Here is a 144179-nt window from a genome sequence, read left to right as displayed (position 1 = left end):
CAGCAAGGGAACTAGTAGTTCCCTTGCCAATCCCCATGTAACAGATCCGTTTTTAACGGTTGTTACATGTATTGACAGCCGTTAAAAACGGATCCATTGACTTCTATGGGGGCCGTCAGGCCATTAAAACGGCCAAAAATAGGACATGTCCTATTTTTTGACGGCCATTATTCACGGGCCGTTAAAAAAACGGCCGTGTGAATGCACCCATAGAATATCATTGTTCTGAAAACGGCCATGTGAAAGCCGTTAAAAGGACGGCCATCACACGGCCGTTTTTCACTGTCGTATGAATGAGGCCTTAGGCTGAGAGTTTAAGAGATGTAAATACATAATGCACTTGCTATGTTAAACTAAGTTAACCAAAATCAACAACAATGAAAACATAGGCATAGAAGAAAAAGGGCTTAGGTCTCGTTTACATCTGCGTTTGGGTCCCTTTCTGACTTTCCATCAGAGCGGGACCCTGAATAGCGTAGTTGACGGCGGGTCCTGTGCACAACAGAGTCAAATGGAAACCATGGGCACCGGATCCGTCACTATTGAAATCAATGGTGATGGAAACGGAAACCTCTGGTTTCCGTTTGTGTCTGTTCAGGGTTCCATTCTGACGGAAAGCTCTGACGGAACGTCAGAACGGAACCCCAACGCAGATGTGAACGTGGCCTTACCCGAGGAAACCAGTGAATTGCAGTTCTTCATTAATGCAATATGGTGTAACCGAATTTAACAAATAGATCCACTTTGATTCCAAACGCAGGAGGCTATTGCGTGGGTCACCACCTTTGCCAGTGGTAAATTTTTCCAAGCCTTTTTTTCATGCCTTTTGGATCTTCCATTGTGGCATCTGAGAAAGTGCAGTGCCACTGATCGTGTTTTGTCTATTTTTATATTCCGCTGTGCCAGTGTAATAGTGGAGACATGTTTTTGGATTCTTTTGCGTAACTCCTGTGTTCTTTCGTCCATATATACCTTTCAACACAGACAAGTGATAGCATAAATGACCATTTTAGTTCTGCAGTTAATCCTTGCAGTATCCCTTAAGCCTAAATTCTTTGCCATTGCCGGGATTCACAAACACTGTTGTAGAATGAAAGAATTTACATGAGGTGCAGTTTCCACAGGGTTGGGATCCAACAAACTTCATACCTCTTCCCAAACTAACAGTAGGACTTGTGAAGTGGCTATGCACAAGATTATCCCTTCGATTTGGAGGCCATCTAGCCGTAATAAGCCGGGTCTCAGAAATAATATTCTTCAGTCTGAGATCTGATTGTAGGATTTGCCAGTGGCTCCTAAACAACATCCGCATCTTGTTCCACTGGTTATTGAACGTTGTAATAAATCGACTCTTATTGTCTTGTACACGTGATCTAGGTTTCAGCAGATCCTTCCTTTCACTAGTTCTGGCTCGCCGGTAAGCATTTGATAGAACCTGTCTTGGATACACACGTTTCTTAAAACGTCCCGTGAATTGCTGTGCTTGACCTTGAAAATCCTCATTTAGCGAACATTTCCATCTAACTCGTAAAAACTGGCCAATCAGGATTTCAGTTCTCAAATTGTCTGGATAAAAGCTTGAAAAGTGTAACAGGCTATTAGTCGCCGTAGGTTTACGAAATACAGATGTGACCAATCGGTTAGTCCTTATCCAAATGCGTAAATCCAAAAGTCGATCGTGGTGTCGGAGATGCAGTATGTAAGTCATATATTAAGTCGATTCTGGTTAAGAGAATTGACAAAATCAATGCACTGATCCCTAGTACCAGACCAGAAAAAGACAACATCGTCAATAAAACGGTACCACTTCACCACACACTCCTTGAAGTAGTGCGACGAGTACACGTGCTCCCGCTCCTACCAACCAAGAAAAAGGTTGGCATAGGAGGGGCGCACCCATCGCAGTACCTGAGGCATGGCGATAGAAAATCCCATCTAAAATAAAAAAATATATATTTCAAAACAAACGCCAGCAAGTCTATGATAAAAGAATCATGCATACGATCATCCTTACGTTCCAGATCCAGAAAGTGACTGATGGCCGAAATACCATGATGGTGCAAGATGTTTGAATACAAAGACTCCACGTCACATGTCACCAGAATGGTATTGTCTGAAAATTCTATGTCCTCAAGTTGTTGTATCAAATGGATCAAATCCCTCAGAAATTATGGAAGCTTAGAAACCATAGGCTTCAAGAAAAAATCAATATAAACACAGGCCCTCTCACATAAGCTACCGATGCCGGCCACTATACGTTTCCCTGGCGGATTCTCTGTGTCTTTACGGACCTTCAGTAACAGAAAGTGGCAATGACAGGTGACCGAACCAAAAGATACTCCCTTTCCTGTTTATTGATAATAGCATATCTCAGGGCGGAGTCTAAAAGGCACTCCAATTTTGCCAGAAAGACCAATGTTGGGTCTAAAGGTAACCTCAAATAGTAGAGAATCCCCTAGTTGTCGGGATGCTTCCCTTGAATACATGTCGAGTGGCCAAAGAACCACATTACCCCCTTTGTCTGCCTCCTTAATCACAAATTCAGTATTGTTACGTAAAGAACAGAGCGCATTTCATTATCCTTTGGTCAAGTTCTGACCACTATAACAATTAGAAGGTAATTGTAATTGTTTAAATTCCTCAGTCATAACATTGAAAAAAACTTGAACAGCAGGGAAAAGAGAAAATGGGGGAGAGATGGTGGATCGTACCTTGTTTGGAAACCGATTTGTTTGAGCAGTCCGTTCATTCTCCTCTAAGAGATCAAGTAAATCCCAGAATTCCTGTTGTTCATCTGCCAGAATGTGATCAACCATTAAAGGCTGAGAATGTATAAGTCTCAGAATAAGTCTCCTACAGAAAACGATGGTCTGTTTCACTTGCATTGAGAGCACCTTTGACGACATGTTGTGGGTTCACAGCAACAGCTTCCAAATGCAAATGCCACACCTGGAATCCACTCCCTTTTTACCTGCTTAATTGATGATGTATTAATGAGGGAACAGCCCATGCAGCCCATTAAATAGCTTTTGAGACAATTGTCCAATTACCTTTGGTCCCTTGAAAAAGAGGCAGCTACATATTAAAGAGCTATAACTCCTAAACCCTTCCTCAAATTAGGATGTGAATACCCTCAAATTAAAGCGGAGAGTCTGCACTTTAAACCCATATTGATTATATAACTGTATATTCAATACGTTTTGGTAAACCGCTAAAATGCCAAAACTTGTCACTGTCCAAATAATTCTGGACCTATCTGTATCTTTCTACCTTTTAAAGGGAATGTCCCCTATATTTTTTTACTATGAGAACCAGATACTGATACATATATTTTTCTTCTAGTCTCGTTTTTATTTTCTGATTTTAAATTATTTTTTTGTATGATTATGGGGGCGACCATCTTCCTTGAGTTGTTTTTAAAGCAGATCTGTCAGATCCTTATGCTGCCCTTTCTGAGGTCAGCATAAAGTAGTTACAGACATGCTGATTCGAGGTTCAGTTGCAGGTGGGCGGAGGATAGTGACTATCATAAATATCATTAAACGCCTTGATTGCAGCGCTGACCGCGGGCTGCTAAACATACCATGTACGTTTTCAAAGACGACCGCACAGTAAGGTATCAGACAGAGCAGTATAAGGAGATAACATATCTGATTCAACAGCATTTAGAGATTTGCTTTACAGCAGCCACATGGACCATAGGAAACTGTGAAGAGAAGGGGGTCTCATTGACTTTTCTAGCATGCTTTGTGACCTTTGCAGAGGTCATTGTGCAGGGAGGGGGAGGAGGAAAGCTTTGTACATCTCCTATTGTCAATGGTGGATCCTTTGTTATCTTTACAGAGGTTTTACCTTTCATTGTAATCCTACTTGTGATAATATTTGGATGACTATTGAGGTTATCTCTACAGAACAGGAAGTGTCCGTTTATTGTGAGGCTCTGTGGCCAGAATAAAAACGTCAACATTTTAGCATTTTTTACCAAAAAAATATACAGAAAATTAAAAAAAAAGATGTCTAACAAAAAAACGTGATTTTAAACCATAGCTAATTTTCTGACTACATATTCATTTTAAATTTAGACACAGCCTCTGTATGTGGATGATAATTATACAAATCTAGACATTGTTTAGCAAACGCAGAAAGAGTCGGCGTAGAACAGGCAATTATTGGTGCCGGGCGTAATTATTGTATGTTTTTGGGAAACGTACATTCTACGTGACCGGAACATATAAATGCCTGAGCTGCGAACGCCCACGCAAAATGCATTTGTGGCACGCAGAATGTCTAATATTGGTTCTTGTGTTTTTTTTTTGTGGGCTGGAACTATTTTGTTTTCATTGTTTTATTAACACAGCTGTGAAAAATGTTCATAAGTGTTTGGAGCCATTTTAGAGAGTATATTAGGCTATTGCTTAAATGCCAATTTTCTAATGTAATGTTCTTCAGCTGCTGCAAATCACTGACTTTCCCTGCAACCCTTGATGTCTTGTCTTCGATATAAAGTAGTCATGTGTATGGATCAGCACACACCTGTGTCTGCCTTACTATATAACTGTGTGGTCCGATCTAGGTGTTAAAAATGCAAGGTAAAATACACACATACCAATAAAAGGGTGGCACATCTAGGTCCAATGTGGAGCTTCGTGCTCTAATACCTATATATGTATATGTTCCTTGTCTTCTTAATTTAGGTAATGGTTCATACTGTCTTTGTGGAGTTGTAAAGCGCAGACACCAGTTATGACCAACTTTGTGTTGACACATGGCAGATTTGTTACAGGAATTCAGATGTAAAGGGCAGTCGCAGAAATTTCTGCAACTTTTCTGCCATTTGTGAACATATCCTTTAAAGATTAGGTTCTCCTTTACCGCCTGTGAGTATCTTGAGTTTACTAGTCTGTTGTGGTTCCTAACCCCATTGTACTGCGGCAGGTCAACTGAATCAAGTGTTGTATCACTATAACATTCTGCGCTTCATGAGGAGTCTTCAGTTGATACAACATTCATTAGGGGAAATAACTCCTATTAGTTCGACCTACTGGATATAGTGTGTAAGTCTATGGTTTATGTCTCAGTGGGCTTTGTACATCATCTTGCAGGCATTGATTGTAACAATTGTCTCAAGTTAAAGCGTCTGTAGAACTGCCTGGTCATATATTGGGTCAGTGATTTTGGATTAGTGACGTCCCTGTTTGCAGCCGGCTAGTGACCCTTAATTTATTGGATCTTATGTTGTTGCATTACTGATCTTTCAGTCTTGGTTCTGTACAGTTTCTTGGTATTTTTATTTTGTACAATAAGCTACATGTTCCAACTGGTTGAATATATCCTAGATCCCATATATCTTTCTGACATTTTGTTTTCTTTACAGTGTTAGAAAATTGCTTCCTCTTTGTTTTCTACTCTTAATCGAATGCGGCAGCCTCTTGTTCCGCCTGTGCCTAAAGGGATCAGGTCTAATAAGCCATGGGAAAGATCTTATCCGTAGGCTTGGAATTTTCATTCTATAGCAAATGCGTAGAGAAAAAAATCTGAAAAGAAAATGTACAGCACACCGCCTGGGAGCATGTCTTATTCTGTAAATGCTCAATTTGTGGAAGTCAATAAACTATTCTGTAATCTGTCAAGGGCTAGAAAGTAGAATTGCATTATTGCCTGGAGCGAAGAGACCCAAAAAAAAAAAATGACAGCTATTCAAACAGCACCTTAAAGATCTTGACAGCCTGTGGCGTAATATATTGATTTAAAGAGATATCTGCAATAATATGAGTGTTCAGGATACATTTGCAGTTTTTGCATTGCTTTGTGCTTTGAAAAGAAAAATAATTTCAAAGTTAAAAAAAATGTTCTAGCCGGTGCAGTTTACATCTCCTGTAATTTTCTGTCGTCTTATTGGTTTTCAGGTCAAGCTGTTTCCAATATTCAGACACATCAATTTTATTTCCTCAGGGTATATAGAGCACAATTTAAACAAAAAGAGAAAAGAATACTCCAACTGCATGTGTTTAATGGTGTGTTAGATCATTTCTTTACAACTACAAAGAAAGCTCCTAGTCTGTGTTCTACATGTCACACATACACAAACAGGATATTGTGAAGATACAACAGACGTGTAAAATGTCATTTCACCTCTGGTCACCCTACTTTAGGCAACATTCACTCGATGCGTATTACGTGCAGTTTTGGCATCCAGATTTACCTGCGGCAAATCTGTAACGTAATACAGTAAATACACTTAAGTTGACCTACGGTGCAGATTTAAAAATTTGGAGCATGTCAATTTATCTTGCGTTTCTGTCTCAGAATTGTAACTGATAAATTTTATAAAGAAACGCACCAATATCCGCAGCAGATAATTTTCACCTTTTTCCTCATTTTCACCTGCAAATTAACTGCATTTATCTGCGATTTTGATACAGCTGTGTGCATGTCGCCTTAACATGTTAGGGAATTACCCACATTTAAAGCAAGAGAAGTATGAGAGTAAACTGACTGGGCAGCATTCAATTCAAATTTAAAGGGATTGTCCACTGAAAACGAAAGACTTCCATTGGAATTATTAATTCAGGAGTCCATTAGGCTTCCTAATGCATAATTATTTTTTTATCCTTCTCTCTGCTAACTAAGCAGTAGCTCAAAAAAAATATGGGCCATTGCATAGCAACAACAATCATGACCAGACTGGTGATCTGTCGTCTTTGATGGTGGTATTGATTAGAAATTACATAAATGAAACCGTGATTGAACCATGCTCAATATCAATGCTGGTCTTACATGTTGTTATATCTTACAACACAGTGCAACAATCCCAAGACGAAGGAACCCAAATTAAAAGCTGCAGCACGAATTGTTCCCGAATGGACGGACTATGACAATGAGATCCGGCAGCTTTTGAAGAGGTTGGAAGAGCAGAAAAGGAATAGAACAAGAGACTCTCCTAAAAGTAAGAATATGCAGGAGAATAAATTCATACCAACATTCCCCTCGTAACTAGAGGCTTTACTTCAGACATTAGATATTTTTTTTATAGACTTAATAATTGCCATTTTTCAAAATGCTACATACCATGATTCATATTACATGTCATTGCGTGTTATACTATAGACGTCTAGAGAAGGAGGGCAAGATTCTTTTAGCCTTTACTCATATATTCCCATTACTTTTTACGTATAGTTATAGTATCTGTCATGCCAAGTTGTACTTCGCCTTCCCTCTTACTAGTTTATGAAAGCACTGTATTTCTGACTGGCTTGACTTGCCTGACTCTTTCCCTTGTCATGTATTGAGTCAGTGATTTGGATTAGTGACGACCCTGTTCGCATCCGGCTAGTGCTGCTTAATCTATTGGATATTATGTTGTTGCATTACTGATTTTTTTATTCTTGACTTGACAGTGTCTTGCTATTTTTGTTTTATACCGCAAGCAACATGTTCCAACTGGTTGAACATATCATATTCCATATATACTACTGAGATCTAATTCTATTTTAGGTTGAAGATAAAATATGGCACATATTCCTGCTCTTTATGCATAATAGCAGTTTGTGACATTTTTTATGTTGTTTGACAATTCCTACAAAAGTGTGTTATTGTTGGAAATGTTCAACAGCCTATGGTTTCATTCATGGTCCCATGGGGGCATGTTCCTCATATACTGGATGTTTACAGTAGAGGATCCTGTAAAGGTTTCATAATGTTTCATTTTCTCTTGTCTTCCGCAGACTTGAATCATGATGAACTTTAGCAAATTTCAATTTCACGGTGGAAAGTCAAGTCCCCACTACAGACTCTTCATTGTGCGATGGAGATTACAGAAGACACTTCAGTAGCAGTGACTTTATTTGCTGGATACTGGGACCCATCATTGTGATAGATGTGTTTCTTAAAGAGTTTTTTTTATGAATTGAATATTAATAATAACGTTTTGTAATGTTTCATGTTTGGTAACATATTGATGGTAATAAGCATTGAAGTCCTGGGTACATGTCTCCAGCCATAGTCTGATCTGATTCTGTAGACTAAAAGGTACCGCCTTATCTTCTATGCTAACCTCCATTTACATGTGTTTACAGCGTTTGTAATGGGAAATACTTCTTCTAGTAACTGGCAATGTAGAGTATAGACACGATGGTGCAGATTTATCAGTTTTTTCACTGGGATGAGTTTTGGTGCCATTGTCATTAATTGTATAGTCTGTCGTAGTCTTAAAAATGTTGCACCAATCATAGTAAATGTCTTTGATACTACAGACTGTTATACAGCTAGCTATACCTTGGTATGACCTCTTTGACATTTAATAAGCCACGCCGCTTGTCACTCCCTTTTTGGAATGGTCTCAGGTGTCCTAAACTGCATGAAAAATCTTGCAGCTGCTTGATATGTTTGGTCACCTGGCTGGTTTTTGGCCACTTTTATAACCGAGACAATGATAAATTTGCCCATGTGTTCTTATAAAATTCTGACCCACAACGCACCAACATTATATGATTGTGTCTTTTTGCTGCTGTAAATTTAGTTTTGTACAGATCGTGTAAGTACAAGCATCGTTGTTATAAATGACATATGTTCACCTCCACTTTTATGTATTTGTTTTGTCTATTTAAGCATGTTTGAAGGGTTCATGCAGAGACACCTCCTGTCGTTCTCCGGAAGGGACATCCACTCAAGAATCTCTTGCTGGACTTTGAAGGCAAAGGTTCTAGGTGTAAATCACCTATATCAAATGGACCCTGTGCCACCTAAGATTCAGTGGCAGTTACTGCTGTGCTCACTACATGCTGCGTGAGAATTAGGTAGCGTTTTTTTGGTGGGTTTTTATTTTTTTTCCCAAAAATGCTTGTGCTAGGTATTATTTAGGCCTTCTTCACACAAATGTATTTCTTGTTTTTGTGCTGATCGTTTTAACAACGGACATCACACTGACCTGTAAAAGTCAACGGGACTATTCACACACATTATTTTTGACGGAGCTTGTGTCTGGTGTGAGAAACTCACAGCATGTCCTATTCTGGTCTGTTTTTGCGGACCAGACTCTCCCATTGAAGTCTATAGGTGCGTAAAAAAAACAGACAGCACACGGACGACATCCGTGGGCTGTACGTTTTTTACTGATCAATTAATATAAAATGCAGTGAAAAGTTAAACCAGGAAGTGCTTGCAGAGGAGACAAACATACGTGAAATGGATGACGTGCGGATGCAACACGGACAATCATCTGTATAAAAAAAGTTAGTTTTTTTTTTGCGGAAGCAAATCCTACACGCTTGTCTGAATAAGGCCTTACAGCGTTACATACACAGAAATTTGATTTGTGCAATTTTTGCTGTTTTCCTGGCTGGATCCATTCCTAAATATACTAAACATACAGTTTTCATATTGGAGGTCACAATTAGCAGTGTTTTTTTTCATGCCTATTTTTACCTGTGAGAAAAAGAGAGGGAAGCAGTGTAACTCCTTTGGGAAAGGATCCCAAACTCAAGATTTTCTGTCTACTTAATAAAGGGGAAAATTCCAGCTTATTTGCAGTGTTTGAGTCTGGCCTTTATTTTCTATGTCTGTTTGCAGAAATCATGCTTTTCACATGTCCATGTGCATGCTAGTGATACAGGTATAATTTAAACTTCGTCCACATGATGGCCTCCGATTTTTTTTTTTTTTTACACAACTACCTGATGATGAAAAATAACTCCAACAGACTCCAATATTATAGTCTATATAGACATTCAGCCCAAGAATTCAGCATGTATAAGGCTAAAATAATTCTCGTAAAACTGACAGAATCCTTATCAGGCTCATGTAATAAGGCTAGGGCTACACGGTGACTTTGGTCAGGCGACAAAAAAAAGTTTTGCAATTTGTCTGGGGCTGACTGTCATACGACTATTTTAGGATGCGATTTGGTTTCAAGTCCCATTCGGCTTAGGCTTTGCAACATCCAAAAAAAGAAAAAACACTGACTTGTGACAAATCAGTCGCAGTCACACACGACTTACATTAAAGTCTATGCAGGTAAAGTCCTGTGCGATCTGCGACCAAAAATCCAGTTTTTTTTTTTTTTTTCTGTGACGGTCATGTCGTGTTAAGTCGCACATCGTAGCGCGACCACATTTACAATCATTCCTTGCATTGCTACATTGTGATCTTCGTGTTGCATCACATTTTTTTTTTAATGTCTTTTAATGATTCAACGGATCCATATGGGTTCCGTTTTTTAGCCCATAGAACTCAGTGGGTTGAATTTAAAAATGCATGCTTCCGAGTTCATATGTTCGTATTTGTTCCATATGTTTTAATCAGGGTATCTCGATCATTGAACGACGTTATAAAAACATCCAAAAAATTTGAAAAAATTAATAAATCCGAATTAAAAAAACTGACAAATAAAAACACAATTCAGTTACTGTATTTTTGTACGCAAGTGTGAATGAGCCCTAACTGTGGATAGTCCATATCATCAGTTTTCTATATTATCAGGATCTTAAGAAGTACTAAATATTGGATTACACGCAAGGTAAAGCTTAGTGATCAAGCATAGCAATAACATACAAAGTGTTCCAATAAATTTCCCAGTAAGTATGACTGATGCAGTTAACCCCCCACACACAGTATAATGCCCCATAGGTTCAAATCCAACCAAGTACAACATCTGCATGGGGTTTGTATAGGTTTCCTCCCATACCCCAAAAACATCCCAATAGGGAATTTAGATTTTGAGCCCCAATGGGGACAGTAAGGACCTCTGTACAGCGCTGCAGAATATGTTGGTGCTATATAAGTCACAGAAAGAAATAATAAATATAGTATCATGGTCCTAAGGCATACCCCCATGCAGTACAATTCTCCCTTAGCGACCCTCGCACAGTATAATGCCCCCATAGCTGCTTCCATACTCAGTATAATGCCCCCATAGTGCCTAATACATTTTTTGTTTTATTTTTTTTTAAATAAACCACGTGTGCAGCTTGTGCAACTGCATAGGGGCCCTGTAGGCAAAATACAGTGCTATGAAAAAGTTTTCCTTTTTTTTTTTATGCTAATTTCTCACATTTAAATGTTTCAGATCATCCAACAAATTTTAATACACGATAAAGACAACATGAGTAAACACAAAATGCAGGTGTTAAATGATCATTCAATTTATTGAAGATAAAGATTTATTCAAAACCTATATCACCCACGTGAAAAAGTAATTGCCCGCATTTATCCAATAACTGGGTAAGCTACACCTGGCAGTAATAATTGCAATCAAACTTTTGTGAATACTTGCCATGAGTCATTTATATCGCAAATACTTTTTCACAGCACTGTATGTATTCTACGCCAATCTAAGTAAAGGAAGAGGTTAGGGGTGACTTGACTTAAAATTTGCACCATTTTACCTTCGTTTACTTTAACCCTTTCTGGTCCAGGACATATGGGTACAACATGGGAGGAAAGCATATAGCATGATTTGCTGTACAATTACGGCATCGCTTTAAACTCTCACCATGTCACGTGACCGAGTAGTGATGGCTGCTGTCATCGACAGCTTAAAATGAGGCCCCCATAGAGCATTTTAGTGCCAAGTTCGCTCAGGCTTACACACCCAAGAAGTGCATTTCTATTGAGGACTTCCTGGTAGATTTTTAAGGTGTAGAATTTAGTGCACTCACCAGCGTACCCCTATACAAGTGCCTTGCTTTTAGAAGGCATGCAGCAATGTAAAGGTGTGTTCGCGTAGGTCGGATACGCTGCATAAAAGTACACAACATACAGACTTGGAACCCGCAGGGAATTCCGTCCGGAAGACCGCACCATATTATGGTGCAGATTTTCGGCCATAATTGCTGCTGCGGAAAGAAGAGCTGGCACATCATACAGATTGTAAAAGCATTGTATGATGCTTATGTGCTTCATTGATGTACAGGTTAGAGGTGAACATTCCTGGCAGGGGCGTAGTTAAAAGGCTCATAGGCGCTGGTGCAAGAATTCAGCTCGGGTCCCCAACACCACCAGACCCCTGCACATGCCTATTCCCAGCCGCCTTGCCCAACAGACCCCATGGATGCCCCCACAGTATAATGCCCCCCCCATAGCTGTCCCCCACACAGTATAATGCCCCATAGCTGACCACCACAGTATAATGCTCCCCATAGCTGCCCCCACAGTATAATGCCCCCCATAGCTGTCCCCCACACAGTATAATGCCCCCCATAGCTGTCCCCCACACAGTATAATGCCCCCCATAGCTGTCCCCCACACAGTATAATGCCCCCCATAGCTGTCCCCCACACAGTATAATGCCCCATAGCTGACCACCACAGTATAATGCTTCCCATAGCTGACCCCACACAGTATAATGCCCCCTATAGCTGCCCCCACAGTATAATGCCCTCCATAGCTGCCCCATACAATTTAATGCGTTCCATGGCTGCCCTCACACAGTATAATGCCCCCTCATAGCTGTCCACACACACAGTATAATGCCCCATAGCTGCCCCACACCCTGTATAATGCCCCCCATAGCATAATGCCCCCCATAGCTGCCCTCATACAGTATAATGTCCCCTCACAGCTGTCCACACACACACACTATAATGCCCCATAGCTGCCCCCACACAGTATAATGCCCCCATAGCTGTCCCCCACACAGTATAATGCCCCATAGCTGACCACCACAGTATAATGCTGCCTCCACACAGTATAATGCCCCCTATGGCTGCCCCCACAGTATAATGCCACCACACAGTATAATGCCCCCCATAGCTACCCCATACAATGTAATGCTTTCCATGGCTGCCCCCACACAGTATAATGCCCCCTCATAGCTGTCCACACACACAGTATAATGCCCCATAGCTGCCCACCACACAGGATAATGCCTCCCATAGCTGCCCCACACACCATATAATGCCCCCCATAGCTGCCTCCACAGTATAATGCTCCCCATAGCTGCCCCACACACACACACACACACACACACACACACACGGTATAATACCCCCCATAGCTGCCCCACACCCCGTATAATGCCTCCCATAGCTGCCTCCACAGTATAATGCTCTCCATCGATGCCCCCACATAACATAATGCCCCCCATAGCTGCCCCCACACAGTATAATGCCCCCATAGCTGACCACCACAGTATAATGCTCCCCATAGCTGCCCCCACAGTATAATGGCCCCATAGCTGTCCCCCACACAGTATAATGCCCCCATAGCTGTCCCCCACATAGTATAATGCCCCATAGCTGACCACCACAGTATAATGCTTCCCATAGCTGACCCCACACAGTATAATGCCCCCCATAGCTGCCCCATACAATTTAATGCGTTCCATGGCTGCCCTCACACAGTATAATGCCCCCTCATAGCTGTCCACACATACAGTATAATGCCCCATAGCTGCCCCACACCCCGTATAATGCCCCCCATAGCTGCCCCCACACAGCATAATGCCCCCCATAGCTGCCCTCACACAGTATAATGCCCCCTCATAGCTGTCCACACACACACACACACACACACACACACACACAGTATAATGCCCCATAGCTGCCCCCACACAGTATAATGCCCCCCATAGCTGCCCCATCATATAATGCCCCCATAGCTGCCCCACACACCATATAATGCCCCCATAGCTGTCCCACACCCCGTATAATGCCCCCCATAGCTGCCGTGTAAGGGGGTGATACGGCCCTTCTAAAGTGAACTGTCTTCCCTGTGCATCTTTCATGTTTAGTGGTATTTTTCTTCTGTGTTATCCTGTGTATGCCTGTCATATTATTAGCAGCCACAAGGTGTCACTGCAGGACGAGTGACTGAGGAGACAGAGCTGGGTGACAGGAAGGGGAAGTGAGGGAGAGCGAGGGGTCTGAGGGGGAAGAAAGAAAGAGGACTTGTGTGACAGAGAGGGGGCACAGTGACCAGGCTGCCGCCATTTGTAGGAGAAGGATCCTTGGCTCAATGTTCCTGGAGGAGGACTAGCTGGACATTCACTACAGCTCAGCAGTGTCAGGAGACACAAGGGAAAAGATGTCGTCTTCTTCAACAGAGGAGCAGAAAGCAGAGGTAAGGGTGGTATGCCGCGTGGTAGTGAGTAGCTCTCACTCTGACCCGCGGAGGCGCACGCGGTAATATATCCGCCGGACTCACGCCGTAGCCAAAGGGCGAGGGGCATAGCTTCCACCTTTGGGGATTCCGCAGTGTGAGTGGTAGCACCACAGTGATCCGCGGAGACGGCCCATTTCATTCTTGAGACCCGCCGGGCCGGGTCAGTGAGCGCCAGGCGCAGCCACCCATGAGCTGGTAGGACTCCCACGAGGGCGAGTGCCTCAGCTACTGAGAGACTTGATTTGAATACTGTATTGTCGTTATTTGGCCTGTTTGAAATTGTGATTTTCAGTAAACCGTTTATTTGAAAAGAACTGAGTAGTGTTGTGTCCACGTTTAGTCTTACCTAACAGCCGTCACCCAGTATAATGCCCCCATAGCTGCCCCAATGTAGTATAATGCCTCCATAGCTGCCCCCACACAGTATAATGCCCCATAGCTGCCCCCACACAGTATACTGCCCCCATAGTATAATGGCCTCTATGGCTGCCCCATAATATATTACCACCCATATTTGCCCCCACAGTATAATGCCACCACACAGTATAATGCCCTCCATAGCTGCGAATTACAGTATAATGCTCTCCATAGCTGACCTCACACAGTATAATGCCCCACATAACTGCCCCCACACAGTATAATGCCCCCATAGCTGCCCCCACACAGTAGAATGCTCCCCATAGCTGCCCTTCACACAGTATAATGCCCACCCATAGCTGCCCCACACACAGTAGAATGCCCCCATAGCTGCCCCATACAGTATAATGCTCTCCTTAGCTGCCCCACATACAGTATAATGCTCCCCATAGCTGCCCCCACACAGTATAATGCCCCCCACGGTATAATGCCCCCATAGCTTCCCGATACAGTATAATGCACCCCATACAATATAATGCCCACATGCTGTATAATGCCCTCCATAGCTGCCACATACAGTATAATGCACCCATACAGTATAATGCCCCACATAGAGTATAATGCGCCCCCATATCTGCTCCATACAGTAGAATACCCCCCATACAGTATAATGTTCCCTCAGCAGCTTCCATATCAGCCCCCCTCCTATACCCAATATAATGCCCCCATATGTACCAAATAGAAAGATAATAACATAATTACTTACCTATCCCCGTTCCCACGACGGGTGGAGCATCCTTCTCCTCTGCACTGTGCTGTGAGTGACATGCGAGATGGCGTCGCTACATCGCTCCTTCCTACACCGAGCTGCTCACAGCACAGTGAATGCTAGAGCATGTAGCGGTCAGCTCCTTGCTCCAGGATTGAGTCCTGAGGACGCAGATACAGTTGGAAGCGCGACCAGCAGGGTCAGTGCTGTTTGGCAATGAGGGCCCTGCGTGCCCCCCAGGATTAGGGGACCGGTTGCAACTGCGTCAGTTGTGAGCCCTATAGATACACCACTGCTTCCTGTAATTTCAAGAGGTGGTTATCAAGGCATTGACGAGCAGGAAAGGGGAGGCTCAGTACTTCTGGAAGACAGGCCCCGCGCATCGTACCAGTACAACACTATCCAAACAAAATCTTTTTCACTAGAAACTGTGTTACAAAAGGGTGATAAGAAAGGACAATTGTGAACCCTGCCCCACACAACCTGTTCTGTGCATAGAGGATTGTTTCAAAATACATCATACATCTCTTGAATTTTAATTGTATTATTTGTTTGCACCTCTTTATTATATACTGCAAAACGTACTTAATCCCCAGTGCTGCATGCCACTCCTCTTCTGAGCCCTGCTCTGTGGCCAGACAGCAGATAACAACTGCCATACCCGGTAGAACCCATGTAATTTATGGCGTGTGTGACTCTGTGCCACAAACTGGACGCAACGTATTAGCCACTGAAATGGCATACAACATTCACTTTGCACCATCCACTGCACATTAAAACCTGTATACCACCTGTGGGGTCCAAATGCTCGATTCTCCCCTAGATGAATGCCGTAATGGGTGTAGTTTACAAAATAGGTTTACTAGTCTGGGGGGGCTCCACTATATGGGGCTTTGCAAGTGCAACATGGCGCCTAAAGCCATTCCAGAAAAATCTGCGCTCCAAAAGGTAAATGGTGCTACTTCCCTTCTGAGCCCCATCGTGTGTCCATGCAGCAGTTTATGACCACATATAGGATGTTGCTGAACTCGGAAGAAAATGCTTTAGAAGATTTAGGGTGCTTTTTCCTCTAGGTTCTTTAAAAAAACCTGCATATTATTAGAAAACAAATTTGTTTTTTAATGTCAAGGCCCACATCTAATAAAATGTACAAGGAAACTGGGGTCAAAATGCTCACTACACCCTTCGATAAATTCTTTGAGTGGTGTGGTTTCCTAAAGGGGGTCCTTTTTGGGGGGTTTCCACTGTACTGTTGGCCCAGAGGCTTTGCAAATTTGACATGGTGTCAGAAAACCATTCTTGAAAGGTCTGCGCTCCAAAACCCAAATGGCGTTCCTTCCTTCCTTTCTGAGTCCTACCACATGCACAAACAGCAGTTTGCGACAATTCTCAGTAGAAATTTCACAACAAATGTTAGGGTACTTTTTCTCCTATAGTTCTTGTGAAAATGGCAAATTTTCTCTAAAACTACATATTGTAAAAAAATATATATTGTTCCATTTTGTTACCCTAATTAGTTCTCAAACATCTGTGGAGCCAAAATGCTCACTACACCCCTAGATGTAGTTTCCTAACAGGTGTCTTTTTGGGAGTATTTCTCAAGGCGCCTCAAGACCTCTGCAAACCTATAATGGTGCCCAGGGGCGTAACTAGGAAAGACTGGGCCCCATAGCAAACTTTTGACTGGGACCCCCCCTCCCCTGAGTGTCACACAACCCCCCCTTGTAGATAGTGCCTTTTTTACAGCCCCCCTGTAGATAACGCCATACAGCCCCCCTGTAGATAGCGCCATACAGCCCCCCCCTATAGATAGCGCCATATAGCCCCCCTGTAGATAGCGCCATACAGCCTCCCTGTAGGTAACGTCATACAGCCCCCCTGTAGGTAACGCTATACAGCCCCCTGTAGGTAACGCTATACAGCCCCCCCTGTAGGTAACGCTATACAGCCCCCCCTGTAGGTAACGCTATACAGCCCCCCCCTTTAGGTAACTCCATACAGCCCCCCCCCCCCCCCCTGTAGGTAACGCCATACAGCCCCAACCCCCCAAAAAAATCAGACCTTAGTGTGGCCTTATAAAAGACATGTATCCAACAGGATAGGGGATACATGTGTGATCACTGGCAGCGATAGGGAGAACTGAAAGTCCCCCGAAGTTCTCCATCACAAACCTCTGACTTCCGGAGTCTGCGCAGCTCAATAAAAATGAAAGGAGCGCTGGTCACGCATGCGCACAAGATACCTCCCTGCTCTGCCGTAGTGTTCAGTGGCGTCGCGCTGTAGTAGCTATAGCGGCAGCTAGTGGAGCCTCCGGCCATGGTGGGGGCCAGTGCCGGCGGGCGACACGGGCCCCCTCATGCCGTGGGCCCCGTAGCAGCCACTACGGCTGCTACAGCGGTAGTTACGCCACTGATGGTGCCTAATAAAAAGGTTCATTGAATGGATAGTTCAGCTGTGTCTCTGACACACAGACTTCAGCTAATTGCGATCACATCTAAGTTCATAACTTAGATGTGATCGATATTAGCTGGATCCTGCGTCAGGGATATGCAGGACCTGCTCTCAGCCGATCCATCAGTTCAGCTGAACTTACGCTATCGGTGACAAAGTACAGTACAGCCTCTATATATACAGGATACATAGAAGCTGCATCCTAAAAAGTTTTAAAAAATTGTAATAAAAATCGACTAAAAAGTGATTAGAAATACAAAACACATTCATTTAATAAAAAAAAAATAATTACGTTCAAAGGTGTATGCAGCCTTTAACCCCTTCAAGACACAGCCTGTTTTGGCCTTCAGGACACAGCCAATTTTTTCAAATCTGACATGTTTCACTTTATGTGGTAATAACTTCGGAATGCTTTTACCTATCCAAGCGATTCTGAGATTGTTTTCTCGTGACACATTGGACTTTATGTTACTGGCAAAATTTGCTCGATACATTAAGTATTTAATTGTGAAAAACACCAAAATTTAGTGAAAAATTGCAAAAATTAGCATTTTTCTAAATTTATATGTATCTGCTTGTAAGACAGATAGTAATACCACACAAAATTGTTGCTAATTAACATTTCCCATATGTCTACTTTAGATTGGCATCGTTTTTTGAACATCCTTTTATTTTTCTATGACATCACAAGGCTTAGAACTTTAGCAGCAATTTCTCACATTTTCAAGAAAATTTCAAAAGGCTATTTTTACAGGGGCCAGTTCAGTTGTGAAGTGGATTTTAGGGCGTTATATATTAGAAACCCTCGATAACTCACCCCATTTGAAAAACTTCACCCCTCAAAGTATTCAAAACAGCATTTAGAAAGTTTCTTAACCCTTTAGATGTTTCACAGGAATTAAGGCAAAGTAGATGTGAAATGTTCACATTTTTTTTTTTTTTGCAGAAATTCATTTTTCATCTATTTTTTTTGTAACACAGAAAGTTTTACCAGAGAAATGCAGCTCAATATCTATTGCCCAGATTCTGCCGTTTTTAGAAATACCCCACATGTGGCCCTAGTGCACTTATTGACTGAAGCACCGGCCTCAGAAGCAAAGGAACACCTAGAGGATTTTGGGGCCTCCTTTTTATTAGAAAATATTTTAGGCTCCATGTCGGGTTTGAAAGGCTCTTGCGGCACCAAAACAGTGGAAATCCCCCAAAAGTGACCCCATTTTGGAAACTATACCCCTTGAGAAAATTATCTAGGGGTATAGTGAGTATTTTGACCCCGCAGGTTTTTTGCAGAAATTATTGGAAGTAGGCCGTGAAAATGAAAATCTACATTCTTTCAAAGAAAATGTAGGTTTAGCTTATTTTTTCTAATTTCCACAAGGACTAAAAGGAGAAAATGCACCACTACTTTTGTAAAGCAATTTCTCCCGAGTAAAACAATACCCTGCATGTGGTCATAAACGGCTGTTTGGACACACGGCGGAGCTTAGAAGGGAAAGAGCGCCATTTGGCTTTTGGAGCTCAAATTTAGCAGGAATGGTTTGCGGAGACCACGTCGCATTTGCAAAGCCCCTAAGGGACCAAAACAGTGAAAACACCAAAAAAGTGACTCCATTTAGGAGACTACACCCCTTGAAGAATCCATCTAGGGGTGTAGTGAGCATTTTGAACCCACAGGGGTTTCATAGATTTTATTAGAATTGGGCAGTGAAGATAAAAAAAATCCTTTTTTTCCAATAAGACGTAGCTTTAGCTCAACATTTTTCATTTTCTCAACAAATAAAGGAATAAAAGAACCCCAACATTTGTAAAGCAACTTCTCTGGAGTACGGCAATACCCCATTAGTGGTCATAAACTGCTGGTTGGGCACACGGCAAGGATCAGAAGAGAAGGAGTGCTGTTTGGCTTTTGGAGCACAGATTTTGCTGGATTGGTTTCTTGACACCATGTCACTTTTGCAAAGCTCCTAAGGTACCAGTACAGTGGAAACTCCCCAAAAGTCACTCGATTCACGAAACTACACCCCTTGAGGAATTAATCTAGGGGTGTAGTGAGCATTTTGACCCCACAGGTGTTTCATAGATTTTATTAGAATTGGGCAGTGAAAATAAAAAAAAATCCTTTTTCTTCAATAAGACGTAGTTTTAGCTGAAAATGTTTCATATTCTCAACAAATAAATGAAAAAAAGCACCCCAACACTTGTAAAGCAACTTCTCCTGTGTACGGCAATACCACATATTTGGTAATAAACTGCTGTTTAGGCACAGAGTAGGGCTCAGAAGGGAAGGAGCACCATTTGGCTTTTGGAGTACAGATTTTGCTGGATTGGTTTCTGGTCGCTATGTCGCATTTGCAAAGTCCCTGTGGCACCAAAACAGTGGAAACCCCCCAGAAGTGACCGCATTTTGGAAACTACACCCCTCAAGGTATTCACCTAGGGGTGTAGTGAGCATATTAACCCCACAGGTGATTGGCAGAAATTGGTTTGCACTCGATGTTGCAGACTGAAAATGGTTTTTCAATAGATATGCCAATATGTGGCGCCCAGCTTGTGCCACTGGAGACACACACCCCAAAAATTGTTAAAAGGGTTCTCCCGGGTATGGCGATGCCATATATGTGGAAGTAAACTGCTGTTTGGGCACACTGTAGGGTTCAGAAGGGAGGTAGCGCCATTTGGCTTTTGGAGCGTAGATTTTGCTTGTAGTAGTTTTGTTTTGAGTCTTACTGGTGTTTCCGTTTATAATGTGGGGTACATGTAAGCCGGGCGGAGTATATAAGGGGCATAGTCAGGTGGCATAGTGGGGTAAAAAAAAACAATAAAATAATCCATAGATGTGTGTTACGCTGTGACACTATCCTTTCTGCACAGCCCGGTGTCGCACTGATAAATGGTCTTTACTTATTCCCCTTTTGGTCCACACTCAGTTTGGGGGATTTTGCTGGGAAGTGTTGTCCTGGTATAATAGGGGCACCCTCGCTTCCAGCAGATATGTTTGGGCCCTCCCCTTCCTGGTTCCCTAATTTTAGGGGCCTTGATAATTCGCCACTTGAAACAGAAGAAACGTTCCCCTCGGGCCGGCACAACTGCATATTTTTATTTCCTGGCTTATTGGTGCTTTGACTAATTTTATTTTATCATAGACGTAGCGGTATGACGGCTGGTTTGTTGTGGGACGAGCTGTAGTTTTTATTGGTACCATTTTGGGGCACATGCGACTTTTTGATCACTTGTTATCGTTTTTTTTTTGGGAGGCAAGGTGACCAAAAAACAGCAATTCTGGCATATTTTTTTAGTTCTTTTTATACAGCGTTCACCACGCATTATAAATTACATGTTCGCTTTTATTCTGCGGGTCAGTCCGATTCCGGTAATACCTCATTTATAGCACTTTTTATGTTTTACAACTTTTTGCACAATAAAATTACTTTTGTAAAGAGAATGGATTTTTTCTGTCGCCAAGTTGTGAGAGCCATAACGGTTTTACATTTTTCGTCGACGGAGCTGTATGAGGGCTTGTTTTTAGCGAGACGAGTTATAGTTTTTATAGGTACCATTTTTAGGTACATGCGACTTTTTGATCACTTTTTATTTCAATTTTTGGAAGACAAAGTGACCAAAAAATAGCAATTATGTCAGTATTTTTTAGTTTTTTTTTTACGGCGTTCACTGTGTGGAATAAATTACATAATATTTTTATAGTTAAGGTCGTTACGGTCGCAGCGATACCAAATATGTATGGCTTTATTCTTTTTTTCAATAATAAATGACTTGATAAGGGAAAAAGGGTGATTGTGTTTTGTGTTATTATTTGAAACTTTTATTGTATTTTTTACAACTTTTATTTTTACTTTTTTGACACTTTTTTTGACCCTTTTCTTTAGTCCCACTAGGGGACTTGAAGGTCCAACTGTTTTTTTGATGTTCTAATACATTGCACTACCTATGTAGTGCAATGTATTAGAACTGTCAGTTGTTCACTGACAGCAAGCCGATCATGCTCCGCCTCCAGGCGGGGCCTAATCGGCTAACGTAATGGCAGATAGGAAGCCATTGTTAGGCATCCTGTTGCCATAGTAGCAGTCGCCAGCCTTGCCATCGCATGGCAGGGCTGCCGATTGCATACAAACCACTTTGATGCAGCGATTGCATTGAATCGCTGCATTGAAGGGGTTAATGCCAGGAATCGGAGCTAGCTCCGGTTCCTGGCGTTAGATCGGGGTGTCCGCTGTAACATACAGCGGACACCCACTGCTGATGACGCCGGCTCAGCTTCTGAGCCGGAAGCTGAGCCGGCGCCATCTTGCCGATGGTACCGGAAGCCTCCTGGGCCCCGCCGACGACGGGACATAGGAGGATTCCGTTACAGGCTGATTGGGAGGTAAGTATTAGCCCTCCGATCGCATTTGCAGCCACCGGCAACCCAGCGATCACGTTGCTGGGGCGCCGGTGGCTATAAACTCCTCACATGCTGCGATCTCTATTGAACGCAGCATGTGAGGGGTTAATCGGTCGGATCGGAGGCTAGCTCCGGTCCTGGCCGATACCTCAGGGTGCCAGCTGTAACATACAGCTGTCACCCGGCGGTGATGTCGCTGGCTCAGCTCCTGAGCCAGCTTCATCTCCATCACGTACAGTTACGTGGAGATGCGGGAAAAGGCCATCTCCCATCACGTAACTGTACGTGAAATGGCGGGAAGGGGTTAAGGGGTCATTGTGGCCTTAAAGGGAACCTGTCACCAGCATTTTAGCTATAAAGCCAGCAATACCTGGTGAAAGTGGGTGAAAAATCATTGTCATCTAAGCTATAAATATGTTCTAAGTAAGCTCTGTAGCTTTAGTATTCCGTTTTTCAGTGGTCCCACGCCGTATGCAAATGAGCAGAAAAGAGTCAAATCTTCATCTGAAAAGAGTCAGATTTTCATTCCTCCAGCATCTCAGAGTGGACTCCACCTCCTTCTTTTTGATTGACAGCTCCTTAGCCAGTCAGGGCCAGACAGGTGGCAACGGTGGGCGGGGTTAAGAAGCTGCATCCCAGAGGGAAAAATAATTACCATAAAAGGCGGGAAGAGTTTAAACGACGATATTTACAGACAGAGGAGGACTTCAGGAAAGAAGAGAACAGGAACGAACTCTGGACAGCTGCGGCCATTGAGGGGTCAGGCGAGTTTAACAGGTAAGATGTTGATGACAGGATCCCTTTAACTATGCCTCCCTGCAGACCATGCTCACATTTCTTGTCACGGTCCAAATCTTTCTATCGATGAGAGAGGTTTACAGCAAGTTTAACGCACATCTTCGATAGGGCCTTTTTGATGCAATATACGCCAAAAACTGGCATAAATTGCTTAGTAAATGTGGGCCAGTGAGTTCATTCAGAGTGCACGTATTCTGGAAAATATTCTACCATTTAGCAGAAACATGTATGCAGTTATAATTTGCCTTTAATGTAATTATTCAGGGTTCACACTGTGTGGATTGAGTGTGATTAGCGCTGCACATTTCTTAACAGATTTCAGGGAAAAAACATCTGAATTTCAAGCTATTTCTGAAATGACAAATGATTAGGCGTAATTGTGGTTGATGAGGCATTGATTACTTTAATTAAGAAACTTAAGTTCTGCTTCAGCGTCAAGGTTGTGCAACATTTTATAAGGATGGAGCACCATCATTCATTACAACACTAAAACATTTACATACTCAATATGGGGCTGAAGAGCAGAGCGTGTTTGTATGGGATGTCTTATTGGGTGGATTTGTGTTTCGGGGAATTAAGTTCCCTTCTTCAGATCAAATTTATTGTTGATCTGAAGAAGGGTGACTATTTCCCCAAAACACGTTATATGTATTATATTTATTAACTTTTAAAAAAGTCTTGTGGAGAATTACAAGCTAATTTGCTTAGAACACAATCAGTGCATGCGGTTAAGCCTACCCCAGACTCAAAAAGAGAATTTTTGGAAGCACAGGGTTTATTAAATACTTTCCTTCAGGAAAATGCAATGTGGCAAGTAAAGTCCACCCAAAACACATACTATAGATGGGGTAACAGGGTGGGGTCTCTTTTGGTGCATCTAACACGCCCCCCCCCCCGTCACCCCTGTGGCCAAATTTTGTTAGCAAAGGATCTGGACACCGGTTTAACACACTGATAAAATAGAATCTATCTTTACTAATTACTATGAGGATTTATACAAACCCTAGCTGACGGACATGACTGCTATTGACGCATTTTTGGATACTCTTGAGTTACCTAAGATATTAGAGGAACAAAAGACTCTTAGAGACTGATATTTTGGAAGATGAGGTTCGCCTGGCATTCTCTTCCACGCATAATCAAAAATCCCCTGGGCCTGACGGTTTTCCCATCGAGTACTACAAACTACTATCCCCAGACGTTATCCCACATGTCACATGTTTATTTACCAGGATTTACCATAACAACCTCACTTTTGACACTTTTGCTGACTCCAGAACTATACTACTTCCAAAGCCCAATAAAGACCCATATCCCTGCTCAACCAGGATTACAAACACCTGTCAAATCCTGGCAACTAGAATCCAGACTTTCCTCCCCAGTATTGCACACCCTTTACAGATGGGCTTTGTTACTGGCTGGTACACTTCCAAAAGTATTCGTGCTGTGATTGTGGCAACAATGGTAGCACAGGAGGATGGACAACTCCCGGCCATGCTGCTGAGTTTGGATGCAGAAAAAGCATTCGATAGAGTCTCCATGCCCTTTCTTGCAGAGACACTGCGTAGACGGAATTTTGGCCACACGTTTCTAACGTCTCTACATTCGCTGCAGTCACAGGCGAAAACTAATTTACTTATTAACGGTCATCTTTCCCAAACCATAGATATATTCAGTGGTACAAAACAAGGCTGTCCCCTTTCACCCATTTTATTTAACGTGTCGTTAGATCCCCTACTTTATCATATATCGTCTTCATCCTTGTTTGGAGGTATACGCATTTCGAACAGTGAGCTGAAGGTCACAGCATATGCAGATGACCTCCTACTCGTAATTGAGAATGCTAAAAACAAGCTGTCCCAGATTCTGGATGAGCTTCAGACAATTGGGAAACTCTCTGGCTATACTCTACATGTGGATAAAAGTGAGGCTCTACTTTTAAGGGGCCCCTCTAAACCATTATGGACAACCGGGTTCCCCCTGAAATGGTGTTTAACCTACATTAAATATTTGGGAGTAAGATTACAAGACTGCCAGTAAACATATACAAGCACAATATCTCTACGTATATCTCTACCTTAGAACAAACCTTAAAACTCTGGAAACATTTTTCCCTCTCTTTCATGGGTAGGTCTAACATCATAAAAATGGTAGAATTCCCAAAACTCCTATATATCTTCCAATCATTACCGATATTTCTCAGAGCAAAATATGAAAGATTAATTAATCAACTTTATAGGGGATTCATATGGGCAGGGTGGAGACCGAGAATTCAGTTTCACGTACTACAATAGCATAAATTCAATGGGGGTTTAAACTTTCCCAACATTAGAGTCTATAACCTGGCCGCGCTTGCCAGGGTTCTATCAGACTGGGCACAAAATACAGCATACTATACCACTCCAGAGATGGACCAAGCGCTCATCCCAAACATTTCACTCATTAATCTTTTACAATTCCCTTATGATCATATACCTCAAGGGTCCAAAACGAACCCACTATTAATCACAATATGGAGAACTTGGCATAAAATTCGTACAATGATGGACCTGGATACGCAGTTCTCACCAGCCTTTACTCTGGTAAAAAAATAAAAAATTCCAAGAGGGCAGTTCTCACCGCACATTTGTCACCTGGCATAGCAAGGGTGTTACTTCGATATCTGACTTGCCACATCCTACACAGCACACAATTCTTTCCCTTTCAGACCTCCGGATTAAATTCCCCCATATACCTCTTCCCTTTTTTAACTACTTACAGGCGCAAAGTTACACGAAAATAGTATTAGGCGGAACCTCCCCTAATGAATGGACATCCTCGTTTCAAAGAGTGATACTTGGGCCTGCATCTCGGTCTGCCCAGATATAAAGAACATATCAATTGCTCCATATGTCCATAGATTATAACACAACAAATCTAGGTCTGGCTAAATAGACTACGGATGACCCCTCCTTAACTCCTTTGGTTATCTTACAAGCTACTACTAACGCTTATAAATTCCTTCCTTCAGTGAGGTGTACATTGAGATGTGGCTTAAGGTAATTCACAGGGCATACCTGACCCCTCTGCAGGGACTCAGAATGGAGATACACATATCCTCTAACTGTTTTAAATGTGGACAGTCAGAGGCTAACCTGTACCACTGCCTGTGGATATGCCCACAGATTCAGGGGTTTTGGGAGAGGGTTAAAAAATTTGAAATGGATAATAGGTCGGGACCTTTCCTTTTAAACTCCACATGGGAAATTTTGGGACATATAGATTTGGATACGCGGGAGCACACCAAACAGGAGATTAGAATACTACACATAATTGCAGCAGTGGGTAGCAAAGCAATATTGCAGGTGTGGAATCGCTCACAGGCACCGACTAAGCATCTTTTTAGATAAGTTATCCTTTATGATGAAAATGGACTGGGTGGAAGCAACACATCATAAGTAAAAAAAAGGTACAACATTTTTTTCAGATATGGGGGGGATACATGACATTGCTGCCCCAACATATCAAAGATAAGATATGCACATATTTTCATCCGACAACATGGTTTCCGGAACAAGTACTAATGGAGGAAACTCTGTTGTGATACTCAGAAGCACACGTCGGAGGACTTGGAAGGAGATACTTTCTGGGGAATGGAATGGAGACAACTGGCAGAGATTGTAGATGTGGGGTTGAGGGAAACAACATTTCTGAACGAGAGAGGCGGCAGGCTAATATGTTGTGATTTTTGTTTGTTCTCTTAGGGTTAACAGATATCCACTTCAGCGTTCTTCCCATAATTTGGAATATCATGTAGGAGTATAGCTGTCGGCAGGGGCGTAACTAGGAAAGACTGGGCCCCATAGCAAACTTTTGACTGGGGCCCCCCCTCCCCTGGGTGTCACACAACCCCCCCCCCTTGTAGATAGTGCCTTTTTTACAGCCCCCCCCCTGTAGATAACGCCATACAGCCCCCCCTCTGTAGATAGTGCCATACATCCCCCTGTAGATAACGCCATACAGCCCCCCTGCAGAGAACGCCATACAGTCCCCCCTGTAGAGAACGCCATACAGCCCCCCCCTGTAGGGAACGCCATACAGCCCCCCCCTGTAGAGAACGCCATACAGCCCCCCCCGTAGAGAACGCCATACAGCCCCCCCTGTAGAGAACGCCATACAGCCCCCCCCCTGTAGGGAACGCCATACAGCTCCCCCCCTGTAGGAAACGCCATACAGCCACCCCCCCCTTGTAGGGAACGCCATACAGCCACCCCCCCCCTGTAAGGAAAGCCATACAGCGTCCCCCCTCCCAAAAAAATGCGACCTACAGTGTGTCCTACAAAATACATGTATCCCCTATCCACAGGATAGGGGATACATGAGTGATCGCTGGCAGCGATAGGGAGAACGGGGGACTGAAAGTCCCCTGAAGTTCTCCATGACTAACCTCTGACTTCCGGCGTCTGCGCAGCTCAATAAAAATGAAAGGAGCGCTGATCACGCATGCGCACAAGCACGACCGGCGCGCCATTCATTTCTCCGGAGCTGCCGACACAGACCCCGGAAGTCCGAGGTTTGTGATGGAGAACTTCAGGGGACTTTCAGTCCCCCGTTCTCCCTATCAATGCCAGTGATCACACATGTATCCCCTGTCCTGTGGATATCCTGTGGAGAGGGGATACATGTCTTTTGCTCTATTTTGCGCCTTCAGGACCAGACACCGTTTAGCCATTTTTAGCACGTGTTAGTTAAATGGCTATAACTTTTTTATTTGTTGGGCTAACGACGTGATTTTTGCGATGTTTTTTTCCGTAGGCAATGCAGGTTTCATTTTTTATCGTTTTTATACACACCTTTTTTGCTATTTTAGAATTTTTATTCATAAAGTTTGAAAATAATAGTAAAAAAATAAGCTTTTTTACATTTCAGCTATTTTTTTTTTTGTAATAACATAGTTTTACCCTAAAATAGACCTTTTATTTGTGATCGCCATTGTCTACCGTAAATCTTTATATATTACATGTCTATATTAGGGTAATTGGGTCAGCGCTAGCGTTACAACAATGATTTGCGGGGGGGGGAACGTTTTTTTTTTGGGGTGGGTATTTTATGTGTATTTATTATTTAGTTTTTTTTTGCACTTTAATTTATTCTTTTTTTATTACTATGGTCTGTCCCTCAAAGGTCAAAGAAGACCTTTGGGGAACTTTATATATTTTTTTCTTTCTTTTACACCATGTTTTTCCACTGTAACTGGAGCTGCACAGCAGCCCCAGTTACAGGGGAAATCAGCCCTCTCATAGTGACGATTGTCACTAATAGGGCTGTGCTGGGTCTCGTAAGACCCAGCAGCAGTCTGTCACTAACGGCACCCGGTGATCATGTGACCAGTCACATGATCACCGGGAGGAATAGAGACAGCGCCGCTGCTGCTGTCTCTATTCCTAAGAAGACATCGGAGAAGACAGAAGCAGAATAGCTGCTTCTATCCTCTCCTCAGAGTCCCCGGCAGTCACTGACAGCCGGAGACCCGACATTCAGCTGCCCGATCGCGCGGGCAGCAAGTTAAAACCCGAGCCGTAGAAAGTCTATGGCTCGGGTTTTAAGGACCCTGACCGCTGGCCGAAAAAATACAGCCAGTGGTCGGGAACCAGTTAATGGCAGAGCGGGGAGATACCTCCCTGCTATGCCGTAGTGTTCAGTGGCGTCCCGCAGTAGCAGCCATAGCGGCTGCTAGCGGAGCCTCCGGCCATGGTGGGGGCCGTGCCGGCAGGCGACACGGGCCCCCTCATGCCCCGTAGCAGCCGCTACTGCTGCTACGGCGGTAGTTACGCCACTGGCTGTCGGCCTATGAAAGTATGGGTTTGTGGCGGGGGGAGTGACAGCCATGCTGAGAACCAATTGCGGTTCTGAGTTTTGCGAAGCTGGAACCACTGACTTACACTCAGCAGACACATATACATCAAACAGTTTAGTTTAATATAAAATATACCCCCAGCCAATTGACATGCAGATGGTGACCTTAATGTCAGCGGTTCGGATCTGTGCCTTATTATGACATTTAAAACATTTGAGGTTTGGAATGGATACTGTATTGTTGTTAAAATGTTGGAAAATTGAATAAAGACAACTTTGAAAAAAAAAGTATTGTGGATATATTCCATTTGGATACCTTTTATTTTCTGTTTCACTTGCTGGCAAAGTCTATACCAAATATCGAGGTCTCGCAAGAGCCTGTTCTTTTCTGCATGAAGTACTGAATTTGGATTTATCCAGTGAACAATCCCCCAGAGTATGCAGCACCCCCAGCATCCATTACATGCACATCATAGGTGTTGTGTCCGACAAAACAGAACAACGTGAGCATCTTTGATCCACATATCCCAAACTTTGACCCCTGCCAAGAAATACAATCTGAGGTAGTGATCTGTCCATTCTTTTTTGCTAGTATTCTAATACTTGAAAGGGTTATCTTATAGCGGGCATATGAATGTCATAGAGGGTCTCCCATCTATGAGCCAGAGAGCGGAGAGCTGTTAACAAGTAGCTCAGATGAAGCAGTACTTTCATGTATTACATTACATTATCGTTTGAATGGTAGCAAGTTGTGGTTTATTGTTGCGATTACAGCACAAAAAAGGCAAGACACTGAAGTTTTTACGCATGGTGTGAACAAGCCCGAACACTACATAATGTTGTAAATTAGACTGCATCAGGTGATCAAACCCTAATTATTATTAGTATTATATTGTGCCATTAATTCCAGTGCACTGTACATATGAAAAAGGGGCTTAAGCACATGACGTAAGACAATAATAATATAAGTACAGAAATCCTGAGCTTAAGAAATGACAGACTGGTACAGATGTACCGGGGAGGGGGAAGAAGTTATTTATCTGGTGGAGTAGTGGCAGGATTATTGCAGGTTGTAAGCTTTTCTGAAGAGGTGGATTTTCTGGTTGCTTTTGAAGGTTTGAATGCTGGGAGAGAGTCTGATGTAGCAAGTTCCAGAGTATGGGGGACGTACGGGGGAAATCTTGGAGATGATAATGTGAGAAGCAGATAAGAAAGGAGCAAAGCAGAAGATCTTGTAAGGATTAGAGATTGTGTGGGGGGGGGGGGGTTATTGGGAGATTAGGTCTCAGGTTGTAGACAGCCTTGTATGTCATTGTCATTCCCAATATTTTTAACTGAATTTACAGAGCAATGGCTAGCCAGTGAAGGGACTGACTAGTGAGATTGGGAGTGGGGATGGAAGGAGGGGAGAGATAGATTACCTGGCAGCAGGATTGAGGATATATTGGAGGATTGCAAGAGTATTAAATGGGAGGCCACAGAGAAGGACGTTGCAGTAGTCTAGGCGGGATATTTTTGTTCACTGGAGGTTGAGGAAAGAGTGGAATATAGCCTCTTTATTTATTTATTCATTTTTTTAAGGTGGACGATGCAAAAGGTGGTAAGGGCTCAGATGTACACTTTGAAAGACAGGGAAGAATCGAAAGTTATCCCCATGCAGTGGACTTGTGATACTGGGGCTACTGGGGAAAGTGTGGAGCCATTAACTTTGATAATTCTGGTAAGGGAGTTGAGTGAGATGGTGGCAAGATATTGAATTTAATATTCCCCATGTTACGGGAGGAGAAGAAGGATCAATAGCTGATGGACATGTTAGAACCCAGGATAAAAAAAAGGTATAATAGGGGCCAGAGGGGTACATTTTTGTGTCATGCGTATAAAAGTGATACTTAACTGTCCCAGGCCAAAAGTGTAGATTAAGAGCAAGGGTCCCAGGACAGACCCTTGAGGGACACCAACAGAGCAGCTGACAGAAACTTCTGTTATTGGATAACCTCTTCAATGTGACTCAATTACCGTAGTGATATTTGAATGTCTTCCTCAAGTAAAAAAAGAAAAATGTTTTGTGACTGCTTCTGATGACCATACTATGTTTTGTCGCCCAGATTCTATACCTCACAAATTCTAACAATGGCATGCACTCTTATAAATCTGCTTCACCTGCTCTAAACAGCTTATGTACCTCACCTTACCATGTGACCCTATGGACTGGTGAGCAACTTCTATTAGGGTAACTTTCCACCCCTTGCAAGTTACTGCGAATTGACAAAGTTTTGCGTTGCAGATTTTGGCCACACAGCCTCTACCAGGAGGAAGATGCGCAAAACCACTGCAATTCTCACCAAAACGCGAGAGGTTATGCGGAGCGGTAATTAGCCGCACAGCATAAAGACGGTGATATTCAATGTGTGAAGTTACCCTCAGGAACATTGCGATGTACAGATAAAGTAGCAGGTGGATATCTATCAATCTTTTCTCTATCGCCCTATGATGGCACCCTTGGAGAATATTATTGTTTTTTAGGGCCCTAAGGACCCAGGGAAAAGATCAGCTAAACTTAAAAAACAGAGAATGTGGAAGAAAAGGCTCCCCACGTCCTATGTAAAATCTCTCTGTAAAACCTGTTTGGAGAAGGTTTTAGAAGATGAGGGCCCATCTCTGTTCAGGAGTATAAAAAGCCTGGTTAAAAATGAAGTTAAAAATTCTATTAAGGCTTCATGTAAGGAGCACCCGGGCACTTTATTTGGTAGATCTAGGGCAGTCTCATCTTCCAGTGAGAATGAATTTCAGGCAGGAGCCGAGGGGAAGTACCCCTTTGAAGAAGAGGAGTCTTCTGTCTGGGATAGATAATGGCCCATATTCGAGAAAATGACATTGTGATAATACCTTATCTGGACGATTTTCTGCTAGTGGCAGAGTTTGATCAGATTCTGCTTCAGCAAATGAAAATAGTAGAGGATACTCTCTTTAAGCTTGGCTGGGAATTGAACAAGGAAAAATCAAAGCTAGTCCCGTCGGCAGTGCATCTTTCTAGGGATAATGCTAGATTCTGCAACTTAAAAGTCTTCCCTTCGCTTGAAAAAAGCAAAGCGTGTGGTAACGAGGGTGAGGGAGGTCGTACAAAAGAAAGTGGTCTCTTTAAGAGAAGCAATGTCGGTCCTGGAATTACTAACAGCCTGTATCCCAGCGGTAGAATGGGCCCAGTTCCACTCAAGACTTCTTCAGCATCTGTCAGAATGGGACTTAGATCGCAAGATAGTTTTGTCCCTGCAGACATTGTAATCCCTATCTTGGTGGGTGGATCAGGTAAACCTAGGAAAGGGATTCCATTGGAAGAGAGAGAGAATATCTTCAACATGATGACAGACACCAGCCCACACGGTTGGGGAGCACACGCAGACTCTCCTTTTCTGCAGAGCCTGTGGGATCAAAAGACCAGGGTTCAATCCCAGAATTTCAGGGAATTGATGGCAGTGTTCCTAGCATTATCCCAGTCATTACCAGTTGTCAGGGATTGCAGTGTAAAAATATATTCAGGCAACTCCACAGTGGTAGCATACATAAACAGACGAGGGGGCTACAAGAATCCCAAGTCTGTTATCCCTGTCTCTGAAAATATTCCAGTTAGCAGAATCCTCTCTCAGTTCCCTCTCAGGAGTTCACCTCAGGGGGAAAGACAATAAGAAGGCAGATTTCCTCAGCCGTCATCATATGAATGGAGTCTAAATCCGAAAGTTTTCACTCAGATTACAAATCTATGGGGTGTCCCGGTAATAGATCTGTTGCTTCTCAAATGAATTGAAAGGTGGACAGTTTCTGTTCCCTTTCTCCACAGGATTTTCCAAGAGGGGTCGGATGCTTTCTCCCAATATTGGGAAAAAAGGTCTGTTCTATGCCTTTCCCCCTCTCAGGTTGATTCTGAGAACACTGAAAAAGATCAGGTAGAATTCTGCCAAAGTAATCCCAATTGCTCTTTTTTGGCCGAGAAGGGTCTGATTTTCATGTTTTCGAAAAATGTCAGTAGCAACCCCATAGGTTCTTCCGGAGAGTCAGACTCTCCTGTCCCAGGGCCCAGTATTTCACCCAGCGGTAAAAAAAAACAAAACCTGCACCTGACTGCATGGCTCTTGAAAGGCAGATTCTAGGGAAAAAGGCCTGTCTGATCAGGTTATCGACACTCTTATAGCCAGTAGAAAAAAGGTCACCTCAAAGATTTACCTTAGAACCTGGGGAACCTTCTGTAAATTCGTGAGTAAACCTGTCTATACTCTTAGAATTTTTACAGGAGGGCTTAAATAAAAATCTTATGCCCAGGGTCTGGTTTTCTGCTCTTAGCGCCGTATTTGAAGCTAGGATATCCGAGCACCCTTGGGTTCAAAGGTTCCCGAGGGCATCTGGTAGACTCAGACCCTCTTTAAAAGTAAAATCCCCTCCTTGGTATCTCAATACTGTTTTAAAAAAAATCTCTGTTAAGAATCTTTCCCTTCAATTGGCTTTTCTCCTAGCAATCACTTCAGCTAGAAGAGTGGGGGAGATCAGGGCTTGTACCATATATAGGCCATATCCTAAGATTCTGGAGGATAGTTGCGACGGTGTCGGTCTCAGAAATGGCAGCCCTTGTGGATACTGATCTCCCTAACAGCCGGGAGAACAGCCCAGCTAGTAGTCGGCGATATGGAAATGCAGGTAAGGCAAGACAATTGGTAGTTGTAGGGGATTCTATTATCAGGAAGACAGATAGAATAACTGAATGGTTTGCAGTCTCCCTGGTGCCAGGGTTCAGCATTTGGTGGAATGGGTGGATAAATTATTGGGAGGGGCTGGTGATGATCCAACTGTCGTGGTCCATGTGGCTACCATCAACCGTATACATGGTAGGTGGAGGAGCCTTAAGAATAGTTTTACAGAGCTAGGCTAGAAGCTGAAGGGAAGGACCTCCAAGGTTGTATTCTCAGGAATACTACCTGTGCCATGCGCATCACAGGAAAGACAGGAGCTCAGGGAGTTAAATGCATGGCTTAAGTCTTGGTGTAGAGGAGAAGGCTTTGGGTTCCTAGAGCACTGGGCTGACTTTTCATTGGGGTACAAACTGTATTCTGCAGATGATTTGCACCTACATGGAAGGGGGTCTGCTGTGCTGGGGGAGAGAATTCTAAATAGGGTGGCGGAGTACTTAAACTAGAGCTGAGGAGGGAGGTCAATGTAGAAAATAAAGGGGTAGTCAGGTTAGAGAGGGTTCAGACTATATTAGTGGGGGGGAACAGACTGTGGGGAGAAGACTAGGCAACAGCATAGGGAGTTCCTTTTGTTACAAAACAGCAACGAAAATGAAAATGCCCAAATAATGTCAAATAATCACATTTCTGATAATGAAAGAGAAAAACTGAAAGGCAAGTTAAAGTGTATGTTCACAAATGCCAGAAGTCTAGCAAGCAAAATGGGGGAGCTGGAGGCCTTGGTACTGGAAGAAAATATAGATATAGTTGGTGTTGCTGAAACATGGCTAGACTCTTCACATGACTGGGCTGTAAATCTACAGGGTTTTACACTGTTTCGGAAAGACAGGGTGAATAGGAAAGGTGGTGGTGTATGTCTGTATGTGAGAAGTGATATGAAGGTGAGTGTGAATGAGACATTAGAGGGTGAAGATTGTGAGGAGGTGGAAACCTTGTGGGTGGAACTAGAAAGGGAGGTAAACACTGAAAAAAATTACTTTTGGTGTAATCTATAGACCCCCCAATATAACTGAGGAGATGGAAGGTCAGCTATATAAACAGATGGAGCGGGCTGCACAGGCTGGTACTGTAGTGATAAGGGGAGATTTTAATTACCGGGATATTAATTGGCGTCATCGTTCGGCTTCAACTGCAAAGGGGAGACATTTCCTCAACTTGTTGCAGAAAAATTTTATGGGCCAGTTTGTGGAAGACCCGACTAGAGGTGAAGCTCTGTTGGATATGGTCATTTCTAATAATGCAGAGCTTGTTAGGAATGTCAATGTTCATGAAAACCTTGGTAACAGTGATCATAATATAGTTACATTTTACCTATACTGTAAAAAACAAACACAGGCTGGGGGGACAAAAACACTTTATTTTAAGAAGGTAAATTTCCCCAGCTACTTCTCCAGTTTCAGGGTCAGACTAAAGGGAAGGCAGCGTCATCAAAAACTATAGTAGGGTAGATTAAGCAGTCCATTTCTCTAGCCTATTCATCTTCGGGTAAAACTCCACTTTCAAGGTTTGGTGCACATTCCACTCGCTCAGTAGAAACTTCTTGGGCAGAAAGAGCATGTGCTTCGATTGAACAGATTTGTAGAGCGGTCACGTGGAGTTCTCCGCATATTTTCTTTAAGCACTATAGGCTTCAGCTCTCATCCGATGAAGATCTGGCCTTTGGTAGGAAAGTTTTGCAGACCGTAGTCCCACCCTAGACTATCTAGTCTAATCTCCATAGGTGCTGTCATAGGGCGATAGGGAAAATCAAAATTGCTTACCGGTAATTGGTCTTTCTTGAGCCCATGACAGCACCCGTTTATAGCCACCCACGTTTTCTCTTATGATAGATATTAATAGAGGTGTGTTCAAATATAATAAGAGATCGTATAAAAATGTAAAAAAAAAAAAAGGAATCTTGATTTTAGTCTTGCCAACAATCCCTCCTTTTATATGAATACTAGTTCCGGTTTCCTGTCCTGAGGAGGAGGCAGTCTCTCCATGGGTGCTGTCATGGGTTCAAGAAAAATCAATTACCTGTAAGTAATGTTGATTCCCATCCATAGTATGTTCGAAGTTTTGTTATCTACTTACTTTTAACTCCTTATATTATCATATTTTTGTACAGATGCTGTAATTGTTTCATGTTCTAACAGATACAATTTAAATTATTGTTATTTTAATTATAGGCAACCTATTCTCAAATGGAAGATTGTATGGAACCAACGTATTTGTACTTTCCTGTCTGGAGATTTTAGTCGACGATATTGGCATTATAGATTTTGGATTTTGCTGGATCCTATTGATTTTGATTCACTTACAATTTTAATATGTGTAGAGGCTGGCATAGCATCAGTTAAAAACTGTTATGGTGAGGACCAACAGGATGGATTCCTCTGATTCTTTTGTTTGCCCCCAGAAAGTAGCATTGGAACAGGTACCTACTATGTTTCTGCCTGCTTTAACAGGAAAGTTCAGCTGAACATGCACATTAAAGCCACTTGCATAAGTATTTATAAGCCAAAACCAGGGGTGGAATCGACACCAGAGGCGTAACAAGAGCGATTGCAGGGGTGCGACCATGACCAAGCCCCATGCGAGTGCCGCTTAGTTTACTTTAGCGGACCACAGAGCCATTGCTCCCTGCCTCGCCACTACCTCTGGTAAGGCTCACTACTTACTGGAGGCTCCTGATGATGCTGAAGACGTCAGCCTTATGTCACTGCACTGCATGCATCGGGCAGCAGACAGAACAAGCGGTAGCTCGTCATGTGAGTTTAAAAATTTTTTTTTTTTTCTAGTGGCCCAAAGGGGCGCACTATTGAGAGACGAGGGGGCCGAACTACTATAGCTTGGATGTTTTTTGGCGCATTTTCTGACACGGTTTCCGCATCCAAAAACTTTGTGTGAACAAGGCCATTAGGTTAAAATCGCCAAGATATTGTAAAAAAAAATTAAAAATTAATATAAGCAGCCTTAAAAATTGAGGTAGAAAAAATAAATCTCCCTCCTGTTATATTTAGACTGCTCTTCACTTTGTAACATCTGTAATTTTAACAGCAAAATGTTTCAGTGTTGCAAACTAAAAACTCCCACAAATCTGGAAGAATGTCTTAGACGGCTTGATAAAGCTGATTTTAGGAGCAGACTACTTTGCAATTTATAACAGCGAACCTGAACATTTGATTACATCTGAACACTTTATTTTACTGCAGTTTATGTTGGTTTTACATAAAATTAGGTAGATGATGTTGTATGACTCAGATTTCATATTTTTCAGAAGTTTACCATTTAGAAATCTCTTTGTAACCAAATTTCAAATATTAAAAAAAATACAGAAACTGTTCTAAAGATGTGTATATTCTTTAATTTGTTGTTTGCAGAACATTTATTGTAATTCTGAAGCGCAACAACCTGTAACTAAATTCTGAAACTCACAGTGCTTGAAATCTATAAATGAACAAAAAGTTAAAAAAAATGTTTTGTATTTTTTTATGGGATTAGATTATTGCAGTTAAGCCCCATTAAGCATAATAAAGAAAGCACTCCATTTACCAAACTCCAACGTTGCTGTCTGGTCTGTAAGTGTATTTCCACACATAGTCCTACCCAAAGGTTAATACTGCAAGTCCACAAACGATTAGTCTGGCAACATGGGTACGATTATAGGGATAATTTTAACTCTTCCATATGATGTATTTTTTTTAAATTTGGTGAAATTCAGTTTTTACTATTTTTTGGAATACCTGGTTTGCCAGACTAATTGTTTGTGGACTTGCAGTTAAGAAACTTAACACAACCCTTGCACGGAATTGGCGTGGTTTCTGAAAAAACTAAATCCTGGACAACCCTTCAATAAGAGGAATTTTCTATTTGGTTCTCTCCAGTCTTTGCTTTTGGTCTTGTGAAATTCTACTTTATTTTGCAGTTCTATCCTGGAAAACAAGATTACAATCAGACTTTCTGTTTTTTTTTGGTTTTTTTTACCAGTTATTTTCCATTTTTATTTAGTTATTATTTTGTCACAATTTTTACCCTTTTTATTAATATTATTTTTAATACACCTGCAACATTTCACTATTGTTCGTTCTATTAATGAGTTTTCCTGAATTTTCCCCACCTCTGTACATTAAAATATGTCCCCAAATTTTCTCCCTGAGTTCTTTAAACAATACCTCAATATTGGATTTTATTCTGCTTCAATAAGAAACTGGAGTTGGGTACTAATATAATATATTTTAAAATTAGGTAGTGATAGACCACCACCCACTCATTTGGTATGGACTATCTATCCGAAGGTCTCTCTGGGGAAAAGACCTAGAGAAGTCCGTTTATAGGCCATCTAAGTTCTTATTCTAGATCTAATTTTTCCCAATAAGGGCATAAAATTGAATTCCACATACTCAAGGGGTCTAGCTGAAACATTAATACTTAAACGGGTTGTCCAGACATTTTTTATGGATGGCCTATCCTTAGGATAGGTCATCAATATCAAATCGATGGTGATCCAACTCCCGCCAATCATCTGACTGAAGGAGCCACGGCGTTAGTCGCCGCAGCTTTTTCTGAGTTTACAGGCACAGCGCCGAACACATCCGGAGTGAATGGAAGTGAGCTGCAATCCCCAGGCACAGCTGCTACCGATGTGTATGGCACTGTGCCTTGTAAACACTGAAGAGGCGGCGGCGGCAACGAATGCTGCGGCCCCTTCAGTCAGCTGATCGGCAGATTTGCACCTGTGCGGGACCCGTTATCACGGATCCCTCATAGACTTGAGTCTATTAAGGGATACTGGAAAACGGGCAAAATAGGATATGTCCTATTTTTTCCCGGGCCGTTTACACGGTAAAAAGAACGGCCGTATGCATAGCCCCATAGACATGCATTCATTTTAATGCAGCCCTGTGACGGCCATAAAAAAAAACGTCCGCCACATGGTTGACTTTCCCTGTCATCTAAATAAGCCCTTAGGGTCTCATAGAGCATTTTGACCCCACAGGTGTTTAATAGATTTTATTTGAATTGGGCCGTGAAAATGAAAGATGACATTTTTTCCCCAATAATATGTAGTTTTAGCTAAAAAATTTCACAAGGAATACAGGGGAAAAGGCACCTCAAATGTTGAACGTAATTTCTCCCGAGTAAGGCAATACCCAGTATGTGGTTGTAAACTGTTTGGACACATGGCAGAGCTCTAAAAGGAAGCAGTGCAATTTGGTTTTTTTGAGTGCACATTTTATTAAATTGGTTTTCCGACGCCATGTTGCATTGTGCTGAGGTACTAGTACAGTTGAAACCTCTGGGAAGTGACCAATTTTTTAAACTACAACTACCAATGAATTTGACTAGAGGTGTAGTAAGCATTTTAACCCCACAGTTGTTTTGCAGAAATGAATTCACAATGGATGTTGCAAAGTGAAAATGACAATTTTTCCAGATATACCATTTTTGTGCCCAATATGTTGTGCCAATGTTAAAAGACTGCTCTAACTACTATGTTGTGATATCTGATTTGAAATGCACTCTACGTGTCGCACTAATATATTGCCTGGACATGTCAGGGCTCAGAAGTGAAAGAGCCCTGTGCGCATTTGAGGCCTAATTTGGTGATTTACGCAGCATTGACCCACAATTGCAGAGGCTCTGAGGTATAATAAAAACGGAAACCTTAAAGTGACCCCATTTTAAAACTGCACCCTTTGGATTTTGCTTGGTAGTAGTTTCCTTTGAGGTTTTACTGGTATTTCAGTTTATGTGGAGTAGATCATGGCATAATAAAGTGGTGTAATAGGGTAAATAAATAATAAAAATAATTCATGGATGTAGTGGTACGCTTTAACCTCTTAATGACCAGCTTATTTAAGGCCTTAATGACCAAGCGATTTTTTACCTTTTTCCATTGTCTCATTCAAAGAGCTATAACTTCTTTCTTTTTCCGTCGATGTAGCTGTATAAAGACTTTTTTTCCAAATTATTTGTTTTTGTTTCTCCATATTCTAAAAGCCATAACTTTTTTATTTTTCTGCTGACATAGTATAAGGGCTTATTTTTTGCGGGAAGACTATTCGTTTTCATTGGTACACACAAATTTTTGATTGCTTTTTATCAAAATTGTTTGAAGGCAGGATGATCAGAAAAGAACAATTCTTGTTTTATATTAAATTTTTTAAGGCGTTCACCGTGTGGGTTAAATTATGTAATCGTTTTGTAGTTGGTGTCGTTACGGACGCGGCAATACCAAAAAAGTGTAACATTTTTACTTTATTATAAAAAGATTTTTTTTTTAAAAACCAAACATTTTGTAAGGGGACAAGGGTGTTTTTAATTTTATTTTTACTTGTGATTTTTATTTATTATAAACTTTATTCAACTTTTTTTTTATTTTAGTGCCACTAAGGGACTTTAGTATGCAATCATTTGATGGCTTTTATAATACACTGCAATACTACTGTATTGCAGTGTATTATTGCCTGTCAGTGTAGAACTTATCAGGCATTCACTAGAGGCAGACCTGATCTTGTTAGGCCCCCGGCTGCCATACAATCGGCCCCCTCCCACACAAACCACTTAGATGCGGCTGTTGCTATTGACAGCCGCTTCTAAGGGGTTGAACGGGCAGGATTGATGCAAATTTAGTTCCCGCTCACCAGAGCAGGTGCCCGGCTGTCTTTAGACAGCCCAACACCCGCTCTAGCAGGCACAGTACACCTGTGTCGGGCTTATGTCACAGCTCCGGCTTTTCACGTACCGCCGTGAAAACATGTATTTGCAGTCGTTATTGTGTTAACCACTTAGGCCTTTTTTGGTCTTAATGACCAAGGATTATTTTTTTCACTGTCGCATTCCAAATGTCATAGCTTGTTTTTTGCGGGTCGAGTTGTATTTTTCAACTGCACAATTTTTGGATGCATATAATAATTTTATTAACTTTTATTGACTTTATTTTAGGATATAATTGAAAACAAACAGCTATTACAGCATTGTTTTTCGCGTTATAAATTTACGCTCTTCACTATGCGGCGTACATAACGTTACATTTAGGCCTTATTTACACGAGCGTGTGAGTTTTGTGCGCGAAAACTATGCTGCATATTGTGTGCGTTGTCATTGCGTTTGCACTGCGTATACGCAGCGTTGCTGAGTTTTAAACGTGCGCACGTCCAGCGTTTGCAACGCGCGTAAAAGACGCAGAGGTGATTAATGCGAGGCCAGCCTACAAATAGGCCTGCTGGCCCAACCCCTGCTTGCTGGGAAAACAGGTTTTGCACCTTAATTTCCGCCACTGCAGAAACCCCAGTGTGTGTTTCTCCATTGAAGTTGTTATTGGCTTTGCACGGCACACTGAGGGTATGTTCACACGAGGGCGTCTGTAACGGCTGAAATTACGGGGATGTTTCAGCCTGAAAACATCCCCGTAATTTCAGCCGTAACGGCATGTGCAGGCGCTTGAACGCCGCATTCATAACGGACGTAATTGGCGCTGCTATTCATTGGAGTCAATGAATAACGGCTCCAATTACGGCCAAAGAAGTGACAGGTCACTTCTTTGACGCGGGCGTCTATTTACGCGCCGTCATTTGACAGCGGCGCGTAAATTACGCCTCGTGTGAACAGACAAACGTCTGCCCATTGCTTTCAATGGGCAGATGTTTGTCAACGCTATTGAGGCGCAAAAACGCCCGAATTATGTCCGTAATTAGTGTATGTGCACATACCCTTATGCCTTCTCAGTCGCTGGCACGTGTGCTTCTTGCCTGGATGATCTCACGTAGTTTTGGGGAGCGTCGACCCATGCTGCAGCACCAGACGCGTGGAAGATGTCGCATTTGGGTTCATCCACTTGTGGCCCAACGTACGACCAAAGGCCATTTCCATACCCTGTATGAGGACTTACGCCGGCACCCTGAAAAATTTAGAGCGTTCTGCCGCATGTCTGTGGCCACATTTGACCTTCTGCTTGAGCAGATTCGCCCTGGCATCACCTACAAGAATACCAACATGAGACGCTGCATTTCGCCTGAGGAACGTCTGCTTGTGACCTTGAGGTATGTGTGCAGTTGCAATTACTTAGTCCATGACGCTGTCAGTTTTAGCAGCCACCCCTAACATGTGTTGTGGCTTTCTTTTTCTTTCTCTTTGCTTTCTAGATTTCTGGCCACAGGCAATAGTTATCATTCGTTACATTTCTAATTTCTTTTGGGAGTGACCACCATTTCGTTCATTGTCACATCCACCTGTGTCGTGTTGTGGCAGAGCTTAAAGACCACGGTCATGCCTCAGCCCACGACAGAACAGTGGCTAAGAATTTCAGAGGGATTTCTTAGAGCAAGTCAATTTCCGAATTGCATTGGTGCCCTAGACGGCAAACACATTCGGGTGAAAAAGCCCCCACGCAGTGGCTCGCAATACTATAACTACTATGGTATTGTTGGTCTTGGCGGACACAAATTATTGTTTCACTATTGTTGACATTAGCTCGTATGGAAGCTCTGCAGATGCCCGCATATTCCGTTCATCAAGAATGGGGAAGTGACTCGTGAATAATCGACTGGCGGTGCCGGAACCTTCCATCCTCCCTGGCTCCAGCGGACCCCCAATCCCGTATGTCATCGTGGCGGATGAGGGGTTTGCCCTGACGAGGCAAGGCATGCGGCCTTTTGCAAGAAGGGGCTTGGATGAGCGTCGGCGCATGTTCAATCTCCGCCTAGGCCGAGCTCGTAGATGTGTGGAATGTGCCTTTGGCATTATGTCGAACAGGTGGCGGGTCTTTCTGACGACAATGCAATTGTCCATGCAGAATGTGACACGTGTTATACAAGCGTGTGTCGTTCTGCATAACTTCTGCCGCATTAATAATGCTACCTTTGATGCAGAATATATCCTAACACATGCAGCCACCAGCGACAATGCCCCGGCTATTCCTCTCGTCCGATCTCTCACATCCGGCCTTCGAGTGCGGGATACTTTGGCGGCATATTTCGAGTGCCCATCAGGAGCCGCACCGTGGGGGCGTGATGACCTTTGAACGGTTGTCTGTTTTTTGGAGGCTTCAGTACACAGGTCCCAAGTGGCCAGTGTTTGTTGTTTTTTTTTTTGTTCGTGTAGGGTTAGGGACTCGCAAAACATGAGGACCCTTGACGCGGGTTGCGAGCTTACATCTGTCGGGGTTTGATCAGGACACTTGCCATTTGGAAACATGTTTTCTGGAGATAGAATGATGGTCGGCCAAAAGTTAGGCGAGTCCAATTGCGACTGTCCTTAGTGTGCTTCGAGTCCCATGACAGCACCCAAACGTTCTCATCTGTTGCAAACAATGTCAAACCCCGATAGATGAACTAAAACCTCATAACACGTGTGCATGCATTGGGGCCAAAGCCCAGAAGTGTGTGAGTGTATAGGCGAAATAAATGTGGGGCAAAGATTGTGTTGAGCTGTGTGAAATAAAAACAACATGCAATAGAAACAATGAACATCCATGTTTTATGTGTTAGTATTTCGCACTACCGAAACATGGTGTGGAAAGTAACAACAAAAGGCATTTTAATCAAAATAACACCAACATGGTGTAACATACATTATGGGATGAGTTGCTATCCCTTACCAAATAGTGCGGCCAACTTGGAGGACACCAACACACTCACAGGTGTTGGTAGTGGTGGCCTGGGGAGGAATACGCGGGCATTTCAGCACCACTATGCTGGATCTGGAGCTGCGGAGGATGTTCCTCGCCAGCATAGTGGTGCTGATGTTGTCCGTGGTACGTTGGGGCAGGGAAGGGGGGAGCCATAGGGCGCATATAGGGGTGCGGCCGTGCGATTGGGGTGGGTTGATGGTAGGGTGCCGGCAAGGCAAATCCGCGCCACTGCTCTATGGCCGTGAAGCAGTGGTTTGGATTGTGGGGGGGGTGTGGAGGCGTCGATCAAGGTTATGATCGACGCATGGAGCCGGGCCATGCGATCCATAGGAACCAGGCGGAGTAGGGGAATAATGCCGCGGGCAAAAAAGTCCTGCCCGTCCTCATCCGCGGCTCAGCTCAGGAATTCCAAAACCCGGCTATCCACTTGGATGCCGGTGGAGGGCTGTGGAGCACAGCGCCGGCGAGTTGTGGTTCGCAAGGGGCGCTCCTCAGCCGGAGAGGCGACGGCCCGTGCAGACTGGACAGGGGCGGGGTCCAGGGGTGTCGGCTCCGGGCTAAGGGGCAGGTCATGGGCAGCAGGAGGTTGCGGCTGAGACTCGGCGATGTCTGTGTCGTCGGCAGTGTCCTTCAAATTGTCGGTGGTTCTGGAATGGGAAAACAGCGTTAGAACACAATAGAGATCATTGCCCACAACAACACGATGGCAAACAGGACCTGGGCGACAAAACATTAGACACATGCAAAAGCACAATCTCTTACGTCCGCATCTCCATAATGTCCTTAAAGAACATCAATTGCTTCATGTAGATGTATGGGCGCTTACGCGAGTCCCCATCTCCGCCGCGTCCCTTTTCCCCCATTTCTCGCCTAAATTGGTCGCGGCAGCTCCGCCACCGTGTTTTTATATCTTGGACTGTTGGAGGAAAAACAAATACATGGTCACATATTGCGACAATGCCATAACAACTCTGCCCTCTCACAAAATGAGGGGCCCTACCCTGCTAATGACATGGTACACGGTGATGCGCCTGCTACACAAAAGGTCATTGGGCAATTGAGCGGAAGACACATACAGGGCCACCCACAGTTCTTCAATAGGGATGACATTGCATTGCTTAAAAACACATGGTACTCACCCAACCGACTGCGGTCCCGGGTTCGGCCACTCTCCCATTCCTGTCCAAAAAGCTCCTTTGCAATCTCCTTCCAGGCGTCCTCCTTGGCCGTGCGGTCGTGGTATGCCTGCACGAGTGTCCCAAATACCACCATGGCCCTGGACCAGGCTGATGAGGCGCTCAACGTCAAGCCCACGCGGCATGGCAGCAGATCTCTGGGGAGCGTAGATTCTCTCACACAGGCATGCCCACTCGCAGAGAAAACGCAAGCACTTCCTGGTTTTTGTTTGCTTTGTCCAGCTTTATAAACTCTTTTGCATGGACATAACAAACGATGCGTGAAAATCGCGCATGCAACGCAGGAGCATCCGTGTGGCATGCGTGGTTTTCACGCACCCATTGACTTCAATGGGTGCGTGATGCGCGAGAAACGCGCGATTTTAGAACATGTCGTGAGTTTTACGCAACGCACTCGCGCAGCGCAAAAATCACGGACTGTCTGCACTGTCCCATAGAGTAATATAGGTGCGTACGTCACGCGTGAAAAGCACGCGCGTATATTACGCTCGTGTAAATGAGGCCTTATTCTATGGGTCGATTACGGGGATATCAAATATGTAAAGGTTTTATGTTTTCCTACGTTTTGCACACAAAACCCTTTTTAAAAAAATTACTAGTTTTGCATCGCCGCATTCCAAGAGCCGGAAGTTTTTTCTTTTTCCCTCGAACTAGCCATATGTGGGCTTGTTTTTTGCAGGGCAATGCGATTTTTTTCGTTGGTACTATTTTGGGGTACATGGGACTTATTAATTAACTTTTATTTTTTGGGGGGGAATGGAAAAAAATGAAATTTGCCTTCTTTTTATTTTACGATGTTCACCCAGCGGTTTAGTTAATGTGATAAAGTCATTGTTCATGTCGTTACAATTGCGGCAATACCATATATGTGTTTACTTATTTTTTACACTTTTTCAATAAAAAGTGGTTTTATTTAGTAAAAGTGGGTTTATTTTTACTGTAATTGTTTTATTGTTTTTTTTCATGAACTTTATTTAACTGTTTATATTTCTAAAAAAAAAATTGTCCCACTAGGGGACTTCACTTTGCGATCTTTTGATTGCAGATATAAGGCTTTGGTATACTTTGTATACCAAAGCAAAAAAAGAAACATACCACCATCATCTCGCTGCAGATCATATAGTGACTACAGTATTGATTAGAGGCAGAATAAACATTTACATTAAGTGACTCACTGGTGACGTCTCAGATTCTAGTTCTTTTCTTCTCCCTCCGGTCCAGACCTCTATGATGGATTTCTTCCGGTCACTATGCATTTCTGAAGTTTTCCGCTCAGATGTCTTCAGCTTCTCACTTTTAAAACATTTCTGCACCTATGAATGAAGTTAAAATTCTCAATACATCTAAATATAATAAAGCGCAAATACACTGCACCTCTAACTATAATAGCGCCATAGACTGTGTCCCTGATTATAATAGTACCATACACGGTGTCCCACACACACACACCGTGTCCCCTGTAGATAGTGGTCCCATAGCCCCCTGTAGATAGTGACCCCATAGAGCCTCTGTTGATAGTGCCCTACATAGAAGCCCCTGTAGATAGTGTCCCACATACAGCCCTCTGTAGATAGTGCCTACATATGGACTCCAAAGCTGCAAGGCAATAGTGCTAACCACTGAGCCACCGTGCTGCCCTACATATAGCTTCCCATATAGATAGTGCTCCACATATAGCCCACCTCTGTAGATAGTCTCACATATAGCTCCCCCTGTATATGGTGTCCCACATATAGCCCACCCATGTAGACAGTGCCCTACATATAGCCACCCTGTAGTTAGTGCCCCACAAGTAACCCACCCCTGTATAGTGTCCCACATATAGCCCACCCCTATAGAAAGTGCCCAAAAAATATCTCCCCTATAGATAGTGCTCTACATATAGCCCACCCCTGTATAGTGTCTCACATATAGCTCTCACTGTATTTAGCGGCCCACATATAGACCACTCCGGTATATAGTGGCCCACATATAGACCAACCCGGTATATAGTGGCCCACATCCCCACATATAGTCCCACCCTGTAGATAGTGCTCCACATCCCCACATATAGACCCCCCCTGTATATAGTGGCCCACATCTAGACGACCCCCCTGTAGATAGAGCCCCCACTATAGATAATGCCAGTCACAGTTTTATTAGAAAAAAACAAAAAACGTTATATACTCACATGATCCCGTTCCCGCGCCGTCCGATGGCAATGCAGATCTACTCTCTTCTGAGCAGGTCTGCTAGAGCTGAACGACGCGTTGTTCAATGACGCTGATTGGCGGGGCAGAATGACTTATCCTGTCAATCAGCACCTTTCAAGCACGGAAGTGGCGTGATGACGTCATCGCGCCGCTAGCGTCGTTGAAAGGCTCTGATTGGCGGGGCAAGTAATTTTGCCCCGCCAATCAGCGTCATTGTAAGGCACTGAATGGTCGGCCATTCAGCCAGCGCTAATGCATGTATTTTGCTTTCGCTAGCACCGGGGCCCCCTCTGGTGCTAGTGACGCCTACGGGCATGAGAGGGCTCAGCGGCATGGGCCCCGTAGTAGCAGCGCATATGGGGGGCGTGATGGCTGGTGGCACAGGCCCCCTCAAGCCGCTGGCCCTGCAGCGGCTGCTACTGCGGTAGTTACGCCACTGGTAGTATTGTTATAGAAATGTAGTATTATTAAAGTAGTTCGAATAACTAATTGATTAACAATACTTTTGTATTGTATCACATTGAAAGTAAGGCGGCCTGTCAACTTCCCATTTTTTCTATGTGCCATGCCTTTGGCTGAAGGCAGACCTGTGATTGGCTGCAGCAGTCACATGGGATGAAATGTCATCCCTGAGGCTGGGCTGGACGTAGAAGCATGGAGATCTAGGTAAGTACAATCTTTTTTTTTTTCCCTGAGTTGAGATTTTTGCAGCGGCATTGCAGCTTTTCAGACGCAAAAATTGCAACATCTGCTATTTGTTGCGGGTTTTAACTCCCCATTGAATTCAATTGGGAAAATCTGCAACAGAAAAGCAGTGATTCCAACGGTTATTTTATGGTTTGCCGGCAGTGTGTGGATGAGATTTGTTCAGATCTGATCCACTTTCTTTCTGCTAAATTATGTCTTATGTCTACAACAACCTCCACCATATATGCTCACTCTAGAAGAGTAAGTTAACCCCTTCGCGCTCACCGACGTACTATTCAATCGAGCTAAGTGCATCGTTCTCACTCCGCGCCGGAATAGTACGTTCAGGGAAAAATGCATCGCCATTTTCCGCCGGAGTTTCATCGAGCTGTGATGCCTGCTGTTTCTGACAGCAGGCCATCACAGCTTAGTGTGCAGGGACCAATCGTACAGACAAAACAGATAAAAACAAGGGGACATATATATAAAAACACAGAAAAAGGCCATACTTAGGTCAGAAACGCCGATGGAGAGTGAGCAGGTGCTTTAAATAATAATAGCCACTCCCACTAGTCTTGAGGGGAGTGGTGTGTGGTGCATGGGATGTGTAGTAAGAAATAATAAATGAATAGTGTATGTGCAAGTGTAATAATATAAGTGAAATAAAGGGGGCAGTAATGAGTAAAGTGCCTCAATAACAATAAATGAATAATGGGGTGCAAGTGTGTGAAACATGGAGGAATAGTGTGCAAGTCATGAGGCGCAACGTGTATAGCCAGGTAGAAGCCTATTTGTGACGCCTTGATAGTTCATAGAGCGGGCTACCCTGCTTGCTAAGCCAAACAACAACACACCATACTCTCCCAGCATCAAAGACCCGGCTGTGTCCAAAAGAAGCAAATATAAGTAATGATGAAAAATACCTGGGGTATTAGTGATCATTTTGGCCAAAAGGACGCAATCGTTCTCACTCCGCGCCGGAATAGTACGTTCAGGGGAAAACGCATCGCCATTTTCCCCCGGCGTTTCATCGAGCTGTGATGCCTGCTGTTTCTGACAGCAGGCCATCACAGCTCAGTGTGCAGGGACCAATCGTAGTAGTCCCGCCTTCTCTGCCATTGGTTAGTTAGTGACGACTGACCAATAGCAGCGATCGCATACGTAATTTCCTGCTCTGACCTCAGATCCTGCTGCACCCGCTCTCTGTTGGAGTTAGTTATTCGAAGAGAGTGGTTGTGGAGAGAGTCAGAGCAGAGCAGTTAAAAAAATTACAAATATATCATTTATTTTTTTGCTTTTACCAACTTGTATCCACTTCCCACTCCTGTCGTTGTGTTCCCCTTGTCATCCACGTTTTTGGTCAGTGATCTCTATCACTGACCACTTTTGAGTCTTCAGGGCCACATTTCCCTGGTCCCTTAGGATTTTTTCTTTTTTTTCTTTATAAAATATAATAATAAAAAAAAAAAAAAAAAGTCAGTTTAGAAAGTCAGCAGATAGTTTAGTATTGGGGTTAGTTAGTGACAGGGAACCGTCAGGTATAGCGTCAGGGAATTTAGCATCAGGAATCAGTCACTGTAGTTAGGTTTAGCGTTAGGGATCCATCACTGTAGTTAGGTTTAGCGTCAGGGAAGTTCACATAAAATCAGTTGTTAGCGCAAGGAAAGCTCGGAATAATCTAGATAGGTTTAATGTCAGGCACCCGTCACCGTAATTAGGTTTAGCGTCAGGAAAGCTCGGAATAATCTAGGTAGGTTTAGTGTCAGGGAATAGTCGCCATAGTTAGGTTTAGTGTCAGGGAAGTTCACATAAAATCTAGTTAGGTTTAGGCCTCATGCACACGTCCGTAGTGTTTTTCTGGTCCGCAAATTCCAGGACCGTGTTCCGTGAAATGTCCTCCGCAGTTCATCCGTATGTAATCCGCAAAATGCGGATAAAAAAAAAAGCCTAGGTAAAACAGGATGAAGACAGAACTCATTCCCGGTCGTCGCCTAGCAACACTTCCGCAAATCCGCAAACACGGAGGTGTACCCGCATTTTCCATGAGCCCATTGACTTCTATGGGCATGTCCGCATCGAATTTGCGGGCCGTAATAAGACATGTCCTGAGTTTGTGCGGAACGCATTTGCGGACATGCGGGGACCCGTGAAAACACGGATAGTGTGTATGGGCCCATAGAAATGAATGGGTCCGCAATTCTCCCGTGGATTTTCGGGGGAATTGCGGACGCAAAAACACGTTCGTGTGCATGGGGCCTTAGTGTTAGGAACCCTTGCCCTAGTTAGGTTTAGGCCGGATTTACACGAGCGTGTTGCGCGCGCAAACGGCACTTAACAGCTCCGTGTGTCATCACCATATGATGCGCGGCTGCGTGAGTTTCGCGCAGCCGCCATCATTATGACACTGTTTGAATGTTTGTAAACAGAAAAGCACGTGGTGCTTTTCTGTTTTCAATCATACTTTTTACTGCTGATGCGCGAAAAACGCACGAATATAGGACATGTCGTGAGTTTTACGCAGCAGCCTCACGCTGTGCAAAAATCACTGACGGTCTGCACGGCCCCATAGACTAATATAGGTCCGTGCGACGCACGTGAAAATCACGCGCGTTGCACGGACATATATCATGTTCGTGTAAATAAGCCCTTAGTGTCAGGGAAGTCCACTCGCTCTATAAAAACAAAAAAAGATATATATATTTTTTTTTATATTTATAAAAGTTTAGATATTTAGTTATCTGCAGCATCTCAGCTAGTATTAGGGTTTGTTAGCGTCAGGGAATCGTTCTGTAAAAAACAAAAAAAGCTTTAGGTAGCAGTCTATTGCTTCTACTAGTACTAATGAAAGTACTGTTCAAGAGAACACATTTTGCACGTGTGAGGCTGGATTCACACGAGCATATTACGTCCGTATTGGACGGAACGTATTTCGGCCGCAAGTTCCGGACTGAACACACTGCAGGGAGCCGGGCTCCTAGCATCATAGTTATGTACGACGGTAGGAGTCCCTGCCTCTCCATGGAACTACTGTCCCATACTGAAAACATGATTACAGTACGGGACAGTTGTCCGGCAGCAAGGCAGGGACTCCTGGCATCGTACATAACTATGATGCTAGGAGCCCGGCTTCCTGCACTGTATTCAGTCCGGGACTTGCGGACGAAATACGTTCCGTCCATTACGGACGTAATGTGCTCGTGTGAATCCAGCCTGAGACATAAATAATTAAATAAGTCTCAAAGGTAATTTTCCCTTGAAGAGGCCTATGCGTTCCTTGCCTCTGGCACGGACTCGTCAGATGGCGAGACTCTCTTTTATTTATCAACCTCCTCATCCAGTGATGAAGAGGAGGGACTCCCTAGGAGACGCCCCAGGATCTCCAACACAATTGAAACCCCTGAGAGAAGTGACCCCGCAAAAGTTGAAACCTCCGAGCGAAGTGACCCCATTTGGACCACCACACCAGACAATTACGAGCCCCAAATCCCAGAGTACACGGGCAGCCCAGGGATAAAATTTAATACGGCAGGGCTCAGTGAAATTGACTTTTTCAAGTTCTTTTTCACGGATGAATTTATAGAGCTTATAGTGTCCCAGACAAATTTATATGCCCAACAGTATATAACAAAGAACCCCACATAATTTTATGCCCAATCCCACAGGTGGACTCCTGTAGATGCAGCAGTGTTGGGCAAGTTCTGGGGACTTCTCTTGAACATGGGACGTGTGAAAAAGCCATCCATTAGGACCTACTGGAGTACAGACATGTTATACCACACCCCGATGTACCGCATGGCCATGACCAGGATGCGTTATGAGGCAATACTTTGCTTCTTACATTATACTGATAATGAGCAGTGCCCACCCCGAGATGACCCCAGTTTTGACCGTTTGTATAAACGGAGACCCCTATTAGACAATTTCAGTGCCCGGTTTGCCCAAGCAAACACCCCGATAAGTGTATTTCTGTTGAGGAGTCCCTGGTACATTTTAAAGGGAGACTTCAATTCCGCCAGTACCTGCCGAATAAGAGGGCAATGTATGGCGTGAAGATCTATAAGCTGTGCGAGAGTGCAACAGGGTATACTTACAAATTTAGGATATATGAAGGGAAGGACACCAGTATTCAGCCCCCAGAATGCCCCACCCTTACTGGGAGTTAATGCAAAAATTATGTGGGATTTGGTGCACCCACTGCTGGGCCAGGGTTACCAACTCTACCTGGATAATTTTTAAACCAGCGTCCCACTCTTCAATTGCCTCGCTTCCAGAAGTACTGTGGCATGCGGCACTGCTAGAAAAAATCTGAGAGGCCTCCCTAAGACTCTGCTTGGGCAAACACTCAGAAGGGGTGAGAGCAAGGCACATTCTAGCATCAACATATTGTGTGTCAAGTACAACGACAAGAGAGATGTCCTTGTATTGACAGCAATTCATGGCCACACCAGTACCCATGTACCAGTACGAGGTACCACTACAGAGACCCCCAAACCAGACTGCATCCTGGACTACAATAGGTACATGGGAGGGGTGGACTTCTCAGATCAAGTCCTGAAGCCCTACAGCGCCAAGTGGAAATCAAGGGTGTGGTATAAGAGGCTGGCCGTGCACATCATACAGATGGCATTGTACAATGCGTACGTGCAGAGGGGAACTTTCCTGGAATTTCAAGAGGTGGTTATCAATAACCTAATCTTTAGGGACCTGGAAGGGGGGGGGGGGGCACCCAGCACTTCTGGATGCAAGCCCACACGCATAGTACTAGGGCAACATTTTCCAGAAGAAGTTCCCTAAACTGGCAAGAAGGGAAAAGTCAAAAGAGGTGCAGAGTCTGCTCAAAGAGGGGGATAAGGAAGGACACAATATACCAATGCGACACATGTCCAGAAAAACCAGGGCTCTGTATGAAAGATTGTTTTAGAATTTATCATACATCCCTTGATTTTTAATTTACCCTGATTTACCCCTTATCTTTCACTTCTGAGCCCTGGCGTGTGCCCAGGCAGCAGATAACAGCCACATGTAGAGTATTGCCGTACCCGGGAGAACCCACATTACAGTTTATGGTGTGTATATCTCCGGTAGCACATGCTGGGCACAATATATCGGACACGGCATATATATATATATATATATATATATATATATATATATATATATAAAATTGCAAATCTCACTCTGCACCATCTGCTGCGCATCATCTTTTACACAGTACCTGTAGGGTCAAAATGCTCACTACACCTCTAGATGAATGTCTTAAGGGGTGTAGTTTTTAAAATGGGGTCACTTCTTGGGGGTTTCAACTGTACTGGTACCTCAGGGGCTTCTGCATACATGACTTAGCACCAGTAGGCCAAATGGTGGTCCTTTCCTTCTGAGCCCTCCCACGGGCCCAAACGGCAGTTTATCCCCACAAATGGGGTATTGCCGCACTCAGGACAAATTGGGCAACAAAATGGGGTATTTTATTTCTTTTGAAGTTTTGAGCCAAAACGACGTCGTATTGGAAAAAAATTACATTTTTTTTAATTCACAGCCCAATTCAATTAAATTCTGTGAAAAACTGTGGGGTCTATATGGTCACAAGACCCATAAATGAATTCCTTGAGGGGTGTAGTTTCCAAAATGGGGTCAATTCTAGTGGGTTTCCATTGCTTTGATACCTCTGGGGCTCTGCAAATGCAACATGTCACCCAAAAACCAATCCAGCAAAATCTGGACTCCAAAGAACACATAGCGCTCCTTTCCTTCTGAGCCCTCCCATGGGCCCAGACTGCAGTTTATTACCACAAATTGGGTATTGCTGCACTCAGGAGAAATTGGCCAACAAAATGGGGTATTTGTGAAAATAAGAAATTTTGATCAAAAATTACATCCTATTGGAAAAATGTTTAATTTCTTTAATTTCACAGCCCACTTCAAATACGTGCTGTGAAGAAACGGTGGGGTCAAAATGGTAACAACCATAAATGAATTCCTTGAGGGGTGTAGTTTCTGAAATGGGGTCACTTTTGGGGCATCTCAACACCTTTTCAAACCTGGCATGCTGTCTAAAATATATCCTAATAAAAAAAAAATTTCAAAAATGGGCTCTGAGCCTTAAAGCCAAAACAAGGCTGCGTCCTTAAGGGGTTAAAAGTGAGAGTGCATGGTGTCTGCAAGTAGCACTTCCAACAACCCTTATCATGCACCTTTAGAGTATGTTCACACGGCTTATTTTCATCCGTTTTTTGGGCCGTAAATGGGCAAAAAATCGGAAGCAGAACGCCTCCAAACATCTGACCATTGATTTCAATGGGAAAAACTGTGTTTTGTTCCGACGGGGCATTTTTTTACGCGGCAATTTTGAAAAACGGCCGCGTAAAAAAACACCCGTGAAAAAGAAGTGCATGTCATGACATGTATTTGTGCCAAGAACAGTATTAAATCCCATCAGATCAAAAGCATGGAAAACTTTCCCAAACAAAACCTTTGTGAGGAGTGCGTTTACGCTTTATATTGATTATGGCTGCCACTGCGGCTGTAAAATAACTATGCTGTCATTAGTAGTTGAGAGAATTTCCCAGAAAAAGTATCACCTATTTGGAAACACTATATCTTTAAAGTACATCACCCTTGGCCTAGACATGTTACATCATATACTGAAGAGAGGTAATTGGTTTGTGAGAATTCTCAATAATCGCTCCGTACCAGTAATCGGTTTGTCAGCCTATGAGACAACACGGCTCTGTGGAATTTGCCTATACTTCATTTGGACGATCTACTCTCCGAATTTTGTAGGTTTCACAGAATGAAACATCTAAAGAGTGTGTGTGTGTGTGTGTGTGTGTGTGTGTGTGTGTGCGTGCGTGCGTGCGTGCGTGCGTGTGCGTGCGTGCGTGCGTGCGCGTGCGTGCGTGCGTGCGCCAAACATTTAAACTTGAAAATATCTGGACTCTATGACTTCGTCTATGTAAATTGTACTCGTGACAAAACTGGTGTCCTCTAATGGAAAGTAATTTTATTTTTTTTTATTTTTTTTCTGTCGTCTTTCCTGGCACCTGACAAAGCCTATCTATCTTCTTCTAAGTCTGAGGGAGGAATTTATTAATACTGGCGTTTTATACGCCAATCTTATTATAAAAAGCACTGGATTAAACTGCATCTAATTCAATCTTATTCCTTAACCTTAATAAATTAGGCGCATCTCTGGCTGTCTGTGAGCCAAAAATGGAAATCTACAGCAGCTACGTTACTATGAGATAAAGTTGATTTCCACTTTAATTTACGGCAATTATAGGAAATATTTTGGGCTGTCGGTGGCCCTGCCCCATCACACTATGGCTATGTTCACACGGAGTATTTTGGGGGAGGAATATCTGCCTCAAAATTCCGTTTGGAACTTTGAGGCAGATATTCCTCTCCCTGCACGCCGATTTTCGCAGTTTTTCACCCGCGGCCATTGAGCGCCGCAGGCATAAAACAGCGCGAAATACGCTTTCTCTGCCTCCCATTGAAGTCAATGGGAGGTCAGAGTCGGAAGCGCCCGAAGATAGGGCATGTCGCTTCTTTTTCCCGCGAGGCAGTTTTACTGCTCGCGGGAAAAAGACGCCGACGCCTCCCATTGAAATCAATGGGAGGCATTTTCGGGCCGTTTTTGCCGAGTTTTGCGACGCGGTTTCCGCGTCAAAAAACTCGGCAAAATACCCCGTGTGAACATAGCCTTAGTCCCATCAACTTTTTAAAAAAACATGGCCACTGTTTTTGTGCATATTGCTACTTTTCTACGCCTGAAAACTGGCAGAGTTCATAATAGATCCTCCTTTGTTTTTCATCCATTGAGGAAGGTGAAAGAGACTCAAAGTTTTGCTTTGTTGTGCTAAAGTGTAGATCGAAGTTTGTTGTAAAAACCAAAGCAGGGATAGAAGGCGGATTCTGACTGTATCACGTATTTCAATGTCTCTAACGAATAGTTGTTGTTCGACTTTCATTTTACTGTTAGACAGGTGAGCTGATCTGAGATTTTCTATAGTTTTACACAACACCAATAACTATTCCACCAGCATATTGGTAAATTTGTAGGGACAGTGTTCCTTCCTCATTTACAGGAGCTATGAGTCGAGTTGCTTTGCCTGATTCACTCTGCTGTAATTATGGGAAGTGCTCCCTCTGGTGTCCAACATAGGAAAACGTAAATTATTATTATAAAAAAAAAATCCAAACAAAAATAGATAAGTAACTTACTAAAAAAAAAAAATTTGACATTCCCTTTAAGGCAGGATTATAGTAAAATATTAAATGCACTACATATAACTGCGCTTTTGTTTGTGGCGTCCTGGAGGTAATTTTGTGGTGAGTGGCGTTTTGGGTTTGGTGTTTTTTCGCATAGGCTTCTCTATGCGGACTTCAAAAACACCATAAAAAACCCACATGTACAAAATTACACTAAATAAAAAAAAAAGCTACAAAAAAAACACTTGTAAAAAAAAGCGATTGATGGTTTAAAACGCAAGACATTTTAGGTGTGTAAAGGAGGCCTAAGGGGTTAATAAAATTAATACTGATGAAATACTTTACTCCTATACAGCTTCATGCAGTAAATAGATTACTATAGTGGTAAATGCAGTGCCAGTAGAATTCCTAGGGAGGCAGTGCTACATGAAATGGTCAGTGTTGGATGCCTAGAAGGATTTGTGTAGTGCCAATTTCCTGCGCCTGCCACTAAACTGTGGTACAAATGACACTCCTACCATTCACATGCAATAGATTTTTCTGCTCACGATTTGAGGGAATTTATCGGACAGGGCCAAGAAAGCGGGCACTGGACAATCCCTTTAATTAAGTTAGCAAATAACTAGTGATCCATACAGACATGACAAAACAGTTTAATTCATTCCAAAATAAAAGTGTTTGAGATCATTTCTTAAGGGAATCCACTTGAAAAAAAAACGAAAAAAAAACAGATCTACATGTACAGAGTGTGGAGACAAAAGGCACCGAACAACATATCAAACAAATACTCCATCCAGTCAAAATTTATAGTAGAGACAACTTACACAGTAACGGCTTCTTCCTCTCCGAGGCGCATTTGGCAACTATCAGGACGGCTGCCTCAATCACAAATATTATGTCTAAAAATATTCAGAAATCAAAAGTAGTTAAACAGTTGCGACAAACAACATATAAGTGGCACGCAAACCTTGCCAATCTGACTACATTAGGCCGAGTGAACACATCACGAATTTTGATTGAGTAATCTGCTCTGAAAATTCCAATAGTACAATACAATGTAAGTGAATGGAGTTTTACAACCAAACATTCACTTACAGCGTAAAAAATCTACAGCGGATTCTAGACATACTGCAGACTTTTAAATCCACAGTATGCCCTACTTGTTGCAGAAACACAGCAGACTTTCACCACGGATGTCAACCATTGCACGGCTATGTACACCTTGGAAAGTATTTTTTCAATAAATCAACGTTGTGTGTTTTTAAACAACTTTTATATGTACTTTTTTTTTTATCACGATTTAGCTTCCGTGCATCCTGTATCTTTTTGTGTCAGCCGATTGCATCAGTTCACCTGAACGGACGGCTTGGCTGAATGCTGGATCTGTAGGTCTCACACACAGGATCCAGCTAATAACAATTACATCTAAGCTCATAAGGGTCTGTGCACTAAAATTGTATGTTTTTTGTACTATATTTTATTTAGGGGGTTGTCTGGGCATGGGGCGGTTTTTCATACTTCTAACCTATCCACTGGATAGGTCATCATTATGCGATTGGATGGGGATTCAACACCCGGATACCGCACCAATCAGTTGTTCGGACTGCCTCCGGGCACCGTTTGCTATGCAGTGGTCGGGTGCCGAAAGCAGACGGCTCTGTACACAGCATAGCGGCCCTGCTGCAGAACTGCAACTCTGCTCCTATTCACTCATTGTAATTAGTTGCTATGGGGAAAATAATGCCAGTGTTTCCCGTAGCTTTAATAAATCTAAATCGATCCAAATGTAGATAAGAATGATTTTTGACACATGGAACAAAGGAGACCCAGCCCAGAATTTTATGGCATTTCTACCTATGTATTAGGTGCCTTCCTGCAGCGGTACAGAAAATGTGTCGCAACATAGGAAATAAAGGAATTTGAAACTGCTGAGAAACACATTGTAAATTCAGTTATGTGCAAATATTGGGTGATGGTGGAGTTTAACCCCATTTCCAATTATCGATGACTTTACAATAATCATGCAGGGACTGCAAGATCACCGGTAATGTCTCCAGCACACTGTCGTCGTCATCATCATAGGCTACGTAAACAATACTGTTAGGATCAGTCACAAGCAGCAGCTTCACACTATACACTAAAGTATATAAGGAGGCTGCAGCTTCATCCGACAGGGGAAAGTAAGCAGGTTATTTAACTCGTGCATTACACATTTAATAACGGGCTTTATAAAAGCGTGACTTCCTGTAGGAATGAAGGACTAAACCTCTCGGTCATGGCTGACATATTTAAAGTGGCAGATATGACTGAGCATTACTATGTACATGAGAACTCCATATGTCATTCTGTTACAGCGGACTGATCTTATTTGGGACACTCCATAATAAATGTGTTTTTCCGCTCCAGATTGTTAGAAGGGACACCCATAAATAAGCTGATGACAGAGTTCACGCTGCTGGGACCGATCAATGAGCTGTCTCGTTGATCGCCTCTCGTTTTCACAACCCGTATCAGGCCGCGTAATAGGACCCGAACAGATTAAAAACCAGCCATGGATCTGTCTCCTAGCTGAAAAAATGAACAATGCCGTGTTTTAACAATGCAACTGCATTTTGTATTTAACCCCGCCCCCCTATTGACCCAATATAGTGCTTTTTTCCAAACACGCTAGAGAGAGCCTGGGTGAACCACTACTAATCTGTTAAGGTGGTTTTACATGGGTAGATATCCGCACGTCTTAACCACCTATAAAGAGCGCCGATAGAAAATACAGCTGGTCAATCGGCACTCTTTTGCAACCTTGAAACAGAGCAATTATAGTTTGGTATGGGGAGAAACGATCACTATTACGATTGTTTATCCCCATGTGTAAACAGGGCGACGTGCTGCCAACAAGCGCCCGTGTGAAAGGGCCTTTAGTGGAGAATCATAAATTCTCAGTTTAACATGTAACATGTGACTGGTATAGCATTTTATATGCGAAGTACCAGACTAGACAAACATCTTGTTAACGCAGCCTAAAGCAGGCAATTCAAAGAAGTCACAAATGACTCTAAATTGAATGTAAAGATGTAAATGACTGTTGCCATCTACAGCTGCTGAAAAGAATAAGGGTGCATTTACATGAAACATGCGGGGTCAAAACCGCACACTGTTTTACTACGGTTTACGGCCACACAGTAAAAGGTGAAACACGTTTATTTTACATGTTTAGAAGGCTTAACCGCAGTTTGATGCGCTTTTGACAGCAAGGTCAAAATAGTCTATGTAAATGCACCCGAATGATAAAACCCTAAGCACACACATGCGGACAGTGGTGTTGTGGACACGAATAGACCGCAAAACACAAAAATAACGTTTTTTGCTGCAAGGTCCAGATTTTTTTTTTACTAGAACGAAGCCTGTGGAAAACAGAGTGGCAGTACTGCTTAAAAAAAATCTTAAAATAAATAAAAAAAAACCATTGCTGCAGTTTCTACATGCGCTTTTTAATCCTGTGGTTTTCACCATTGAAGTCAATAGGGAGAATCACAAGCCATAAGGCAGGCGGAGGTTTAGAAAAAAAATACAAAAAGCAGCATGTGGTAAAATCGGAACAGTTTTCAACCACACGGGCAGAGATTTGTCAATAAGGTCATAAAATGCATAATTTTACGTACAGGCGAAAATTGCCAAGTAACGGCAATGGCATCATAAATTTGATGCCACTCAGACTCTTATGTCCTTCTTACACCCGTTCATGTCTGCCATAATTTAGATGTACGTACCTTGCACCAAAAAAAATTAAATGGTGCCTGCCATAAATAACCGAAGCGCATTTTATGACGCCTCTTAACCAAACAAATTTTTCTAGACGCTTTTCAAAACAGACCAGGGAGGTTTAACAAGTATCTAAAAAGCATAATAAATTAGGGGCCGCTCCATGTACTCCACTGCCAAAGTCAGAAGTGGATCCAAATAAAAGTAAAAGAAAAGAATGATACATCTCCACTTCTGGATTCACTTCTATGCTTAACCCAAAAACTGCATGTGTGATCCCAGCCTTCACCTAGTCCCAAGCTTTCGGAATACTCTTAATAATACATCTTCAATATAATAATACATCAATGGAAACCATATCATTCTAGCATATCCATCTCCGCTGGTAAAGGATTGTGCTAATGGATTTCAGGAACATCCTGAAAAACGACACAAGGGCTTGTTCGCTCCAATGTAAACAAGTATGACACTATGTCCGGTGACACACAAGTATCTGAATGATGGAACTAGACCTAAAACCAAGGTAGATGAAATCCACTTCTCATGTGTTTGGAAATTGGTTTAATGTATGTAGTTGTTCCTTTGTGAACAGTTTAGGTACTGTATGAAGTCTCGGCACGGCTTTATACGGACACTTCAATATAATTTGGTATCTCTGATAAGCCTTTGGGTGACTGTCCATTTTGAAGATCATGCCTGAATTATCAAGGAAGGAAAATAAATTAGTATTACTTCCTCTAGAAATACTGTCATTTGCAGAGATTGGAAGAAAAATATATATATATATATCTGAACACTTATTCAAGTCGGTCTTCAACACTCCGAAAATAAAAAAGGTTTTCCTGACAACGTATCCAAACAAGTCATTGTCTGGTCGCCTTTACTGCACTTGACCGGAAGCCTGCACAGCAGTTATTCCAACCAGTCTCCCGAGGGGGAAGGTTGTACAGATCAGGAACAAAACATTTCATTTTCTTTGCTAGCGAGGTGCGTGAGAGTGCCACCACTTTAGTCTCTAGTTGAAGTTGAATTTGAAATTGAAAGGTCCTCCAGAGCCGAATGGATTGAATCCCTGCCACTGGTTCCATCCTCGATGGAAGTGTGCTCCACCTCCGCCTTGTTGGCTCTCTGGGTCCAAAGGGTCTTCCCCTGCATCAAATCGACTCCTCTTTTCTATAATAAAACAAAATCAGAATCACAATATTTAGGACTTCAAGAGAATCTCATGTAATAAATAGAAAATGAATGAAACCGCTCTGTCAAGATTATTGTTAGAGACCTGTCTCTCTGCGTTCTTGTTCCCCCCCTGAATTCAGTAGCGTTGCTTGCCCCCCCACACAGACAGACTTAAGAGCAGCAACTCTGCCTGTAAAAGGGTTAACAGGGCAGCTATAGTTATAGAGGGGGATGGGGTCTCCCCCTGTACAGCCTTCAGAGACCTCAAGGGTGTGCTAGAGAAACAAATCAATCAGAGATTATATGTGTTCTCTTCACCCCTGTGGTAGAAGACCCCCTAAACGTCACAAAGAGGAGCACTCTAAATCAGGCCACTTGTACACTCCAAGGCTCAAATGTTTACTGGCATCTGGATTGCAGAGATTTTTGGTCTCTTCAGTTCTAGAGATTATGTGAAGATACAGATGTGCCCATCCTTGCTTAAATTTGGTTAAGAACTCCAATTTATCATAAAACAAATCCAATAGAATATCGCAACATGTTTGCAAAACCCTTGACAGGTTGCAATACACATCAAAACAACTGGGTGGCCACACAAACCTATATAGCAGACAGATTGTATCGCAAAATCATGTTTTTTTTCGCGCCACACGTCAGGATATGTTGAGATACGAGGAAAGGTACGGAAGAATACATGTGTACGTAGACTGACAATGGTAGCATGTACTGTATGAATTCTGCACAACTTGAACTTTTATTTTTAGACGGTAATGTGCGTCTCAGGTTCTGCTTGGGTCAGACTTAAAGAGGCTCTGTCACCACATTATAAGTGCCCTATCTCCTACATAAGGAGATCGGCGCTATAATGTAGGTGACCGTTTTTTTAAATAAAAAGCATTACTATCTATTTTTACCACTTTATTAGCGTTTTTAGAGTTATGCTAATGAGTTTCTTAATGCCCAAGTGGGCGTATTTTTACTTTAGACCAAGTGGGCGTTGTACAGGGGAGTGTATGACGCTGACCAATCAGCATCATGCACTCCTCTCCATTCATTTAGTCAGCGCAAAGGGATCCTGTTAGATCCTTATGTGCTGTCTTATACTAACACATTAACAATACTGAAGTGTCTATTCACAATCTCTGCACTTCGTTACTGTTTCTGTGGTAGTTACAGCAGAGGAAGCGTAATCTCGCTGTAAATGACAGGTTACAACGAGATCACGCTTCCTCGGCTGTAACTACCATAGAAACAGTAACGAAGTGCAGAGATTGTGAATAGACATCCCATGGAATGTCTATTCACTGTCTAAACACTTCAGTATTGTTAATGTGTTAGATCGCTATGCACTGTCTTATACTAATAGGATCCCTATACGCTGTGTAAATGAATGGAGAGGAGTGCATGATGCTGATTGGTCAGCGTCATACACTCCCCTGTACAACGCCCACTTGGTCTAAAGTGAAAATACGCCCACTTGGGCATTAAGCAACTCATTAGCATAAAGCTAAAAACGCGAATAAAGTGGTAAAAATAGATTGTTTTTTTTTCAAATAAAAAGCACTGCTGTCACCTACATTACAGCGCCGATCTCCTTATGTAGGAGATAGGGCACTTATAATGTGGTGACAGAGCCTCTTTAAAGCCACAAACAAGAATTTCTATGCATTTTTTACAAAATGTTACGCTTTGATGCAAAACTGCATGAAGGTGCGCATTGGCGTAAAGTTTGGGGAAGCATTTTCACAATATGCAAATTGTCTATCTTCAGGAAATATATGGGTAGGGAGGTAGAAAATGATATTTTTTTTTGTTTTATATGTGTATTTGAAATTTTTTTTTATTTTCCAGAAAACAATGGCAGGGTAAAGAGGATATAAACCACAGAGGGTGGGTCACCATTTTGCGAGCCAGTACAGAGAGCCACCGCAAACATCTCACACTCTGGTGACCTCATTTGAATGGCTGCAATGTAATACTACACTTTCCATCTGTCCATTCTGCCCACTGCATGGAGCCTCCACCCGGCAATAAAACCGGAGTTGTGGAGGATTATAAAGCCAGATAATGCAATTACCCGCTTCTTCTCCATGGCCTTTTCTCCCCAAAATATCCCAAAGTGTTCCACAACAAGCACGGATTATTCCAGAAATGGTTATACGGAGATTAGATAAAGACTTCCTGAAACGCTTGTTCTTGAATCATGAAATAAAAAATGACTCTCTCCTAAATTATGCACCTTCCACTGGCAAGGTCAATAGTGGTCAAATAGGAGAAAAAAAAAACATCCTGTGTGTAGCGAGCCCCATAATGCCCCGAGAATCACGATTACCTGGATCTGTTAAGACTTCTTTGGCAGATGCAATGTTAATGAATTTCTTCTCGGCTTTCTTTTTTTCTTCCTCATTTTGGAAGTTATCTGGGTGCCACTGCTGTGCCAGCTTTCTATAAGCTTTTATGATTTCCTGTTTCTTGGCATTCCTGTGTGTTACAGTGAAAAAAAGTTTACATAATAATACTAATAATAATACTACTAATAATATACTTCCCTTCTGTTTAGCCTGATAGCATTGGAAATATTTCCAAATATGAGGCTACGCAAGTAATGGATACAGGATAGAAATAATACTGGTCCGCACAGTGCGGTCACACCATTCACAGACTGAGCATCAAATCAAATTCTAAAAACTAATTTTACCACAAGTGCATAAACCCACCCACCGCTACAAAATCCATTCTAACCATTTTCTGCAAATCCAGTTTTCTCCATTTTCAACCCAGAAGGTAGAAGTCACTGGGCATCTCCATTTAGAAATACATTTTAACCCTTTTCCCTTCCCACTCCTATTCCTTTCTATTAACTTTGATACGTTAAGATGTTTTAGAGAAGTTATATCTTTAGGATAGACACATTTTTTTTTTTTTCAAACAATCAAGTTTTCTTGAAATTGGGCGAAAGGCTGTCACAGGCCAAGGCTTATTAACATCATTGACGAGTAATATAATCCCGTTTATAGTCTTCACCAGCTGCGACAACCCCTTTAATTCTAAAGGTCCGGACCATAGAGGGGAGTCCATATCTAACAAATAGTAGAATAATTTGAATCAATGCAAAAATGCTTATTTTGCAGAATTGATGCAATGTTTATGGTGGATTTGGGAGAAAATAGCGGTCACCTAAGAGAGTGTTTGGCCAACAACTATGACCGGCTTTAGTCTAGGCATCAGTTTAGTTGAAAATGCCTTTTAAGACATAACTATATCAGAGCCAGCATCTTATAGCCTCACTAGGAGCTTACAGCAGCACTTTAATCCAGTCAATCAATAGAATGCTTTGGTACATCCATTATCTGCCCCGGAGATATTAAAGAACGTACCGTTTTACCCCCAGGATCTTATAGTAATCCCTTTTTTGCGACTGCTTGAGAAGCCTTTGTGCTTTTTCTAGACCTTCTCTTATCTGTTTATCATTTTCGCTGTTTTGCTGTGCCGTTTCATAATCCCGAATAGCTGTGAAAAAAAGAAGTATGGTAAGAATACGTGATACACCTTCCGATGTTCTATCAGCAGCAGAACAACACTGAGGCAACTACATAGTACCAGTTCCAGCTGAGTGTTCGAAGACGCACCTGCAAAACCCCTCCTGTTACAACAGATGAGGCTGATGTTCTTATCAAGAAAGAAGAGGCAGAGGTCTACCAGACAGATTGAAGTCTATTACACAAAGCATACATAATGCACAAGTCTCTCCCAGATACAAAAAAAACAACCTCGACGGATTTGCTAAAAATCCTCAACATTCGCCAGTATTTTGCTGCCTTCTATTTGACATGTAACCAATATCTTCCTGCTCAGTCGCAGAGTTCTATTTTAGGCCTACGACTCCAAGGCGTCTTAAGTAAGACAAAGTATTTGCATCAGATGATTTCCAAGCAGATGTTCCCTCTCCGCAAGTGTTACATTTGTCTTTTGTGCAGTTTCCCAGCAAGACAGCAGGAGGTGCCAACCAATTTATATTACTTAGACACATGACAGCTCGGTGCAAATCTGTCCTAAAGTATGACATGAATCTGCAAACATTACATCTGAAATCCCTGTAATAAAAAACACTAAAAAAAAAAACCAGAAGTTCTCACGAGTGGAAGCTTTTGCTATATGCTGGAGCAACATCAACATGTATCAGTGTCAAACTTTAGGTTTCCTGGGAGGCTTCAAGCAATACCTATAAATACATTTTATTCTCTACCAACAAGTGGCTTGATAAACTGAAAAAAAACAACCCAAAAAAACGAAACTGTATTCGCCATGAGGTGTAGATAAGCAGATGCTCTCGCTGACATTTACCACTTTGTCAAAACACTCAGCCTACCTGCTGCTGACAAGTTAATATACTGTCCAGTTACTTATAAGCACAGTAGGAATCCACAACTTCATTTGTACTTGGGAAAAATAATGGAAGAATAAAAGAGCCTAGTTATGTCACATCTACGGTCACGTCAGCACCGAGACGGAGGTGTTTAACAGTCATTTAACACATAGAAAAGATTCAATTTCTACAGTCTGGACTGACAAATGCTGTCTGGCTGCACTGAAAATAGCAGAACGCAGCACACATAGGCAACTCTATACCGGGGGGAAATCTGCAAATTATGTGTATATTTAAATAAATAAATATATATATTTATTTATTTTAAATCCTCTGCATAGACCCGGAATTAAATAATAAACCTTTGTCAGCCTGCAGGGACCACTAGAGGGAGTTTACTGCATACGGTTAGGGTATGTTCACACGGCTTCGCAAAATACGTCTGAAATGACGGAGCGGTTTACGCCTGAAAACAGCGCCTGATTTTCAGACGTTTTTTAACAACTTGCGTTTTTCGCGGCGTATTTTACGGACATTATTGGAGCTGTTTTTCAATGGAGTCAATGAAAAACGGCTCCAAAAACGTCCCAAGAAGTGACATGCACTTCTTTGACGCGGGCGTCTTTTTACGCGCCGTCTTTCCATAGCAACGCGTAAAATTACACCTCGTGGGAACAGAACATCGTAAAACCCATTGAAAGCAATGGGCAGATGTTTATAGGCGTAATGGAGCCGTTTTTTGAGGCGTAATTCGAGGCGTAAAACGCCCAAATTACGTCTGAAAACATTGCAGGTGAACATACCCTTAAAGTATTAAATGGAATGCGTCAGCTGCTGTGACCCCTAAGAACTGCTGACAGCGCTATATAGAGGACGGGGAGAGCAGCATAACCATACCTGTGGCAGCAGCCATGAAAGTTACATAACAGAGAAATCTACTTTTTAGCGATTGCAAGTGCCCACTCTGCCCTGAGTGACGGCTCTAGTGGTCCCCTGATTGGACGCTAGAGCGTCACTCAGAGCAGAGTGGAGGGGCTGGCAGCATTCAGCGAAGACAGCCCGGAGCACTACACTTGAAGGGGCCAACGCCATGGCACTTACGATCGTGGCACCGAGGACATTAAAAACGTAGATTTCTCGGTCATGCAATTTGCATGACAGTTTCCACGGGTATGGTTACACTGCCCTCCCCGTCATCTATAGCGCTGTCTGCAATTATGAGGGGTTAGATCAGCTAAAAGATTCCCTTCAACTGTACATAGTAAGCTCTTAGGCTCCCTCTAGTGGTGGCCGCAGGTAGTCAGGAGTTTATTATTTAATATTATATCTTTTGCAGAAGATTTGGAGCTCTGCATCCCAAATACAAATGCTATAAAGATATATTAAGAAATCAGCACAGAATTTTGGACCTAAAAACATGGTATCACCTTTAGGCTCAGTATATAGAAAGTTTTTCTGATTTTTCTTTAATCTGTTACTTGACTAAAGTGTACTTACCAACTTTGTCTTTCTATCACGTGCTGTTCACCTGCGCTGTACATATTAGTCTTCCTTATTTATGGGACTCTGCAGTATGAACAGTACTTTCAAGATAGTCCCAAGCTTAGAATTATGGAGCACTGCATATCAACATCTTGCAGCAGAAAAAATAAGTTTTACCTTGTTTTCTAGAACCTTTCCTAGAGGAGGCAGATGCTCATGCTAACAGGGAATGATACGTACATTGCAGGACAGAAGTACTCATAAAATACGCCATACATTTGCCACCATATTACCTAGATCTCTTCATTAGAGCTACAAAAAGGTCCCATATATTCTGCCTGGGAGCATAGCATAGTCCTCAGGATCACAAATAATATATTCAACTATGCTGATCCTATTTATCTAGGCCTACAGAAGCGGCTGAAAAAAATATATCTTGTGATCACCTCTATAATAATTCACAATTTGAGAGGTTATTTCTGTGAGAATAATCTGAAGGTGACATAAATCCTGTCTTATCCTGACTTACATGTCTATTTCTCAAATTAGAGCGCGGCTGGTGGGTGCTAAACTAGGTGTCCCCATATAAACATCTTCTAGATGTGATTTAGTGACAGAGGAGATGACATATTTCAGCGAGCGCCAGTGTGAATCATTTATAAGGAACTTATTGTACTGGCTGATAATATTAATAAGTGCTCGCTCAGCTTTTACCTGCTGACAGAATGAACAATATACACTTCAACCTGGAGCAGCGGCCTCCTTGTTTAGCAAACTTACCAGAGAAAATATTAGACATGGTTTGAATACAAGCGGAAGAAAAAAAGGCTGAAAGCCAAATAAAGATCCATTATGCACAAATACGATTTGGCATTATGCGCACAAATCCCCCGGAGTAATCCAGTCACAATTTTCCTAACGAGAATCAATCAGCTTAAAATTCAAAATGTCAATACGACATCTTTCAAATTAGCATATCTAGCAAGCGGTGCGATTTAACCTGTTCATACAACACCAAGGATCAGGTCTCTGGCGGCAGCGACAATCAGTACGGCACTTTCATAACAGACACACAACAAATATGGATGAAAAGGCCTGGTGTAAGGGAGATGTTAACAGAAAGACCTTCCCGCCTAGTGCTCAAGGCGTATGGTGCACTTACATCTCCACTCATACCTCTTATGTCTGAAGCTGCATTAATACGATTATAACACCGGTCATAACAGCTCCCATATATGCCAGGGCTGCCCATCATCCGCTGCCTTTTGTATGAAAAAAAAAAAAAAACACATGGGGAAGCTTTTCTATGTTTTCCACACATGTCCTCAGGTAATGACATGAATAATTTATTTACAGCCACATCTGTAAAAAGTTGCTCTTACACATTAGGACTTTTCTAGGCTGATCCCATGGGAATCATGGATCAGACAGAACGCGCAATCCTATTCTTCCTTCAAAGTTAGAAGAGTTCTCCAGAATTAGAAAATCATGGATGCTTTCTTCCAGAAACAGCGCCACACCTGTTCATGGTTTAGATCTGGTATTGCAGAATAAACACGAATAAGGCCGAGCTGCAATACCCTGCGCAACCTATGGTCAGGCGTGTCGCTGTTTTAGGAAGAAAGCAGCCATGTTTTTCTAGTCCTGGACAACCCCTTTAACATGGAGGTGCCTGACAGCCATTCACCTTGCCCTGCTCCACGGAATGATCATACAAGCTTGCCTATGTCCAGCACATGACTACTACAGTTTGTCAGAGCAAAATTTGGTATCTTTAGGGGAGGTGAAATTACCCTTCCCATAATTCAATGCAAGCCACAGTTCTCAGAAATCACAGTTTCACAGGCAGCAGTCGTCTGAATGCAGAATTACAAATCATAAATTGGATGCCACAGGAGAACGACAAATCATGGATAATCGAGTCTTATAGTGCATCTTTACGCAGTTAAAGAAATCATTAACATTAAGATGTATATGGAAGAATACACAATCCAAATTTTGCCCCATAGATGAAGCAGGACAGTGATGACCAAAAGGAGGCGATACAGGTACTTTCCATTCTTACAGTGCTATTTTACAATATATCAATACAAATTTAGTTTTATGGAAAAACGGCATGCCAAGACTAAAGTTGAACACCCTGCGAAGATCTAAAGAGTGTAGGGGTCTGGCTGTGCCTAACCCATGTTCTATTACATAGCTGCGCAGTTGCAGCATCTTAGAGGGTGGAGGGAATGAGAACACATCCACTTCTGGTAGAATGGTTTCATCTTTGATAAAAGATACAGATTGATTATCGGCGCTAGGAACGGGTATGTTTCAGCATTTGACTACCGAATTTTACTTGTTATTCACAAACGGTGGTGGAAATTTAGACATGTATTAGGAATAATGGGATATACTAACATGTACTCCAATACTCATAATTTTCTTTACCTTGAGATAAATAAGCTTTGAAGTATGGATAAGTGGGGGTGTAAAATCGAATGTCTCAACTCTTTTCAGATGGAAAATTTAAGGGATTCGTACAAACTCGGCCAGGAATATGAGCTGCCCCGTAGCAGCTTCTACAATCCCGGCATGCTGTTCACTCTTAAAGTAATATATTTCCACTACAGGTGCCCACTGGAGACTCACCTTAAAGCAGCACCCCTTGATGATACATACTAAATGGGAGAGGTATATAGGCACACTTACAGAGGACCAATGGCAAGAAATCCTTCAAAATGTCCCAAAAATTTTGGTCAGTGAGGTGCATAGCCTCTCATATTTACCTTCTACACAGAGTGTACAGGACGCCAGTGTGACTTTTTAAATAAAAAGACTCAAAACTGATAAACTATGTAATGGATGCCACTTCCCTGGAGTCGGACTAATTCATTTCACGTGGAACTGCCAACATCTCTGGAGATACAGGACAGAGGTGATTGATAAAATCTTTGAAATACGGTTAGATCCTATATTTTATTTATTGGATTATGTCTCGGAGATAATTTTCACAGAGAGCCATAGGCTAGCTATCCAACGATTGCTTTACCATGCTCGCAAATTAATACCATTTCATGGTAAATCACTGAACTCGCCCACAGTGGCAGAATACCTATCTAGTGTAAACCGGCATATAAGACTGGAAAAATTTGTGGATCGCCAAAAAGGAAACATTAAGGCCTCATGCACACGACCGTAGCCTTGTGCACGGCTGTGATTTTCGGGTCAGCTAGCCGCGGAGTGTCACCCGCAAGCTGCCCGCAAATCGCGGGCCGTGCACATTATTTCCTAGGAGCCTGGACCACAGAACACGGCCGTAATAAGACATGTCCGTTCATTCTGCAGTCTGGGCTCCTGGGCCATGCACGGACCATGGAAACCACGGTCGTGTGCATGGGCCCATAGAAATGAATGGTGCCGCAATTCTCCCGTGGATTTTCGGGGGAATTGCGGCCGCAAAAGCACGTTCGTGTGCATGGGGCCTAAGAAATTCGAGATATTTGGGCCCCATTGCTCGATAGAGAACAGTTACTGGGAGTATAGAACCATAAGTGTTATAATGGAGGAGATGCAAGAATGGTTATTGCTGCACTGACATTTTTGCAGATTTGTCTCAAGTTGCCTAATAGAGAGCTCTTTCTATGAATCTGTTTATTGTATCTGCCTCATGCATTGCTATACTGGGGGGTTCCATTTTCTTGTATATTTTTGATTTTCTTACAAAAAAAATTATAAAATCAATAAAAAACTGGTTTGATTAAAATAAACAATAAAACTTCATGTAAGATGCACTGGCCAAAACGATACATAAAATGTAAGAAATAAGAAGAGTACCTTCTTCATACAATTCTTCCTGTATGTACGCTTCTGCTCGGTCCCTTAGTGCATTCACATTATTGGGGTCATTCTGTAGGAATTCTGTGCATTCTTTAATGGCTTCAGTAGGCTGCTGGTTCTGGAACGAACAAGAATACAGGACGTTATTTCATATATTCAATGCAGCATTGCATGAAGGAATACTCTATCCATAGAAAGTCCCTCAATAACCAATAAAGGAGATCTAGGTGTCCAGAAGGAAGTGATCAATTCTTTAAAAAAAAACAAAAAACAAAAAAAACATGGATCAGTTGTGACCTATACAACCAAAAACACCATTCTCTGCAAAGGAGACCAATTATAAATGGGTGTTACATCTCCTACTACCATTATTAGAACAGCATATGTCATGGAGTACTTGTACTACCCTACAAAATAAAAACAGCAAGTGGACAAAATGGCTCTCATAAAACACAAAGACTGAACGGTTAACCCCATGATGTCCGTTATTAGATATGAAATTAGCAGCTACATCACTGGCGGCTTGCACAAGCAGATGTCAAGCAATACTGAAAGAGACAGAATCCTGCATTGGTCTGTCAGCGCTGCCGCAGCTTGAGGGAAGGCAGAAGATCCTGCAAGATCATAACCGTCAGCAGAAGAATGTGACAGATATCATGCTGGTGTACGAGAAGAAGACATGTCAGACTAAGGAGAAGAACGGGGCAGATATTTTATTATATTTCCATATCTGCTCCATTTCCAATAGACATAAAAGGGGTTTTCCCACAAGTCTTATTACTTATATTTATTCTATGAGCAATGTAATAGTATAGAAATCTAATTTATAGGTGAATGTTTACTATATATGACTATGTCAAGTTATCGGAGGTTACCTGCCTAATCGCACCAAATCTCTTCTCTGGACAACATTGCACCTGAAGTCACAGGACCTTATTCCTCTGTATGCCACATGTGACAGAAGACCGGTGCCCCCTGTGCACGCTCCTGAGCGTCGCTTCTAAGCAGTGTACCGACAGCAACACTCAGAAGAAAAGAAAGTACCGTTTGGCTCTTCCTCTTGTGTCACATGACATCTGGTGCCTCAGTCTGTATTCCTATTTCCAGTCTTAAAGATTATTCATTACAGACGGTGGTATAATGAGAACTTTTCATTGGTCCCCAACAATTACTTTATCTATTGGACGGTCATACTGGGTCAGATTCAGAGCGAGCAGAGTGCAGATTCTTTTGTGCATGCTCAGACTTTCCTGTAAGCGGTTGCTCACTTCTCCTCGAGCTCACTAGCTCTGGAATGCCTGTCTAATAATGATCCTCCTGGTTCCTTCCATTTTTCCTGTTACTCTCTTCTTTTTTGCACCTTTTTACCTGCTATGGCAGGCTGGACTTTATTATGATTTTGTCATAGTTACTTGATTCAAAAGTTTGCACGTTATATTTCTCTTCGGTTCAGCGTTAGATCTTCTTCCATCTGAAGACAGGCAAACCCTCACCCTGCTGCCAACTTTCAGATTGGCCGGCTAGCTTGGACAGGACATCTTTATTTCTCACATGCCAGTGCAGTCACTTCCTCGCGCAGGAATAGAATGAGTTCCCTTATATCCCCTGTGGAAGGACTTCATAGGCTTTTATTAGGTCAGGATTCTTCCACTTGAATTGGTCTGTTGACACCTTTGCACACATTTCTTTTATTATTGCATTGTATGTTACTTCGGTTTCCATAAAACATTTTGCACCATTTGTCTTCTGCAACTTGTAGGTCTAAGGGCTCATTCAGACGAGCGTAAAACTCATCAGTGTGCGGTGCATGGAAATCACGCACAGCACACGGACCCATTGATTTCAATGGGGCCATTCACACATGCAGGAGTTTTCACGCAGCGAGAGTCCGTTGCGTGAAACTCACTGCATGTCCTATATTGGTGCGTTTTCACACACCTACGCCCCATTGAAGTCAATGGGTGCGTGCAAACTACGCAAAGCACACATATGCGCATTAATTCCATTGAAAAAAAAAAAAGGATGTGCTTATAGACAGCGTGAAAAAAAACGCATGCCACTCGCAAAGCACAGATGCAATAACAACACACACGGACCAGATTTACGCACGTTTTTTTGCTTGCATAAATCTGTCACGGTCGTGTGAATGTAGCCGAAGGGTAAATTCAGACGTAGCCGCTGAGATACGGTTAAAAACCGCCTCAGAACCATTACTCACATCTTTCCTCACTATAGCCTATTATCGGTGGTCCTGCTAAATGAGGGTATGTTAACACGGGATATTTTCGGCTGTTTTTCGGGCCGTAAACGGCTGAAAGATCGGAAGCAGAATGCCTCCAAACATCTGCCCATGGAATTCAATGGAAAAAACGGCGTTCTGTTCCGACGGGGCATTTTTAAACGCAACCGTTTAAAAAAAAAAAAGCACATAAAAAGACGCCTCGTAAAAAGAAGTGCATGTCACTTCTTGAGAAGTTTTTGGAGCCGTTTTTCACGGACTATAGAAAAACGGCCGCAAAGAGTGCAGAGAAAAACTCTAGTTTGCTTAAAAAATGGCTGAAAGTCAGGAGCTGTTTTCCCTTGAAAACAGCTCCGTATTTTCAGAAGTTTTTTGCTAAGCCTGTGACAATACCCTTAAACTGAAGAACATGATCTATTAAGAAGCCAACTCATAGGGTCTAGTCTCAAAGATACCTTAGTCGAAAACCCCACTATGGCATAACCCCTGCCAAGCTAAAATTTATATTCCTTGCTGTATACTGCCTTTTGGGCTAGGTATGGAATCCACATCTCAGACTAAATTCATATAGCTTACACCTTATCGTTTGACATTCTTACAACACAATTTAACTTGCACCATTTTCTTCCTGTATCTGCAAGTAGGCCGTGCAATTTCCTGAATCTAAATTTGATGATCTCTAAATACCCCTTAATTGGTGTAATTCACTCCCACAGCCCTAGGGGCCTCATTTAGGCTCGATACACCAATTAGATAAAACCATTAAAACACTCTACCTGTACGAACTAAATGAATGACTACCATTCCATGTCTAACTGATGAAGACAGGAGGAAGCCCTGGAGTCCCATTTTTGTGTCCCCATCAGCCAGCAATATATTGATACAATTATAAATTTTTTCTCAAAGCTATCTAATCCCAATATGACTACACCGTATGGGTAGGATTCCCACCTCTGCCTGTCTTGGATGTTATGCGGAGGAAGCAGACTTTATAGAAGATTTGGGCTTGTCCCTATATTTCAGATTATTGGAAAGCTGGGCTAGACCTCCTATCCAACCTGCTAAAAATTCCAGCATTACCTTTCTCTGGCCCTTGGCCTATTCGGATTAATGGATGCAGACCTTTGGTCTCATTATTAATGCATATCTATTCGTGAGACTTTACTTCTGGCCACGAAAGCCATCGCCATTCCACGAACATAATGGGGGGAATTTATTAGGCATTCTACACCAGTTTTCTGGCATAGAAATGTCGCAATTTGTGCAAAAATGTTGTGACTTTTACCCCACCTCCGTTACTTTTTTTAAAAAGTGGGCGAGGCTTAGTGGAAGGGGCAGGGCTTACCCACTGCTTGACATACTTACTAGAATTTACGCCAGAAACTGGCGCATCAATGACCAGAGATGCAAAAAATTTATTTAAAGGCGCATCCTTTTAATAAATTAGGTGCATTTTACTCCAGTGCACTTTATATAAGGACTGGTGTATGAAATGCCAGTCTTAAAGGGTAACAAACTTCTGACATGTCACAGAGACATATGAAAAGTTTTGATTGGTGGGGGTCCGAGCATGGATACCCCGAGCAATGGCTAAAACAAAGCAGCTGAAGCGCTCGTTTGGACACTCAGCTGCATAGTTTCGGTTCGGCTTTTTACCGAAAGCCGATCGGAGCAAGGGCTCATAGACTATTGAATCCGTACTCCGCTAGATTGATTTCCGGAAAGAGCCGGACAGAGATGAAGCGCCTGAGTGCTCACACGAGCGCTACTTCTCCTTCGTTTTAGCATTTGGTGGGGGTCTCAAAACTTCTGACATGTCACTATGACATGTTAGAAGTTTGTTAAATGTTTAGCTACCCTTTAATAAATTCCCCCCATGGTCTATAAAAAACACCTTTAGCCTTTATGAACCCTTGGTATTTTTTTCTCTTACATGCTACGGTTATAGGAATTAGAAGTTAGCTTTTTCCATTGGTTTACATCGCTATTTGCCATTTTGTTTTCATTCTCTGCTTTCAGTGTGTAGGATATAGATCATACATTTGCTTACAATAGTCGACTGGCCTGCTCATAGTTTATGTATACGAAAACTATGTTAATCCCCTATGTTTTTCAGACTATACAGTGTCAATGTATCTAAAAATTCTGCAACTCTGTAACCCACTTATTAGTTATTTGTATTGCAAGTTCAATCTTGTTAGCGTGTGTTTACATCAGCGTTTGCTTTCTGTTGATGCATTCCGTCAGTGCTTTCCATCTGAGGAACCCATCATCGGAAAGGCAAACGGAGACCATAGCTTCCATTTGCATTACCATTGATTTTAATGGTAATGCTTCCATTGCTAACGGTTTCCGTGGTTTTGGTGGAATCAATAGCGCAGTCGACTGCTCTATTGATCCCGTCCAAAAAATAAAAGACCTTACACTTGCTAGCAGCCATCAAAAATTCTACATCCAGACGACATTTACAAACAACGTTACCTAGAGGCTAAGCCACGACTTGACACCTATACAATAGCACAGACCAAATGGAGCTCTGAGCTCACCAAAAATCATTATTTCTGCTGAGGGTGAAAAAACTGACAGATAATCCAATAGATTGTCTGACTAATCTTTATTTCTCCAGTCTTTATATCCTCCAGGTAGGACATCCAACCACTGAACAGCCTATCTCCAATACATGCGATAAAATCCAAACTGCCTCCACTAAATGTTATACAGATATAAACGCAGAACGCTTATATAACGTAAAGGCCACATGTATCCAAGAGAAAAGATCCCATCTCCCCTCACTCACTACTGACCAACAAGAAGCCCTCACCAGCCCCCTAACTCAGAAGGAAGTTTCCAGCGGCATCTCTTCCCTACACAACAATAAAATCCCTTCTGACCTCTATGCTTAATGCGGTCTACTAGAATGGTACCCACATTGAGGGCTTTCATGAAGCTTGCCTAATCGTGCCACTTTAATCTACTAAGAACCCTGAGGAGGTCAGATACTATTGGCCGTTCTCCATCTTAAAGCCCATTACCAAAATTTTTGCAGACAGACTTCAGGAATCTCCTGAGCTTTTAATACCCTCGCATATAGGCTTAGTCAGAGGTTGCCACTCTTCAAAGGGACTACCCTCAGTCATATGGGCGGCGGTGTTGGCTCACCAGCAAAAACATACCATTCTTATTGCTGCTCAGCTTAAATGCTGAAAAAGCATTCAATTTCGTACCCTGGCAGTATTTAAACACAACGGAAATTTTTGACGGTACCCTTTAAAGCTTCCCCCAGCTGCTTCATTCCCAAGTTAGCACCACACTGACTATAAATGGCCTTAACACCCCCCATTCCCTTTTTCAGGAGAATTTGACAGGGCTGCCCCTTATCGCCCCTCCTGTGCAACCTGGCCCTTTATCCATGGATAAGGTACCTGGACTCATGGTTAGGTTTCCAAGACATTAAAATCAGCAATTGGAACTACGGATCTCCGCATTCACAGGTGAACCTTTATTTTTTTGTTACGATACCTCAACTAAGGCTTCATTCACATCTGCGATAGGGCTCCGTTCCGACGGAGCTCTGTCGGAACGGAGCCCTGACAGACACAAACAGAAACCATAGGTTTCCGTTTCCATGATCATTGATTTCAATGGTGACGGATCCGGAGCCAATGGTTTCCGCTTGTCTCCGTTGTGCAAGGGTTCTGTCATTTTGACGGAATTAATAGTGTAGTTGACTACACTATTGATACCATCAAAACGACGGAACCCTTGGACAACGGAGACAAACGGAAACCATTATACAAGAAACGAATATTGGACCCAGGTAGCTGGTGAGCAAATATCCAGACAAACACCAAATAAAATTAGCTCGTTTCCCAGGTACCGAATGAATACTTTCTAATCTGTATAAAACATAACTTTTGTTATAACTAAATATTAAGCACAATTAGAATTCAAATACCCAATGTGATCTGAACGTCCCCATAGTATTCTACTGGTATCACTAAACCAGGTGTATCGGCTTAATACGGCGTCAGAACGCGGACTCTGAAACCACACTGCCTGTGTGAGTTAAATGTAAACAGCGGATGTAGTCCGCTTATGGAGGACTTCAAATAACAGACCACATTGTTTTTAAAATGAGAATAGCCCCCCCCTGACATATTTCACCCCCGTAGTGGTGTCCTCAGGGGAAATGGGGCTTATGGCGGCGAACGCGGCTAAATCCCTTATTTATAACCTTTCTCCTGACGTAACTCGGACTAGTCAGGACAGAGAAACAATCAAAACAGTCCTTGTTCGGCGAGCCCTTCAGAATAGCCAGAGAAATGTATATACTCCAATCAGAAGTGCTGAAGCTTCAGCCAATCAAGGGCTTGCTTTCACGCTTGCGTAATGCTCATAAATTACTGAAAACTAACAAGTGCCAATCAGAACCCACTGCGCATGTCAGTGGACTTAGTTTTTAAAGAGCTTGAAAACGCTTCAAATCAGTGCCAATTCTGATGCGATGACAGCACTTAAGGTTAACATGAAGTATATGTAATAATTAAATACATGTAAGATAGTAATGTAGGATAGGTAAAAAGGAATATACTGATAGATGATTTTTGCAAAGAAGGGTTATAGATTAGGTCCCCTTTTTATATAACATTGTCAATTCTTCTATTGTCATACTGCTCTCAATATAAAAGGTCTATTGATATGAAGATCAGTCAAAAGGGGAGTATATATATATATAATATAATTTATGTGATAACACAGACAAATTAAGAAGAATGCTACAGTATATCAATATCTGGATTTGAGAAAATGTCTTTCATACAGTACTGTTCACAATGTGTAAATACTTCTAGACTAGAATAGCTAGGGGATATAAGACATTAGTATGAATTATACGCTATCGCCGCCATATCGGAATACATAAGTGAAAATGGCTTTATCATACCAATATTTGCAAAAAATATGAAGAGATGTAAATATTGTTCTCTATTCTAACAAGCCATAGGATGCTTTTTTTTATAGGAAGGCTACAAAAGTGAAGCCTTCATTAAGTCTCACACAGGCAGTGTGGCTTCAGAGTCCGCGTTCTGACGCTGTATTGAGACGATACACCTGGTTTAGTGATACCAGTAGAATACTATAGGGACATTCAGATCACATTGGGTATTTTAATTCTAACTGTGTGCTTAATATTTAGTTATAATAAAAGTTTTGTTTTATACAGATTAGGAAGTATTCATTTTGGTACCTGGGAAACAAGGGCTAACTTATTTGCCATAGGCATATTTGAAACGGAAACCATTGGCACCGAATCAGTCACCATTGCAATCAATGGTGATGGAAACGGAAAACTATGGTTTCGGTTTGTGTGTGCCAGGACTCTGTTCCGACGAAAAGCTACAATGGAACAGAGCCCTAGCGCAGATGTGAACGAAGCCTAAACTTGACATTTCTCCCACGTGATATTGAACTAAAAAAGGAGCAATCATGGGATTCTTAGTTAACTTGAACGAATCAGAAGCCCTAATGCTGCTCGGGCTCAAATCACCAGAGGGACAAGAAACCCCAAATGGTCTGCTAGGGACCTGGAGTGCACAGTGAGCAACATTTTAACCGCTCTCGCTAAGGTCGTTAAATACATACCAAGTGTTTTTTTACTGAGAAATATCCCTAAAATTACCCATAGGGGTTACATTTAGCAGATATTCAACATTCTCATAGGAGGAGATACAACAGCAACCTGTACCAGACGTGGGGAACAAGTGTTTACCGCTTTCATTGTTTTTGGACCCGCCTCCAGATTTACTCTTTTTAGACGTAAATACATCTTTTTCTCACTACACACTCCACATATTGCCTACCACTCACGCCAAGTTGGGCATTGTTTGACTGCCTGCTACTCCCACAGACATTATCACTTTACACCTACTGTTCTTCATCTCAGCACCTGCCCCCAGAACAATTCTCCAAACATGGATTGAACCTACCCCTTCATCCAAGTTTATTTTGAGAAAATTATATTTTTTTCTACACATGAACGAAGTTAAAGCGAACTCGAAAAAATAATCCAACGTCGGAAAGTCCTTCTTACTTGGCAACTCATCACACACACATATTGCCAAGACATATTAAGAAGCGTCTTGGAACTAATTTCCAATGTCATCCCCCAATAATCCTGGATTAACCAGTCCTACCTTTTTTTCAGGTTGGGAGTGGTTTTCCACAGAAAAGGGATCGGAGTCTGCACGTCATCTCCCTTCCTTCACCCACTTTTTCTTTTATTATTTTTATCCTGAACTTTAATGATGTGTGACTGCTACGAATACCAATAAGAACAGTCCAGGAAAGAGGACATCATGAACGATATCCATGATCAATTCTAGACTTCCAGCTAACCCAAAGGCCACTTGCACAACAATCGCATATTCTTCCTACCCACAATTTCTGTTGGACTTGTCCCATCCATCACTCTGAAACATGCTGGACTCTTCTGAGACTGTTGTACCTCTCATGAGGGACAACCACAATCTACAACTTTAATGGCCCAATTATTTTGGACACCCTAAGCGGACTCCCACACTTCACTGACCCGGTTTGTATAAATTACTGGTTTACAGTTAAAAAAAGCAGAGAGAAAAAGACGAAAATACACAGATAATTGATCATTTACATATAAATGTACTAAAATAGGAGTGTTCTGCCCGATTTGAAAAATGCCATTGCATGAGGGAGGTCCCCTCGTGACAAGCTGATAACTGGGGTGCCCTCTAGGGGTTACCTATATCAGACAATCCTTTTAATGGTTATGCAAATTATGTAGCGAATGAGTCCCACCATGTTTTCTGTGTAAGTTAAAACAAAATATTGCTATTCTGCCTTTTATGTGGTCACCGTAAGCTCACTGAATTTGTTCATCACTTACTTTGGAGTGACAGTGACATAGACGTTCCTGGACTAATGCAGAATAAATAGGGATGTTTGGCTCAGTTTTCAAAACGGCTCCATATTTACTGATGGCATCTTCATACCTGCAAGAAAAGTCCTAAATAGTTAAACATTGAATTCAAGTGAACACCGATTAAATCAATGTGTTTGTATCACTACAAAACATATTTCATCTGGTTTCTGAAGATCTGTACATCTACAATGTGATGTGCACCATCCAACTACTGCCCCTTTATTTACACTTTGTGGTTTGCAGAAAATAACCTTTTGTGTAAAAACAGCCCCACAAAATGACATTACAAGTCACAAAGTCACACAGATTCATGTATTAGACATAGCGCCACTTCCTATGGTGATCAATTATGAATCTTTCAATCTTTCTGATAAAATCACATGAAATATCTATGCAAAAGCTTAAAAAAAATAGACAGAAATTGAAAAGAGCACATTGTTTAATCGAACACTACAAAAGAGAAAATACTAGAAAGATTCCAAACCATTTACAGTAATAACCACTGTATAGAATTAGCATTGTAGGACGCGGATCTAATAGTCCTTCTGTGTGTACCTACAAGCTAAAGAGTGGGTACACTTATGGCAAATAGTGGGAACAACCCAGAGAGTTGCTTACGCAACAAAACCTAGGTCTGAGTTCACACGTCGCAGATTTGTTGCAGGTTTTCAAAGTAGATTTTACTTTTTGCAATGCAAAGGGCAAGTTCAAAGTCAAATCGGCTACGTGTGAACGGAATTGCTCTATTTAGCATCAAGACCAAATATATAGTAAAACAGGGCAATTGGGAAGATTAAATTCCCAGCAGCTTCATACCAGCAAGGATTGGCTGTTTTACAATAGTTTGCAGTCCACTGACAGACTAGAAGATGAGCTTTGCAATACCCTATTTTTCTGCATTGTACTTATAATTTGTAGCAGATTTTCCACGTGAAACGATCTACAACAAACCTGCAGCATCTAAACATATCCCTATGGTAACATATACAGGTATTTTATCCCCAAAACAGTTTACCTTCCTTCCTGTATAAGCTCTTCAGCAGTCTGAATCTGTTTGCTCAGCTTTTTCACTTGTTTATAATGTGAAAAGCAATCCTTGTGATCAGGATCAAGCTTTAAACACTCCCGGATTTCACTGCAAATCAAAGAGAAGCATTACTAAAATTGCACCAGAAGAGATAAACAGAGTTCATCATTGGCACGAAGAAGCAAAAATTTAATCTGTCAGGTCTCCTATGCTACCCTATCTGAGGGTCACAGAGGATAGATGGGGATTCGTTTTTTATTATTTGATTCAGAATTTAAATGTAAAAAGCTGTTTAAATACTGCTAGGACTGAAGAGGAAGAGCTGTCAATCAGCAGTGTGTGGGCGGGATAAGCAGGACTGACGGGCTTTCTCTAGGAGTCCTGGCAGTATTTAACCCCTTAATGACCGGGCCATTTTGCACGTTAATGACCAAGGATTATTTTTTGTTTTTTCACGGTCGCATTCCAAGAGTCGTAACTTATTTTTTATTCCGTCGACATCGCCGTATAAGGGCTTGTTTTTTGCGGGACGAGTTGTATTTTGTAATTGCACCATTTGTAGATGCTTATAATATATCGATTAACTTTTATTAACTTTATTTTAGGAGAGAATTGAAAATAAGCAGCTGTTCCAGCATTGATTTTCACGTTATAAATTTACGCCGTTTACTATGCAGCGTAAATAACATGTTCACTTTATTCTATGGGTCGGCACGATTACGGGGATACCAAATATGTAAAGGTTTTATATGTTTTCCTACGTTTGCACAATAAAAAGCCTTTTAGAAAAAAATTACTTTTTTTTGAATCGCCACATTCCAAACGCCGTAATTTTTTTATTTTTCCGTCGATGTGGCCGTATGTGGGCTTGATTTTTGCGGGCCAATGCGTAGTTTTCATTAGTACTATTTTAGGGTAAATAGGACTTATAGATTAACTTTCATTTTACTTTTTATGGGGGGGAATGGGAGGAGAATTTTGCCGTTGTTTTTTGCGGTTTTTTTGGACGCCGTTCATCCGGCAGTTTAATTAATGTGTTCAATTTATTGGTCAAGTCGTTATGATCGCGGGGATACCATATATGTGTTATTTGTTTTGACAATTTTACTAAATAAAACCACTTTTTGGGCAAAAAAAGTAGTTTTATTTGATTTTGACTTTTCTTTTTTCACAAACTTTATTTAACTGATTGACATTTTTTTTTAAGTCCCACCAGGGGACTTCACTATGCGATGTGCCGATCGCATATATAATGTTTTGGTGTACTTAGTATACCAAAGCATTATTGCCTGTCAGTGTAAAACGGACAGGCAACCTGTTAGGTCATGCCTCCGGCATCGCCTAACAGGCAGTTGCGGAAGACAGACCTGGGGGTCTTTGTTAGGCCCCCGGCTGTCATGGAAACCCGACGGCGACCCGCGATTTCTTTGCAAGGGCGCCGATCGGGTGACAGAGGGAGCTCCCTCCCTCTGTCAAACACATTAGATGCCGCTGTCACTATTGACAGCGGCATTTAATGGGTTAAACTGCCGAAATCTGAGCGCGCTTCGATTCCGGCAGTTGCAGCAGGAGCCAGGCTGTGTATAACAGCCATGCTCCTGCCGCTGATCACGTGGGTAGAGTGACAGTACCCGCGCCATCACAGGACGGGTATATCCGTCCTCCTGCGCGAACTAGCAGCTGCAGAGGACGGATATATCCGTCCTTCGGCGTTAAGGAGTTAAACCGCTTTTTACATTGAAATACTGAATCGAATGATAGAAAAATAAACATCCTGAGTACAGGGTCTCCCCATCTATCCTATGCTTATCTTTATTCTTTCGTCTTTATTACAAGGGGGGAGGACACGACAAAGAACAGAATTACAGAAATACAATGTGTGTCAGTGGAGGAGGTGTAGTTGCTCATTGAAGGCTTTAATTCAACATGAGGCAATATTCTGATAAAACATACCAAATTTCATGCCACCGAGATGCTCGAGCCGGCAAAAGTATACAGGCAGTATAATGGATAGAGACATAATGGATTGCTCACAATGGCAGCTTATTGCAACAGCCCCCGTCAGCGCTACATTCACAGGATACATGCTTTTGTAAAGGTCACCTGCATTAATAAATGCTGCGATAAAACAGACGTATCACTATATAAAAACAAAGGAAAGACTTACCTAAGTGACATCTCGTGGTCCCCCAAATGATAGTATATGTGGCTGACTTTGTAGAAGGCTGCCGTATTATCACTCTTTAGCTTAGAAGCAGCTTTCAGGTCACCGATGGCTTTTCCAGGCTCTCCTTGATGGACGTAGCATTCTGCCCGCAGTTCTCGGATTTCTGCATCCCACACACAAGTCTCAAAGAAAAATAAAATAGACATTATTCACCTATGCAGAGTGCTGGTAATGTCTGAACATTCATCTACTACAAGACTCCGCAAATTACTGAAGAAAAGAAAAACCAAAACAGACTGCGGCCTCCATTTATCCTACAAGTAGTTCCTACAAGTAATTTCTAATAAAAAAAACAATAAAAATACAAAATCGGGAAAGGACCTTAATAAAATATTGAGGCATAAACACAACCAACAATTATGAAGAGTTTCCCCATTTTAGCTCATAAAACACTTCTATTACTAGTCTATTAACTAAATAGAATCAGCTCAATGTTGTTCACATTTCCTCTGGTGACCCACAGTAGCTGATGTCTTGTAATCCGGCTGAGACTATAACACATTGCAGAATTAGGCGAAGTTCACACCTCGTTTTGTGCACACGTTTGTGGTATACGACGACATATAGGTTTTTAAAGTTACAAAAACGCATGCATTTGTAACATGCTTACGGTTTTTTGTAGCATACGTCGTATACCTTTTGTGTGTCCATTGTAAACTCAAGATTTCCCATATAGGGTCACAAAAATGTACACGTTTTACGTATGCAGACGTAGGATTTTAAGATTGCATACGACGTCCATACGTCGCCATGGACTTAAATACAAATAAAAACGTATACGTTTTGGAAAAGTACTGAAAAGCGTAGTAGACTTCGCTTTTCAGGACATGAGGGAAAAAAAAAAAAAAGGATACAACGTAAGCACGCAAAACGTATATGCACAAGCTACGCCTTTAGGGCATCCGTCCTGACCATAGAAATCAACGTACATGCTGCAGTACACGTGTTGACACCATTTTCTCATGTCAAAATGTGCACGTCAGACGCACAGTAAAAACGAGATGTGAACTTTGCCTAAACGATACGTACACTATAGGAACCTACGTGATGTTGGATTGAAATCTGGGTTGCCATGGGACTGCTATAATAATGCATTATTTGATATAAAAGAGAAGGGAACACTTACATATAATAAAACGACAAAAATGACAATAAAACCAGTAAAAATCTTCTTGTGGTCATTTATTTTAGCAATACATGGTTACTTACCTCCAAGACAACGTTTAGAAAACCTTCTGCAGTGGTGTAATCTTTTTGGTCGTAGGCTGCAATGCCTTGTAAACGCATGCGCTGAATTTCATCCGACTTGGCCAGTTGCGAGGCGGCTGCTCTCTCCTCTTGATCGCTTGGGTTAGACTTCAGCTTTAACAAAATAACAAGATCAAATCAGAAAGTAAACAAGCAGATACCTGCGTCTACACTAGTGCATCAATTCATCTGAAGGAGACCATAGCGGATAAGGGTTTGGTTACGTATTACACATTTATATGTAGTGTGCGGTAATGATAATCTTTAGTGTGATCAAAATATGTCTATTAAATATAAAACCTTTGATTATTTAAAGAAAAGGATCTCCGGACACATTACAACGTATCACACAGACACATATGATCACTAAGACTATTAGCAGCCTACACAGCAGGTCAACTAAACACTAGTAGAAATCACACAAACATCATAACCAGTATCGGCAGCAGAGCCGGCATGGACTATCTGCTCTCCCTTCTGCGGTCAGGGCGCACCCAGAGATTGGACCTGGAGGAAAGAGGGTAAGTCCAGGAGACATACAAGGGAGAGACAACTAGCAGGCGGCCTCAGCAAACTCTGCTGCACGAACAAGGACTTACTTACTTTCCAAGTATCTAATGTTTAAGGCACAGACTTCCTGATCAGATGTCAAATAGTTAAACTAGGCCATAACAGGCAGCTGCTAAAATATACATGACCTGCAGGATGAGAAACCAGTATTTCCAATTCCATTCAAAATTGTAAAATGTATGAAATAAAATACATGCAAGACACTTCTCAGTGAAGGGATAAGGCTATAAAGTGCGTCTGTGTGATCACAAGGTAAATCCGTATACAGGGATATACAAAACGACCCATTTACAACTACAGTGAACCCATCACAGACACTGGTAATGGGGGTTGGGATCTAAAGATTAGATCAATGTTGCGTCGAATATAAATATTTTTACGGTCACAAAGGTTTTCTGACAGTGTCACTATAGCTTTGTTTACAGGACTGTTTTACAGATTAGGCCATATTCACGGCTGTGCAGTACCCGTTTCTATTGAGGGATCCGGGAAAACTAGCAAAAATAGGACATGTCGTAATTTTTCACGGGCCATTCACACGGTCCATAAAAAAAAAAACCATGAAATTTCCCCATAGACGAGCATTGATTTTAATTCAGCTGTGTGACGGACGTTAAAAACAAAAACATCAGTCACACGCCCGATTAACCCAATTTGTGTCAATCAGTAAGTGGTGGGAAGTAAAGGGTACCAATTGAGAGCAATATTCTGCTACCTACTATAGAGAACTATGCTGATCCTATACAGACTTATTAATAGAAGCTGCAGATCTAGAGACTATACCAGAAATTTGGAAAATGCATTCAGATCAGAACATAGTGCAATGAAGAAGACACTGGTGTGGTTAATCTTCTCAAAGGGCTGAACGGCCAGGTATCAGAGGGTATGGGCCTATAAAAGGCATGTTAAAATATGTAGTGTCATATATGTTAAGGTTTTCTCCAAGAAAAAAAAAAAACTACTTAGTGGTAATTATTATTATATCACCGCAAAGTTGAATGTTTTGTTGTGCATTTGCTTGCCATTAAACAAAGTCATTTTTTGGAAATCCACACGTGTAAGAGTAAATTCACATGCGGCAGATGTGTTGCCGAAATTTGTGACAGTCCTATACATCTAGAAGGGTCTTGCAAGAAATCCATGCACCTGCTGCAGAAACCACCCCATTCATATATATATATACACACAGAATGGATTTTCAGTCACAGAAATGTTTGCAATAAATCTGCAGCAAGATAACTATACCCTAAAATCTCTAGTCATACAGGGGTTGATTTATAGGCTATCCATTTTTTTTTTTTTTACCAGAACCCTACTCTGTACTGATGAGGAGCAACAACTCAGAAACAGTGCGGTCTACAGATGGGTGTCTCTGGCTAGGCTGTTAACTCTTGTCATGTTTCAAGACTGTATAAAAGGATCGGATATTGACTTACAGGGGAGTCACCTATAGGGCACACCAGAGGGACTGCTATTTTGCATAACAACTTTGACCTATATGAAGTTCTTAAAGTAAAAAATGATAGGTTTCAAGTCATAATACAATTTTATACAAAACTCAGCACCGATTATTGTGCCACGGTAGTAGCAGTTTTTAGCAGAAAGTTTGTGTGTTGGAAATATACTATAAAAGCATAAGTTCATTTAGGCACCTCATATTTTCACTGCTAACAATAACATCCCAAGGCTCTGTTCATATTTGCATTTAGGTCTCCGTTGTTCTGCTCCATCAGAGGAGCAGAACAACGAAAATGCCAGAAGCGCAGGCTCAGTTGAACAATGGAGACAAATCGGCGCCCGACAAAACCCATTGGACTTTAATGGGTTCTGTCAGGGTGTCTGTGGATTTACTGGAAATAGCGCAGCATGCTGCGCTATCTTTTGCGGTATTTTTGGCAAAATCTGCCACGGAGGCCCCTAACGGAGCACAACTGCAGATGTGAATAGGCCCTTAAAGAGGCTCTGTCACCACATTATAAGTGCCCTATCTCCTACATAAGGAGATTGGCGCTATAATGTAGGTGACAGCAGTGCTTATTTAAAAAAACCAATCTATTTTCACCACTTTATTAGCGTTTTTAGATTTATTCTAATGAGTTGCTTAATGCCCAAGTGGGCGTGTTTTACTTTAGACCAAGTGGGCGTTGTACAGGGGAGTGTATGACGCTGGCCAATCAGCATCATGCACTTTCTCCATTCATTTAGGCAGCGCATAGGGATCCTTTTAGATCCTTATGTGCTGCCTTATACTAACACATTAAGGCTGGGTTCACACAACCATGTTACGTCCGTAATGGACGGAACGTATTTTGGCCGGAAGTCCCGGACCGAACACAGTGCAGGGAGCCGGGCTCCTAGCATCATAGTTATGTACGATGCTAGGAGTTCCTGCCTCTCCGTGCAACTACTGTCCCGTACTGAAAACATGATTACAGTACGGGACAGTTGTCCTGCAGCGAGGCAGGGACTCCTAGCATCGTACATAACTATGATGCTAGGAGCCTGGCTCCCTGCACTGCGTTCGGTCTGGGACTTCCGGCCGAAATACGTTCCGTCCATTACGGATGTAACATGGTCGTGTGAACCCAACCTTACAATACTGAATAGACATGGAGCAACAATGAGAGTTTTAGATGTTTCCACAGTAAGAAAAGTGTGAACTCTGGAGATGTTTTTGAGGTGAAAGTGATTGAATGTGCGAAGTAAAGGAAAGATCGGAGTCAAAAATTACCCCAAGACAGCGGGCGTGCTGCCTAGGATTTATGGTAGTGCCACACACTGCGATGGAGACATCAGGTTTAGGGAGGTTAGTAGATGGTGGGAACACAATGAGCTCAGTTTCAAAAAGATTCATTTTCAGATAGAGAGAGGACATGATATTAGAAACAGCGGACAGACCATCACTGGTGTTTTGTATTAGAGCAGGGGTCATGTCATGGGAAGAGGTATAAAATTGGGTGTCATCAGCGTAGAGATAGTACTGGAAGGGGGCACTGTGTATTATTGTAATACAGGACTCTCAGGATCGCTTCATAGTGTGTCCTGGACATGGCCATGCAGTACATCGTGGTATGATGCAGTATATCAGTTCACCAGTTTGACCTAATGCCTGACTTCTTCAATAACCTAATTTTCAATACAAAGCCCCAGAATTTGACCAGCTGCGCTGCAGCTACAGGACTCCACTTGCTGGGTTTGGCAAAAGGATTTTTAAGACACATTTATAAATTAACTTTTTTTAAAGTCACATCTTTATTCCTTTTAAACCCTGGTGTACAAAAAGTGCCTTTTTAGACAGTGTAAAAGTTAATGTCCTTTGCAGTGTTATGGCAGATTTATCACAGAACGCAAATGCAGTCATAAATTTGTCACATGTCAATAAAGTCGCCGTGCTTTAACTTAGACATTGGCTAAAGTGACACCCCTTTTGATAAATGTAGCCATTGTTTATAGGTACCTGAATTCTACTTGTTATAGATTGTATTGATTTGTGGGAGCTGAAGTCCAGCCACAGATGTTGGGAGTAATGAGCAATTACCTTTGAACTCCTATTTGTAAAATATTAGGTCCTTGAAATAATCCTCTTCTCTCCAGACACTAGCAATTCCATTTGCAGGTGTAGGACTTGAGAATCCTAAAATCCGGACGTTTCTATAAAAGATTTTTAGCACAACGTTCTTACCAGTCTCCGATCATTACTTCCTGAGGCCCCATAAATCAGCCAGGATTAGGTTGGTGTTGTTGGACGTCATTCATGTTAGTTCTGCATTTGACCTTTGTTTTGTGGGAATATACTGCATTGACCTGGTAAGGCTGGATTCACACGAGCATGTTCGGTCCGTAAAGCTAGGACGCTAGGAGTTCCTGCCTCGCTGCGGGACAACGGTACCGTACTGTAATCATGTTTTCAGTACAGGATAGTAGTTCCACAGAGGCAGAGACTCCTAGAGTCGTACACAACTATGATTCTAGGAGCCCGGCTCCCTGCAGTGTGTTCGGTCCGGGACTTGGGCCGAAATATGTTCCGTCCTTTACGGACCGAACATGCTCGTGTGAATCCAGCCTAACAAAGAACAAATCATGCTCTTTTTCTTCTATAATCCGATGATTAAATTGCTTGTAGCAAACTTAAAGATAAAAACTTACAACTGTACCATGCAATCCAGATCCGCACATTGTCTTCATTTTGGGACTTCTTCAGGTGAGTAGACCAGGGGTCAGCAACCTTCGGCACTCCTGCTGTTCTGAAACTACAATTCCCAGTATGCCCTGACAGCGGTCATGCTAGGAGTTATACTTTCACAACAGCTAAAGTGTCGAACGTTGTTAACCCCTGATACCGGAGAGCAAGATTGTTTTTCTACAAAGGAGAGGTCATGCCTGTGCTTGGACAGCAATGGCAGGCTTTACATTACTTCATCCTATAGGTCCCTCTATTTTGTTTTGCTGGTGCTTTTTGGTGTGCACCTTTTGCAGCTAAGTAAGGATCATTTCACACAGCCTTCACCACGATCATCATAATCTTTACAAACATATACATACCTCCTAATTTTAAAAGATTGAAAAGAGGGACAACTCATGCGGTGCGCAAAGTGCTGCATGGCAAATTTTTATTACATTGAGTCACGCCTCTAACCCTGCTCAATCCCTGTTTATACACACACCCAGTTCCCCTGGTGCCCCCTCACAGAATCATACCCCAGTAGTGCCCTCACACAGTATCATGCTCCAGTAGTACCCCCAAACAGTATCCTACCTTTAAAGTGACCCACACAATATCATGCCGCCTTAGTGCCCCTCAAAGACACAGTATAATGCCTCACACACAGTGTAGAGCCCCCACACAGTGTAACTCACCCATAGTGGATCCTAAAAATAATAAAATACCTAGCCTTCTCTCCACATCGAATGGAGGTAATCCCTCTGCAGATCTGCTTTGGTTTTTGGCTTGGCACAGGCAGGCGTGATGACATCACTGCATCGCACCCAGCTGCTCACAGCAGGCCTCACATAGTGAATGGTGGAGCAGGGAGCTGACTGCACCCTGCTCCACCATTGTACTCAACTGTATCTACGTCCTGTGGATGCAGATACAGTTGGAACCGGGGCATACCGCCGGCCTCCCAGGATCTAGGACAGTTGGGAGACATGACATCTATAGTTGTATGCGTCTGTTTCATGCACCAGCTTACAGCACTGTAAATCATAGACCAAAACCGATCCAACAAAGCAGTGGAATCAGACAATGCTCTCTGTATGCTGTAAAGCAAAAGAAAAATAGAATTTGTGCCATAATGTGACTGTTCTTGGGCTTTTTCAGGGGGTTGGCACTAAAATAGTGACATAATGGGCCTAGTTCTGTTTTTTAATGGAAGAGATAAATGGATGGTCATTTGTACAAGAAAACCAAATACACGGGGGCAAATCTGATGCAACACGGAATCGAAAAATTGTCCTTTTTCAGACAGTCATGTGAATGAGACCTAAAAGGACATCCAGGGAGTTGGCACCAGACTACCCCGTACTATAGACTTAAAAGTATGAAAAAAACTTTTGCCACAAGAAGCTTAGATGTGATCGCTGGGTGAAGAGAGCCCGCTATGTTGATGGCGCTTCATAAACCAGGGCAACTCAAAGTTGACTTGAAACAGAATAATGAAAACATTATTGAAGCACAAATAAAATAAAAAAATAATTTCATTAGATGGTCATCTTCTTGTTCAAAAACACGAGTGCAGAATAAAGACGGACAGTAAAACACGAACAAAAAAAGTGATTTGTTACTCTTGAATGATTAAAAATCAACATGCAGGTAAATAATCCCGCCAAATGCTAGAACATTGGCCAAACAACTTTTTCCATTAAAATGTCATCATTTATTCAGGATTAATATTTCCCAAATGTTGGTATCACAGTCCTGAGGGAATATGGCGAGTCATAAAAGAAATCCAACAATAAGTGCATAATTACATTTTCAACACCGTCATAAACACAAATCTTAACAGCCCCTGTAATTGGATTTGTTACTATACTACAGCTTATAGAGACCTCTTATCACTATAGGTCACGGGAAAGAAGAGATTTATCAGGCTACAGCTGATCACTACGGCACGCACTGCAGCAATCCGCTGATCAACAGAATACAGAAGCTTAGAATCTGGCGCCATCTGCAGAAAGTTAATGGAACAACACCATGCAGAAAGGGAATGATGTGCTCAGCAGAAATTTCCATTCCTCCATAAATAAGATAATAATAAGAGGGGGAGGGGGTAATGAAAATCTCCAGAAAACAAATCTATAATCATTAAATAAGAGCGGAACAACATATACACATATACAGAACAACATATACACATAACAACATGCAAATGCAGAATCACAAAACCAGCAATCCAATAAGTGTGATTCATTGCAGAACACAAGCAATCTTTCCAATGGATTAAATGTCATTTATACAGATCATTTTAGGGAATTCGTGTTTTATTCTTCCACTGGTGCTCCTTTACTGACAAAGTATCTGCTCCATTAAAGTACTCTGTAAAATTGGCGCAGTATCTTTCCAATTCCGCACCGACGTTATTGAACAACACAATTGACGTTACGATATGGAGCACATTAATGTAATGAACAGACATTCATGTCTTATGTATCCGTTGTAAACGTAATCATACACAAATCGTATACGGCTCTGTATACACAGCAGGTTTTTTTTTGCTGCATTCCCAGCAGCTTTTCAGTGACCAAAATAAGTAAAAAAATGACATGTGTGAATATGCTAAACACGTTAGGTGTCTTTATCATCCTGACAGAGTGCAAACCTCACTCCGTTTCTACCTAGCTATCCCATAGTCACTACACAATCTGAGGATAAAGTCAGAATGTTCCTAGGAAAGCAGAAAGTTCTATTCATGACTGACATCTTATTTCATTACAAGTAACACTAGCGGAAATTGCATTACAATAGAACCTTCCTGGAATGGGACAAAGACATCCACCCAGTCTAGTGAATGGAAAGGACAGGCAGGGGAATGTGACCTCAGTTATAAGAGTCCCACCACCCCCACCAGTCTACAGTGCCAGGAAGCACTATGTTAGGGGCTTATGAGGCAAGTGTTTATTTAATGGAGGGCTTTATTCTGCTTGTTGGAACAAAGCAAAGTCTGGTCCATGGCACTGGATTTCTGCTAGAAGGGAGACTTTACACAGAGGCATTATGGAAATACTTATGCTTTAGTTTAAAATGGTTATCCAATAGATGTCTGATCGGTGGGGGGGGGGTCCCCTTCTTCTCTATTTCCTATGGCTATGTTGTGCAAATAATCTGCATAAAACCCACAGCAGCTACAACCTACAAGCGTTATAGGAAAGCTATAAAGAAATGTACGTAGGTACAGAAACCTGTGTAATGTGCATATCAGAAAGGTAGGAGACCCCTTTAATCCACCAGGTCCGTTTGTCTAATGCAAGCAGCACTATCTCCAGCCGTTGACAGGTCACACATACAGAATAAAAGTGGCCACGTTGTTCTTCCTCATTTGCTTGCATAGTTGCAGACCACCAATATATCCTGTACAAGTAACCGTGACACAACTGGTTAGCAGTCTCCTGAATGACATGCTAATAACACAGACACAACCTCATCTAGACAATCTCTCCAATACAAGTACGAAGACAAAGTGGAAGAGCAGAAAAGAGAGGGTGATGCGAGAAGACGTCGTCGAGCTGCCGCTTCTCATTCCTTGTAATTGTCTAGCGATTCACCTCCTCCTCCCCCGATGTCACTTTTGATCTGTTGACATTCTGGAGGCCCGAGAAGAATGCCAGTGTGACCTAGATGTTTTACAAGACACTCAGGGACATATTTAATGGAGGATTTTAAAGTTAAGATATTGAATTTTCCTTCTGGTAATTACTTGTTTTGAAGACTTTGCTGATCTTTACCTCTGGAAGTGACGGCTGGCACATACGACTGCTCTTTATAACCCGATTCCTTAATAAGGTTTTACAGAAAATGGTGACGTGACTACAGGGAAGGACAGACTCGGATGCACTTTTTTCCCTAGTTTCTTTTCTGGACAACATACCAGATGTACAATAACCATTAAATAATTAACCATTAGTAAGACAAATTGTGTCCAAAATGAACAAACGTCATAATTGACCAGACTTAACATTGCATTAACCCCTTCCCGCCACAGCCCTTTTTCAGATTTTCATTTTAGTTTTTTCCTCCCCACCTTCCAAAAGCCATAACGCCTTTATTTTTCCGTCTATATAGTACTAGGAGGGCTTGATATTTGCGGGACGAGTTGTAGTTTTTCGTAGCACCATTTACTTTGCCATATAATGTACTAGGAAACGGGAAAAAAATTATTTGTGGGGTAGAAAATGAAAAAAAAAAACCACCAATTCCTCCATGGTTTTTTGCGCGCCGTTTTTACGGAATTCACTGTGCAATTAAAACATGTTAATTTTATTCTGTGGGTCAATACGATTACGGTGATACCAAATATATGTAGTTTTTTCTATATTTTACTACTTTTACAAGTAAAAACTTAAGTGTAAAAAAGAAAATTTATTTTGTTTTCGCCAAATTCCGAGAGCCATAACTTTTTTATTTTTCCGTTGATTAAGTGGTATGAGGGCTTATTTTTTGCGGGATAAGCTGTAGTTTTTAATAATACAATTTTGGTGTACATGCGACGGTTTGATCACTTTTTATTTCATTTTTTGTGAGAGATGAGGTGACCAAAAAAATAGAGATTCTGGCGTTTACTATTTTTTTTTTTTTACGGCGTTCACCGTGCGGGTTAAATAATGATATATTGTGATAGTTCAGACTTTTACGGACGCGGCGATACCAATTATGTTTATTTATTTAATTTTTTACTATGCTCTAGGGGGAAAATGTTTTTTGTTTTTTTTTTTACACACAAAAAAACCAAAATACTTTATTGAACTCATTTTTACTTTTTTTATTAGTCTTCCTAGAGGACTTCAACCAACGATCGTTGGATCGCTTGTACGATATACTGCAATATTAATGTATTGCAGTATATTGTGATTCTGACAGTCTCCTATGAAGCCCTGCCGAAGGCAGAGCTTCATAGGAGTACAAAGATGGCGGACCTGGGGGACTTAGTCAGGCCCCCAGGCAGCTGTGCCAACCAACAGCTCCCCCCGATCTCGCCACGGGGGTGCCGTTGGGACGTTACAGGGGGTCGCCCCCCTGTTTTTAGTAATTTGAATGCCGCAATCTCTATTGAAAGCGGCATTTAACGGATTAAACAAGCGGGGTCGCGCTAAAACGGGATCCCACTCATAACCCGGAAGTGTCGGCTGTAACACACAGCCGACATACTCGCTCTATGGAGCGGACTCAGCCCGTGAGCCCGCTCCATATTCCCCCACCTGGCGTGCGCCGTATATATACACGGCGGATGTCGGGAAGGGGTTAATAAGCACTTGACATAGAACATTCTGTGAAGCAAATAGACGTAATCATTGTAGGTTCTAGCAGCGCATGATGAAAACATCCAGACCATCATAGTCTTAACCCTGACAACACTGAACGCGTTCCGTCAATCCCAACAGTGTATAAAAGAAAGTACATTTGTCTGAACATGTAGTTAACAGGGCAGATTTGGCATTCGTTTAGGGATGTTGGGTTGTTGTAATGGCAGCCAAATTGCTCGGAACTTGCTGCATCTTTTTCTATAAAGGGAAACTAGAAGTTCTAGGTTTGTTCTTTTTTACTTCCGGGGGAACATCATTCCTAGCTCTCTTTATGCAATTATACAATGTCAGCTAAATGTAAAGCAGCCTAAAATAGGCAATAATAAATGGAACAAACCCACATGGAGTCCCAATACCTCTTCTACATATGCTGTGCCACTGAAGGTCACCCTGACCGCAATGTTGTACGATTGCATAACTGACAGGAAGAATAAAGTAAATGATTCATCATTGCGTTATCTCCCCGATCTCCAGTAACGATAAGCTCACAGATATTTGTGAGGACTTCTGTGCATACTATACTTCTATTGTAAAAGCCAAGTTCACACTACCATTACAATAGCGTATGGAATTTTACCGCTAATGTGAAACCACTAACGTTAAACGCTGCTGAACAATAAACGTACCACTTTTTTAAAGTCCTCTTCTGCTTCATCCAATTTCCCTTGTTTCAACAGTAATTGTCCTCTCTGTAATCTTGCCTGCAAAATAGAAGTATTGGATGTCAACAATAAACATAGAAACGCCACTTTTCTAAACTTAAATAACCCCAAGTTTTTATCACTTGAAGCTGGCACGTGAGATTGTGTAGATTGAAACACAGCACATGGTTTATTATGCCAATGTCACCGATCGGTGTGGTAATTGTTACCGTGAACCACTCTCCTGGTCACTGATTTTGACAACAATGCCACAGGGTGACTTTTTTTTATCGAATCACCTTGATCACATTACATAAGCGATCCTACTATAAATTATAACCAGAAATTAACGGTGTAAACGTCCATAGAATTTACTGCAGTGGTGGATTATGCACATGCTTGTAGAGTAGCTCTTACTCCTGTAATAAATAGCATTTAGAGTTCAAACGTGGCACATTTTTCTACAGAAAAATCTACAACATAAGGATTTCAAAATCCAGAGGAAAAACCTGCTGTGTGTGAATAGGGTTTTGTAAAACCCCTTCGTGAACATTGTACTGTAAATTTGTTGCCGATTGAGGGCTTATTCAGACGAACGTTATATACGTCCGTGCAACGCGCGTGATTTTCACACGCGTCGCACGGACCTATATTAGTCTATGGGGCAGTGCAGACAGTTGCGTGATTTCTCTGCAGCGTGAGTCCGCTGCGTAAAACTCACGACAGGTCCTATATTTGGGCGTATTTCGCGCATCACGCACATTGAAGTCAATGGGTGCGTGAAAATCACGCGCACCACACGGTAGCACTTCCGTGCGAACAGTGTGATTCGCGCAACAGCTGTGAAAAGGATGAATGAAAACAGAAAAGCACCATGTGCTTTTCGGTTTACAAAACATACAGAGTGTCATAATAATGGCGGCTGCGCGAAAATCACGCAGCCGCGCATCATACGCTGCTGACACACGGAGCTGTCAAGTGCCTTTTGGGCGCGCAAAACGCTGCGTTTTTTGCGCGGGCAAAATACACACGCTTGTGTGAATCCGGCCTTAAGGTGCGGATTCCGAGAATATTTTTTCAATCGACATTAATAAGTGAAAGATTTTATTATAGAATATTTTTTTCAATCGACATTAACTAATAAGTGAAGGATTTAATTGTATCCACAACATACAAACTGGATGTAGAGAGAAATATAGTAATAGTACTTGTATTAAAAAGTGTATCGCTATATCTATACATGAACAGAATATTAAAAAGGGTTTTCTCACCATAGCAATCTATGACACATCACAAAACCATGCCGCACCTTACTGATTGTGGGTTTCCAACCACTGGGATCTTCACCAATCACTAGAATTTATTTCAATGGTAACGCTTCCGTTTCAGTTTGTTTCTGTTCCGTAAAGTTCCCGGGTTTTTTCACAGAAACAATAGCGTAGTTTAGAGCACTATTGTTTCTGTGAAAAAAACGAAAACGTTATGGAACGGAAACAAACTGATACAGAAGCGTTACAATTGAAATCAATGGTAATGCAAACGAAAGCTATAGTTTTTGTTCGGCTTTCTGTTCCTTGGTTCCTCTGACGCAAAGGTTGAACGGAACCCGAACAGGACCTTACATCTGCTACGTATAGGCAACAATTACATTAACATTACGGAGCTACTATTTACACTGTCCTAGAATCTTTTAAACTGTAACTTTTAGTAAAATGATCCATTGTGTAATACAGTATACCAAGGACTGCTTTACCGGAGTCCGTGTCCACATCCTCATTTCAGTCACATCCACCGTTACTTGAAAACTCCTAAGTTCTGTTTCAAATATTAAAGCTTTAAACCTTCTGAAGTGGCGATTACAGACAGAAAAATACTTGGGAGCAGGTTATTTTTTTCCTGCCCTGCAGTTAAGCTTTGGTAGCAGTACGTACTGACGTGAAGTCTGGTTTCAGCTCAATCACTCGACTTAAATCAGGAATTGCGGCTTTAGATTTGCCCATGGCCAGGTATGCTGTTGCTCTTCTGTAGTATGCCAGGTAGTTATCTGGATCACCATCTTAAAAAAAAACAAAAAAATAAAATTAAAAAAACAGAGACACTGAGTTGGCATCAAACACCACATTGTAAAAAAAAGACTCATGAACCTCAGTGGAGACCGACACCATGTGTAACTGAATATATAAGGCTTCACTGTTAATATGTAAAGAGTTATGACAGAGAATACAGCCATCTGAATTGCTGGGACATCACTAGACTGAGCCCTGGGTACATATTCTCTGCAGATGTGCAATGTGCAGAGCTGTCACTCAAACTACCTGCTCGGACATGAAGCCTCATTGCTAACCATGTGACCTGATGCAGAATAGGGAGACAGCATGCGTATGTTTAGTTACATACAGTATGTACGCTATAAAACTGTACACTATACAGAGTGTGAACCATTATCTATCTACGTATAATAGTTGGTCAAATCATATGTATTAGAATTGGCCTTCAAATAAAAATAAATAAAAACAAATGGCCTGTAAAAAACTTGATCAGAGTCCATCAAGTAGAAAGGCTGGATTAATACACGCTTGCATATGGCATAGTCAGAAGAGGGCGATGGAAAGATTAACGTGTCTGATCAGGTCTGGTTTTTGTCAATTCCACACATACGGTTCATTACGGTCTAATATCAACTGTTCTATTTCAGTATTTATGGCCCAATTAGTGATATACTTCAGTTTCACAAAAAGTAGTAGGATTACAGCACACGTCTCCAAAATAGTATATTTATCGTCAAGACATCCAAAAAAAACAGGCAACGTTTCGACCCATGGTGAGTGAAGGGTTTTTCTCAAGCTTGAGAAAGACCCTTTAACTCCCCATGGGTCGAAACGTTGCCTGTTTTTTGCGGATGTCTTGACGATAAATATACTATTTTGAAGACTTGGAGATGAGTCCTGATGTCCTACTACTTTTTTGAAGATTGCATTACGCCAGAGTGGGTTTGCCTGGCTTGACAGCGTGACACCGCTCCAGAGATCGGGACCTGTGCTGCTTTATCACCCTTCTTTTTGGATCAATACTTCAGTTTTAGTCATTTTTTGGATTCTAGATAGTTTGTTGGAGGAATGTATATGCAGCGGTCCCTCAAATTACAATAGTGTTTACTGGGCCATCTTAACTTAAAACCACATTCAACGTGCCACAGATAGTGCTAATCTGTGACACATGCACTTGGCTTGAATATCCAGCCAATCAGCATGCACACTTAGGCTGGATTCACACGAGCCTGTTCGGTCCATAAAGGACGGAACGTATTTCGGCCACAGGTCCCGGACCGAACATACTGCAGGGAGCCAGGCCATCATAGTTATGTACGACGCTAGGAGTCCCTGCCTCGCTGCGGGACAACTGTCCCGTACTGTAATCATGTTTTCAGTACGGGACAGTAGTTCCACGGCTCCCTGCACTGTGTTCGGTCCGGGACTTGAGGCTGAAATACGTTCTGTCCTTTACGGACCGAACATGCTCGTGTGAATCTAGCCTTACACTGGTAAAACCACTTGATCACATTGCGGGCAAGTAGAGCTAACCAATGAGATTTGATTTATTGAGCGCACATACGGATTGGCTGCCTAGTAGCGTCTGTGAGGTACAGTGCTACACAATGTTTTGCTTCCTACCTGCACTACTTGATCGCATTGGGCCTGCAACATTGGGCCAGTGGCGTACACAGAAATTAAAAGGCGTCATAACAATACTTAGTATAGGCACCATCCCCACTGAGAGCTTATTTAAACTTTTTAATAAGTTAATGTTCACTGCTCAGTCTGATCATCATATTTATCAATGTATTTACACCAAATAACTGGCATAAATATATTGATAAGTCTACCCCATACAGCTCTAATTGTGATCATGTACTGCTTCCCTAGACAATACATGACAAAACTGGCATCCTGTAGCCACCACAAGGGGGAGCTCCTTGAACACGAATTTATACAGCTACCATTAAACTCAATGGTAGCTGTAAAAATCTCTATGCACTGAGCTCCCCCTAGTAGTGACTAAAGGAAATTGCAATGGCTATATGTTGGGAAGCAGAAGGAGTTCAGAGCCGGGACTCCTTCTCACCATGCACCCCATAGAAACGGCGTGGTCTGCCTCTATGGTGGGTATGCCACTTCCTGCAAAGTGTAAGGCAGGTAGGTACGTACGTACGTACGTACATCTGTTGATGGGCCAGAGAGTGAGATCAGTAAAAAGGATAAACAGAATGGAGTCGCCAATAGACAGAAAATCCCCCTTGATTCGAATTTTCCAGTTTTATTGTTATCAATATGATCTATGGATATCCTTAGTAGGAATGCATTATGTTTATCAGCTGCCCAATACTCACCAATAGCTGAATGAAAATGGGATAAAGCATCCGCAAGTTGCCCAGCAGCTAACAACTTCTTCCCCATTTCAAGGTGTTTGTCCACATCTGCATTTATTCCACATTCTATGCCTGTGTGACAGATATCAGAAAATGAGGTAAGTAGGATTTCATAATAGAAGGAAGAATCAGTGTTAACTTTGAGTTATTTCCTGTTCTGACTGCTGCGAGGTTGAAAACCTCCCAATGGAGTAGTCGAGTAAGATGTTTCAGAAACGTTGCCATCCATATTTTAGAGTAATCGCCGAACTGTACAATTATCATCATATAGTAGGTACCTCCACAACTCTCATTTATAGTACTACCGTTTTCTTTATTATGCTTTATTCACACCTGTGTCGGGACTCCGTTCATGGGTTCCGTCTGAGATTTCCTTCAGGGGAACCCATAAACGGAATCCAAATAGAAACCATAGGTTTCCGTTTGCATCACCATTGCTTTCAATAATGACGGATAAGGTGCATATGGTTTCTGTTTATCACCATTGTTTAAGGGTTCCGTCATTTTGACGGAATGAATAGTGCAGTCGACTACGGTATGGAGTCCGTCAAAATGACGTAACCCTTACACAACGGTGACGAACAGAAACCATTTGCACTGGATCCGTTACCATTGAAATCAATGGTGATGCAAACGGAAACCTATGGTTCCCCTGACGGAAAGCTCTGACAGAACCCACGAAGGGAGTCCCCACACAGATGTGGACGAAGCCTAAGACTTGAAAAAAACAAAAGTAGTGCATAAAATGTTGAGTCATTTTGTTATTAGTTTGCTTTACAGATCGTGTGCAAATTATGATTCACATGATTTTTATTTATTTTTTTCTAGGTTTATGTCTAAAGTGAAATTTGTAGAATTCTGCAGGTTGTGTGTGTACCAAAGTGCATTGTGGAGATCAGAAGACGGTTAGAACTGAGCTAGAGTGGAGGTAAACCGTTGTCTGTTTCTAACGGTAACCAGCAAACTTTTGAAAGCAGTTGTGTGTGAAATGGAGTGAACAGAATTAAATAATCGCAAAGTCAGCACAAAAACAGAAAAGCAAAAGTATTTGTAAAGTTACTCTACTATCAACATAGATGTAGAACGTGACATATTGCTTAACTATACTTGTAATAAATGGAGCCAATTTAGAAATATAATAGATTATCCACTGCTCAACATGGGTATGTTCACTCACACATAGCTGATTTGCTTCAGAAATTTTCCTCAGCAAATCCTGAGAGTCAGAGATATCCGCACCAAATTACGTAAATTTAGCTGCAAATTGGCTAAAATTAAAAAAAATTATTTTTTTTATATATAAACCTGTATTTTCACCTTGCCAATCTTCTACCAATCCCTCAGTAACGCTAGCCTGGTCCTTCGCGATGAAAAGGTCAACACGTTACTCCTGCAGCCTGTGATTGGCTGCAGTGTTCACTTGTCTAGATGACTCATCATCGCTGGAGGCCAAAACACAAAAACCGATGGAGGACCAGCTAGAATTACCAAGGGATCGGTAGAAGATTGGAAAGTGGAGTATAGGGTCTTGTTTTTTGTTTGTTTTTTTAAACAGTTTGTTTTATTTTACAATTGTCTGAGTAATTCACAACAATTGGGTTTTGTTGCGGTTTTTAACTTCCCCCATTAGGCTATGTTCACACGGAGTATTTTGGGGGAGGAATATCTGCCTCAAAGCTCCAAACGGAATTTTGAGGCAGATATTCCTCCCCCAAAATACTCCGTGTGAATAGCAATGATCGCGCCGTTTTTCGCCCGCGGCCATTGAGCGCCGCGGGCAGAAAACACGCTTTCTCCTGCCTCCCATTGAAGTCAATGGGAGGTCGGAGGCGGAAGCGCCCGAAGATAGGGCATGTCGCTTCTTTTTCCCGCGAGGCAGTTTTACTGCTCGCGGGAAAAAGACGCCGACGCCTCCCATTGAAATCAATGGGAGGCGTTCTCGGGCCGTTTCTGCCGAGTTTTGCGACGCGGTTTCCGCGTCAATAAACTCGGCAAAAGACCCCGTGTGAACATAGCCTTATAAACTCGAGTTAAACTGAAGATAAGGCAAAGATTTAATGTTTTTAGAGATGTTTAGCAAGTTCTCATTAAAGGATTGGTCACATAACTGCTTACCAGCCTGAATGAATGGTGTCGGTAAATTTAGCACGTGTAGTAAATAAGATATGCTTTCTATAATTGACGAAACCTAATAACTACTTGGGCTTAGCCAGAGCAGTATCGCTGCGGAGGTAATAAGTACCCTGGCAGCGTTAAGCATGCAATCACTTCAGAATAAGTATAATTACTGGAGGAGTCTATACACAAAACAAGAAACTAACAACTGACACATGGCACCCGAGAAGTGTTCTCATTAGCTGTATACACTTTGAAGTACCTGTGGGCTGCAACACAAGTACAAAAACCTCCAAAGATACTCAGGAGCACCAATTACTCTCATTTTTATTATTAGCGCCACACAGGAGCGACAACACTTTTAAGCCTAAAATAAACACTGACTAATAGGATCTACTGATGCCCCATTGTAAGAAGGTGGTTTGTATCAGTAAACGGATCCCGATAATTAGCTGGCACTGAGTGACTATACAGTATCGCAGAAGCTGCAGTACATTTAAAGGGAGACCTATCATTTTCTTTGTAAATGTCATTCCAGGTTGGAGAAGTATCTTCCAAGTTCATTGTTTTTTCCTGGGGAAAAAAAAAACCCCTTCAATTCTCTGCAGCTGCCTAGAATGGAGTATAGCCTTCCATGCTTTGGTTAGAGGACTATGAGCTGTGCTTGGACCCTGGGCAGCCGCTACCTGCATGTCGCAACAAGGAAGTCGCTGCCTGCCTAGGAGAGAAGGGGCTAGAAACACCTAATTTATTAATACCTACATGTTTCCACTACCGCTATCTCCGAATACACCACAATTTAGGGTGCGTATTACACCTGAACGCCTATATGGTACTACAGAACTGAACATAAACCCTATATAGAACGAAGCTTGGTTCAATAGAACTATGCGGGTCCAGATGTTGTGGTTGTAATACAAATCCTCAAATGCAGCCTGGTAAAAAAAACTACCCTAGAATTTCCTGCCACCAGATTCTGTGCCAAATATGATGACAATCTGCTTCCAAATGCACGTAAATGGAGTTTCCAAAACCCCGAACACATGCAGAAGAAAATTTCCAAATGGATATTTGATCGCGGCGCAGAAAAAAAAATAAAAAAAAATCTGCAAAATAAGAAAGCTACTTATTCCCATGGACTATGCACAGCGAAGCTGGTAATACAGAAAATACAATTGCGAAACAAAGTAATTGAAATCTACCAGTTTGGAAAGGGTTACAAAGCCATTGCTAAACACTCTGGGACTCCAGTGAACCACAGTGAGAGCCATTGTCCACAAATGGAGAAAACTTGGAGCTAGAACTGGGTGATTAATCAAATGAACTAGATTAATTCGCCCTCGAGGCCTCTGACGATTCTGTTTAACAGAATCGTTAACCCCTTAATGACCGCCGATACGTCTTTTTACGGCGGTCATTAGTGGGCTTTATTCTAGAGCGCCGCCAAACTACGTCGCTGCTGTAGAATAAAGTAAACAGAGCAGGGAGCCGTGAAATCTCCCTGCTCTCAGCTGCCAGAGGCAGCTGAGGGCTGGGGGCGTCCCTGCTCTGCCGGGTGAGATCGATATTAGTATCGATCTCACCTGTTTAACCCTTCAGATGCGGTGCACAATAGCGAGCACCGCATCTGAATGGTTTTGGAGAGAGGGAGGGAGCTCCCTCTCATCCCACTGACACCCGGCGATAAAATCGCCGAGTGTCTGTGTCTTCTATGGCAGCCGGGGGTCTAATAAAGACCCCCAGGTCTGCCTGGAGCGAATGCCTGCTAGATCATGCCGCAGGCATGACCTAGCAGATGCCTGTCCGTTTTAAACGGACAGGCAGTAATACACTGCAATACAAAAGTATTGCAGTGTATTATAATAGCGATCGGAGGATAGGGAAGTCCCCTAGTGGGACTAGTAAAAAAGAAAAAAAAGTTTAATAAAGTTAATAAAAAAAAAAAAAAAAGTGGAAAAAAAAAATGAAAAACCCAGCTTTTCCCCTTACAAAATGCTTTACTATTAAAAAAAACTACAATAAAGCAAAAAAGTTACACATATTTGGTATCGCCGCGTCCGTAACGACCCCGACTATAAAGCGGTTACATTATTTAACCCGCACTGTGAACGCCGTAAAAAATAAAATAAAAAACAATGGAAAAATTGCTGTTTTCTGTTAATCCTGACTTAAAAAAAATGTGATAAAAAGTGATCAAAAAGTCGCATCTACTCTCAAATGGTACCAATAAAAACTGCAAGTCGTCCCGCAAAAAACAAGACCTTATACAGCTATGCCGACGCAAAAATAAAAAAGTTACAGCTCTTCGAATGTGACAATGGAAAAATCTAAAAAATGGCTTGGACATTAGGGCCCAGAATGCCAGCAGGGGGAAGGGGTTAAAGAGGCTCTGTCACCAGATTTTGAAACCCCTATCTGCTATTGCAGCAGATCCGCGCTGCAATGTAGATTACAGTAACGTTTTTATTTTTAAAAAACGAGCATTTTTGGCCAAGTTATGACCATTTTTGTATTTATGCAAATGTCCAACTGGGCGTGTTTACAGTAAAAGTACAACTGGGCGTGTATTGTGTATGTACATCGGGGCATTTTTACTACTTTTACTAGCTGGGCGTTAGGAATGGGAGTGTATGATGCTGACGAATCAGCATCATCCACTTCTGTTCGTTAACGCCCAGCTTCTGGCAGTGCACAGACACACAGCGTGTTCTCGAGAGATCACGCTGTGACGTCACTCACTTCTTGCCCCAGGTCCTGCATCGTGTCGGCCACATCGGCACCAGAGGCTACAGTTGATTCTGCAGCAGCATCAGAGTTTGCAGGTAAGTAGCTACATGGACTTACCTGCAAACGCCGATGCTGCTGCAGAATCATCTGTAGCCTCTGGTGCCGATGTGTCCTCGCTCGTCCGACATGATGCAGGACCTGTGAGTGACGACACAGCGTGATCTCTCGAGAACACGGCTGTGTCTGCACTGCCAGAAGCTGGGCGTTCTGAAGAGAAGTGGATGATACTTCTCGTCAGAACGCCCAGCTAGTAAAAGAAGTAAACACGCCCAGATGCAACACACATAATACACGCCCACTTGGACTTTAGCAAGCCTCATTTGCATAAATACAAAAATGGTCATAACTTGGCCAAAAATGCTCGTTTTTTAAAAATAAAAACGTTACTCTAAGATAGGGGTTGCAAAATCTGGTGACAGAGCCTCTTTAAATGGATTTTTTTTTTTCAGTGGCGCCGTGCTGCAGGAGGAAGCTCTGCCCTGCCGCCTTGTCACTGCCTGATCCGCCCCGTCTGGCAAACCGCTCCCGGACTGCCTCTGCTTCCCCACGAAACTGCTCTTCTGTAGTGAACAAAATGATACAGTACGGAACAGCAGAGACTCCTAGTATATATAGCCACACCGCCCTGTAGATACTACCCCTCTTTGTAGATAGCACCCCCTCACAGATCGCAACCCCCCCCCCTCGCAGCAAACCACCCCCCCCCCCCCCTTGTAGATCGCTGTATCCCTGGCCAAAGTGTCGGCAACCTGTGGCCGGGGATTCAGCTCCTAGTGGGAGCTACACCGGCCGCTATCTACAAGAAGGATGGGGTGGGGTGCTGCGATCTACAAGGGGGGGGTGGCCCTATATAGGGGGCCCTATCTACATGGTCACTGTGGTGTTTTCAGGGGATTGGGACAAAAAAAAAACCTTGACAAACTAAATCCATTTGGAGGCACGGATGCAAAATGGACATGAAAAACTGACAATTGATCAGTTTTTAATGCCCATTTTTTTTTCACAGTCGTGTGAATCGGGCCTTAAAGAGGCTCTGTCACCAGATTTTGCAACCCCTATCTGCTATTGCAGCAGATAGGCACTGCAATGTAGATTACAGTAACGTTTTTATTTTTAAAAAACGAGCATTTTTGGCCAAGTTATGACCATTTTCGTATTTATGCAAATGAGGTTTGCAAAAGTACAAGTGGGCGTGTTTAAAAGTAAAAGTACAACTGGGCGTGTATTATGTGCGTACATCGGGGCGTGTTTACTACTTTTACTAGCTGGGCGCTCTGAAGAGAAGTATCATCCACTTCTCTTCACAACGCTCAGCTTCTGGCAGTGCAGATCTGTGACGTCACTCACAGGTCCTGCATCGTGTCGGCACCAGAGGCTACAGTTGATTCTGCAGCAGCATCAGCGTTTGCAGGTAAGTAGCTACATCGACTTACCTGCAAACGCCGATGCTGCTGCAGAATCTGTAGCCTCTGGTGCCGATGTGTCCTCGCTCGTCTGACACGATGCAGGACCTGTGAGTGACGTCACAGCGTGATCTCTCGAGAACACGGCTGTGTCTGCACTGCCAGAAGCTGGGCGTTCTGAAGAGAAGTGGATGATACTTCTATACACAACGCCCAGCTAGTAAAAGTAGTAAACACGCCCCGATGTACAACTGGGCGTGCATTATGTGCGTACTTTTACTTTTCAACACGCCCAGTTATACTTTTGCAAGCCTCATTTCCATAAATACGAAAATGGTCATAACTTGGCCAAATATTCTCGTTTTTTAAAAATAAAAACGTTACTGTAATCTACATTGCAGCGCCTATCTGCTGCAATAGCAGATAGGGGTTGCAAAATCTGGTGACAGAGCCTCTTTAAATGGATTTTTTTTTTCAGTGGCGCCGTGCTGCAGGAGGAAGCTCTGCCCTGCCGCCTTGTCACTGCCTGATCCGCCCCGTCTGACAAACCGCTCCCGGACTGCCTCTTTAATGTCATTTTACCCTCCATGGTGGGGCCGGTACGGACAGGGTCCTGCTCAGAATCCAGACACTATATTGCCCGCTCTGCGCTACCTGGCCCTGCTGCAATTTACACTGCTCTCGTCTGCAATGTCGGAGACCGGCTGAGGTGGTGACAGGCAGAGAGGGATGTTATTGCATGTAGTGCATCACTGATTATAGATTCTGTTAACCTGTTCCGTGCCGGGGAACATTTTTTCCAATAGTATTTCTGATAAAGTATTTGCAGAGGTAAAAAGTTGTGGAGTTACGTACAATTATTATAGTAATATATGTTAAAAAAAATTTATATAAAGAAAATTATTAAATTATTTCTTGGTATTTTTTTCAGTTTATTTAACAGTAATAGGAAAATCAAGATTTAAATTCAAAATCGGCCATAGGGTTGAAAAAAATTTTTTGGGCCAAAATCACCCTGCCCTACTTGGAGCAGTGGTGAACCTTCCAGGAGTGTCTGGCCAACCAAAAATTCACAGAGAGCACATTGACGACTCATCCAGTATATCGCAGGAGAACCCAGACAAACATCTAAAATGGAAAAAAAAAAAAAGACACTGGGCAAAATTGTCATCCATGGGAGAGTTAAAAGGTGTCAACCACTGCTGCCCAAAAATAACAAAGTCTTGTCTCGCACTTGCCAAACAACATCTAGATGACCCCCAAGTCTTTTGGGATGATAATCTGTGGACTGATGAGTCAAAAGGTGGAACTTTTTGGAAGACATGGGTTATCGCAATGTCTGTCTGTAAGTTCGGGACCTAAAGCACAGGCTTAGTTGGGATATGCAGCAGGACAATGATCTGAAGCGCACAAGTCCACCTCTGAATGCCTCAAAATAAATAAAATTAAGGCTTTGGAGCGGCCGAGTCAAGGTCCTGACTTGAGTCCCTTTGAGATACTGTGGCGAGACCTTAAACGGGACGTTCAGTTTTAAAAACCCTCCAATGTATCCGAATTAAAACAATTCTGCAAAGAAGAATGGGCCGAATTCCTCCACAGCGATAAAAAAGACTCATCACAAGTTCTCGCAAACGTCTGATTAAACTGGTTACTGCCAAGGCTGGCACAACCAGTTATTAGGTTTAGGGGGCAATTACTTTCACGTGGGTGACATAGGTTTTGAATAAATCTTTAAACTTAATAAATGGAATAATCATTGAAATCCTGCATTGTGTTTACTTGTGTTGACTTTATCATATATTAAAAGTTAGATGATGGGAAACATATAAATGTGACAAATCAACAAAAATTTAAGAAATTGTGTGAGGGGCAAACACTGTTTCACAGCACTGTACCTTCTATGAGACAATCATTGGCAAGAAAGCAACCAGATGGGAAAAGTACATAGACCGGGTTCACAAAGTAGTGTTTTTTTTGGTTTTTTTTTAAACTGGGATAGGTCCCAAAAGGAGAATAAGTAAATAAGTTTTACTTTATCCCTTTCTTATTCTTCTATGGAAACAGCGTAGCACAGCAAGCTACACTGTTTTCCGGAACTTGAAAGTCCAAAAAAAATCTTAGCTCAGTTTTCGTAATCCCTGCCACTTTGCCACCGAGTCTCCGCCTAGATACGGAACCGGGACCTACATCTTTCAGACATTCATGGCATATCATATAAACATGCCATACATACCAAAGATGGAAATATTCCTTTAAAACATGTTATCTAACAAAAAAAGATGCCAAAGAAGAAGTCTAGATTAACTGCTTTTCAACCAAACTCCCAATTTTTATAATTATCATTTTCACACATTTATGTACACAGACTTTTCATTAGGATTTATCCATTTACCCACTCTCATAAAAACTCACACTTAGAATGAATAAAGATGTATTTTGGGCAAAACTGATACACTGTGTTATGCCTAGTGCACCTCAACCCCCTCAGGCCCTTCACTAGGAATAACATATTACCCCAGAATATTTATTTAAAGGGGTTGTCCAGGCACAAATAAAATGATGACCTATCTACAGGATAGGCCATCAATATATGATCGGTGGGGGTCCGACACCGGATATTCATGCCGGAAGCAAATGGCTCCAGTCACAGAACAGCGGCCGAGCTGTAGTCGGTTGTTCTGCAGCACGGCTGCTATGCAGTGTACAAAGCCATCTGCTTCTGGTTCCGAATACTATATATTCATCCGGGTTTCAGACCCCCACCGAACATATGCTGATGACTTACCCATCTGTGCCTGGACTATACCTTTAACATTCATATTTACACAACTTCAACACTTGTAAATAAATTGTCCATCATATACAATACCTTAAAGGGAATGTGTCTCTAGAAAATGTTTTTTTTTATTTTTTTAGTTAAACTGTTAGTATATCAATTATTAAACATGGTTCTAATTTTTAAAATTTTTACACAAGTCAGGAAATATTAGAAATTAGATTCTAATTTAGAACATTTCCATGTGCTGGTCACTAGAGGGAGCAATTCAAAAAATTGCAGCATTGGCATGTGGTAAAGCAACCTCATTGCTTTATGCTGCAAAATTGGAGAACACACACTCGCTCTAGTGAGCTCACAGAATTCCCTGTCCTTTATCCTGGCTAGTGCAAGGAGAAAGGAGGGGGTTGAATGTTCAAACCTCCTACACTGTGTGCCGCCATTTTCTGAGCGAATGCACAGTGTAGTAGGCTTACATACAGTGGTAATCACACTGTAAAACACAAACATACACAGAAATAACTTACCTGCTCCTGCCGCTTCCGCTGGCTCCGCTCCCTGTCCTTGCTTCTGAACATATGGACGGAAGCAGCGACCGGAAGTAGTCATCTTACTGTCCGGCCGCGACTTCCGGTCCACGTGAAAATGGCGCCGGATGTCGCTCGGCCGAAGACCTTCCTTTTGGACTGTGTGGGAGCGGCGCATGCGCCGTTCCCACAGTCGGCGTACGCTATAGTGAACGGAACGGCTCCCGTTCGCATTCTCTATGGGGATGTATGTGCCGTATTCCATCTCTGTATGTGTCGTTAATCGACACATACAGAGATGAAAAAAAAAAAAAATGACAGCCCCCATAGAGAAGTAAAAGAATGAAAAAGTAACACAAAAATAAAATTAATTTTAATAACATATTAAAAGCAAAAACATAAAAAAAATGTTTCCCGTAACACCTTCCCTTTAACCCCTTCCCGACATCCGCCGTATCTAAACACAGCGGATGTCATTGGGGGGGGGGGGGTTATTATGGAGTGGGCTCCATAGAACGAGCATGTTGGTTGTACGTTACAGCCGACACTTCAGTGTAACAAGCAGTATCCCGCTGATTTAACCCCTTAGATGTGGTCAATAGCAGCTGTGGCATCTAAACTGTTAGAAACAGGGGGGCAGAGCACTCTGATAATCCATCACCCACCCACAATGCAGAGTGCCCATGGTTGTCATGGCAGCCTGGGGGCCTAATGAAGGCCCCAAGGTCTACCATCTTTGTACTCCCAATAAGCCCTGCCGGAGGCTTAATAGGAGCCCGTCAGAATCACGATATGTTGCAATACATTCGCATTGCAGTATATTATGCAAGCGATCCAACAATCGCTGGTTCAAGTCCTCTAGGAAGACTAATAAAAAAAGTTGACACTCCGTTAGGGTTGTTTACACAGGGCGGATACGCTGCTTAAAGCACACGGCGTAACTGCCCTGGGCGCCGCAAGGTATTTTGGCCGAAAAAACGCACCAAATAGAGGTGCAGTTTTTTGTTTGGAATGTCTGCTTCGGATAACTACACACACACACATAAAAAGTTTCATACTTAAGTAGCCAGGGCGACGCGTACCTCTGCCGTCCTGTCTCCTAGGATGACCTTTCATGCAGTAATACCAATGGCCGGGGGCCGCCAGGTTTGCTTACCTCCTGACGGCCACGGATCAGTGAGCGTAGGTCCCCATCTCCTCCTCAGAAGACTCCTGAATTAAAGACCAAATTAGCCCATGAGCACCCTGGAGTATAAGAGGGGCCCAGCCCCTCCCTGCATTGCCTGAGCGTTGTTGTTACCTAGGTTTGTCTCTGCAAATTGTCCCTTAGTGTTTTCTAGCTCCCAGTGTTCCCGTTCCTGCTACCTGTATCCCATGCTATCCAGAACCAAGCGCCGAATAGGAGTTGGAGTCGAGCTGTGCCAAGTACTACGCCTGTCCTGTCACACCACGCCTGCTGTCTGCCTGCTGCCAAAGTCTCATCCGAGCCTGTCTTGCTGCTGTCCGAAGGTGCCACAGGTACACCTATTTGAACTATAGACTTTGACCTGTGTCCTGTTGGCCAGCTGCTATACCGCTAAGGCGATACGGCCCAGTGGGTCCACGCACCCAACATGACACATCACATGTGACTGCTGCACCCTGTGATTGGCTGCAGCGGTCACATGGGATGAAACGTCATCACAGGAGGTCAGCCTGGACGGAGAAACACAGAATTCTGGGTAAGGTTTATTGTTTTAGTTGCACTTTTTGCGGCGGAATGGGCGCGTTTCTGCCGCAAAAAAATCGCAACATCTGTTTGTTGCAGGTTATACCTCCAGATTGACTTCAAATGCCCACAACAAAAAAGCAGCGATTACACAAATACAGTTGACATGCTGCGGATTTTTTAAAAAAACGCACCGCAGGTAAATTTCTGAGTGTTTTTTTCCACTGATCATTTACGTATGGATGAGATTTGTTTGGTTGAATGCTGTGCTACTTTGTTTCTGATCGGCATTCCTCGGAGCGGTGTACAGTCTGAATAGAAAGTCTAGGAGTTCATACACCACTCACTATGCTTTCCGAGAAAAGCCGATAAGAAACTAAGCGGCACAGCGCTAAGCCGAGCGCTTCTGCCACTTTGTTTTATCAATCGGTGGCAGTCTCAGTGCCCGCAACCCCACCAAAACTTGACATTTCACTTTGACATGTCAAAAGTATTTTTAGAAATTTAGTTACCCTTTAAGAAGTTAGACACCCATCCCCTTGCAGTAAAACAACTACTAAGGGCTGTATTGGGGGGGGGGGGGGGGGGGATTATATTGCATGGGGTGGTCAGATTGTCTGACTGACTGTTGAGGGCTCTATGGGGGGGGTCTGAGCATCTGACGGCTCTGTAGGGGGGGGGGGGTATCCACCCATAGAGACTTCAGCAGTCAGTCAAACCCTCCCATAGAGCCCTCAGCAGTCAGTCAGACAATCTGACCTCCCCTTGAAATATAACTACTGCTCTATGCAGGGGGGATATATACTGCAAGAGGGGGTCTAGCCATCTAACCGATATCAGAGGGCTCTATGAAGTAGGGAATAATCCTCCCCATAGAGCACACAGAAGTTTTACTGCATGGGGAGGTTGAGCATCTGACTGCTGAGGGCTCTAAGGGGGGGGGGGATTATTATACCTCCCATAGAGCCCACTGCAGTCAGTTAGATCCCCCCCCCAGCGTCAGCCAGTTACTTTAATGTTAGTTAGGGGCCGGAGGATGAATGGGCAGTACCACTAACCTCAGCGCCATGCTTCTCTTTAGACCTGTTTGTAAAGGGAGCGCTCTCCTGTTCCTCACTGGCGGCACGTGCAGTATTAGAGAGGCATGTACTACCACTAGCAGGCGTGTGTAGTGTCTGCTAGCCTATCTAGCACTATCCCGGCCCAGCCCGCCCCTGAAATTGCTCTCCCTGCCCCTCCTTCTCCTCTCCGCAGTGGCCGTCAACAGCGCTAGCACGCTGCATTGTTCTTATAGTCGTTTTTAAGATTATGTGCAGTTCACCCATATGATGATCCGCCATTGGCTGTGGCTCTCAAGGTCTAAGCTCAGGGACCCAAATTTTAATTTGTGCTTACTAAAAACATTTAGTACTCATTTAACCAATACGCTAAAGAACTCCTTATAATCGTATCTTTACATTCAAACTTTATTTTATGGTTTACATATAGAAATAATCAACATACCGTAAATTGAGTAGCTTTGTACATACAGTTCAGAACTTATCCTGTACTGATATGGAGTTACAGCCCGTATTATAGCCAAGAGGTGCATTTATAATTCTACTGGCTTCAGAGCTGAAATCTTCCAATATGTCTTGCTGGTTCAATTTCTGCAGAACTTGCCCTGGTGATTTGCCCTCTGGTAAGTATAGTCTTTACTCCAGGCACTGTACAGTAATCTGAGGTTGAAAAAAGTTCCGCTAAGCTGTTATGAATTCATCTGAAAACAGGCTTGCTGACTGTTCTATTAAGCAGAATTGTGAATGCAGCTCCAGACTACAAAACAAGCGGTTACTCAGGATTAGTACAAGATAAATAATGCAAAGTATTTACAAAGTTTCTCACCTTTTTATGTAGATTATATCGATATAGAGCTGTAAAATGGGGACTGTGGGTAACAATCTGTATGTATGTACCCCATCAGTATCTATGGTATTCTCTCTCCAGCTGTTCAGGACAGGAGCGGTCTGTGATACAATAGTCTCTAGACTTATAAACATAAATATTTTGTTTTGTGACATTGTCTTAGACTATGCCCCCCAAATATTTATATATTTTTTTAATAAATCTGCCTTAGCACCTTCAGTCAGTCCTACGTAGCAGAACATTATCCATAAAGAAAGGAAAATAATGATCGTTTCTTCACCAAAAGATAAATCCATGTTCTACAGTTGAAGATTTCCCACAATTTACAATTGTGTGTATCACTTTAAGAATGAAGAACATGTATGGTAAATATCATGGGGTTAATTGACCCATGTGTATACGGCAGATTCATGCCCACAGACACAGCCTGGCATGACAGAACATAGGACTATGCTATAACCGGCCTATGGATAATACACAGCCCCTGTGACAGGACTGCCATGGCCCAGTGCTGTGTGAGCACAGCCTCCTCACTTACCTTCATACTGCAGATCAAACAGGACAAGCAGGAAGGGGAAGAAGGACAGGAGCTTGTGGGCACAGGCGCCGGGGGCCACCATGCTGCTTGTGCCGGCACTACGTGTTTATACGGACGCCGCTCGACCCGATGTACACTATGACAGGGAATTGTCCTGCTCCACTTCAACTAGTTCCCAGTAAGTTCAGCGCTGGTCGTGGTGAGCTCTGATTGGACGGAAAGAAGCTATCCCCGCCCTTCCCCACCTATTGGGGAACGTGGAGCGTTGGCTGGAGAGAGAGGAGGAGCCGACTGTCGTGCGCACCGTCTTCACCTCTGCTTCCGGCAAGTTGCTCTGGCAAGAAAATCACGACTTCTCCGTCTCACACTCCTGACATATAATTACGTCATGGCCGAGTATTCTTCACGTCTCATACTAGTTCTATCCTGATGCTCATGGAGGCGCTATTGAGCAGACTACAGGAGCGATGTGAACATGTGTGATCATGTGGGAGTGGGCTATCTGCAGGCAGGGCAGACACTATAATAATCTCTTATGCCTAATTTACACGGACACATTTCTGGCTGTAATAGTTCGATCGGCACTCGATTAAAGACCCTTTCGATTTAGACTGTACAATGTCCCCATACAGTTCATATTTACCAACATCCAATGATAGAGACAATCCAGCCGCAGCACATTTTTTCAATGTTAAAGAGGCTCTGTCACCACATTATAAGTGCCCTATCTCCTATATAAGGAGACCGGCGCTATAATGTAGGTGACAGTAATGCTTTTTATTTAGAAAAACTATCTATTTTAAACCACTTTATTAGCGATTTTTAGCTTTATGCTAATGAGTTTCTTAATGCCCAAGTGGGCGTGTTTTTACTTTCGACCAAGTGGGCTTTGTACAGAGGAGTGTATGACGCTGACCAATCAGTGACCAATCAGCGTCATGCACTCTTCTCCATTCATTTACACAGCAGCATCGTGCTCTTACTAGAACGCGATGTGCAGCCACATACACTAACGTTAATCAAGTGTCCTGATAATGAATATACATGACCTCCAGCCTGGACGTCATGTGTAGTCAGAATCCTGACACTTCTGAATCTTTTCTGTGAGATTCCAGCAAACCACGCGTAATCTCGCGAGATTACGATGTAAACGAGATTTCGTTTCCCTTGCTGGAAATCTCACACAAAAGATTCAGAAGTGTTAGGATTCTGAATACACATGACGTCCTGGCTGGAGGTCATGTATATTCATTATCAGGACACTTGGTTAATGTCTGTGTATGTGGCAGCACATCGTGTTCTAGTAAGAACGCGATGCTGCTGTGTAAATTAATGGAGAGGAGTGCATGAGGCTGATTGGTCAGCGTCATACACTCCTCTGTACAACGCCCACTTGGTCTAAAGTAAAAATACGCCCACTTGGGCATTAAGCAACTCATTAGCATAAAGCTAAAAATCGCTAATAAAGTGGTAAAAATAGATTGTTTTTTTTAAATAAAAGGCATTACTGTCACCTACATTATAGCGCCAATCTCCTTATGTAGGAGATAGGGCACTTATAATGTGGTGACAGATCCTCTTTAAGCCCCGCCTCTAATTCCCTTTGTGCCCCACACAGTAATAGTGCCCTCTTTTGGGTAACAAACAGTAATAGTTCTCATCTGTGCCCCGCACACTTTCATAGTGCCCTCTTTGTATGGCACACAGGCTGGATGTATACGCTGTGTAAAAACGCGCAGCGTATACGTCCTGTGCGCCGCAGGGAACTGTGGTGCAGTTTATCGCTTGGAATGACTACTGTGGAAAACTACAGCACTTAGCAGGCCAGGCTCCTGAGATGATTTTTCTTCCCAGTAGACCGCTGCAGCCTGTGATTGGCTGTAGCAGCAGTCACCTTTGATGAAGCTTCATACCAGGAGGCTGGCCTTCTGACATCTCCCAGGCCGGCCTCCTGCGATGACGTTTCATCCCAGAGGACCTCCGCTACAGCGTGTGATTGGCTGCAGCGGTCACATGGGATAAAACGTCATGGAGGGAGGAACACCCAACTTTTTTTGCGGCGGGATCGCTGCGAACCCACTGCAAAAACCGCAACAACTGCTATTTGTTGCGGGATTTAGCTCCCCATTGAATTCAATGGGGAATTACCGCAACAAATAAACAGCGTTTATTCAAATACAATTGACATGCTGCGGAATAAATTTCCGCACCGCAAGTCAATTTCTGACCGTTTTTTCTGCTCAGTATTTACGCAGCGTGTGGATGAGATTTGTTCAATCTCATCCACTTTGCTGATACTGTATTCTGCTTTTTTTCCGTCTGCAATTCCAGACAGAAAAAACATAGCAATTACGCAACGTGTGGACAAGCCCTAACAGTGCTCCCTCATAGTGATGATACTTCCTTAGTGCCCCCAACTCAGTGTCATGCCCCCATAGTGCTCCCACGCAGAATTGTCCCCCCACACAGTATTATGTTCCCGTAGTGCTCCTCGCACACAACATAGTGCCCGACACAGTATAATGCCCCTATAGTGCCTGACCAAACCGTATAATTCCCCCATAGAGCCCCCAACACAGTAACCTGCCCCATACAGTAAAACTCCCCCCATAGTGCCCCCACACTGTATCATGCCCCTATAGCGCCTTACACACAGTATCATGCCCCATAGTGCCTCCCCACCTATTATAATCCCTTCATAGTGCCTCCCCACACAGTATCATAACTGTAGTGCCCCTACACAGTATAATGCCCCCATAGAACAGAATCCGTGACTGTCGCACTGGATCCGCGGTGGTTGGGAGGAATGCAGTCTGGGTATTGTCAGCAGCACATCCCCCGTTTACAAAGATGATTTTATAGACCGCATAAAAGATGCGATCAGCCAATAAACAAGTGTGTCATGTTTACAGCGTGACATGTTCGTACAAACACTCATTCGCCCAATCATTGCCCGATGTAAACGTTTCTTTTCACAAGAAAATTCTCAAGATATTTATGCTAGTGGAGTTTTTATCGCTTACTACAACAACAAAAAAATCACTGTGAAATCACTATACATAGAAATGCACCGAGTATGCAGACAGGGCACACATCCCTTCCTACAACTCCACCTTCTATTAGCCAATGGTTTAACAGTATTAACAACACCTGACCTTTCATCAGGGCCGGACTGGCCATCTGGCAGTTCTGGCAAATGCCACATGGGCAAGGTGAACAGTGGGCCGCCTGCTGCCCTAACAATCAGCGTCGGCAACAGGGGTTGCACTAAATTGAGCTGTATTTGTGCTGGTGCTGTATTTATGTACTAAGCTTGGTTCTGGCGTTGTACATATGTACTCAGCTTTGTTCTGGTGCTGTATATATGTACTGAGCTTGATTCTTTGATTCTGGAGCTGTATATATGTATTGAGCCTTGTTCTGGTACTGTATATATGTACTGAGCTTGGTTCTGGAGCTGTATAAATATATGTACTCAGCTTGGTTCTGCTGCTGTATGTATGTACTGTGCTTTGTTCTGGTGCGGTATATATGTACTGAGCAGCTTGGTTCTGGTGTATACAGTGCAGGAAATAAGTATTTGATCCCTTGCTGATTTTGTACGTTTGCCCACTGTCAAAGACATGAACAGTCTAGAATTTTTAGGCTAGGTTAATTTTACCAGTGAGAGATAGATTATATAAAAAAAAATAAAAAAAATCACATTGTCAAAATTATATATATTTATTTGCATTGTGCACAGAGAAATAAGTATTTGATCCCTTTGGCAAACAAGACTTAATACTTGGTGGCAAAACCCTTGTTGGCACGCACAGCAGTCAGACATTTTTAGTAGTTGATGATGAGGTTTGCACACATGTTAGATGGAATTTTGGCCCACTCCTCTTTGCAGATCATCTGTAAATCATTACGATTTCGAGGCTGTCGCTTGGCAACTCGGATCTTCAGCTCCCTCCATAAGTTTTCGATGGGATTAAGGTCTGGAGACTGGCTAGGCCACTCCATGACCTTAATGTGCTTCTTTTTGAGCCACTCCTTTGTTGCCTTGGCTGTATGTTTCGGGTAATTGTCGTGCTGGAAGACCCAGCCACGTGCCATTTTTAATGTCCTGGTGGAGGGAAGGAGGTTGTTACTCAGGATTTGACAGTACATGGCTCCATCCATTCTCCCATTGATGCGGTGAAGTGGTCCTGTGCCCTTAGCAGAGAAACACCCCCAAAACATAATGTTTCCACCTCCATGCTTGACAGTGGGTACGGTGTTCTTTGGGTCATAGGCAGCATTTCTCTTCCTCCAAAAACGGCGAGTTGAGTTAATGCCAAAGAGCTCAATTTTAGTCTCATCTGAACACAGCACCTTCTCCCAATCACTCTCAGAATCATCCAGATGTTCATTTGCAAACTTCAGACGGGACTGTAGATGTGCCTTCTTGAGCAGGGGGACTTGCGGGCACTGCAGGATTTTAATCCATTACGGCGTAATGTGTTACCAATGTTTTTCTTGGTGACTGTGGTCCCAGCTGCCTTGAGATCATTAACAAGTTCCCCCCGTATAGTTTTCGGCTGAGCTCTCACCTTCCTCAGGATTAAGGATAGCCCACGAGGTGAGATTTTGCATGGAGCCCCAGATCAATGTCGATTGACAGTCATTTTGTATGTCTTCCATTTTCTTACTATTGCACCAACAGTTGTCTCCTTCTCACCCAGCGTCTTACTTATGGTTTTGTAGCCCATTCCAGCCTTGTGCAGGTCTATGATCTTGTCCCTGACATCCTTAGAAAGCTCTTTGGTCTTGCTCATGTTGTAGAGGTTAGAGTCAGACTGATTAATTGAGTCTGTGGACAGGAGTCTTTTATACAGGTGACCATTTAAGACAGCTGTCTTTAATGCAGGCACCAAGTTGATTTGGAGCGTGTAACTGGTCTGGAGGAGGCTCAACTCTTAATGGTTGGTAGGGGATCAAATACTTATTTCTCTGTGCACAATGCAAATAAATATATATAATTTTGACAATGTGATTTTCTTATTTTTTTTTTATATAATCTATCTCTCACTGGTAAAATTAACCTAGCCTAATAATTCTAGACTGTTCATGACTTTGACAGTGGGCAAACTTACAAAATCAGCAAGGGATCAAATACTTATTTCCTCCACTGTATATGTACTGAGCTTGGTTCTGGTATTGTATTTATGTACTGAGTGTCACGGTATGTGGGTTTGTGGACCCAATAGGCCGCACCGCCGTAGCAGGGAGGCAGCTGGCCAAACAACAGGGAACCCCAGAAATACAAAGTCCCGCATAAGTGTATCTGGATAGTCCAGACAATGGCCACAGCTCTGGCACGAATGGAGGTGGGTGCAGCAGGTAACGCCAGACGTGGTGGATGACTGCAGGTTGTGCCAGATGTGGCGAATCTCTCTGGACGTGGCAGATGACACAGGACGTGGCAGATGACAGCAGGTGCCGCAGGTTGCGCCAGACGTGGAGAATCCCTCTGGACGAGACAGATGACACAGGACGTTGCAAGGCAACAGCAGGTGTAGTAGACACGACTCAAACTAGTAGGCACAGGAACCGGAACACAGCACGGGATACAGGTAACAGGGCACGGATAACAACTGGAACGGAAAACACTCTGCCTTTCGCTTCATGAAGTCGACCGCCGGCAGAATAGAGGATCGGGTTGCTGCCAGATCTGTAGGAAGTCCCTGAATGCAGAATCAGCTGCAGGCACCTTGGACGCTACGTCCCTGGACACCGGGAGAGGAATTAGTGGATGTTGGCCGTAGACAATAAAGAACGGTGTAGAAGCAGTGGACTCACTTGTCTGGTTGTTATAGGAGAACTCGGCCCAAGGAAGAAGCTGGACCCAGTCATCATGCTGCCTGGAGATGAGGTGTCATAGATAGTTCTCAATGATTTAGTTCATCCTCTCGACTTGACCATTGGACTGGGGATGGTAGGCTGAGGAAAAGTCCAACTTTTCATTAAGGAGTTTGCAGAGGGCTCTCCAAAATTTCTAGGTGAACTGAACCCCCCGATCTGACACGATATGCAGAGGTAAGCCATGCAGGTGGAAGATATGTTGGATGAAGAGATCGGCCAGTCGAGAAGCAGAAGGTAGACCGGTCAGCGGAACGAAATGAGCCATCTTCGAGAATCGGTCCACCACCCAGACCATACTGTATCCAGCAGAGGGAGGCAGGTCCGTGACAAAATACATAGCTATATGCTGCCAGGGAGCATTGGGCACGGGCAGTGGCTGGAGCAGACCAGCAGGCTTGGAGTGAACAATCGTGTTAGCCGTGCACACCTTGCAGGACGAGACAAAGTCCATGATGTCTTTGGGCAGTGTGGGCCACCAGAAATGATGGGCAATCAGGTCTCGGGTTTTACGGGCAGCGTGACCTGCCAGTCTGGAGTTGTGTCCCCAGCAAATGATTCTCCTTCTGTCTGCCAAGCGCACAAAAGTCCTCCCCGGAGGGATGTCTCTTACTTGCAGGACGGATAAGTGATATTTTGTGGAGACTCCATGGTGTCCTATGTCTCGAACGACCTGGGCAAGGCATCGGCCCTCACATTCTTGTCAGGAGGACGGTAGTGGAGCTCAAACTGGAACCGGGCAAAGAACAGCGACCACCTGGCTTGATGGAGTTTCAGTCGTTGGGCCGTCTGGAGATAGGTGAGGTTCTTGTGGTCAGTAAATGTCAGGATGGGATGAACTGTGCCCTCTAGTACATGCCTTCACTCCTCCAGGGTCAATTTGATGACCAGTAACTCCCGATCCCCAATCGAGTAGTTGCGCTCTGCGGAAGAGAAAAGTTTAGAGTAATAGCCACATACCATTGCCTTGCCCTTAGGACCTCTCTGGAACAGAAGTACGCCAGCACCAACAAAGGAAGTGTCCACCTCCAATGAAAACTGTCGAGATACATCAGGATGATGGAGGGTAGAGCCGGACGTGAAGGCACTCTTCAGGCTATTAAATGCGGATTCCGCTTATGGAGTCCACACCTTGGTGATCATACCTTTTTTGGTGAGGGTGGAGATGGGAGCAGTCAGTGAGAAGTTTAGCATGAACTGCTGGTGGAAATTTGTCGAATCCCAGGAAACGCTGTATGGACCTTAAGCCTTGAGGAGGTGGCCATTCCAGGACAGTCTTTACCTTCTCAGGATCCATCTTGAGGCCTTGATCCGAGATGATGTAGCCCAGGAAGGGTAGAGCATTTCTCTCATACACGCACTTCTCCAGCTTGGCATATCCAGGCGATTTCTCCTTTAATCGCAACAAAACTTGACAGACATGTCTCTGATGAGTCGTCGGGTCTGGAGAAAAATATTAAGATCTCATTGAGATAGATCACAACACAGACAACGTATATCTATTTTTGACCGTGATCTGGTTGAGACCCCGGTAGTCGACGAAGAAGAACCCGGCCGGGGTTGAGGATTTTCGTATGAAGCCCCTCTCCAAATTCTCCTTAATATAGGCGGACATAGTGTAAAGGATCTGCCAGACACAGCTTCTGTGTCAGCGCTCATAGGTAATCAGTCTGCACCTGCTTCTATGTCTGTGAGACTGACTCCATCTTCCACCACTCAGGATGGCAGGCTTAGGAATGAGAGAGCCTATCACAGCCTGGCCAGACGGAGCTAGCTCCCGCCCTCTGTCTATTTATACCTGCCTTTCCTGTTCCTCCTTTGCTTGTGATTCTTCTCTGCTGGTTTCCTGGCCCTGCTGCAGCTTCTTGAACTACTGACCCTCTGCTTGTTATTTACCTTGGCTTTACTGACCACTCTTCTGCTCTGCGTTTTTGTACCTCGCTCATCTCCTACTTTGACTCGGCTCGTTCACCTCGCTTGTTGCTCACGGTGTTTCCGTGGGCAACTTCCCCATTTCCCCGGCTTCTTTGTACCCTTGTCTGTTTGTCTGTCGTGCACCTATTGAGTGTAGGGACCGTCGCCCAGTTGTACCCCATCGCCTAGGGCGGGTTGTTGCAAGTAGGCAGGGACTGAGTGGCGGGTAGATTAGGGCTCACCTGTCTGTCTCCCTACCCCAACATTACATAATCACAAGCTCATATACCTATTCTACCCTGGTCCCTGACACTATTATGGACCCCCTTGAGACCCAGGCTCAGCAAATGCAGGGCCTCTCCCTACAGGTCCAGGCCCTGGCTCAGAGGGACAACCAGCCTGATGCTACCCTGGTAGTGCCCCTCACCTCACCTCTTGAACCCCACCTCAAGTTGCCTGACCGGTTCTCAGGGGACCGGAAGACTTTTTTCTCCTTTCGGGAGAGTTATAGGCTCTATTTTCGCTTAAAGCCCCACTCTTCTAGTTCTGAGAGCCAGCGGGGGGGGGGGGGGGTATAATTATGTCCCGGCTCCAGGACGGGCCCCAAGAATGGGCCTTCTCCTTGGCTCCTGACGCCCCTGAACTTTCCTCCGTTGATCTTTTCTTTTCTGCTCTCAGGCTCATTTATGACGAGACTGACAAGACTGCCTTTGCCGAGAGTCAGCTGGTGACCTTACGTCAGGGTGAGAGACCTGTTGAGGAGTATTGTTCTGACTTTAGGAAGTGGTGTGTAGCTTCTCGGTGGAATGACCCTGCCTTAAGGTGCCAGTTTAGATTGGGTCTGTCGAACGCCCTGAAAGACCTGCTAGTTAGCTATCCCTCTTCTGACTCCCTAGATCAAGTTATGGCTTTAGCGGTACGACTTGACCAACGTCTCAGGAAACGACGACTTGAACGTTTTTGTGTTTTCTCCTCTGACTCCCCCATGATGCCTCCCGAGGTTCCGTTGCTTCGTTCTTCCACGGAAGACTCGGAGGTACCTATGCAACTCGGGGCCTCCGTGTGCCCCCAACAACGAAGAGAGTTCCGCAGGAAGAATGGTCTCTGCTTCTACTGTGGGGATGACAAGCATCAAGTGAACAAATGTCCTAGGCGTAAGAATAAGCAGCCGGAGGAACTTCCGCGCCTAAGTGACCATCGGGGAGGTCACTTGGGCGCACAGGTATTTCCCGTAAATATGAAACGTAATAAAATCTTGCTTCCCTTTCAGGTCTCTTTTGGTGGTAGGTCTGCTACCGGCAGTACCTTTGTGGATTCAGGGTCTTCTGCTAATATTATGTCTGTGGAATTTGCTATGTCTCTAGCAATGCCATTGATTGATTTGCCTAAACCTGTCCCGCTAGTGGGTATCGACTCCACTCCTCTTGCTAATGGTTATTTTACACAGCATACACCTGTTTTTAAACTCCTTGTTGGTTCCATGCATTTGTAGCAGTGCTCTGTACTGGTGATGCAGGGATTATCGTCCGATTTGGTTTAGGCCTTCCCTGGTTGCAGTTGCATAACCCCACGTTTGACTGGAATACTGGGGATCTTACCAAATGGGGTAATAAATGCATGACGTCATGTTTTTCTGTTAATTCTATTTCTCCCCCTGAGGAGGTGAACACTCTACCTGAGTTTGTTCAGGACTTCGCTGATGTTTTCTCTAAAGAGGCCTCCGAAGTGTTACCTCCTCATAGAGAATACGATTGCGCAATTGATTTGGTACCAGTAGCTAAGCTCCCTAAGGGTAGGATATTTAATCTCTCTTGTCCCGAACGTGAAGCCATGAGAGAGTATATCCAGGAATGCCTGGCCAAGGGTTACATTCGCCCCTCTACTTCTCCGGTAGGTGCTGGCTTCTTCTTCGTAGGGAAGAAGGATGGTGGTCTTAGGCCATGCATTGACTACCGAAACTTGAATAAGGTCACTGTAAGGAACCAGTATCCCCTTCCTTTGATTCCTGATCTCTTCAATCAGGTTCAGGGGGCCCAATGGTTCTCTAAGTTTGATTTACGGGGGGATTATAACCTTATCCGCATCAAAGAGGGGGATGAGTGGAAGACTGCGTTTAACACGCCCGAAGGTCATTTCGAATACCTCGTCATGCCCTTTGGGTTGTGTAATTCTCCCGCGGTCTTCCAGAATTTCATAAATTCGATTTTAAGAGACTACCTGGGGGTATTTCTTGTAGTGTACCTTGATGACATACTTGTGTTTTCCAAGGACTAGTCCTCCCACATTGAGCATGTCAGGAAGGTGCTCCAGGCCCTTCGGGAAAACAAACTGTTTGCTAAGACCGAAAAATTTGTGTTTGGGGTGCAGGAGATACCATTTTTGGGTCAAATCCTCACTCCTCATGAATTCCGCATGGACCCCGCCAAGGTCCAGGCTGTGGCGGAATGGGTCCAACCTGCCTCCCTGAAGGCGTTACAGTGCTTCCTGGGGTTCGCTAATTATTACAGGAGATTTATCGCTAACTTCTCGGTCATCGCTAAGCCTCTTACGGATCTTACTCGCAAAGGTGCTGATCTCCTCCACTGGCCTCCTGAGGCTGTCCAGGCTTTTGAGATCCTTAAAAAGTGCTTTATCTCGGCCCCTGTGCTGGTTCAGCCCAACCAAATGGAGCCATTTATCGTGGAGGTTGACGCGTCCGAGGTGGGAGTGGGGGCTGTCTTGTCCCAGGGTACCAGGTCCCTCACCCATCTCTGTCCTTGTGCCTACTTCTCCAGGAAGTTTTCGCCCACTAAGAGTAACTATGATATTGGCAACCGCAAACTCTTAGCCGTTAAATGGGCATTTGAAGAGTGGCGCCACTTCCTGGAGGGGGCTAGGCACCAGGTAACGGTCCTTACCAACCACAAGAATCTGGTTTTCCTAGAATCTGCCCGGAGGCTAAACCCGAGACAAGCTCGATGGGCGTTATTTTTTACCAGATTCAACTTTTTGGTCACCTATAGGGCTGGGTCTAAAAATATTAAGGCTGATGCACTGTCGCGTAGCTTCATGGCCAGCCCTCCTTCGGAGGAAGATCCTGCTTGTGTTTTGCCTCCAGGTATAATCATTTCCTCTATTGATTCTGATTTAGTCTCTGAAATTGCGGCTGATCAAGGTTCAGCTCCCGGGAACCTTCCTGAGAACAAGCTGTTTGTTCCCCTGCAATTCCGGCTAAGGGTACTTAGGGAAAATCATGACTCCGCACTATCTGGTCATCCAGGCATCCTGGGTACCAAGCACCTCATTGCCAGAAACTATTGGTGGCCTGGGTTGCCTAAAGACGTTAAGTCCTACGTCGCCGCTTGTGAGGTTTGTGCTAGGTCCAAGACTCCCAGGTCCCGACCAGCGGATTACTACGTTCTTTGCCCATTCCCCAGAGACCTTGGACCCATATCTCCATGGATTTTATCACCGATTTGCCTCCATCTCAAGGCAAGTCGGTGGTGTGGGTTGTAGTAGACCGCTTCAGTAAGATGTGCCACTTTGTGTCCCTCAAAAAACTACCGGTTGCTAAGACGTTAGCTACCTTGTTTGTCAAACACATCCTGCATCTCCATGGGGTCCCTGTCAATATTGTTTCTGACAGAGGGGTACAATTTGTTTCATTGTTTTGGAGAGCCGTCTGTAAAAAGTTGGAGATTGATCTGTCCTTCTCCTCTGCCTTCCATCCTGAAACTAATGGCCAAACTGAGAGGACTAATCAGTCTCTAGAACAATATTTAAGGTGTTTTATCTCTGACTGTCAATATGATTGGGTCTCATTCATTCCCCTCGCCGAATTTTCCCTTAATAACCGGGTCAGTAACTCGTCAGGGGTCTCCCCTTTTTTCTGTAATTTTGGGTTTAATCCACGGTTCTCCTCCGTTTCACCTGGTAGTTCCAACAATCCCGAGGTAGAGGTCGTTCATCGGGAACTGTACACAGTCTGGGCCCAGGTTCAGAAGAACCTAGAGGCGTCCCAGAACATACAAAAAACTCAGGCAGATAGAAGACGTTCTGCTAACCCCTTGTTTATGGTCGGGGATCTGGTGTGGCTATCGTCAAAGAACTTGCGCCTTAAAGTCCCGTCCAAGAAGTTTGCTCCCCGGTTTATAGGGCCGTACAAGGTCATTGAAGTCCTCAATCCTGTCTCCTTCCAACTGGAGTTGCCCCCATCTTTTCGAGTACACTACGTGTTTCATGCCTCCATCCTTAAACGCTGCTCCCCGTCCTTGGCTCCCTCGAGGAAACCTCCTGTCCCCGTTCTCACCCCTGAGGGGGTAGAATTCGAGGTGGCCAAGATTGTGGACAGCAAGATGGTCCAAGGCTCCCTCCAGTACCTGGTCCATTGGAGAGGATACGGGCCTGAGGAGAGGACTTGGGTACCCGCCCGGGATGATCACGCTGGGGTATTGGTCAGGGGGTTCCACCTTCGTTTCCCCAATAAACCAGATCCATCTAGAAAGGGTCCGGTGGCCCCTCATAAAAGGGGGGGGGGGTACTGTTAAGGATCTGCCAGGCACAGCTTCTGTATCTACGCCCATAGGTAATCAGTCTGCACCTGCTTCTATGTCTGTGAGACTGACTCCATCTTCCACCACTCAGGATTGCAGGCTTAGGAGTGGGAGAGCCTATCACAGCCTGGCCAGACGGAGCTAGCTGTTCCTCCTTGCTTGTGATTCTTCTCGTTTTGTTTCCTGGCCCTGCTGCAGCTTCTTGTGCTATTTGACCCTGCTTCATATTGACCCTGGCTTACTGACTCCTCTCCTGCTCTGCGTTTGGCACCTCGTACACTCCTGGTTTGACTAGGCTTGTTCACTACTCTCCTGCTCTGCGTTTGGTACCTCGTACACTCCTTTTTTGACTCGGCTCGTTCACCACTCTTGTTGCTCACGGTGTTGCCGTGGGCAACTGCCCCTTTTCCCTTGCTTCTGTGTACCCTTGTCTGTTTGTCTGTCGTGCACTTATTGAGCGTAGGGACTGTCGCCCAGTTGTACCCCGTCGCCTAGGGCGGGTCGTTGCAAGTAGGCAGGGACTGAGTGGCGGGTAGATTAGGGCTCACTTGTCTGTTTCCTTACCCCCATCATTACAGTAGCCTTATGAAAAATATCGGTGTGGACACAGCTACGAGGGTCCAGAGAGACCTTTAAGTCAAGAAAATGTAAATGAGTAAATTTCATCCCTATAGTGTTGATGTTAAGAATTTCCATTAAATCTAGAAAAAATGTCTAGTCCCCATCCCAAAATATAAGAATATCGTCAATGTATCTTCCCCAAAACAAAATGTGACATGTAAAGCAAAGCAAATCATCAGTAAAAACAGTGTCTTCCCTCCTCCATAAAAAAAGATTGGCATAAGTGGGTGCACAAACTGTGCCCATTGCTGTGCCTTTTAATTGGTGGTAAAATTTATCATCAAAAATGAAATAATTGTGAGTCAACAGAAATTTTAATAGTGATAAAATAAATCTGTTATGTGCTTGAAACTGAATCCCCTTGGTGCTCTAAAAATGTTGTATGGGGGGCGTGGCCTGACTGCTGAACGGGCTGGCTGTGTGAGTGCTTAGCTCCTGCACCACTAAGCAACTAAAGCGACTTTCAACGGATTTAAGCTCTCTCCCTTTCTGCCTACACCCGGTTTACTACTTCCTCAAGATGCCTAGGAGAAAAAGACCGCTGAAGAAACCGGAGAAACTCCTAGATTTCTTCTTTCCCGCGACCTCGGGCAGAATCCAAAAAGGCGCCGGAGAAGACTCACGAGCGGAGTCTCTGACTTCAGAGCCTGCTCTGGAACATTCAGAGCGGAGAGAGGATGAGGATGAGGTACACGCTAGGAGGAGTACATCCTTACCTCCTAGACCGAGAACTGCAGTATTGCCTCCTTGTGTCAAGGGTATAACAGACCGACATTTATCAGGCGAGAAGGAACTTACCTCAGAACAACAGGGCGTTGTCCGACGCCGATCACAAGATGGGAACTCGTCAACATCTTCATCTCCTCGGCCGTGCAGTCCTGAATCACGGAGACCGAGGATACAGCTACAAGACACCCTTCTGACACAGGTGAGAGATACACCCTCACCACCGCTATCTATGGCAAATGAGCTCCCTGACCGGTTTCATGAGTTACCGGCTTCCAATATGGCGGTCACAGAAGCTACCATGAAACATATGTTGCAGGCCTTGCGCCAATCTTTGCAAACAGGGTTTGCTAACCTGATACATCCTATTTCCACTTCTTTGCAAGAAGTGGAGATCCGGGTCAACCACGTGGAAACCAAAATTGGGTCGTTTGCTACTTCACACAACGACCTTATAGACGCTCATTATGGCCTTGAAACGGAAGTACAACAGTTGCGTGCTAAGGTCGCAGACTTGGAGGATAGATCAAGGCGCAATAACGTGAAGTTCCGAGGTATCCCTGAGTCGGTTATGCCACAAAATTTGACCATGTATATACAGTCTCTGGCAAAATGCCTACTGCCTGACTGCACTTTGCAGGACTTGATTATCGACAGAGCACACCGGGTGCCACGGCCTAAACATTTAGGGGAACATGTTCCAAGAGATGTATTGGTTCGTGTCCATTTTTTCCAAACTAAGGAAAACCTGATGTACGCGGCTAGAAAGATGAATCGCCTGCCGGAGCCTTATCAGATGGTCACTCTATATATTGACCTATCGTCTGCAACCTTGCAACTTCGACGCCAATTATCTCCTATTACTTCTGCATTGAGAGATCAGAAAATTTTATATAAATGGGGTTTCCCGGTTCGCCTGCTCATCATCCGAAATAATATTCTGCACATCATTAGAACGCTGGAAGAGGGCTCTGCTTTACTGCACCAATGGAAAATTCCGCTTTCATCAAAGCGTGCTCCTCTACCAACATCTCCTAAACGTATCACGGATGGATGGCGCACTGTGGGCTCTCCAAAGCACCCACACCATTGAGGTACTTTCGTTATATTACAGCTGCTTCCTCGGGATGGTTCTCCCGAGTCTTGAGGAAACTCACTGACTGTTCTAACCCCCTTTCTTATAAGACGGCTATAATGCTGTTACAGTCTAACAAAATTTTGTTTTATTGCTTGTATATCAGCTTGTTTCTATATATGTTTGTTTATTTTTTCCTGTTAGTCATTATGTGGAATGATGCATCAACGAATTTTGTATTCATGGCTGTGAATGCAATGTGGTATAGGGATGATGGAAGTAGTCGGTTATCAGGTAACATCAAGCTTAAATGTGAATATTAAAAATTTTACTATGCACTTATTGACACATCCCAATGGTGTTAAGAATTGCATCCCTTAATGTGAAAGGTCTTAATAGTCCGCAAAAGAGAGCATACATGTGGGCAGAGGCCCGTGATTTGTCATGTGATGTTTTCTGCGTTCAAGAAACGCACATTATCCAGAAAGATGCGGTTAGGATCAAACACCCTAACTTCCCAGTAATATACCAATCGCACTACGCCTCTAAATCCAGAGGGGTTCTCATAGTGGTAAAAAATACCATAGCATTCCAAAGTATCCAGGAGAAAATAGATACTGCGGGCCGATATATTATTTTGGTATGTTCTCTTAATAATGTCATTTATACAGTGGTGTCGGTTTATGCTCCTAATAAGGGACAAATTCGCTTCTTTAATAAGGTATTACGTCTCATATCTAAAGTGAAGCAAGGAAAACTCCTTATATGTGGTGATTTCAACACAATAACGGATACGAGCCTGGACACTACCTCTAGTGTGAGAAGACAACCCAACTCATTGGGTGAGAGTTTATGGAAGGCGGAATTATACGATGCCTGGCATGTTCTACATAGCACGGAGAGGGATTACTCTTATTTTTCTGCGGTTCATAATAGTTATTCTAGGCTGGACATGTTTTTGGTGGACAGAGCATTATTGTTCATGTCTAAATCTTCTACCATTGAAACTATCACATGGTCTGACCATGCGGCCATCACACTCCACATAGAAGAAAAACATAAAGCTCCAGACACCTATCTCTGGCACTGCAATTCATACCTTCTCTCTAATCCTGCACATAAATCCACGATAGAACGTGACCTCAAGGAATTTTTCAGTTTAAATGCCCCTTCAGCTACTAACTCAGATATTCTATGGAATGCTCATAAGGCATATATTAGAGGAACTTTCATTAAACTCGGACATAGGCCTCATGCACACGACCGTATTTTTTCACACCCGTAAATACTGGCGTAAATACGGGTCCGGTGTCACACGTATTCCACCCGTTTTGCACCAGTATTTACGAACCCGTGCTCGTAAATATGGGTCCGGTGTCACACGTATTCCACCCGTATTTACGAGCACGTTTTTGGCAGCAAAATAGCACTGCACTAATCGGCAGCCCCTTCTCTCTATCAGTGCAGGATAGAGAGAAGGGACAGCCTTTTCTGTAATAAAAGTTAAAGAAATTCATACTTACCCGGCCGTTGTCTTGGTGACGCGTCCCTCTCTTCACATCCAGCCCGACATCCCTGGATGACGCGGCAGTCCATGTGACCGCTGCAGCCTGTGATTGACCTGTGATTGGCTGCAGCGGTCACATGGGCTGAAACGTCATCCAGGACGTCGGCCCGGATGTCGAGAGGGACGCGTCACCAAGGCAACGGGCGGGAGACCGGACTGGAGAGTTGTCGGTAAGTATGAACGTCTTTTATTTTTATTTTTTACAGGATAGGGGATACATGTCTTGTTTATGGCAGAGCGGGGAGATACCTCCCCGCTCTGCCATAGTTTTCATTGTAGTCCCGGCGGTAGTTACGCCACTGGGCTGTGGCCTGCAGACCGGGTAGTCCCCTGACCTCGCCTCACCTCGCAACGCTCCCGTAATCACGGGTGAACACACGCAGCCACCCATGATTACGGGAGCCCCATAGACTTCTATGGGATGCCCGTGCCGTTATTACGGCATGAAATAGGGCATGTTCTATCTTTTTTAACGGCACGGGTACCTTCCCGTGAGCAAACGGGAAGGTACCCGTGGCTAACAGAAGCCTATGAGCCCGTTATTGCGGGTCGTAATAACGACCCGCAATAACGGGTGTTTTTACGGTCGTGTGCATGAGGCCATAGAGACAGGAGGGAACAGACGAAACGGACGATGACTCTTATAGACAATATCAAACAGCTAGAAATGTTAAATAAAACCCAACAAACCTCAGATCACGCTGAGAAACTCATGGATCTCAGACATCAATTAAGAGAGTGCCTACTACACAAATATGAGAAGAAGGTTAGGAAGACTAATTCCTACTATTACTCTCAAAACAATAAAGCGGGTAAATTATTGGCCTCTAGACTTAAACGGCAATATACGAAAGCCAGAATCCCATTTCTATTAACAGAGGGAGCAAAAGGAAAGGTGTATGACCCGAGGGAAATTGCTAACAAATTTAAGACTTATTATTCGTCGCTTTACAATTTAAAGGAGGACCCTGAAGCTCCTCAGGTGACGGAAGACAACGTTCAGAAATTCTTACAATCTATGAATCTCCCTACTTTGACCTTAGAACAACTGTCCACCCTTAACTGTCCCATTACTGACGCAGAAATTTTGACTGTAATTAAAAAACTTCCTTTGGGGAAATCACCAGGCCCTGATGGGTTAACAAATGAATATTATAGAACCTTCCAAAATATCCTTATTAAGCATCTTAGACAGACATACCAAGACGCGAGTCTACATGGCAGATTCCCCAAAGAGAACCAATCCGCATTGATAGTTACCCTTCCCAAACCAGGAAAGAGCCCGGACGTTCCTCAAAACTTTCGGCCTATTTCGCTGTTAAATACTGATTTGAAGATATATTCTAAATTGCTAGCATCTAGATTAGCTCCACTGTTACCGAATCTGATCAATGAAGACCAAGTGGGATTTATAAAAGGCAGGCAAGCTACTGATAATACTAGAAGGGTACTAAATATCACTAACTATCTACACGAGAGATACCTGCAATCCTACTTTCGCTCGACGCCGAAAAGGCTTTTGACCGCATCAATTGGATGTATGCCTTTTCCATGTTGAAGCGGATGGGTTTTTCGGGACATATTCTATCCGCAATTCAAGCTTTATACTCATACCCTTCGGCCAGGGTATTTACAAATGGCTCTTTATCAGACGAATTCCCTATTACTAATGGTACCAGGCAGGGATGCCCTTTATCCCCTCTCATTTTTGTTTTATCTATTGAACCTCTTACGCAGGTTATACCGGAGGACAGCTTTGTAAAAGGTATACGAATTGGAGATCGTACGCATGTTATATCTTTATATGCGGATGACGTTATACTCACAATGAAGGCCCCGGAAATATCGTTAAAAAGAACTCTTGATATTATTGGGGAGTTTGGGAATATCTCAGGATATAAATTGAACGCGCAGAAATCACAGATACTACCTTTTCACATTACCCCTGATCGTCTCTCCATTTTGAAACATAGATTACCTCTGGATTGGCAATCAGAGGGTATACAATATTTGGGCCTCACGTTAACTGTTTCACACCAAAAACTCTATAAGGCTAACTATTTGCCACTCCTAGAAGCTATCTCCACTGAAGCATGTCGACTTTCAGCATTTGAAGTTTCGTGGATTGGCAGAATAGCGGCTTTTAAAATGCTCCTATTACCAAGACTTCTTTATCTATTCAGAACACTCCCAATTGAGGTCCCTGGATCCTTTTTTACTTCCATACGTCGGGTTGTTTCTTCGTTCATATGGGCTAACCGCAAGCCACGAATTTCATATAAACTACTTACTAAAGATAAGAAGAAAGGTGGTTTGGGGGTACCCGATATATACGACTATTTTATAGCATGTCAGGTTTCGCAATTGAAATATTGGTGGCAGCTGGAAACTGCTAAACACTGGGTTCATATTGAAAATGTTTTGTCTTCTCCTACCAATTTGAAAGCGCTATTGATGGCTAACCTATGGAATATTAGAGAACCTACTCAGATTTCTCCTTTTACGAGGTCATCGCTATTATGCTGGGCTTATTTCCATAGGAACTCGGAAGTAAACATAGGGATGTCAAGATCATATGTACCTTTGGAAATGATGAGTGCTGCTATACCAGATCTAAATGTTAATTTATGGGTGAAACGAGGTATTTGCTCAATGGCAGATTTATACGACAATAATCTCCTCAAGTCTTTTACGGAATTATCGACTAGGTTTTCGCTGCATCGAGGTGAGTTCTATAAATATTTACAAATAAGGCATTTTTTGTCTAGCACCAATATTGGTCTAATTAGATATAATTCTCAAATATTTAATATATTTCAAAAAGGCACCAAAGGCCTAAAGCCGACATGATCATAAGATTTTTCAGAAAGCATATCCTTTTAGAGTGTGGGAACGAGAGATAGGAGCTTCTTTCACTGAGAAAGAATGGACAGATGCATTAACTTTAATTCATAGATCATTTAGATGTAGCTCTCACCTTGAGGCAGCTATGAAAACTATGCTGAGATGGTATTTTACACCTGACCGATTACACATTATGTATCCGAACACGCCGTCTACTTGTTGGAGAAATTGTGGGTGCAGAGGGTCCTTATACCATACCCTGTGGAGTTGTCCTATATTGAAGTTATATTGGGAAGATATCTTCCAATTATTATCTGATGTATTAAAATGTACACTTACCGCCCTACCTCAATTGGAATTACTGTTTATAGGTATCCAGGATATACCGGCACAATGTAGAGTTTTGACCTGCAAAATTCTGCTCCTTGCTAAATTAGTTATAACCCGACATTGGAAGAGTTCGAAGGCTCCAGTCCTTGAGGAGGTGATATCATTATTAAATACCACATACTTGTATGAGAAGCTTATTGCTTATGGTGCAAATACGGTCGATTCCTTTTCGGCTATATGGAAAGCATGGACTCAAAATGCCAACTTTAAATGCGATGCATTGATTCCACATTGATTTCATCTTTGTTAATGTTATGCATGTTTGTTATATTATGTTTTGTTTGCTTCTTTGAAAGATGTCTAAAAACTGATGTAACTATACAGGATGGCTCTGAAATGTTTGTATATGATGTGACATCGAAACTCTCAATAAAGACAAATTTAAAGAAAAAATGTTGTATGGCAGTCAAACCAAGATCGTGCTTAATGTTAGTGTATAAAGATTCAATATCAATACTCGCTATCAGTGTAGTAGGTGTGACAGATATCTCCTGGATCCTCGTGACAGTGTCCTTGGTATCCCTCAAATAAGAGGGCAAGGCTGTAACAATGGGTGAGGGTACTTAATTCACGTACATGCTAATCCCTTGTGTAAGGTTAGCGAAGAAGGGAGGAAAAAATGGATCGTCTGGAGGCGCTGCTGCGTGGTGAAATTGTAAAAATGACGGTAGAGTGCAGATATAATATTATCATTTATTTCAAGACGTGGCTACGCGTTTCGACGCTGAACAAGTGTCTTCCTCAGGCCATGTACACATTACACTTCTGACACTTATATATCAGAGTGAGTTCAAATTAACAGAAGTGAAAAAACCGCCAAGTCTGCCGAGGTCAGAGTGCGACCGTGACATCACACCCGGTTCTATCATAAAAAAACAGTTAAAACAAAGACGAAGCATTATTAAAATAAATACATTGTTTTGTTTGCAGGCATAGACCCTTGGTAATAGGGATACAGTAGGGTGGTGCATGAAATGTATAAATTACATAAAATAACATAAAATGATGGTCTTTAAAAATGTATTCTCATCTGCAGCGCATTAAAACAAATAAAACAGGCTCTGGACTGACATTTTAATATAAATGGTTAATAAAACTTTCAATGTTGCTGATGGGTTTAAAGTGAATTAACTTTATGATGAAAGTAGTTGTATCGGGTTGCTAGGTTACACCGAGACCGCTGAGACGCGTCTCCGTGACCTAGACAACCAGTCACACTATGGAGGCCGAGGATGGTCATGACATCAGAGGGAACAAGACGTGATGGACCAAACGGACTACAGGTAAGTTTGCAAAGAAGTAGAAATACTTGTATGTGTACTTATTTAACCAATGCCATGTGTAAAATAGTGAATGGTAATGAGATAGTAACAGGCTTTAGGTATTACATCAAATGGTTTACATCGATTTTGATATATGATAGTGAATATGCCAGAAGAAGTACCCATTAAAAATAATTTTATTTTCAATGTTATGAACATGTTATCAATGGCTTTTGTTGTTCTCATTGCCTAGAATTGGGATATATTAGTCTAATGTGGACTCAGAGATGTCGTTAAGACCTCCTGGATGTAATGTTTGTAATCTGAATATCCAATAGTTTTCCCTCTGTTTGAGTTTGCTGAACCTATTGGGAACATCTGGATGGATGTCCTCAATTGGTGTGATATTGATTTGATTAAATTGGCAATTGTGTACCTGGGAGCAATGACGGGACACGCTATGTTTTGGAAAACCCGTATTAACATTAAATCAATGTTTATTTAATCTGGAACGCAGGCATTGTGTGGTTCTCCCTATATATTGTAATTGGCAAGTGCATTCCATTAGATAGATCACATAAGAGCTACTGCAATTGAGAAATGACTTAATAGGAAATGATTCTTTTGTAACAGTGGATGTGTATGTATATTTCTTGTGGGTGATGCTGTTGCAACAGAGACATCGTGAGTGACCACATTTAAAGGAGCCATTTAGTTTGGACAGAAAGTTTGTTTGCGGCATTTTCAGTTTCCGAACCCTACTAGGGGCTAAGATATTTTTCAAAGTCAAAGACCGTCTGAATGTGATGCTCGGTTGGGCCGGTATTACATCCTTCAGATATGGATCATTTTTTATAATATGCCAATGTTTGTGCAGGATGGCCCTAACCGCTTTGTTCCCTTGATTGAAAGAGGTGATAAAGTTCGTATTGTGTTCATTGGATTCTAGTTTTTTATGTGTTGGATTTATACAGGAGTCTTGGGACAACTCTATGGCTTTGCGACGTGCACCTTTAATGAGATTCAAAGGGAAATTCTTCTCCTTGAACCTTTTTTCCAAGATATGACATTCTTTTTTAAAATTTTCATCGGTGCTGCAATTTTTTCTGACCCTCCTGAACTGCCCGAAGGGTACATTTTTTAGCCAGGGACGATAATGTGCGCTTTTAAAATCAATATAACTATTGACATCTACAGACTTAAAATGGGTTTTAGTGATAAATTGATTAATATTAGTGTCGTAGCTAATTGTCAAATCCAAGAAGTCTGTAGAGATTGTGGAAAAATTATATGTAAAAGATAAATCGTAATTATTGTTATTTAAAATTTCAATAAAACTAGAAGCTTCATTCTCAGTTCCATTCCACACAAAGAACAGGTCATCAATATAACGTTTATATAGTAAAATATTATTTTTAAAAAGGATGTTCACCATAAATATGTTCCTCCTCAAACGCGCCCATATAAAGGTTCGCATAGGCCGGTGCGAAACGAGTGCCCATTGCACAGCCTTTTATTTGATTGTAAAAGCTGTGGTTAAAATTGAATGTGTTGTGTTGGAGGATAAATTCAATACAATTGATTAGAAATAAAACCTGCCTATCGGGAATTAACATATTTGATGATAGGAATGAATTTGCTACTTGTACTCCTCTGTCATGTGGGATGTTACTGTAGAGGGCAGTCACATCAGCTGTCAGAAAGTGTATTTGAGATATGGATGGATCAATTTTTAAATTAAATAAATCTTTGATTAATTGAGTAGAATCTTTTAAATGTGATGGCAAGGTGAGTACGAAGGGTTGGAGGTGCAGGTCCACAAAATGGGAAAGGTTGCTGGTGAGTGAACCAATTCTCGAAATAATGGGACGTCCAGGGGGATCTGTGAGTGTTTTGTGGATTTTGGGGAGGTGATAGATAAAGGGCATATTGGGAAAAGGAACCTGTAAAAAGCGCTTTTCTTTTTTCGTAAGTAATCCATCCTGGGCAGCTGTCTCTATCAAGGCTTTGTATTTGTATATATAAGTGGGGAGTGGGTTCGAAGCCAATTTACAGTCAAAGGTATTATCGCTTAGGATTCTCATTGTTTCTTCTAAGTATTTGTTTCTGTCTTGGATTACAATACCACCCCCTTTATCTGCAGGGCGGATGACGATGTCCCCATTATTTTGAAGGGATTTAATGGCCCTTCTTTCATGTGTAGTGAGATTGTCTGGGTGATTGTGTGGATTCTCTAATGACCTAAACTCGTTACTGACTAAAGTTGAGAAAGTTTCTACAAGGGAGCCTTGATGATGAGCTGGATAAAATTCAGACTTAGAGTGGACGTCCACTGAAATAGCAGTTATATTGGGGTTGATTGTATGTTGATCCGTTATTATTATGGGTGGTATGATGGGTTTCTCTATAGCGAAATGTCTGATTAGGGTAAGTTTCCCTATGAACCTATTGAGATCCATAAATAGTTCAAAGTTGTCTGGTGAGGCTGTGGGGCAAAAGGATAAACCTTTATTTAGTAAATTCATTTCATGGATGTTTAAAGTGTATGATGACAGATTAAAAAGTTTTACTGTTTTATCCGATTTCTCTTTATGTTCCGTTTCGGACAGTGATTTGTTGTATTTTTTACCTCCTCTCCGTCCTCTATATCTGTGTCTAATTTTCTTTTTGTGGATATTTTCTGGATTTTTGGAAAAAAATTGGTAATTGTTTGTGCCTTTGGACTCATAATGAACGGTATTAGGACATCGTTGCTGGTAACTGTAGGGGTTAATGGGGGTCTGGTCAGCTGGGAAGGGAGACCTAAAAAAGAAGTTGCTGCATACGTGATATCTAAGGAAGATGTAGCTAAATCTGTTTTGGAATTGGCGTTTGTAAAACGTTGCGGTGTAGTTTGGCTCCTAGGGGGACTGTCTGGCAGACCTGTGAATAGGGAATGATTAGAAGAGAGAGGAGTATTGTGTACTGGCAGTTGTAATAGGGATGTCAGGCTGTCCTCAATGGAATCATTGAGTAAAAAGGGGGGGGGGGGGAATCTGAAATAAGAGGAACTTCCATTGGTTCTGATATAGAGAATAGCCTAGAAAGGTGATTTTCTAGGTCTGATGCCTTGAATGCATTCATGGGTACATGTGTATTTACACGTATTGGTGGTAGGGAATTGATTTGTGCAGGGATGGGACACTGAACAAAAATATCACCTATGTTTGTATAGTTAGATTTTGAAATTGTTGTCATTAAAGGGATGTTTGTCAGGTGACCTTTAGTCCTGTCATTTTTAGAAGTCATTGCTAATGGGCTTTCATCAGTTGGTTTGCAATTAAATCTTAGGTTATTTTTGAAAGATCTACTATAGGCACTCACTTCGGCAAACGGGGCCCGAAATTTAGATGGGGCCCTTGATACCAAATTGTTGCCTAAAGGTACTGAATGATTTTTTTGGGGAGTATTATATTTTGTTAGAGTACTTTCTTTTTTGGATGTGTGTGGTGTAGTGGATCTCCAATCTCCTAGCGTATTGTGGATATAATCTGCACAATCCCTTTTTAGTTTTTTGGCTTTTTTAAGAATAATATCTTTTTCATATAGAGTCAGTCTGTTACTGGTGGATGTCTCTAATTTCTGAAAATCACAATGATCAATAAATTGTGAAAGTTGTTCCTTAATTGAGGAAATTTCCAAACTAAAAGACTCACTTAATGCTGTGCGTTTTTTAAAAAGCCTTTCCAGAAAGCCTAAGTGGCACTGATCTAAGAAATCTTTCCAATCAGTGCTAAAAATAGTGTCTGTGGGGTAAGGGTTATTGATTAGTAACCTTAAACCCCTTGCGGTAATGTTTTCCGTGATGTACAATTGTAAAAACCGACAATCGATACTTCGCAAGGCTTCCTTTTTGAGGGTGTCTTCCAATGTTAAATAGAGATCTGTCATTTGTTTGGTAAGTTCTGGGGTAGCATCATTACTCACTGTGTGAGGTGCCCCCATCGTAGTGTCAGTTCCAATGAGTTGTAGAATCAAGTTTTCCCGTAGTTGGTTTCTTTTGTCAATGAAGTCCAACATCGTGTACGGTGATTACAAATGTGTTGATGACTCCAAGGGGAAGGCGAGGAGGTAGTAAAAGATGAATCCAAACAAGCGGCTGCCAGTGCAGGAGGAACCTTCAGTCCAAGAGTCCCAAATAGGAATCACCACGGGTAGAAGGAGCGAAGTCTCCTGGAAGCGGAGTGCTGGATCCAAAGGGAACTGATGCAGTCCAACCTAATAATGAAGAGAGAGAGCAAAAAACACACGGCGCCACCTTGTGCAGGTCAATATGTTAGGTAGGTGAGGAGAGGGGGCATTACCATGCTCACCTAAGTTGAATGTATATAACGCAAAGGTAGATCCACATATGCTGCTGCCAAATCCGAATTGGTTCCCAGAGGGGACCGCTTAGTTAGCGAAGAAGGGAGGAAAAAATGGATCGTCTGAAGGCGCTGCTGCATGGGGAAATTGTAAAAATGACGGTAGAGTCCAGATATAATATTATCATTTATTTCAAGACGTGGCTACGCGTTTCGACGCTGAACAAGCGTCTTCCTCAGGCCATGTACACATTACACTTCTGACACTTATATATCAGAGTGAGTTCAAATTAACAGAAGTGTTAGTGTAAGGGCAGATTCACACGAACGTTGCGTTTTTGCGCGCGCAAACAACGCGGCGTTTTGCGAGCGCAAAAACCATTTGACAGCTGCGTGTGTCATGCGTGTCTGATGCGCGGCTGCGTGATTTTCGCGCAGCCGGCATCATAAAGATGAGGCTTGTCAACGCCCGTCACTGTCCAAGGTGCTGAAAGAGCTAAATCTTTCAGCACTCTCGACAGTGAATGCCGAACACAACAGGGAAAAACCTGTAAAAAAAAAAGATAAAGTTCCTACTTACCGAGAACTTCCCGGCCGTTGCCTTGGTGACGCGTCCTTGGTGACGCGTCCTTGGTGACGCGCCTCTCTTGACATCGGGCCCCACCTCCCTGGATGACGCGGCAGTCCAAGTGACCGCTGCAGCCTGTGATTGGCTGCAACCTGTGCTTGGCCTGTGATTGGCTGGAGCTGTCACTTGAACTGAAGTGTCATCCCGGGAGGTCGGACTGCAGGAAGGAGACAGGAGTAATCGGTAAGTTAGAACTTAGTTTTTTTTTTACAGGTTAATGTATTTTGGGATCGCAAGTCACTGTCCATGGTGCTGAAACAGTTTAACTCTTTCAGCACCATGCACAGTGAATGTCTCCCGACGTCGCGGACCGGAATTTTTTTTGCCGAGTTTGGCCGAACCCGGTGAAGTTAGCTTCGGTTGTCGGGGTTCGCTCCTCGCAAAGACACTCCGTTTGGATGCTTGGAAACAGAAAAGCACGTGGTGCTTTTCTGTTTCCATTCATCCTTTTGACAGCTCGTGCGCTGTTTCAGTCTGTTCGCACGGAAGTGCTTCCGTGCGACCTGCCTGGTTTTCACGCACCCATTGACTTCAATGGGTGCGTGATGCGTGAAATACGCAGAGTTATTGAACCTGTCGCGTATTTTGCGCAGCGAACAAACGCTGCGCAAAATACACGGACTGTGTGTACTGCCCCATAGACTTCTATAGGGCATTGCGTGCCGCGCGAAAACCACGCGGCCTACACGCTGCCAAATCACGTTCGTGTGAATCCCCCCTAAGGTTGTCGTTGCCGGAGACAATGGGTCTACCAGGTATAGGACGAGATGTTTGTATGAATTTTGGTTAAGGCATAGAAGGTTGATAAAGTTGGATTAGGATTAAACCTAAATTTGAACTCATCTTGGGTGATGAGTTCTTGTGATTTGGCCTCAACTAAGATGGGACGCAATTCTGACAAAAAATGTGCCGTAGGGTTGTTGTCTAGGATAGTGTTATGGACTCAATCCCACTCATACGTCAATCCTATTTTTAAAGTTTGTGTATTTTTTTTAATTTAGAAATAATTAATAAAAGTTATATTTTAGCAATTACTCTTTTAGGGCTGATTTTAACCCCTAGGCGCACCACGTCGCAACTGTACGTCCATGTGGCCATTGTCTTAGCGAACAGGGACGTACAGTTACTGCGTGGTTCCCGGTGCACACTGTCGGCACCGGGAATCGGGAGGCCAGCTGTCCCTGATAGCTGACACTACACTGTATGCCGATCATCGGCTTATTTCTGCTGATTTCGGCAATTAACCCCTTATTTGCGGTGATCGATTGCAATCACTGCATTAAGGGGTTTCTAGCTCATCGGCCAAGTAATGGCCTCCGTGTCTGCCATGTACGGAAGCCTATCAGGACCAGCCTCCTGATAGACTTCCTGTCAGAGTGACAGGACGTCACTGCCATTCGCAATGCACACTGTCGGCGACAGTGTCTGTGACAGTGACGGTGACAGTGTACATCGGGAACCGGGAGGTCAGCTGTCCCTGACAGCTGACACTCCACTGTTGCCGATCAGCGGCTCATTGCTACTGATTTAGGCAATTAACCCGTTACATGCAGGGCTCGATTGCGATCTCCGCATGTAAGGGGTTTGTAGCACATCAGCAGCCCCCATGCAATTGTGGGGGCTGCTGATGCTTGTCATGGCACCTGGGGGCCAGACAACGGCCTCCAGGTCTGCCATGTATGGAAGCCTATGAGGATCAGCCTCTGGCTGTTCCTCGTAGACTAACTGTCAGAGTGACTGTGACGTCACACTGACAGTTGGAATACGTTACACTACCTAGGTAGTGTAATGTATTCTAGCAGCGATCAAAGCTGCAGGTAAAAAAAGAAAGTGTAAAAAGTAAAGAAAAAGGTAAAAAAAAAAGTTAATAAAAATGTTTTACAAAAGTGTAAAAATTAAAGATTTTTTTTTCCGATAATAAGTCTCTTATTATAGGGAAAAAATGAAACCGTTAAAAAACAGTACACATATTTGGTATCACCGCGTTCGTAACGACCCAATCTATAAAACTATAATGTTATTTTTACCGCACGGTGAACGCCGCAAAAAAACAAAACTAAAAACAATGGCAGAATCACTATTTTTTGGTCACCACCCCTACCAAAATATAGAATAAAAAGTGATCAAAAAGTCGCAAAGACCCGTCCCGCAAAAAACAAGTCTTTAAACAGCTTTTTTGATTGAAAAATAAAAAAGTTACGGCTCTCAGAATATGGTGACACAGAACATAAATTATTTAAAAAAGCTGATTTTATTGTGCAAACGCTGCAAAACAAAAAAAAACTATATACATATGGTATCGCCGTAATCGTACCGACCCGCAGAATAAAGTAAAATTGTCAATTATAGCGCATTATGAACGCCGTAAGAAATAAAGAATTTAAAACGCCAAAATCACTGTTTTTGGTCACCAAAGCTCTAAATAAAATGTAATAAAAAGTGATCAAAGATTTGCATGTACCAAAAAATGATACCAATAAAAACTACAGCTCGTCCTGCCAAAAATAAGCTCTCACACCGCTCAATTCATGGAAAAATAAAAAAGTTATGGCGTTTAGAAGGCAGGGAGTGAAGAACTAAAATTGAAAAACAAAAAAGGATCAGTCCTGCAAAGGTTAATTCATTTCTATTAAAAAAATAAATTATTACCACATGTGGGGTATTGTCGTACTCGGGAGAGATTGAAATTTAGGGTGACTTTTTCTCCTTTACCCCTTGTGAAAATGAAAAAATTCAACATTTTAGTGGACAAAAATGTTTATATTCATTTTCACGGCCTAATTCTACAAAATTCTGCAAAAAACCTGTGTGGTATAAATGCTTACTATACCTCTAGAAAAATTCCTTGAGGGGTGTAGTTTCCCAAATGAGGTCACTTTTGGGGTGTTTCCACTGTTTTGTTGCCTCCAGGGCGTTGCAATCGCGACATGGCACTAAAAACCAATCCAGCAAAATCTGCGCTCCAAAATCCAAATGGCGCTCCTTCCCTTCTGAGCGCTTCCGTGGGTCCAAACAGCAGTTTATTACCACATATGGGGTATTTTCGTAATCGGGAGAAGATGCTTTACAAATGTTGGGGTGCATTTTTTTCTTCCTGGTAAATATTCAAAATTTCTATGTTTTTTCAGAAATAAAGTCGATTTTCATTTTCACAGACTAACTACAATAATTATAACTGTGGGGTCAAAGTGCTAACTATACCCCTAGATAAATTCCTTGAGGGGTCTAGTTTCCAAAATGGTGTCACTTTTGGGGAGTTTCCACTGTTTTGGCACCACAAAACCTCTTCAAACCCGACATGGTGCCTAAAATATAATCTAAAAATAAGCAGGCCCCAAAATCCACTAGGTGCTACTTTGCTTCTGAGGCCGGTTTTTCGGTCCATTAGGGCACTAGGGCCACATGTGGGATATTCCTAAAAACTGCAGGACCTGGGCAATAAATATTGTGTTGTATTTCTCTGGTAAAACCTTCTGTGTTACACAATTTTTTTTATTACAAATGAATTTCATTAAAAAAAAAGAGAAATTTTGAAATTTCCCCTCTACTTTGCTTTATTTCCTGTGAAACACCTAAAGGGTTAAGAAACTTTCTGAATGCTGTTTTGAATACTTTGAGGGGTGCAGTTTTTAAAATGGTGTGATTTACTGGGGGATTCTAATATATAAGGCCCTCAAAACCACTTCAGAACTGAACTGGTCCCTGTAAAAATAGCCTTTTGAATTTTTCTTGAAAATGTGAGAAATTGCTGTTAAAGTTCTAAGCCTTGTAACGTCCAAGAAAAATAAAAGGATGTTCAAAAAATGATGTAAATATAAAGTACACATATGGGAAATGGTAACTAGTGACTATTTTGTGTGGTATTACTATCTTTTTTACAAGCAGATACATTTAAAATTAGAAAAATGCACCTTTTTGCAAATTTTCTCTAAATTTTGACTTTTTTTAATGAATAAATATTGAATTTATCGACCAAATTTTTCCACTATCATAAAGTACAATATGCCACGAGAAAACAGTCTCAGAATCGCTTGGATAGGTAAAAGCATTCCGGAGTTATTACCACATAAAGTGACACGTCAGATGTGAAAAAATCGGCTGTGCCACAAGGCCAAAACAGGCTGCGTCCTAAAGGGGTTAACCCCTTCCCGACCACCCCACTTAGATTAACGGGCTGCAGCACTGGTCCTTGGGCCTGCAGCCCATTAATCTACGTGTGCTCCTAACTGAGCACACAGGCGGTCCCCGCAGCCCGGCATCTCCCAGTACGGGCTGCTACTAGCAGCCTTAGTACTGGGGGAAAACATTGGGTCGGATCACAGCGGTGATTCCCGCCGATTAACCCCTTAAATGCGGCAGTCAATAGCGACCGCCACATTTAAGTTGTTATAGCAACATCGGCACCCCACTCTGCGATTTCGGGGGCCGATTGTTGCGGGGGGGCGATTGCTATGGCAATCGGAAGCCTAACAAAGGCTTCCGGTCTGCCATCTATGGAAGGCGATTAGGTCCTGCCAGAGGCAGGACCTAATATGCCTCCTGTCAGTGTAAAAGTGACAGGTATAATACTCTGCAATACATAAGTATTGCAGGGTATTATAACAACGATCCAACAATTGGATCTTCAAGTCTAAAGACTAAGGCCCCATGCACACGAACGTGCTTTGGCGGCCGCAATTCCCCCGAAAATCCACGGGAGAATTTCTGCCCGTTTCATTCCTATGGGGCCATGCACACGACCGTGGTTTTCACGGCCCGTGCATAGCCCCGGAGCCTGGACTGCAGAAAGAACGGGCAAGCCTTATTACGGCCGTGTTCTGCGGTCCGGGCTCATTGAAAATAATGGCCGCGGCCATGTGCACAGCCCGCGATTTGCGGGCGGCTCGCGGTTGTCACATGGCTACGGTCGTGTGCATGAGGCCTGAAAAAAAAAACGTTTAAAAAGTTACAAAAAAATTTACAAAAGTAAAATGTCAAAATAATAACATTTAAAAATCGCCCTTTTTTCCTTATAAAGTCCTTTATTATTAGAAAAAAATGAAAAAAATAAATAAACTATGCATAATTGATATAGCCGCGTCCGTAACGGCTTGAACTATAAAAATATAATGTAATTTATCCCGCACGGGCGGTCACCATAAAAAAGTAAATAAAAAAAACTATAACGGAATCGCTATTTTTAGTCACTTCAGTTCCCAAATAATTGCATAAATAGGAGTCAAAAAGTTGCATGTACCCAAAAATGGTATCAGTAAAAACTAAAGTTTGTTCCGCAAACAACAAGCCCTCACACAGCTTTCCTGATAGAAAAATAAAAAAGTTGTGGCTCTTAGAATATGGCGACACAAAAACGTTTTGTTTTTTTTTAAAACCGTGATTTTATCGTGCAAACACCGTAAAACATAATAAACCTATATACATATGGTATCGCCGTAATCGCATCGACCCACAGAATAAATTAAATATGTAATTTATAGCACACGGTGAACGCCGTAAAAAAAAATAATAAAAAAAAATAGAAGTTTTGACGGCCTAATTACACTAAATTCAGCAAAAAAACCTATGGGATCAAAATGCTCATTATATCCCTAGACAAATTATTTTTAGGGCTGTAGCTTCCCAAGTGGGGTCACTTCTGGGGGGTGTCCACTGTTTTGGTCCATCAGGGGCTTTGCAAATGCGACATGAAACCCGAAAACCAATTGAGTAAACTTGAGCTCCAAAAGCCAAATAGCGCTCCTTCCCTTCTGAGCCCTGCTGTGTGTCCAAATAGCCGTTTATTACCTCATATGGGGTATTGCCCTAATCAGGAGAAATTGCTTTACAAATCTTGGGGC

At 42.8% G+C, this 144179-nt stretch overlaps 2 protein-coding genes across 2 annotated transcripts in view; one reads left to right on the top strand and one right to left on the bottom strand.

Moving 5' to 3' along the window:
- Positions 1-9527, top strand: part of UGGT2 (UDP-glucose glycoprotein glucosyltransferase 2) — a 382432-nt gene extending 372905 nt beyond the window's left edge. Inside the window, exons 38-39 of the mRNA XM_075852393.1 lie at positions 6802-6946; positions 7725-9527. Of these exons, the coding sequence (XP_075708508.1) occupies positions 6802-6946; positions 7725-7747 (168 nt within the window). The 3' untranslated portion in view covers positions 7748-9527. The remainder of the gene's footprint in view (positions 1-6801; positions 6947-7724) is intronic.
- Positions 9528-59644: 50117 nt separating this feature from the next.
- On the bottom strand, positions 59645-112752 carry DNAJC3 (DnaJ heat shock protein family (Hsp40) member C3). The gene is made up of 12 exons (XM_075852392.1): positions 112558-112752; positions 98760-98870; positions 96304-96428; positions 94358-94432; positions 83607-83759; positions 82338-82519; positions 80159-80278; positions 79108-79213; positions 69947-70067; positions 63654-63786; positions 62609-62757; positions 59645-60273 (listed from the first exon to the last, which is right to left on the bottom strand). The coding sequence occupies exons 1-12, from the start codon at positions 112637-112639 to the stop codon at positions 60116-60118; spliced, it is 1515 nt and encodes a 504-aa protein (XP_075708507.1). The 5' UTR covers positions 112640-112752; the 3' UTR covers positions 59645-60115.
- Between the last annotated feature and the right edge of the window lie 31427 nt (positions 112753-144179).

The sequence above is a fragment of the Rhinoderma darwinii genome, chromosome 2, assembly GCF_050947455.1.
Source record: "Rhinoderma darwinii isolate aRhiDar2 chromosome 2, aRhiDar2.hap1, whole genome shotgun sequence".
NCBI lineage: Eukaryota > Metazoa > Chordata > Amphibia > Anura > Rhinodermatidae > Rhinoderma > Rhinoderma darwinii.
Note: the sequence above shows the minus strand (reverse complement) of the source record. Positions and strands in the feature narration are given on the sequence as shown.

Coding starts and splice junctions, on each gene's coding strand:
- DNAJC3 (XM_075852392.1), bottom strand. CDS start 112,639: ATGGTGGCCCCCGGCGCCTGTGCCCACAAGCTCCTGTCCTTCTTCCCC. Junction 82,520..83,606: donor TTCTAAACGTTGTCTTGGAG/GTAAGTAACCAT, acceptor TTTTTCTTTGAG/ACTTGTGTGTGGGATGCAGA. Junction 62,758..63,653: donor AAGATCCTGGGGGTAAAACG/GTACGTTCTTTA, acceptor TGTAACACACAG/GAATGCCAAGAAACAGGAAA.